This window comes from Dromiciops gliroides, chromosome 6 (genome assembly GCF_019393635.1).
Source record: "Dromiciops gliroides isolate mDroGli1 chromosome 6, mDroGli1.pri, whole genome shotgun sequence".
Classification (NCBI taxonomy): domain Eukaryota; kingdom Metazoa; phylum Chordata; class Mammalia; order Microbiotheria; family Microbiotheriidae; genus Dromiciops; species Dromiciops gliroides.
The window spans coordinates 125,506,163-125,650,341 of NC_057866.1; the positions used below are offsets into that span (position 1 = coordinate 125,506,163).

At 40.3% G+C, this 144,179-nt stretch overlaps 1 protein-coding gene across 2 annotated transcripts; it reads left to right on the forward strand.

Annotated features, from left to right (window-relative positions):
* Positions 1 to 8,009: 8,009 nt before the first annotated feature.
* KIT (KIT proto-oncogene, receptor tyrosine kinase) lies at positions 8,010 to 105,547 on the forward strand. 2 transcript variants are annotated; one of them, XM_043972751.1, is made up of 21 exons: positions 8,010 to 8,196; positions 50,971 to 51,246; positions 54,720 to 55,001; positions 57,574 to 57,710; positions 61,456 to 61,618; positions 67,030 to 67,219; positions 68,772 to 68,887; positions 82,371 to 82,485; positions 84,320 to 84,513; positions 88,809 to 88,915; positions 89,024 to 89,150; positions 89,786 to 89,890; positions 89,973 to 90,083; positions 91,105 to 91,255; positions 93,293 to 93,381; positions 94,291 to 94,418; positions 96,127 to 96,249; positions 100,060 to 100,171; positions 100,273 to 100,372; positions 101,059 to 101,164; positions 102,313 to 105,547. In XM_043972751.1, the coding sequence occupies exons 1-21, from the start codon at positions 8,133 to 8,135 to the stop codon at positions 102,436 to 102,438; spliced, it is 2,922 nt and encodes a 973-aa protein (XP_043828686.1). In that variant the 5' UTR covers positions 8,010 to 8,132; the 3' UTR covers positions 102,439 to 105,547. The 2 variants fall into 2 exon arrangements, with proteins under 2 accessions (XP_043828686.1, XP_043828687.1); XM_043972752.1 differs by having other exon boundaries at positions 84,320 to 84,501.
* The last annotated feature ends 38,632 nt before the right edge of the window (positions 105,548 to 144,179 follow it).

A 144,179-nucleotide genomic window follows, 5' to 3' on the forward strand; every position in this document is an offset into this window, starting at 1 on the left:
TTGTTGTTATTTTGTGTGGGTCTCTCCCTTCCCCCCTTCTAAATTAGGTTTCTTGTGTATTTTTTAAAAATTGTATTTTTCATATTTGTATGACAAGTCAATAGTCAATATTTATTAAGCACCTACTATGTGCCAGTCACTGTGCTAAGTGCTAAGGATGCAAAAAGAGACAAAAGACGGTCCCTGCCTTCTAGGAGCTCACCATCTAATGAGGAGTGTAGTGAAGTGGTGAATACTTGGCTAATCTCAAGGTCAGTGAAGTCTGGCTTCGAGGCCTTCCTCTGACATATAAAGTCTGTGTGACTCTGGTCAAGTCACTTAACCAACCAAGGTGCCAGGCAGTTCTCTGGGATGACAGATTGCAGAGAAGTCACTAGCCTTCATTGGTAGAGGAAGTTCCTACGGAAAAACACCAATCCTTTCCTTCCCTTTCCCTAAACCCCCTTGTACTATATTCCCAAGGCTCAGCATAGCACCCTTTAAGGGTCTCTCATTTGGTCTCTGTGGGAGATGCCTCCTCTGAAGCCGACTGCAGCTTTTCCCTCTCTGATTTAGAGGATGATCTTCCAGATTGCTATGGTGAAAAAAAAGCCATTACCCTGAAGCCAAGTTGGTACTGGGCCACTCTCAAAACTTAGCTTGGTTGTTCCTCAGAGGCTAGCTAGGCAGCCCTTCACCAGGCCCACCCATGAAGCCTTCCCAGCTTGGCAGAGGGACCTGTCAGGAGCCTGTGCTCCCTTGATAGAACATTCGAGAAGCTGCCGGGTTCACCTGGGCAGGGTGAAGGATTTCAGGGGAGGGCAGGCCCTTAATTTGTGTTTGTTGAATTGAATTGAATTTCTGAAAACTGCAGGGCACTGGAGACAAGAACAGTCTTGTAAAAAGTGTTCCTGTTCACTTGGGGTCAGTCTGTTTGGGGACAAAATAGTTCTGCTTTGGAGGGCCACCATCAAACAGAACGGACTTGTCCCTTCCACCCTCCTCACCACTTAAACTGGGCTTTAAATACTGCATTGAGTCATTTACCTTTGGGCCTCCCTCTCCTGGCTCCCGTCTGTCTAGAGAAGTCGCCTGTTGGCTCCTGGGCAGTGAGGATGAGACTGGGAATCGGTCTTGGTTTTTGTGTTAACAACCAATGTTATCTTAATCTGCGGGAATAGCCTGACTCTTCCTTGTCTGTTGTCCTATATTATTCTGGTACAAGTGAGCATAGCTAGCATTTATACAGTGCTTGACATCTATTATCTCCTTTGATATTATCCCCATTATACAGACCAGGAAACAGAGAACCAGAGAAATTGTGGCTTGCCCAGGATCACACAGCTAGTAAATATCTGAGTTCAGATTTGAACCCAGGTCTTCCCAGATAGGAGTCTAAGGCTCTCTCTGCTGTGTTGAACTGGAAGTTACCTTGCTTCAGAGTGCTGACTTCTTAGCTGTGGCCACAGGGTACCTGTACAGGCAGTGGTAGCCAGGTTTGCATGGAATTCTAGGCAAGGAAGCAGCAGAGTTGCTCTGTGAGTCTTCTATGTGTTTGAGGGAATCTGGGTCATGGAGGATATATGGGAGGCAGTTTTCGTGTTTCTGTGTCCTGTAAACAGGAGATGCTTATAAAAAATGGCAAAATGACAAGTGTAAGTTAAGCAGTTCCTGTATCTTCACTTCTAGCTCACACTCCCTGCCATCTCCCTCCCCCTCTCCCCCTCCTCCCCTTCTCCCTCCCCCCAACCCTTTTTCCTGTTCTCCTTCATGTTTTATCTTCTCCTGTTATCATCTCCTTGAGAACAGGGAATGTCTCTCCCCCCCCTTATTTTATATCAACAGAGCTTGGCACATGGTAAGCACTTAATAAATCTTCTAATTGTCTCTCTATATGAAGGGATGGTTTTAGGTCATCCATTGCTTGGTCACCAGTGAAGTGGTGCTAATGATTTTTTATCTATTGATCTTTTGCTAAACCATCAACTCTGGGCCACTGCTGCTGGGAATAAGCATTTCTGCAGTGTTTTATATATACATATGCACATATATAATATATACATTAACATGCAGTTTAATGATTATATACAATAATATATACATTATTTCATTTGATCCTACATGCAACCTTGTGAGGTGAATTCTATGGGTATCATCTATCTCCTTTTACATATAAGGAAGATGAGATTCAGAGAGATGAAGTAAATTGCCTCTGCTCTCATAGAGTTAAGTTTTGGGGGTTAGATGTTAACTCAAATCTCTCCTGTTTCCAAGTACAATGGCTCTCTCTGCTATCCCCAACTTCCTCTAGGCTGGGAGTGTTCTTCAGCTCTGAGAAACTTCACATGAAAATCACAGTTCACATTTAGAGTCATTGTAGCCACGTCCCTATGTCTTTCTTCTTAGCCTAGTGAGAATCACCCAGAAGGCACACAACTGGAAAAACCTCCCTCATTAGAGAGTAAACTTCCTTGTTTTGTTTTGTTTTGCTGGGCAATGAGGGTTAAATGACTTGCCCAGGGTCACACAGCTAGTAAGTGTCAAGGGTTTGACCTCAGGTCTCCTGAATCCAGGGCCAGTGCTTTATCCACTATACTGCCTAGCTGCCATCCTTGAGAGTAAACTTCTTGAGGATGGAGATTGTCTTTTGCCTCTTTTTGTAGCACCAGCACCTAACACAGTTCCTGGTACATAGTAGGTGCTTAATAAATGTTTATTGATCAATTGATTGAACTCATTGAGAGTGGGGTTTATTTGCATCTACATTTACATCCTTCAATGCCTCCCACCTACTAGGCATTTAAATAAATGCTTTTTGATGGATTGATATAGGGAAAATTGAAGAAGGGATCGTTCTACTTCTTTGCTCAACTGCGGAGAAGACGTCAGCAGCTCCCATTGCTACTTTTGTAGCCTCAAGCTGTATGTGAGACTGAGCTCCTCTTTCTGTACTAGAGGGCTTTGATGTTTTTCCTATTAGCTTTTTTTTTTTTTTTTTTGAAGCAGAGGCATTTATGATATTGTAGGAACAGTAGCTGTGAAACATTTCCTCATATACCTGGAGTATACTCTCCCACAAATACACATCACATCTGTGGGAAGAGAGGCCATACATAGAAATTACATAGAAAAGCATGCTGAGAAGAGTTCGCTAGTAGGCAGCCACATGTATAGAGTTTGCTGGAAGAGACACACACGCGACCCATGTAGTTCATGCCCATAGGCACTGCAGGGCCCACATGTTCTTTTTTTTTTTGGTGGCATCCTCGTGATCCTCTCTCTGGGTGTAGCATTTTTGCTGGTGCCCTAAAGTTTCATAGTGTGATGTTTAAAATCTAAATTGTGTGGTTGCCTTAAATTAGAAGCTTTAGCACCAGTCTTTGGGCATTAAGCATTTATTAAAACATACCAGGTATTCATGTAGAGTTCAGAAAGTTAAGAAAAGGCCTATCTAGCCTAGAGTTCCAGCCTGGTCTGGTTCTTCCTCAAGTCCTCTGTCGTGAGCCTGCTTCAATTATGACCTCCCCCAAACTGAGTGTGGAAGCTTTTTTATAGGTCCAGAGCATAGGTGGTCCTTACACACTGCTTCAAGCTGATTGGTTAACATCATCCAAATCCACTGGTTCACTGGACTTGAAGGTGGTCTCAAGTTAAGTTCAAAGTTTTTAGCTTCTAAGAACAATACCTTTGTAAGGGCTAGCCAGATGTGCTTACAATCTAGTTAACTCGAAGTAGGCTAATCAGCAGTCAGTCACTCTCACTTAATTCAATAAGTTTAGATTAATCTACAGATGGGCCTTTGAGTATCTGCTAAATCCCATTATTTTATCACATTCCCCTCTTTGTTTCCTCAAGAAACACGGGGTGTTTCCTTGAGGAAACAATAGGTATATAGGAACTGCATGGAAACACATGCTTTTCCCTTTATAAACTCTACCACTCCCCCTGAAGCTCCCTACACATCCACCCACCCATACATACATACATACATACACACACACACACACACACACACACACACAAACATACACACAGAGGTTAAGAACCCCTGGTCTAAAGATCTTGGATTAAAGCCTTATTCTAAATCCTCATTGAGGCTCAGAGGTTACCCTGGATTCTTGAAGGCTATTCCAGTAGACAACAAACTCAGGCAGGTCTGGTCAGCTGGACTGGGTTTAGGTCTGGGCCTAGTCATGGCCAGCCCTCCAAGACCTAGCCTATAAGCTTAACCTAGAGCTGAGAGGCATGTTACCAGGAGTTTGGCTACTAGGGGAGGGTTTTCTTTGACCTCAGAAATCCATGAAAATAACTCACTACTGAGGCACTGGAGGGGTTGTAGTCTGTGTCAATGGAAGGCAAGAATGTTGTGTTGGGAGTCAACTAGGATTCTGATCCTTGCTTTGCCATTTGGTTACCTGTGGGACTTGGCAAAACCTCTCTGTGCTTTGCTTTCCTTATCTGTTAAATGAGGGGGTTGGAATGGGGAACCACTAAGGTTTCTTTCAACTTTGTATCTATCATCTTGTGATCATGGCTCCTTGAAGTCATGGAATTATTCTTTATAATAAATTATTCTTTATTATTGTTCCTTGTATCAGGCAAATAGTATCTAATATAATATCTTGCCCATAGTAGGTGAAAGTCACCTCCCTCAGTAAATTGAACGGGTTGTACTGGATGGCCTCTGAAGTCCCATTTAGTTTTTTATGATCCTATAATCTATGAATATATACATATACACATAAATATATACATATACATACACACACACACACATATATTTGTTGTGGACCCTGAGGACCTGAGTTCAAAATCAGCCTCAGACACTTACTAGCTGTATGACCCTGAGCAAGTCACTTAATCCTGTTTGTCTAACTTTCCTTATCTATACAATGAGCTGGAGAAGGAAATGACAAATCACTCCAGTATCTTTGCCAAGAAAACCCCAAATAGGATCACAGAGAGTTGGATACAACTAAATGACAACTCCCCCCAAAACCCTAAGTTGACTTCATCAGATATGAGTTATATAATGCAAAGAACACCTCCATTCGTTTTAGCCTCGGGATGCAAATATACTGAAATATGATTTATAAAAGTGACCATATCTACCACTAAGTAAGGCACAGGACTGAACGGTTATTTAAAGTTTCTTCCAGATGTAAATCTATGACCCTATAATCTGTGACAGGAATGACTCAGGCTGTGAATAATATATACGTATGACTTTATAGTAGAGAGACCCGTGACAGATCACACCCAACCATAAATTTCATTACTTAATAATCTGTATATGCCTTTCACCTTGGATTATCCAGATTATCTATTTTGGGTCATTAAGTCTTATATTTAATCTGAATTCATTTGTAATAGATTATTTATGATACCTCAGGAGATCATGGGAAAATCATTTCTATGAGCCTTAGTTTTCTTTGTCCCAATAACAATAATGATACCTGTACACCTTACCTCACAGGGTTGTTGTGAGGTTCAAATGAGAAAATGGATACAAAATGTTATGATTGTTTTTTTTTCTTCAAATTTTAAGATGCCATGTAAATGTCAGTTTAATTCTTTTATTACTTCTGTGTGTTCAGGAGTGGGTAGATATAAAAGTTTGGATTATAAAATTATTCAAACCATGCTTATGATCATCTATAAACAAATATCTCCATGTTTCTAATTTTTCTGTAATTTGCTCATAAATTTCTATTTTACAAGTTTTATGCGTATGTATTCTTCAAGGCATTTGCATATCCCAGCAAATTTCTTGGTGCAGGGGTACAGAAGCGGCTATAATCTGTTGTGATCATGCCTCAGAAATCCTCATCCAGCTAAGCAGATAAAAAGGACAAATTAAAAGTGAGTCAGATAGGCAGCAGTTTAGCCTTGCATAATGCCCACGTTCAGGATTTTTTTGCTGGAAGGGTCCTGCCAGGAACTGGATTGCAATGTCTTTCCTCCTTACTCACTCTCCCTCCAGCATCAGCTGATGGAGAAAGAAAATTGCAACTTATTTCTTCTATCTCAGGCATAATATTGATATTTTAATTTGTATCTCTCTCTCCTCTCCTGCTCCACCCCACACCTAAGCTGGAAGGATTTTTGAAAAAATAAATCAAGATCCCAGAAACTCATTATTGCTTTGAGACTTTCTGTCATCTTAAGAAAAATAATGTACAAAACAGAAAAACCTTCTTGTTTCATTTTTGCTGCTTCTTCAAATTTGGATCCTAGGTCCATCTATAGGAGTTGATCCTAGGACCTGGCTTAAAACGCTAGTTCTTCTACTTTACTGCCTGGCACATAGTAAGATCTTAATCCATGTTATTGACTTGACTGTCTTTATAACCTTACCCTTTCTGGGCAGCAGTTTCTTCATCTAAATGAAGGGGGTGGGGGGCAGACTATATGACTTTTGTGGTCCCTTCCATCTCTAATCCTGTGATCCTCTAGGAAAAAGAAGTTGTGGTTTTTAAAAATTGATTAACATAATAATGATCATCAGCTCCAAAGGTGCGTTATTTTGGAATCTGGGTAATTACAGTTGGGACAACCCTAGATAGTCATATATTATATACATGGGTTTTCTTTTCTTTCTGTTCTTGCTGAACTACCAGATTTATGTGTGCATATATTATAAAACTAACCCTAAACCTTAACCCAACCATAACCCCAACCCCCCGCATGTTGGGTGGACCTTTATAGCAAATTTATGGGAAGACAAGAGTTGAGCTGGGTGGGCAGGCAAGCGTGAGCTGAGATTTGCATCTCACTAGAGGGAGATCACGGACCCTTTTGAGTATCTGGGCATTATAATACCTTTCTCTGATGTTCAATCACACTCACTGGCTATGCCCTGAGATTGTGGACGTCCGACGAGGGGGCAATTTGTGCCTGAATTTGCCTGAATTACCATGGATTGGTAGGGGCTGGAAGCCCTTAGGTTGCTGTGGGGGTCACTAGCCCCCTCTGCATTCTTACTGTACTGTTCTAACTGTTCTGTTCTTTCGAGCCTAAATGAAGGCGGGAGAAAACGCTGAAAAGACAGCAGAAATGGGCACGGTCCTCTTTGTCAATTAATATGGCACAGTGATCATTGTTAAGAGGTTAAGAAACAAAACAAAACTAAAAAACCCAGAGAAATACGAGGTTCAGCCTAGCTTAGAGGAGACAGTTAAATTATCCTCTCCAAACCACACTTTGAGAAAATCCCTTCTTCTCCTCCCGTCTCACGAAACGTCGTTTTTCGTAGAGAGCTTGGGTTTCCTGGGCTGTAGAGTTAATCCCACGAGTTTAGAAGCAAACATTTTCCCTCCAACAATGCAGTTGGAGAAAATTAACATCAGGGTGTTTTTTTGTTTGTTTGTTTTTAATTTTAAACCGAGCGCCTTGCACTCTAAACCATTGTGCTTGGCACTGAAAGTGTAGATAAGGTTTGGCTTCTAGACTCGTTTTTTCCCTCCTCCCTGTGACTGAACTGCCTTCGAGCTGCAGTGGTCAGCTTCGGATTCTGGTTAGGGGCTGAGCCCAGAACAGGTCCCTAACCACATCTCCCTGGACCGCTTGCCCCTAGCCGGGTAGGCTAGCAGCCTTTATTGTCTGAGGGAGCACCTGCCAGGTGGAGGCACCCGCCCCACAAAAGCGGCCGCACGGATTGCTAATTAGCAGGTGGTGCCGGGCAGGGCGAGTGGCTTCACAAAGCACTCGGGCAACGCAGTCCTAGCCCAGTAAACACCTCCGGCGTCCAGACCTCATCCCAGAGGAGGAAAGGTGAAGTCTGCCCAACGGCCAGAGGGGCAGGGAGACCGGGAGGTGTCTACTTGTGACTCCTCCAGGATCGGAAGTGCGCACGTCCCGAGAGAGAGACCCGAGTGGGGGGCTTGCAGGGGTTAGAATAGGAGGGAGCCGGAGGAAGAGAGGGAGACAGGGAGAGGGAGAGGGAAAGAGAGGAGAGGGAGCGGGAGGGGAGCCGAGGAGGGGCGTGGCCGGCGCGGCAGGGGGAGGGCGCTGGGAGGAGGGGCAGCTCTTCTTTGCTATCCTCTCCTCTCCCGGCTCCCAGCTCTGGGGGCTTCGCCTTATTTGCCGCGCTGGTTGCATTTCGACTAGAGGAAGGACACGGAGCTGAGCTCCGACCCCGGAGCAGCTCCAGGATGACCGGGGCTCGTGGCGCCTGGCATCTTCTCTGTCTTCTGATCTCGCTAAGCTTCCAGACAGGTGGGTTAACTGCTCCCTACACACCTTCTTGCCCACTCTTATTTTTCCTGGGAATGTTAGCAACCTTGCAAAGCCTTTGCTCCGGGGGAGGCATTTGAAGGTCCTTCCAGTTCTCTTGCGCCCCTCGTCCGGAGGGCTTCGGAGGGGGTAGGCACACACGAGACTTCCCTTTGAGCTTCCCTAGCCTTTCACTTGCGCTTAAGAGTGTGTACCTGCTCCCTTGTGCAGAAACAAAGCGTTTTGGCCGGGTGGAGCTGAGAGAGAGCAACTGTGAATGAGCGGAAAAGAGGGGGCTTTGGGGATGGGCTGGAGGGTATGGATGCGGGTATGCTTTTGGATTTCTTTTGTGTTGAGCTCGTGGGTGCGGAGGGCCTGGGGATGGGTCGTGAAGCTGGAGCTCTCCACGTTGGAAGGCGTTCGGCCGCAGCTTCCTTTTGTTGAAAGTTGTATGCGGCTGGCGCGCCCGCGGACAAGCAGGTTCTGGGCTCCGAGGAGAGGGAAAGTTTGCCATCCTGGCTCTTTTCTCGTCTCCAGTCGCCTCTGGCTGCAGTGCAAAGCCTGGGGCACCCCTTGTGCTCGGGGGAACGCGGGTGTGGAGAGATAGGGGACAGAGCCAGACCCTCTTTGGTCCCTGCAGTTACCCTTCGAGGTGACCAGCGTGCAGCCGGACTGTCCCTCTCTTCTGGCCTTTGGAAATGTACTGCACGTTCATTTTGTGTTTTACATTGGGAACCCGCAGCGTGCTGGTCTAGGGTTAAACATCCTGCAACTAGAGGTGTCCATAAGGACAGCCCTAGTCCTGCTGCTCTCTTCCAGAGGTTGCAGACTTAAAAAAAAAAATAATTCCGACTGACCTCTTGCTCCTTGCTGGGGTGCCTGCGAGACTCATTCATCCCGCCCGCCTTTCCTCGCTTACAGGCGCGGTGGGAGGGGGCGACTGGGTCTTGCTCTTTGCCTCCCGCGCTGGAGGAGAAAGGGGCTGCGCGATTTAACCGGTGCGCTCCCTAACTTAAAGCGGCGCGCGCTCCCAGTGGAAGAAGGAGGGACCGGCACTGGACTTCGGTGAGGACCTGCAGCCTTTGCCTCCTCTGCCCTATGAATAATACTTCGGGTATTTAGGGATTCCCTAAAAGAGCACGTTAGGGGAAACGGCGCGCCGCTTCTAGGGCTAATGGAATTGTACGAGTTGGGGCAAAAAGTAAATCTGTATTTAGTACTAAGGCAGGTTCTGTGAAAGTTTTAAGTCTCCCCACGCACAGACGGGCAGCTATTTGGAAGTTGGAGAGATCATTGGTTCATTGATGCTGCAAATGTTTATGGAGCGCCTGCTATTCTTAACTACCCTCTCCCTGCTCCCCCATTTGGTGGCCGTTTGGTGTTAAATCGTCTCTGTCACTCCAGTCCTTAAGAATGTCTTTTTTTAAGTCAATGCTTTTTTTTTTTTTAAATATCGCTGTGACTTCCCTCTCCTATTCTCGAATCTTACCTTGTAACAAAGGTAACAGTTAAGTAACATGTATTGACCATTCCTGACCGCGATAAACGAGCCGTTCCTCACCTATATTCCACCACCTCTATGGAGAAGCGGGAGTTTTGCTTCCTTTCCCTTTCTACAACCCTGAAAGTTGGGGGGGGGGCGGGGAAAGGGCCAAGCGTGTGCTTTAATGTGTGTGGGTGAATAGACTGCTTTGCTGCCCCCTCGGAGCCGATTGAGGTCAGGAAAGGGAATTTAGCAATTCACTATTGTGGGAATGAATGAAAACACGAGAGGCACTGGTCGGAGTTTCCCCTCTAACGTGTAAAAGCTAAAGCATGCCTGCTCAGATGTTTGTTTTTCGGCATTGTAAATCTTTTCCTGTGGGGGAGGAGAGGCCCTGCTCCGGACCCTTGTCCTCAGTTGGACTCGGATGGAAACACTGAATGCCATTCCCTGACTCCTTCAGAGCGTCTAGCATTAAGAGTTCAGTTGTCTGTGGCCCTTCGAGAGGACAGCTAGATTTGAGTACATTTTTACTGACAGCCAGCCAGAACAGTGTCTATTTTGGGTCCTCTGTTAAGTCAATTTCCCTTCCTGGTTAATACTCTGCCTCTTTCAATAGATTTTTTTTTTTTTTGCATAGCGGATTTTTTTTTTTCAGTCTCTCTTCTTCACTTGGGCTCAGTACTAATGCATGTCCTCCGATACACCTGATGCCTCCTAATTTTTTACCTGGTGTCTTAAACGTCCACCTTGGCTTCTCCAGCCCCTCTGCCTTAAGGGGCGAGTCGGCCAGCAATCTTTCGCTTAGGTTTTCTTGCCTCTCCCCCGGCTTTGTCACTTTGTAAGAATTGGGATGTGTGTGTGTGTGTGTGTGTGTGTGTGTGTGTGTGTGTGTGTGTGTTGATGCTGCTTTCTCCCCGAATTAATGTCAGAAGCAGGATGAACCTGCCAGGAACAGTGAGTGAATCATAGGTCCTTCTTCTTCCTGCCGATGGTGTGGTGTTGGGCAAGAACCATCCAGAGCCGGAGGACAGAAGATATTCTGGGACTGCTGAATACAGAAAAGGGAGACAGTTTACCTAACCCCATTCTGAAACTCAACCCCCTCGCCATTTTCCTTAGATTCTCATGCATTCCAATTAGAATGTAAGCTGCTTGAGGTCAGAGGCTTTTTGTCTTTTACGCCCTGCTCATTTCCAAATATTTATTGGATCAGATTTGGATATGGTGTTTTGGATATTACGTTTAAGGGAAAGTCTACCTTTGTCTTAAAATTTCATTTTGCCCAGTTTTATATTTTGCCTAACACAATTCCCACCTGACTCCAGGAGACAAAACACAAAATGTGAGGTTACATTTCTTAGAAATTTAAGCCAAACAAACGATTTCTTAAGTAAGTCTTGGGGTTTACCCACTTTGAAGACAAAACAGATAATTTACATTCCAAAAAGAGCCTGTTTCTGAAAAGGATCCCCTGAAGGGAGTCTCTTAAATTGCATTTCCCCCCAGTGCACTTAAGTAATTTATAAAAGGTGGGTGGGTAGGAAGAGGCTTTGGGTTCAATTGTTGTTGTTTCGTCTGGCCATGTCATATAACTTGTACTGAATTGGATTTAAGTGAGGAGGGCTGTGCAGAGTCCTCCACAGCAGCCATCTGGGTCAAGTGGCAAGATTTTATATATGCATACATACATACATACATACATACATATGTGTATGTATATATAGATGTAAACACACACACACACACACACACACACACACACACACACATATATATATATATATATATATGGAGGACTAGAGATGGCCCCAGATGTTTTAAGGCAATTGGGGTTGAGTGACTTGCCCCGGGTCACAAGATAAGTGTCTGAGGTGAGATTTGAACTCTGGTCCACCTAACTTCAGGGCAGGTGCTTGATGACTGTGCCACCTAGCTGCCCTGGTTCAACTGTAGCCTAAATACAGATGAAGAGCTCAGAAATGATAATGAAAGCCTCAGAAGTAATGATTGCTATTTTGCACTAGTATTTTTTGAAATTTTAGTTTAGATGTGCAACCAGGAAGTTCTGGGTCCAAGTCATGTCTCTGACACTAGGCATTGTTACTATCTCATTTCTCTTGTAGCTCCCAAAGCTACAGAAAAGTTGGCTGACCTGCCTCTGGAGAGCTTCTCAGCCAGAAGCTCCGTATACCACTGAGAAATCACAGGTCCGGTTTGAGGCAGCAAAATGGCAAAGTGGATAAAATGTTGAACTTGGGGTCCAAAAGACCTGAGTTCAAATCCTTCCTTACTATCTGTGAGATTATGATGCAGTTTCTCAGCCTCAGTTTCCCCATCTCTAAAGTGGGGGTTGTGAAGATAACATGTAAAGTGCTTTAGATACAAATGCTAACTATTGAGATTAGCTACTCCCTTCCTCTCACTTAAAAAAAATGATTGTGATATTGAGAGTCTGGGCTATTTCTTGTAATGCTTATAAAGGTATTTTCCTAGAGCTTTTTAAAAAGTAAAAGAAAAAATCAAAGTACTACTAATATTTGATATCATATAACAGGGGACCTTGTTACTGGCTTGATGAAGTTTATAAGATATGATGGATAGGAAAGGGTTAATGGGGGGGTGGTTTATCAGTTTTACCCTTCCTTCCCTGAAAGCTAATTCTCATGAGACCTGCTATCATGTATTCTGTGCTTCCCGTCTAAACACCCATATACTTACAGATGTTGTTGTGAGGGATTTATTTTTTGTTCATTGCAGTTAGAAATTTCTTTCAGGATTTTGACTCATTTCCTCAAGTCTCTTCCAGCTGATTAAAGGACACAAGGAAATGAGCTCTGATATCCTGAAAAGAATTCTCACCACCAGCTTATAGAACTGCAGTTGTAAAAAAAAAAAATGCTACAAGGAGAATGGACGAGACATTGGCTTCTTTGCTTTTCTTAATCCTTCCTAGAGGAGTTAAAAGCTCATCAGCAGTTTCCAAAATAATTTCAGTTCAACTTTTAGGATCTATTGATTAAAAATTGGCGACTGATTTATTGTATTCATAGAATAACATTTATATAGCCAGAAGGGTCCTCAAAGACTATTCAGTCCCAACACCCCCGCTTTATAGATTGGGAAACTGAGGCAGAGAAGTATTTGTACCTTACCCACAAGGTCATCCACGCACTCAGTGGCAGAGCCAGGATTTTTCTAGGTCCTTCTAATTCTAATTTTAGCATTCTTTTCACTGTTCCAAGTTTCTTAACTCCTAAAAAAAGAGATTTAAAGGAAGAAGAGCTATTTTATAATGCAGATCCATTTCAAATATGTTCTTAGATGTTTTAAAAATATAACTGGTTTAAATGGTTTTAATGGCTAACACCAGAAATCTTGGCAGAGGAATGGGAGTAAAGACTGGAGAGGAGTCTTGAAAGGTGAAACCATCTTGAAGTAGTCGAGCTGGCAAGTGGATGATTGTCTTCAAACTTTTTCCTAAGCAATATGGCATATATTTAAAAAGCACTTCGATTTAGAGCTGGCACCAGACAGTAGAATTAATTCAGTGCAGTCTTTTCATTTTGTAGGTAAGCTAATGCCCAAGGATCACCCAGGGAAGATAGCAGAGTTTCTGACTGAGATTCACTGAGCTCTCCTTCCACTGCAGGATACTATTGCTAGCTTGTGCAGAAAAAGGAGAGCATCTGAAGTTCAAGGTTCTGGGGTTCAAATTCCAGCTCTGTTGTGCTACCTCTGCTCTTGGGCAAGTCACTTAATCCCTTAAAGACTCCATTTTCATATTTGTAAACCGAGGGAACTGGAACAAAAGATTCAAGGTGCCTTCTAGAAGGCTAATTCTATGGTCCCAGCTAGGTGCCTTTGGCCAAATCGCTTAATCTTTCTGGGGCTCAGTTTCCTTAATGTAAAAGTTTGAGCTAGTTGATCTCTAAGGGCCCTTCCAACTCTAAATCTATGATAATGATGAGATTTCTTCTTCTTTCATATATAATAGGCACTCTAAGGTGGTTCAGTGGAAAGGGCACCGGGCCTGGAGTCAGGAAGATCTGAATTTAAATCTGGCCTCAAACACTTACTAGCTGTATGACCTTGGTCAAGTCACTCAACCCTTATTTACCTCATTTGCTCATCTATATAAGGAGGAGACTGGAGGAGGAAATATGAAATCACTGTAATATCTTTGCCCCCCCAAAAAAAACCCAACAAAAAACCATGGATAAGCCTATGCGGTCATAAAGAGTTGGATACCACTGAACAACAAGACACTTAAATACTTATGGGTTTTATAGCTTCAATTTGTCAAAAAACTTTTTTTGGGAAAGCTGACACTTGGAAATCTTTGGCTTAAGAGTCAAAAAATGTAGAACACAGAGGTGCCATGACCAGATTTTGTTGAATGGAGTGAAGTTGTGTCTTCTATATCTTTGTATCTACCATACTATTTTGCATATAGTAGGCAGTCAATACTTGTTGATTGAGGTATACCTTTCCACTGGGCTTCTGTGGGGGAAAGATAGAGTGAGGTGATTTATGCCTTAGGTTTGTGGCATGCCTGATATATTTCCAAGCCTTTTGCTACTGTCATGTCTCCTAATCATTCCAGGTTTCACAGGTTGGGAATTAACGGACAGTAACTGGTATCAGTAACTGCCCTGCCCTGCCAACCCTCTAGGGTGTTGAGAATTGGAGAGTAAAATGATAGAATTTTAGAGTGGGAAGGAGACCCAGAGACCATCTTGTCTTAACTCCATTAGTGAAATGATTTGCCCAAATACAGTTTGTTAGTGATGGAGCTGGGATGAGAAACCAAACCACTTGACTTCTAATCTAGAAAGGGATGGATATCTGAGATAATGAGACAGTCTAATTGAGGCGATGGTGTAGTGACTAAGTAGATACCTGGGCACGAGAGATGGTCTCCAAGATCCCTTCCATTTCTGTTGTTCAATTTCGGACATCCAAAGGCAGGCTGGACATGAGTCCCCTCCCTACCCTTTCCAGTCCCACACTGCCATTAACTCGTGTTCAGGCTCACTTCACCTGGTACCTGAACCTCCTAATTGGGCTTCCTGACTCATTGCTTCCTATTGAAATCCATCCACCATATAGCCACCGAAGTGATACTCCTCAAGCATAGGTCCGCTTATGTTACTCCCCTACTAAATAAACTCCCCAGTGGCTCACTCTCACCACCAGCATCCAATACAAGCTCCTCTCTCTTTAGCATTTAGAGCCTGTTAGAACCTGGCTCCACTCATCCCCATCTCTGGACTTAATATACATTGCTCCCCTTCCCTCACAGAGTGGTAGAGGTATGGTAGCTTTCTTGCTTCTCCTTACACAGAACTTTCCATTTTCGTGTCTTTGCTCAGTCCCTGTATCTGGAACATATTTTAGAATCCTTAAGTTTTCTTAAAAGCTCTGCCTCCCAGACAACCCTCTCTTCTTCCCGTGAGCTCTTTATTCCCCTAAGCTCCGAGGGCCTCCCTAACAAAATTACTTTGTACTTAATTTGTTTCCATTTTGTCTCGGGTTAGATGTACATGTCATCTCCCCCAAGTGGAATGAAAGGTTCTTGAGGGCAGGGAATCTTCATTTCGTTTTTGCTTCTCTAGGACCCAGCACAGTGCGTGGGAAGAAGATCAATGCTTAACAAAGGCTTTATTGATCCATCGAAGTCAGTGAAGTTTTTATTTGGGGGCATTGCTGTACCATATAAATAACATTAAATACATTTAACAGGATCTGTCTTTATAGGAGTACATTGGTAAAAGATCCAGGAAACATGATTGGCCACATGCCAAAGACAGGTCGGTGTGATTAAAAGACTCCAGAACTGGAAATCACCTTAGAAATCAGATTCCTCATTTTATAAGATGAACAGGCTGGGCCAGATAACAAAGCATCTAATCTGGGCTAGGCACAGTGCTAGGGATAACAGATAGTTGGGCAAGGGCAACAGGGAGCAGCTGAAAGTTTTGGAAAAGCAGAAGAGAGATGTTCATACTTAACTGCATTTATATTTTTTCCTGGAAAACGTGTGAAGAATGGGGGGCAGCTGGGTGTTGCAGTGGATAGAACACTGGCCCTGGATTCAGGAGGACCTGAGTTCAAATCCAGTCTCAGATACTTGACACTTACTAGCTGTGTGACCCTGGGCAAGTCACTTAACCCTCATTTCCCCACAAAAACAAAACAACGGTGTGAAGAATTGGGGCTGAAGAGGCAGATAGCAGGATTGGAAAGACCTGCTGGGGGCAGGTAGGTGGTACAGTGGATAGAACACTGGCCCTGGTTTCAGGAGGACCTGAGTTCAAATCCAGACACTTGACACTTAACTAGCTGTGTGAACCTGGGCAAGTCACTTAACCCTCATTTCCCCCCCCCCCCAAAGATCTGCTAACAGGACCTGATTGCAAGGGTCTAAAAAGGACAGTCCATAGTAGCTGAGAGAGGGAAGAATGTATTCTGGAATCCACAGGACTTGGGAACTGTCAGCATAAGCATCAAGAAATACTTGGGCTAGGGGCAGCTAGATGGCGCAGTGGATAGAGCACCAGCCCTGGAGTCAAGAGTACCTGAGTTCAAGACCGGCCTCAAACACTTAATACTTAACTAGCTGTATGACCCTGGGCAAGTCGCTTGACCCCAATTGCCTCACTAAAAAAAAAAAAAAAGAAATACTGGGCTAGCACAGAGGGAAATGGGGCTGCCAGAATGAGGCTACCGAGCTCAGTCTGGGACCTGTTGAGTTTGTGGTGTGGTAGGACTATCCAGAGGGAAATGATGCCCTGTAGTTGGGTCGGCATGATTTTCAGAAGAAAGGATCCAGGATGAGAGATTCAGACTCGACAGTCATTTGCATAGATGCTTGAAGCTGTGGCACTAAACGAGGAAATGGCCAAGGGAGCAGGACGGAGAGGGAGAAGGCAAGAGATAGCCTTGTAGGTACCTTTAGGGGTCAGGAAGAAGGCAAAGAGGCTTAAATGCCAGGAGAGAACATAAAAAGCCTACCGGGCAATCCATCCCCCCTCTGTTCTTTGCATTGTTCAGCCCCCTCCCCTTTTTTGTGGGACCTTCTTTTCAAGGCATCCCACACTATTTGGGTTCTAAGTGAACAGTGAAATCGACATCTTGGGAAGGCTGCAGAGGAGGGCAACAAAGCTGATAAAAGATTTTGAAAGGAGAATGTTGAGGCGGCACTGTGGTCTAGAGGCTGAGGTATAAACTCAGGCTTTGCCACAACCTACTTTTGTGACCTTGGATTTTTCAGTCCTCCCTCCCCCCACTAAAATCAGAGTATAGTACTAGATCGGGGGTCTTTAACTAGAGGTCCTTGGGTAGATTTCAAGAGGAAAAAATGGGAGTGTAGGGGAAAATCTCATTTTAATTTTCACTAACTTTTTTTTTGTTTGTTTTGCGGGGCAATGAGGGTTAAGTGACTTGTCCAAGGTCACACAGCTAGAAAGTGTCAAGTGTCTGAGGCTGGATTTGAACTCATGTCCTCCTGAATTCAGCGCTGGTGCTCTATCCACTGCGCCACCTAGCTGTTCCTATTAATGCATTTTCAATTGCTGGTATGCAGGGAATAACAAGGAGAGACAACTTAATGCCATGCTAATAGGTAGGAAGGCTTCTGATCTTCAAGGTAGAAGGACATAGGTTTGGGAGCCCGCACAAAACTCTCAGAACCTCAGTTTTCTTAACTGTAAAATACGGATAATAATTCTTGTACTACCTACTTTTAAGGGTTGTTGTGAGGAAAGCGCTTTAGTCTTAAGGGACTATATAAATGTGAATTGCTATTGTTCTGGAAAAGATTTTAGGCATGTGTGTGTCATCAAGACTGTGGTAATTCTCCCTCCCTTACCTCCTCCTTCCCACACCCATGAGGGTTTTAGAGTTAGTTCTACCTCACCAATTCACCAATCATTTATTGAGTAATTCTCACGTGTCAGGAACTCCTGTGAGACAAACACAAAACCAAAGCATTTCTTGTCTTTAAGGTGTTTCTGTTCTGCTGGGGGGAACTTGAAGTATTCAGATAAAAAATATGCATCTACATCTCCCATGTGCCAGGAATTCTGGAGATATATAGACAAAAGTGTAATAGTCTTAGTACTCAAGGAACTTTTGTGGGGAGGGGAAGAGGGAATGTGTGGCAGGAGTGTTGGAGAAACAGCATGTATACCAAAAACTGTAAACAAAATATAAACAGAGGAATTACAAGATTTTTTTTTGGTGGGGCAATGAGGATTAAGTGACTTGTCCAGGGTCACACAGCTAGTCCTCCTGAATCCACGGCTGGTGCTTTATCCACTGTACCACCTAGCTGCCCCAGGACCATCACTTTTGCAACTGTGTGGGATGGATTGGAGTGAGAAGATAGGTGGCAAGCAGTGACTTTTAGTGATGTTGGTGGTGGCAACAGTGGCAGTGGCACAAGAAGGAATAGTCAGGATTGGAAAAGTCTGGGGAAGCCAAATGTCCTTGATGACAAAGACATAGGAGAGTGAGAGGAAGGGGCCTAATGTAAAAGGTATTTTCTTTTCTTTTTCTTTTTTTTTTTTTTTGATGGGGATATTTTCTTGTCACTTGAAAGGTGGGTCCAAAGGACACCATGGGATGGGAGAGCAGAGGTCCACAGAGTATAGTGGTTAAGGACTTGGAGTGAGGGTGGGAAAACAGGATTGGTGAGTTGGAAAAGAGGAGCAGGGAATGGTGCCACTGAAAGGGAGTTTTCTACCCTTCCTTTGATTCTAGATTTGCTAGTCATAGGTAGAGTCTTTTTTCTTTTTCTCTCTTTCTTTTTTTTTTTTTTGTGGGGCAATGAGGGTTAAGTGACTTGCCCAGAGTCACACAGCTAGAAAGTGTCAAGTGTCTGAGGCCAAACTTGAACTCAGGTTCTCCTGAATCCAGGGCTGGTGCTTTATCCACTAGCTGCCCCCCGCCCCATAGGTAGATTCTTTTTTTTTTTTTGCAGGGCAATGGGGTTTAAGTGACTTGTCCAGGGTCACACAGCTAGTAAGTGTCTGAGGCTGGGTTTGAACTCAGGTCCTCCTGAATCCAAGGCTAGTGCCTTATCCATTGCGCCACCTAGCTGCCCCCCCCATAGGTAGATTCTTAACCTTAACTTAGTACAATGGTCAGCCCCAGGCCCTTGTCAGCAGTTATCCCCAGGATACTCAGTACTTTCTTTCCTTAATTCAGCATTTATTAAGCATTTACTGTATGCTCCACATGCTTCTGATCCAAAAATAAAGTGAAACAGTTCCTGCCCTCAAAACGCTTGCATTCTAGTGGGAGTGGGAGTGGTAGACAATATTTATACCATATACAGAAACACAAAATCTACACAAAGTGAACTCAAAGTAATTGCGGTGAGGGAGGTGAGAGGTAGATGAAGATTGCACTAACTGGAGTGAAATCGGTTAGGGATTCTAAGAGGCCGAAGGAATAAACACCTTGGCTATACAAAAAATGGCCAAAAGGGAAATCAATACCCGAGGGCTACAGATGAGTTTCTAATCTAGTATAAGGCCAACTTCAAAATAGACAGAACTGACCGAGAGGCCGAGGGTCAGACCACACTATATCTGGGCAGAAAGGGGTGAGTGAGAGAATGCCGTCCAAATGCCTTTAATTGGATGAGTCGGGGATGAGTTTCTCTGTTTGTGAATCTTACAGGACCCTTGATTCTTTTCAAGTCTTCTTTTACATGTCTTGGCTCTTCTGTGTTCGCTGAGCTCAGCATCAGTGGCACTAACCCAAGAGTTCACAGAAAAGGAACTCACTTCTAAGGTCAGGTTCATTCTTGGGTCTCTCCCGGCTTATTTGCACATGATGAACTCTTTGGATACTTTCTCCCAGAACCGACTTCAGCAGTTCTCTGACCTGCCGCTGGGGTTATTCCTTTCCCTCCCACAGACCTGACCTCCTCAATCCTACTCCAAAGCCTCTCCCTGACATAGGCATGACCTTGGCCCCTGGAGGCTAGGGCCACTGTTGGATAAGCTTTGCTTCCACAGTTCTGGAGAGACTTCCCGGACAGGCAGCCTGGAGGGGAGCTGGATAGGGTAAGTCCTGCCTAGCCTTGTGACCCTGGCACATCATTTAACCCTTCTTAGCCTCAGGTGCCTTGTCTGTAAAAATGCCGAGGATAGTAGCCCTCAAGGTTATCTTGAGGATTAAATGAGATAATATGTGTAAAGTACTTTGCAAAACTTACAGCTTTATACAAATGTTAACTGTTGCTACCGCTTCCATCTGCTCAGCTCATGCGATGGGGCTGCTCACCCAGAGGTCGGCCACTAGTCAGCCACTTAATAAACATTTATTAAGAGCCTACAGTGGGCCAACTACTGTGCCAAGAGCTGAGATTATTGGTTATCCTTCATTCTTGAAGAAGAGAACCCTGATATCGAGAGAGGCGATACCATGCCTTTGCACTGAATTGGATTTAAGTGAGGGAGGGCTGTGCCTCACTCTCTCCTCCGGAGCCATCTGGGTCCAGTGGCAAGATATAGATCAGGGAGACTGGAGATGGAAGTGGGAGACCTTGGCCTTTTTATGCTAAGGTCTTTCCCAGATCTCAGTTTGCTTGAGACAATGCTTTTTCAGTGATTAAGGCTAGGTAAGAAATGAGGCAAAGACTGGCCTCTTTTACCTAGTCATGAATGAAGAATGAAGGAATGAATGAATTTGGGAGGGGAAGATCCTCAGGGTTTCTGGCCAAAACAATTGTTATTTACGCTCACTCTGAGTCATTTAAGAGTCCAAACAATGGCCAGATGAGGCTGGGGCTAGCACCTATTGTTGGCCAGTCTATGAGAGCCAGAGTGATTTGGGTTTAAGGCCAAGGGAAAATTGGTCTAGGTAAAAGACACCCTCCCTTTTGGCTGTATCCTGCAGTTGGAGCATCCTTATCTGTAAGCTACTTTTTAAAATTTTAAATTCTGATTTAAATACAGTGATAACTGTTGCAGAAGAGATGTCACAAGGTGGTGCATTTATTACTTCAACAGCCAAGTGATTTGTGGATTCATAGAGAGTGTTGAACTTGGAATTCATGTAAGACTTTTGTTCTGAGTTCAGGCTCCACTGCTTACTAGCTGTGTGACCTTGGGTAAATACCGTATCCTCTCTGAGCTTCTGTTTCCTCTTTTACAATGTTAAGGGTCTACTACCCCCCTGCCTATCTTAGAGGTTTTTATGTGAGGGAAGCACATTGTGACGGAGCTTATGATGTAGGAGGGGAAGAGATGTTAACACAAAAGAGCTATAACACAAGTTAGAATCATTGAGAAGGAAAGATTAAACAAAGTAGCACCAGAGAGGATGCAATGACTGAGCTGTGGGGACTAGGGAGGACCTCATGGAAGCAAAGGAAAGGATTTCAGTTCATTAGTGGCAGATCTTTAGAAAGGCTCTCCATGGGGCAGCTAGGTGGCACAGTGGATAGAGCACTGGCCCTGGAGTCAGGAGGACCTGAGTTCAAATGTGGCATCGGACACTTAACACTTACTAGCTGTGTGACCCTGGGCAAATCACTTACCCTAACTGCCTCACCAAAGGAAAAAAAAGGCTCTCCATACAGAATAACTTGGACTGGTTAGCATCATCCCATAGTGGAACAGCCTGCTTGGCGAAGTTGTTGGCTCTCCTTGCCCAATGGACATTGTCAAGCAGATGCTGGCTAGGTGGTGCCCAGGTCTGCATGTTATAGAAATAACTCTTCTTCTGTGGAGGGTTGGATTTAGATAAGAGATTCTTACCCTAGGATCCACGGACCCCAAGGTGGGGGGTGTGGTGAGATTTCTGGAGGTCTGTGAATTTGGATGGGAAATAAATTACATCTTTTTTTTTTTTTCAAACTAATTGGTTTCCTATGTAATCTTAAGTAGCTTCTGCATATAAAAAACATTATTTTGAGAAGAGGTTTTTAGGCTTCACCTAACTGTCAAAGGGGATCCATGATGCAAATAAGCTTAAGAACCCCTGGGCTAGATTGTCCCTGAGAGCGCTTGTGAGCACTGAGATGCTTCCATTGGGTGGGATTAAGGAAGAAGACTTCATGGGGGCTTAGAGGAGGGTGGTATAATATGAGAGCTAGGCCTTGAAAAGTAGTATGTCAGTAGGTCATGATGGAGAGCATGGCTCAGTGATGAGGAAGGGACTGTGTTCTCAAAGTAGGGGGACAGTATGAGCTAAGGGCTAGAAGTAGCAAAATGGGGGTGATATTGTTTAGGAGATGGCAACTGGTTACTATTGGAGAATCAGAAGAGGGAGAGGCTGGGGTGATGATTAAATAAAGTTTAATGGAAGAGGTGTAACTGGAGCTTAAGCCTGAAGAATTCAGGAGAGAGAAGTGTGTGTGGGAGGAGAGGCGTATAATAGGGAACAACATGAATCTTTTCTTGGAGCTAGTTGGACAATAATGACTGGGATCCAGCAATCGTATTGGAGACTAGTGGGGAATCAGGTTTTGGTATTAAATATCATTCATTTCCAAATATATTCTTTCTTGTCCACTCTGCAAGCTATTCCTTATGACAAAGACTTTAAAAATGGATAAAAAAGTCAGTTCAGCAAAATAAACATTCAGGTATCTGATAGTATATCTAATGTCATATACCCATAGTCCACCACCTCCGGAACTCTTTTACAGGTTTCAAGCTTGCATAATTAAACAGTGCTTTCTTGAATCATAAAGTTCTTTCCATTTGTACTGTTGTCCTCTTGAATGATTTCTTGTTTTTCTGATTTCTGTTTGATTCAGTATCAGTTTATCTAGGAAAGGCTTTCCATGCTTCTCTGAGTTTTTAATATTTGCTGTTTGTTATATTTTATATTTATTTACAATATATATTACATTAATGTATTTTAATTATTTATTATGTTCAATAATTCCTCTAAATTCATGTACCACAATTTGTTTAGCCATCCTGCAGTTGATAGGTGCCTACCAATCCAATTCTTTATTGCCATAAAGATGTTACCATGAATACATTTTTGTACATATGGGATTTATTTCTATACGTAACTGTGGGGTTCTATGCCTAGGAGTAGGACCTCCGGGTCAAAATACGTGGACATTTTAGACACTTTGAACTCAGGTTCTCCTGAATCCAGGGCCAGTACTTTATTCGCATTTTTTTTTAATATTTGTTCCCGTACCTTGGCCCCTTGAATATTTGTGTTAATTCTATATATATTTCAGATATTGAGTCCTTATTAGATGTATTATACAAATAATTTTCCCCAGTCAGCAGTTCCCTTTGCTATGCTGGATGCGTTGACTTTGTGCCAAAGCTTTTCAGTTTCATGAAATTAAAATGACCTTTTGTATTTGTGATCTCCTCTCACCCTTGTTTTTTTGGTTTTTTTTTTTAGGTCTCCCTCTGGTTATGGAAAGTAACCAGCTGATCTTGGATCTTTTCTAATTTTTTCTTTTTTATAATGTGATCTTTTATATTCAGGCCATTTATCTGTTTTGAACTTAGTGTGGAATATGGTGTAAGATGCTGGTTTAAATTTATTCCTAGCCAAATTGCTTTCCAGATTTCTCAGCAGATCTTGTCAAGAAGAAAGTTATACCCCAAATAGTTTACATGTTTGTTCTTGGGCTTATGAGACACTGGATTATTGAGAGAACCTTTATTCTGGTCCCAAAGTAACTGTAGTTAAAAACAACAAACTGTTCATTGTGTTTTCTGAGACTTTTGGAAGTGCGTTTGAGTCACATAACTGATCAAACCAATGCGACATGAACACCTTAGCTTTGTGTGTATGTGTGTGTGTGTGTGTGTATAGCTAGCTAGCTAGCTAGCTAGCTGAGTGCATTAAGTCCCTTAAAAGAATCTGTGGTTTAACATTTACTCAGCCCTCAGTGTTTTCTGTATTATCTATGGATGTACTTAATGAATGGTCTGTCCTTGAATGAATGAATGAATGAATGATGTTTATTCACTCTGAATTATTTATGATACTTGAAAAAATTGTTTAAATATCTTTATGATAAACAGTGTAAACATTATAGGTATTGGCTGCAACTTAGAAATATATAACATAAAACTTCTTTATGACCATATGATTTTGTCTTTTTATGCTGTTATAGCAGTTTTATGTATAAATAAAGAAGTACACATTATATATAGTATTATAGTAGCTATTTTAAGAATATAGTACTTATGCTTCTTTTTTAAAATTTAATTTAATTTTTAAAATTTTTGTTTTGTTTTTAATGGGGTAATGAGGGTTAAGTGACTTGCCCAGGGTCACATAGCTAGTGTCAAGTGTCTGAGGCCAGATTTGAACTCAGGTTCTCCTGAATCCAGGGCTGGTACTTTATCCACTGCGCCACCTAGCTGCCCCCACTTACGCTTCTTTTTAACTTTGCCTCATCATATTTTGGCCTGTTCTTCATATTTGTCATTCTCTCTGCCAGTTGAATTAACACATTATTTTGATCTTAGCCTAGCTTCTCACCAGCCACCAGTCTTCTCCTCTGGGTACATCAGCTGACATGGCTCAGGAAGCTTGCAAACTCATTTTAATACCATTCTGGATAGAGTATAATTAAGAAGGAAGGGAAATTGGGCTTTGAAGTACATGAATTTTTTCCCTACAGAACAGCTAATAACTTTAAAAAATTCTCTTTTGGATCATTCATGTTACTACTGAGTGGTTCACTAGCATTGATAGTTGGCAATGTCTTTAGTACCTTGAATGAGTGTTTCATTCATATACTCACTGGTGATTTGGATCTGCTGCTAGAGAGCTGTGCTGACCTTGATTCTTCTCTCAAAGGATAGGTTTTTAGTCTTAAGCAAAATGATAACCCAGTTAACGTGTTCCATCATGAAAAGAGATTTTTATTTTTTAATTTAATTTTTTTCAATGAATAAAAATCACATTCTCCTTCTTCCCCCCCAAAAGAGAAAAAAAAGAAAACTTTCGCAACAAATTTTTTTTGTGTTTGTTTTGTGGAGCAACAAGGGTTAAGTGACTTGCTCAGGGTCACATAGCTAGTAAGTGTCAAATGTCTGAGGCCAGATTTGAACTCAGGTCCTCCTGAATCCAGGGCAGTGCTTTATCCACTGAGCCACCTAGCTGTGCCCAACAGATTTTCATTATCAAGCAAAACCAATGACCATCTTGGTCAGAATATGTCTCCTTTTGCACCTGAAATCTATAACCTCTCTTCTCAGGAGGTAAGCATAGCACGTTTTGTCTTGAGTCAGACTATCTTTGCATTAATCAGAGTTCTTAGGCCTCTTAAAATGGTTTGGAAAAGGAATTTCTGAAGGAGTTTAACTTTAAATTGTTTAAGAGCCTTGATCAATGTTCCAAGTAGCTGGATTGGGGCTCTTGACACACAATGTCCTCTTGATTTCGTTGCCGGGATGCCTTTCTCTTTCTGAAAAGCCAGAATTCGATTTAATTCGGCAAACATTTATTAAGTGCCTACTATGTGCCACGGCCTCTGCTTAGTGTTGAGGATACAAATAAGAAAATGGCCATCCTTGCTCTCAAGGAGCTTATAATCTAGTGGAAGAAGACAGCACACAAAAGGAAGATAGAAAGTTAGGGGTTGGGGTTGGGGGGGTTGAATACTATGGGTATCCAGAAGGGAAGCATCTTTTTCCTTTTTTTTTTTTTTTTAGTGAGGCAACTGGGGTTTAGTGACTTGCCCAGGGTCACACAGCTAGTAAGTGTTAAGTGTCTGAGGCCGGATTTGAACTCAAGTACTCCTGAATCCAGGGCCGGTGCTCTATCCACTGTGCCACCTAGCTGCCCCGGGAAGCATCTTTTTCCTTGGAATTGAGACCAAGCAGAGCTGCAGATACAAAGTGGAGTGAGCTGTGAAGAATCAGTCCCAAGGTCCATCTCAAGGGGGTTGAGAATGAGATTGGATGACTTTTCCCACAAAGAATCTTGGGCAGTGAAATTCTGGTGATAACCAGACAAATAGGTGGCTGCCCAGGACATGGCAGACCTTCAAAGAATGGGGAGGAGAGAATGAAAAAGGATACTTCTCTTTAAACCACTGAGCACCTGCCCTTCTGGGGATGACTCAAGGGGCAAGACTGACCCAGAAGAGGAAGAAGACAATGGCATATGAGGGCAAATGAAAATGTCATAGGGCAAAATGAAACTGTAGCCGTGCTGGAGTGATACCCAAATCAAGTTTGTCAGATACAAGTGCATACAGCAATCAGGGTGTGGCAACCTTTTCAAGGTCAAAGTAAGATCCATTTACTTTGCTTTATAAAAGACCTTGAGGGGTGGAGTAGTGGGGGTGAAACAATTCAGGAGAAGAATCCTGCTTTGGCAAAGCCTGATAAGTTGTCTTAGGTGAAAGGCATTCTGTCCTCTGGAGAACCTCATTAATGGGGGAGACAACATGCAAAACTATGTACCACGAGCTATTAACAAGAGAAATTGGAAATAATTGGCTGAGGAAAGATACCTGAATTAAGAGGGATTAGCAAAGGTTTTCCTTAGAAGGTATTAGGAGGGGGCAGCTAGGTGGCACAGTGGATAGAGCACTGGCTCTGGATTCAGGAGGACCTGAGTTCAAATCCGGCCTCAGACACTTGACACTAGCTGTGTGACCCTGGGCAAGTCACTTGACCCCAATTGCCTCACCAAAAAAGAAAGAAAGAAAGGAAGGAAGGAAGGAAGGAAGGAAGGAAGGAAGGAAGGAAGGAAGGAAGGAAGGAAGGAAGGAAGAACAAAGGTATTAGGAAAGGCTTCCTCTGGAAAGTGGGAATTTCTCAGGGACTTGAAAGAAGCCAGGAAGAAGAAATGAGGAGGGACGGGCAAGTCAGTGAAAATGCCCGGGAACTGGAGATGGAATATCTTGTTTGAAGAACAGCAAGGAAGCTGGGGTCACCTATATGGAGGAGTTGGGCGGGGGGAGAGGTGTAAGATGTGAGAAGACTGGAAACCTGGTAAATGGGGACAGATGATGAAGAGCTTTGAATACCACACAGAGGATTTTATAATTGATCCTGGAGGTGATAGGGAGCCATTGGATTTGATTAAAATAGAGGCTAGGGGAGCCACTGGACTTTATTGAGTAGTGGTATGACATGGTCAGTGCTGAATGGAGGTCTTATCCACTGCCTTGGGTCCTAATTATCCCATGGCTGATGATTCCCATGAATGTTATCTATTACAGATATCAAAGCCAGGGCTCTCTGTTGAATACCAGCCTGTTTGTCAGCTTCCTGTTGGCTAGTTCCTTCCAGATGATCCACTGGCTTCTCAAATTCAACATTCCTTCAAATAGAACTGATTATTTCCATCTTTCAACTTGCTTCTTCTCACTTTTCATTGAGGATAACCCTAGCCTCCCAGTCACTTAGGTTCACTTTTTCATCCTTGAGGATTCTCCTCTGTGTCCCATCAGTTATCAAATGCTATTGATTCTGCCCCGGTAAGATCCCTTGTCTGGGATTCTTACCCATACGGCTACCACCACAGTTCAAGCTGTCATTACCACTCTCATCTGGGCTATTATCAATGCCTCTTAATTGCTTTTCTTGACTCAGGTGAGGCTCTTATACCTCTTATAACTATATAACATATATCTCTTAAGGTATATACCTCATATACCTTAGCAGGCTCTTACCCTGGACTGTTTTAATAATAGCCTCCCAACTGGTCTCCCTGTCCCCAGGATTTCCCTTGACCAGAGCATCCTCCACAAGTTTCCAAAACAGCCAGCCTAAAGCACAGATCAAATAACAGACTTTCTTTGTGGACTTAAGGAAAAACTTTCTGATTGCTCCTTGGATAAAATGCAAACTCTTTGGTCTGTCATTTAGTACCTTCAAAATCAGATTCCGACCTGTCTTTCCAGTCTTCCTTACTCCCCCTTACTCTCTCTTCACTCTGTATTCCAGCTACCTGAACTTTTAACTGTTGCAAGGATTAGAGATTGGGTCTCTTTTCCATGCCTGGAGTTTACTCCCTTCTCATCTTTGCCTCTCAGAATTCCAGCCTTCCTTCAAGGCTTCAGGTGCTACTTTGGACAGGAAGTCTTCCCTAATTCCCCCAAGATGTTGTTGGCCCTCTTTTCTTAATAGCAGTTCTTTTTTTTTCTTTTCTTTTTTTGTGAGGCAATTGGGGTTAAGTAACTTGCCCAGGATCACACAGCTAGCAAGTGTTAAGTGTCTGAGGTGAGATTTGAACTCAGGTCCTCCTGAATCCAGGGCCAGTGCTCTATTCACTGCGCCACCTAGCTGCCCCTGCCCTCTTTTCTTCCTCAAGCTACATGGTGTTATATTTATTTGTGGACTTCTCCTCAGTTCTCTCCCCTCCCGCAAAGACAAGCTCTCTGAGGGTAGGAGCTTTGGTTTTTCCTAATATTCCCAACATGTAAGAAGCCCTTAATGAATGTTTTGCTTTGGACAGGAAAGGATTTTTTTTTTTTGGTGAGGCAATTGGGGTTAAGTGACTTGCCCAGGGTCATACAGCTAGTAAGTGTCAATTGTCTGAGGTCGGATTTGAACTCAGGTCCTCCTGAATCCAGGGCCAGTGCTTTATCCACTGCGCCATCTAGCTGCCCCCAGGAAAGGATTTTAACAGGCAGATTTGGAGGTTAATGCATGGAAGTGAGAGTTCAGAAGGAGATCTGTAAGTCATTTTAGTATAGCTAGTAGTAGATTAGCAGCTAATGTTGGCTTTAGTGTGGAGAATTTGAAGGTTTTGAGCAGTGTAGTAACGTGGCCAGATGTATGTATTAGGAAGGTTAGTGTGACAGTTGTATGTATGAAGGATAAAATGGAGAAACTGGATGGAGACAGGTGGACCAATTGGAAGAGTAGTCCAGGTGTGAGGCATGGGGAGAGTCTGAACTCTAGGATGCTGATAGAATGACAGGATAATAGAACTTAGCAGCTAAGGAGCCTGTGAGCTGATGGATGGGGGAGGGAAGGGGGAGAAGGAAGAGTACAGTGATATGCTTTTAAAAATCTGAATAATTTTCATCAATTTCTCTCTGCTTCAGTTTGTTTGAAATATTAAATAACACTACTTTATTAGAAAAAAGGGGCAGCTAGGTGGTGCAGTGGATAGAGCACCGGCCCTGGATTCAGGAGGTCCTGAGTTCAAATCTGACCTCAGACACTTGACACTTACTAGCTGTGTGACCCTGGGCAAGTCACTTAACCCCAATTGCCTCACCAAAAGAAAAAAAAATCTGAATGACTAGGAAGATGGTACTACCAGTGCCATCAGCAGAGGGAAGATGGGTAGAACAGTGTGTTTGAGGGAGAAGGGTATGATTTTCTGTTTTGAACATGTTGAGTTAGAACTACCACTGGGGGATGATGTCCAGGTGGAGGGCTGTCTAGCAGGCAGTTGGAATTGTAGGACTTTAGAGGAGAGATGGATTAAGAGATTGAGATTTTGGAATCATTCTTGGTCCTGCCCATTTCACTCTGCATCCATTCATACAAGTGTTCTCAGGTTTCTCTGAAACCATTTCCTTCTTCATTTCTTACAACACAATAATATTCCCTTACACTGATACTCTATATTTTATTTAGCCATTCTCTAAATGAAAAGCATCCCAACAACCATACACCTTTAATAACTGATCTTTGTGCAGTTTATCACTCAGGGTTTTTGTTTGTTTTGTTTTGTTTTGTTTTGCCTCAACACCTCCATGCTAAAGTTGAAGCTGAGTTGTATACACTGAATGCTGGTACAAATACTAAATCTCAAGGATTCTGGGCAAACTGTTGGTTATCTGATTGTTGTGTTTTCCTTCCCTGGCCCTGGGAGGCAAATATATTTTACAGGAGGTGAGATAACCTTGTTTTAGCAATACCCCTCTCCCCTCCCTCCCCAGAACCCTTTCTGGATTAGAGAATCATTGCTTGTTGTCAACTTGTCTCTCCTCCCAGGACACTCCCACCCCTTGCAAATCCAACCGATCTTAGTTTTGTTGTTAGAAAAGAGGACTTGGGATCAGAAAATGTTTTTTCTCTGACTTCTGCTCTAAGTAGGACTCAGTTTTAATAAGATGGAAATAACTATATAATCATCCCCCTTCTTTGCTGAAGCAGATGGAGTAGGTCTTGAAACTAAACTAGAACCATAGGATTTTGAATTTTAAAAAACCAAACAAACCCAAGAGATCAATCTGCCCATTTTGTCAGTACATAACCTGAGGTTGAGGGTGGTGAAGGTCCTTAATTAAGTGGCAAAGCCAGTATTTTGGCTCCAGATCTTCTGGTCCAGTGATCTTTCCAATACACCATTCCCCATACCTCCACCCCCATTTGTCTATACTATCTTTTTAATACAGAGGATCTTGACATGTTTTTGTGTCTTGGACCCCTTTGGCAGTCTGTTGAAGCCTATGGACCCCTTCTCAGAATAGTGGGTTGTTTTTGTTGTTTTTGTTTTTTGTTTTTGCGGGGCAATGAGGGTTAAGTGACTTGCCCAGGGTCACATAGCTAGTAAGTGTCAAGTGTCTGAGGTCGGATTTGAACTCAGGACCTCCTGAAATCCAGGGCTGGTGCTTTATCTACTGCATCACCCAGAATAGTGTTTTTAACTGCATAAACCAAAATTGATGAAGATTACAAAGGAAAACAATTATATTGAAAAGCAATTATCCATCCATCCATCCATCCATCCATTCATCCACCCACTTATATTTAAAACACATGCCAGGTTTAAAACTCCTTTTCTAACCCACATCTTTGTATCTTCCAGTAACATCTCTGAGCTAATATGAGACAGGTTAACACCAAGGAGGACCAAGCTGTTTTAGTTTACTCAGTGTATATGTGTGTTGGTATAGGTGTGTATATATACACATGTTTATATATATACATATATGTGTGTATATATGTACCATATGCATGCACACAAACATATACGCATATATACAAAGCAAAGAAAAAAGTAGGATGACATTTTTTATTTAAAAGTATAATTTTTTTGTTAAATTCATCATTTCATAAAGTTTTAGGGTTATAGATCTCAGAGGAAGGCAGGATCATCTGAAAATAAGGGCACATAGAATTGAGAGCTGGAAGGAGTTACCCTTCAGGACCAATTTATAGATAAGGAAACTTAAGGCCTAAACAGGTGAAACATGTTCATCTAGCTTGCAGAAGAGCTGAGATCTGGCCCCAGGTCCCCTGACTTCAGATGTCTGATTTCCAGATAGCAGATAGTCATAGATTGAATTGAAGGTGTGGGTGTGGCCTGACAACCTTTACTCTGCCAAATATAGTTACAAGCCAGCAGCTCTTCTGGAACTGAATGAAGTTTCTGTAATGAAGGGGCCTTAGAGATCCTTTAGTTTGATCAATTGATCTCTTCTTTTCCTCCCTCAGGTAGGCAGGTCTAAGGGCCTTCCTCAAGGTCACAGTACTGAGCTCTCTGGGTTGAGCCCAGACTCAGCTTTCTGCACCATCTTGAAAACTTGATCAATGACAGCCGTCTTTATGCTAAGGAAGCTATTAAAGAAGAAATGATAGATGAGAATTTGAAAATGATAAAATGTTAAACAGTGAAGAAAGGAAAACGACCAACCCCCCTCACACACAGCACTTCAGACTGCCTGGCATTGACTTTCTAAGCTTGTTGCTCCCTGTGATAATCATCTGTCACCTTGTCTACAGGCCCCGGTTGGCTCTGGGATAAGAAATGCATATTCTCTTTTGGCATTTAAAGGCCTTCACAGTCTTGCACCAGCCTGTCTTTTCCAGGATGGTTGTGTATTACTCCCTCAAATAGGGTCGCTTCCTTACCTGGAACGCCCTCTTGTGTCCTCTCCATTTTTTGGAACCCTCACCCCTCCCTTCAAGGCTATATTGCTGAAGAGACTTTTCTGGATTCCCCCAATTAGTTGTTGCCCTTTCTATGTAATTTGTGTATTCCCTGTGTTTACTTATCTGTGAATATGTCAGACATGTGTAGCAAAATATAAGCCTTTTGAGGGCAGGGATATTTGTCTTTTGTATTTGTAGCCACAGTGTCTAGTTCATGGTGAAGTATCAGGAAGTCCTGAGTTTCAATTCTGCCCCCAGATACTTACCATCTGTATGACCTCAGCCCCTGTTTTCTTATTTTAGAATGAGGGCAAATAGGGGGCAGCTAGGTAGTGTAGTAGATAAAGCACTGGCCCTGGATTCAGGAGGACCTGAGTTCAAATCAGACCTCAGACACTTGACACTTACTAGCTGTGTGATCCTGGGAAAGTCACTTAACCCTCATTACCCTACCAAAAAAAAAATAGAATGAGGATAATAATGGTGCCTATTTCTCAGGGTTACGGTAAGGAATGAATGCTTTTTGCAAGTCTCAGAGTTATTATTGTTGTTATCATTATTATTGAAAAGTTGTTACTGACTGATTGAGCTAGACATCATAAAGGCTGTTTGGAACCAGTTGCTTCTAACGGATTTGTGAATGATTGTGCTGCTGGGGGATTGGTTTAGAGTAATGCTCTTTGAGTTCTGTTAAAGACAAGGATATTTCCCAGATTTAAAAGTACTGAGCCCACATGTATGTTTTTAATATTGCCTAACAAGGATAACATCATTACTCAATTAGGTGCTTTTTTTCCCTCCCTTGGCTTTTGTCAGGGAGAAAAAATTTGCATATCTCTAATTATAGTCATTTGATAAAAATACTGCCAGGGCTTGACATAATATTAATTCAGATTTCCAAAAATACTAAATTTCCTTCCTCAATTGAGTCTCCTCCAACTGGTCATTGATTTAAATTATATAGTAAAAGGCTACAATTTTGGAATGGGCCTTTTCCCCCCTCTTAGGAATGTCCATTATTCTAAAGCCATAGAATGAAAAAAAAGCAAAGCTTTCTTGAGGAATAGATTGGAAACATTTTCTTATCTGTGAAAATAGAGGATGATAATAGAGTTCTTACAGAAATGATTTATTTTTGTTTTCTACAAAGAGATTGAGAGGAAGCAATTTCAAACCTGTGCTGATCATTAATGATTTTTTTTTTGAAAATGGAAGCAGGTTTAATGTGTTTGTTTTTGTTTGTTTTTGTTTTATTTTTTTTTGAGTGATTGTAACCAAAGAAAAATTTAAGAGAAAAGTGAAAACCTATTAAGCAAATTGACCAGCAAGGGTTCTGATAAATGCAGAAACAAATTTGAATAAGCTAATTTTGTCCATTAGTGTGGGCTTTTAAAACAATTTAATTGTTTTGATCCAATTATTTTCTACTCTGTTTATTCAAATGGAGAATGGCTACAAAATGAAGTTATGGGGGCGGTTATTTTCTGACTAGCAGTTTAGAAATCTGGTTAAAAAAAATAAAACATAAGACTAGTTTCTTAACTAATGAAAGGGCTGATATTTTAGTAAGTGTTTTAAGACGCTTGTCCATGCAGCTGATTTAGTGCTTTAGATCAACGCACAGAGGTGTGTTTCCTGAGCGCGACTTCTAAGAAGCCTTGATTGAATTTTAGGACATGGGATATATCTAACCAGATTTAGTTCAGATGTGCATGAGAAGTTTCATTTGTGATCTAGTGTCACTGCTTGAAGCACGGTAGCTATGGCTGGTGAACGCTGCAAAATTTTACACTTTTGAAAGCTTGGGGAATTGAGAAATCTGTGCCCGTGTGTGGAGTTGCCAGGGTTTGTCAGGGAGACCCAGTGTTAGGCCAAATTCTAGGTGTAAAAGCCAGGCAGATTTGCTCACTAAAGAAAATCTGTTTTTGCAGGTTTGCATTAACTTCCAAGATACAGAACCCTGGCAAAGTTTGAACCACATTCTTGAAATTTTTCTTGTTACAGTTCCTTTCGGTAGATGCCTGATTCTTATAGGCAAGGGGCATTGGTCAGCAGGAAGGCCAGAACATTAGGCTTATTAGACTATATAGATAGAGAGGCGAAATGGATCTTAGAGAGGTCATGGAGTCCATTTTACAAAGGACATTAGGAAATTTGATTTGATTTGATTTAATTTTTTTGTGGGGCAATGAGGGTTAAGTGACTTGCCCAGGGTCACACAGCTAGTAAGTGTCAAGTGTCTGAGGCCAGATTTGAACTCAGGTCCTCCTGAATCCAGGGCCGGTGCTCTATCCACTGCACCACCTAGCTGCCCCTACATTAGGAGATTTTAAGTGAATTACCCAAGGTCACACAGGAAGTGAGTGGTGCAGTCAGGTTTGGAACTCAGGCCCTCTTGACTCCAGATCCAGTGTTCTTTTTACCCTGTTAGGTAGTCTGCTTGTTGTGTACTAGGGTTTTAATTTTTTTAAAAGCCTGCCTTGCCAAGTCCCTGAGTAAGATGCCTAATACCCTTGAGGTCAGACTGCGTACAATGTGTAATAATTCTGTAATGCACTTACCTCTCTCCTGTGTCCATCTGAGTGACAAAGCTTTGAGACCATAAGGCTTTTTTGAGAGTTTGCTTATCTGAATTTTACTTCCTTTGACTATTAAAGGGTATGTGGTAATTTTGAAAATTCCAAAAATGTGGTCTCCTTCCCTGTAGAGTAAGAGGATGGTTTCAGGTATCAAGTGGGAAGAGAGTATCTTGAGTATGATGTTTGCATTCATAGAATCACAAGGCTGTTTTCCTTGAGTTATTCATTCTTTTTTTTTTTTTTGCAGGGCAATGAGGGTTAAGTGGCTTGCCCAGGGTCACACAGCTAGTAAGTGTCAAGTGTCTGAGGCTGGCTTTGAACTTGGGTCCTCCCGAATCCAGGGCTGGTACTCTATCCACTGCGCCACCTAGCTGCCCCTGAGTTATTCATTCTTGTCCTACTCCCAGATTATTGCTTCATATTTGGAAAAAAATGAAAAAAGCCAACAACCCTTTCCCCTAAAACGTTTGGATAGGTATAATTTAATTGCCTAATGTCTGTTGAACAGATTGCTGATGAACTAAAAAAACTCTGCCTAGGTTAATTTAAGACTAGCTATCCAGCTGCTGGTCCCTAAGTCTCTCTCTCTGCCATGGCCAGTTTTTTTTTTTTTTGTTGCTCGATTCTAGCATCCACTTCCTCTTTCTTTTGATCTTCTTGCTGTGGTTTCAATGTCTTTAGATTTCACTTCTGGGTTTTCTTTGACAAAGGGAAGATATGATATAGAATTATTGAGAATAGGGCTGCTTATATTTGGAAGTGCATCTAACAAGATTTTATCTAGTATAGAATGGGTAGGGTAGGTTAGGATAGAATAGAACTTACCAGTTTGATTCCATAAACATTTCTTTTTTATTTTAAAAATCTATCATAACTTGTTTAATCATTCCCCAGTTGATGGAAACTCAGTTTTAAATTTTTTGCCTTCACAAAAAAGCAGCTTATAATTATTTACAGATGGACCTTTTCCTTTGATTTTTTTGGGGGGTATAGATCTAGTAGCAATATTGCTGGGTCAAAAAGCATGCCCATTTATTAGTTTTTTGGTATAAGTTGCTTTCAAGAATGGACATGCCAGTTCACAGCTACACCAACGGTACATTAATGCACCTGTTTTTCCACAGCCATTTCAGCATGTTATTTTCCTTTTTTTTCAACTTTGCTGGTCTAATGTGTGTGAGGTGGTTTCCCAGCTGTTTTAATCTGCATTTCTCTAATTATTAGGGACATAGAACATCTTTTCAGATTGCTATAGAAAATTTGAATTTGTTCCTCTGAAAAAATGTCTGTTTGTATCCTTTGACCATTTATCAACTGGGGAATAGCTGTCATTTGTACAAATTTGAATCAGATCCCTGTATATTTGAAAAATGAGGCCTTCATCAGAGAAACTTGTGGCAAAGGACCCCCCCGCCCCCCCATATCACCTAACTATCTAATTTTAGCTACATTGGTTTTGTTAGTGCAAAACCTTTTAAATTTCATATAACCAGCATTTTCCATTTTACCTTCTGTGAACCTCTATCTGTGCCACTTAGTCGCCCTTCCCAGCGTTAGCTTGGCTCATGCCATGGTATACTGGAAAAAGGCATCAGTGTATACTTAGAATCCTCAACTTATTTAAGATCAAGGTCATTTAGCCTCCAAATCATAAAGACTCTTTGTTTCTGGATGGCTTTTTGTGTCTTACCCATATGGCTTCTTTTCAGGGCATGTCTAACTAGATATCTTCTGTTCCTTCTGCCAAAAATGGGGATGGAAGGGAGAGGTAGGTGTTCCCTTTTAATTGGAGTGTTGAGGAGACTTTGTAATGTTTGTTGTTTTTTTGTAGTGTAATAGGGATAATAATAATAATAATAATAATAATAATACCAATAGCCTAGGGGTATTTGGAGTGTTCAAGGAGGATTAGCCCCTCTGGTATGAGGGTTTACTGATCCCTTTTCAGAACTGCTTATCCACCTTTGGTGTCCCCCTGTCACCCAACTCTCACCGGTGGCTCCAAGAAGCTGTAGCATGCTCAACACCTCCTCTCCCCTCCCCTTCCCCCCAAAATGGTCTTGGGCTAAACCAGGTTGAGGGTAACTGACAGACCTCAAACCTGTCAATCAATCAGGGGGCGTTTACCCCAAGCATGTGAAGACTTCCCCTGGCAGAATGGGTGGACAAGAGCAATCTGTCTCAATGGCAGCTGAAGCAAGCATTATAAAGCGTGTAGCATTTAGTCAGCTGTCAAAGATGCCACCAAAGGTCATCTACTGGATTCTGGGCCAAATCTGCCAGTGGTGTTGACTTTTTTCTCGTCACTGGACTTTGATGACTTTGGAAGGGAGAATGAGGCACATGACTTTGGACAGCCCTGCCTCGGCTAAGTCCAATTCACCAAGTCAAGACACCACCCTGTGATGTCATTGGTCTTCTTTGAAAAGGAAGGACAAACAACAACCAATAGTTCGAATTTATGACTCCTTAGAGTTGGTGAAGCACTTTATACACGATAATTCATTTGGTCCCAGGGCCTGGAACCAGTTGTGATATAGGGTGTGAGAGTCAGAGTGCTTCCTCTAACCATTAGCTATTCTTCCAGCCAGTTGGCAGCTGATGTCACGCTTGCTTCAAGTTGGCACATGGCTCGATTTTCAGCGGCATGTTGGCTAGTTATCACCAATATACCCTTTCCATGTTCTTGTGACAGTTGCTGTCTAGTGCCATCTGAGACTATGCCATCTGAGGATGTATGGAAGGGATTGGAGATGTTTAGCCAGAAGAAGCTAAGACTTGGCGGGGGGGGGGGGGGGGGGGGGGGATGGGGGGGGGAGACGTAATAGTGTTTTCAAGTACTTGAAACTCTATCATGTGGAGGAGGGATTCAATTTGTTTAGTTCAATTAACATGGGCAAAGAAAACTAGGCACAATGGGGGGAAATTGCAAAGGAGCAGACTTAAATTTGATTCAAGGAAAAATTTCCCAATGATTAGAGCTACCCCAAAATGGAAGGAGCTGCCTGGGGACAGGTGTGGTGAGTTTTCCCTCATTGAAGGCTTTTCAAGCAAAGGTTAGCTGATGACTTGTCGGTTACATTGTGTTGGAGATTATTTGGGGGGTATTTTTTGGATTAGGTGGTCCCCTCCAAACCTGAAATTCTGTTACTGTTGAAAGATGTCCTTTGGCCACCTTGCCCAGGACCTTCCTCCCCCTGCTCCCAGAGCTCATAGAAATTTTCGTTCTTACCACCACCATTTTGGGGCCCATGAACTTGGAAAGGAAGCAAAGGTTAGACAGGAAGTTTTGAACTGAATGAGAGCAAAAGGAACCACAGACTGGTTGAACTCTAGGGAAGCCTAAAACAGAGAGGGGGGCACCCAAAGGCTATGTAAAGAATCAGCCTTTCAGTCATAGATAGCAATATGGACTTCTTCCCCATCATTCTGCCTCCCACAAGGAGGGGGGCTGGGACCACCCTGGTCGCCTCTTCTCACCAGAACATGAATCAGTAATTTGGTATGTAAGGATGGCACACATGAAAGGAAATTTCTTGGTTTGGATATCACAGGGGCATAAACCAAGAGCTAGAAGAGACCTTTGAGCTTTCGACAGCAGACTTCCTCATTGTATGGATGAGGGAATAGGCACAGAAAGGTGAAATGACCTTGGTCAGGGTCATGCAGGTAAGTGTGACACAGCCCACTTAAAATCTAGTTTGCTTTCCACTGCCACCAGGCCTCTCTGTGGTCCAGGCAGTCGTCCATCTCTCCTTGTGAAGCAGAGACCAAGTTTGGATTCTCAGATCAGGATTGTTGACCAAATTATGATGAATTTTGCATGGTGTTAGTAAAGTTGCTAATAGTTGGCCATGCCTATGTTGACCCTGAATGTTTACCAACAGTGTATTTGGAGGAGGAATGTTCTTTGGAACAAAACTAATCATGACCATAGTTTATGTCTCTCTCTTTCTCTCTCTCTCTCTCTCTCTCTCTCTCTCTCTCTCTCTCTCTTTGTCAAAGTAAATTTCTTTTGTAGTGCTAATGACCTCTAAAGAATATAGCAGCTAGGAATTAAATAAAAAGAATTATTATATTTAAAACTGTCAATGGAAGAACTATCTTCCAATATTGTTCAAGAGTATATACACGGGGGCAGCTAGGTGGCGCAGTGGATGAAGCACCGGCCCTGGATTCAGGAGTTCCTGAGTTCAAATCCAGCCTCAGACACTTAACACTTACTAGCTGTGTGACCCTGGGCAAGTCACTTAACCCCAATTGCCTCACTAAAAAAAAAAAAAAGAGTATATACACAAGGCAGTTTTTACTAGCATCCCTAGAGTTAAGCTACTTACTGATGTTTGTACCTTTCCCCTGAGACTAAAATTTTACTTTTGGAATTAGGTTTACATATAATCAATCTCTCCATGAAAATCTGCTCTATAACATGCATCAAACATACACTGCCTTCTGGGCACTTGTCTCAAACTTGAAATTTTTGAGGCGCTGGAGAGAATGCCACTGAATTTGGCATCAGAAGACTTCAAGTGGAATTCAGCCTCTAGCCAGAGACTTTGGTCAAGTCACTGGACCTCTCCTGGCCTCAGTTTGCTCCTGTCAAATGAGGCATTTGGAATGGATGACCTGGAAGGGACTTCTCCAGCTCTAAACTTATCTGTACATGCCAGAACTTGAACTTGAGTAAGGCCTTTTAACACTAAGAATCCCTTTGTTCCTTATTTGATTGGTTCGACAATCTGGAGAACTAGGCAGGAGCAGCAGATAAACAGCAGCCCCTTAACACTGGCAACGGACCTGATCCAGTCTTTCCACTAGGCTGGTCTCGCTAGGGGCATTGGGCGTTGTCCAGAGGCAAAAAAGCTGCGGAGGGCAAAAACAGCTGCTTACAACTTAGAAAATACCTGCCCTCCCCAGCCTCCCCAATGAAACAGGCCCCTCTGCCTTTGTTTTTATTTTCCTCGTGGACAGCTGCATTATTGCTGTGAAAATGGTGTCATTTGGAAAATGACATAGAATGGAAAAAATGTACTGTCTAACCAAAAAATAGGAGATAGGGAAAAGAACCATTTTCCTAATCTGTCAGACCTATTTAAGGCCTGGATTTTAAGGGTTTTCACCATTGCAATGGACTGGCTTAACCATTAAGGTGGAAGATAACATAGATAAGTACCTAAGCTAAATATAAACTCTAGCAGTTATTTTGCAGGGAAGTCAGAGAGTCTTTATTTATTCTGGTGAAGGCTGGGAGCCACAGAGGGGTTTTTGGTCAGTTCAAAAATGCAGGTCATCATAGGTCCTGAAATAAAAGTTTGCCTTAAGAATTGCTAGTTGGTTTTTGTTGTTGTTTTTAAAGGTTCTTGGTCTGTAAGAAATTTTTAGCCCTTTAAACCAAAGGTGTCAAACCTGGGGCCCAAACCAGATTAAAATGTAATTGGGAAGTATTTAACAAAATTACAGTAAAACATAGATAAATGTTAATTTGTAGTTTTCTAAGTCAATATGCAACTTGCAGGCATTTTTTAATCATAAAAGTATTTTATTATGTTCCTGTTACATGTAAAGATAGTTTTCAACATTTGTTTGTATAAGATTTTGAGTTCCAAATTTTTCTCCCTCCTTCTCTTCCCTCCCCCCTCCCCAAAACAGAAAGCAATCTGATATAGGTTGTATATGTACAATCACATTAAACATATTTCTGCATTAGTCATCTTGTGAAAGAAGAATCAGATCAAAAGGGAAAAACATCAAAAAAGAAAAAAAAAAGTAGAAACAACATGGTTCACTCTGCATCCAGATTCCACAGTTCTTTTTTCTGTATGTGGAGAGAATTTTCCATCATGAGTCCTTTGGAATTGTCTTGGATCATTTTACTGCTGAGAAGAGCTAAGTCTATCACAGTTGATCATCACACAATCTTGCTGTTAATGTGTACAAGTTATCCTGGTTCTGCTCACTTCACTCAGCATCAGTCCACTTAAATCTTTCCAGGTTTTTCTGAAATCTGCCTGCTTATCATTTCTTATAGCACAATAGTATTCCATTACATTCATATACTACAACTTGTTCAGGCATTCCCCAATTGATGGGCATTTCCTTGATTTCCAGTTCTTTGCCACCACAAAGAGAACTGCTATGAATATTTTTGTACACGTGGGTCCTTTTCTCTTTTTTATGATCTCTTTGGGATAGAGACCTAGTACTACTGGGTCAAAGGGTATGCACAGCCTCATAGCCCTTTGGGCATAGTTCCAAATTGCTCTCCAGAATGGTTGGATCAGTCTTGCAGGCTTTTTAATGTCAGCTTTAGCAGCCCTATTTCTATTTGATTTTGACACCATTGGTGTAAGATGAACCTGAATACTTTGATGTCCCTTCTGATGCTGTTGAGTAAACAAGAATCAATTTATTGAGTATGTTTTGGGGATGTGGGGAGAGTGATTAAGTTTAGCAAAGTTCCATTGTCTTAATCAAAGTGATTTCAGGCCCCTGAGTCTGTGGAGAATCCACATTTCACTTTTGCTTAAGGCTCTCTATTTTCTTTTGAGAGAAAACAAGCCTGGTGGTCGGTTAATTTACAAATGCTCTCCTCCTCCCATCATTTGCTTCCCAATGAGTGCCACATGTGCTCTGGAAAATGCCAGCAAGAAAGCAGTTTATGTTCACCGGGTCCGTTTACAGGATCTTGCTGAAATCCATCTGTTCCTGGAAGGAAGCAGCCAAAGACACACTTCATGAGACACACAGGCTGTGGGGACCTATTGAGAACAGGCACATAAATTAATGGGCCTCTTATTTGTGTTTCTGGGTCCAGACACCCCTTTTGCATTAGGAGGTATCCTCAAAGCCATCCCCACTGCTGTTCTTTAGAAGCCTTCAATGTGTTTTTAACTTCACTTGGAAAGACCAGGGGCATTGACATTTAGAGAGAAGTCAGTAACTTGTTGTCCCATCAGCTTCCTAGGTGGCAAGGGTGGGGGGGGGAACCTCCTTGTTCAGAAGGCCTCCAAAGCCATAGTCATCCTTTCTTATCATCCAGTTTTGATTTCAATAAGGGCTTCCCAGAAATTAAAAAAAATAACCCTACAGGAATATAAATATCTACAGTTGTAGCTCCAGGGGACCATTTGGAGGAAAGACATAGAAAGGAGAAAATTTAGGCTTCCAATTCTAGGGATGGATCCATGTTGCCACATTGAGAGTCGGCTGTGGTCTTCAGGTGAATTTTATGTTGTGTGATTACAAGCATACCTTTTCTGAAACCTGAAAGACTTGTTTCATAATGTCAGTATTCAGTTTCCTCACCATATCTTCCTTTGAGATCAGAACATTGAAAGGGGAAGTGCTACTTCCTTTAAACACCGGCTTCTTCTTCTTTTTCTCCCTCCTTTTTGCTCCCTTCTCCTCTTAAGTAGGCTCTTTGCTAGATAGGAGCCTCAGTTACCTATGAAGTGCATGCTACAAGTGATGCATATGCAGCTAGGTGATGACAGAGCCCCGCCCCCCCCCAAAAGAAGCAGTAAAATGTTTCATCTTTCAACTTGCAGACTGAGCTGTATATTTCCATGTAGCCGACTTTATAGAATATAAGAAGCTGATTTTTCAATCTTGCCAGATGCTCCGTTAAAGAAGTCAGTCCTGAATGGCTAGGGATTCTTCCAGGTCTTTGGGACCCAGGCTCCCCCTTTCCCATTGTGAGTGTTCGTGGCCAAAAGCAAATCTACCTTGTTGGTAGTTTGCCATCCAAAAAGCTAGTTCAGAGGATGGCTTCCCAAATCTGTAAGTTATCCTTTAGAAACCAAGATGTTTCTACTTCTCAAAGCAAATCAAAGGTTTTCTTTTAAAGTTGAGGCTCTGTCTCCTTCCCGCCCCCCATATTTGATGAACTTTTTGCCTGAGCTATGAAACATCAGCCCTCAAAGCAGTTCCTAGTCTTAAGTTTTTTTGTATCCATCCACTGTGGCGAATGTAACCTGAGAAGATGTAAAAACAATTACAGCAATCAATGTCTACCCACAAGCATTTATTAAGTGCTGACTGCATGCTGGCATTTTGCTATGTGCTGGAGATAGAAAGGCAAAAGTTAGTAGTCAGTACTTTCCCTGGAGAAGCTTAGTTTTTATTGGGGGAATACAATATGCACATATGTAAGTTCTTTCAAAATAAAAGCAAGGTAGTTTATGGAATAAGGAAATAGGAAGGGGTAGAGGATCAATCATATCAGGAAATAAGAGGCAGCTAGAGTCAGGAACACCTGAGTTTAAATTCAGCCTCAGACACTTAGGGGCTGTGTGACCCTGGGCAAACCACTTAACCTCAGTTTCCTCACTTGTAAAATGGGAATAATCATAGCACCTACCTTGCAGGGGTGTTGTGAAGATAAAATGAATGATACTTATTTCCAAATGTGTTCAGCACAAAGCCTAGTTCTTGGTAGGTGCTATATAAATGCTTATTCTTTCCTCCTCCTTTTCTCAAGTGGCACTTGAGGTGAGCTTTGAAGGAGACTAGGGGATTCTGGGAAGTAGAGATAGGAATACCTTCCAGATGTGGCATATGACTCATGCAGTGGTACTGACTGAGATGAAAGATGACCTGTTCTCTGTGGCCAGGGCAGAGAGGTGGTGCAGTGGATAGAGCACCGGGCCTGGACTTAGGAAGATTTGTCTCCCTGAGTTCAAATCCAGCCTCAGACACTTACTATCTGTGTGACCTTGGGCAAGGCACTTCACCCTGTTTGCCTCAGTTTCCTTATCTGTAAAATAAGCTGGAGAAGGAAATAGCAAACCACTCCAGTATCCTTGCCAAGAAGACTCCAAATGGGGCCATGACGAGTCGGAATCGACTGAAAAATGACAAAAATGTGCCAGGCACTGTGCTAGGTGTTGTCCGTACAAAGATGTAAATTAAACAGCCTTACCTGGTATGTCTGTCTGGTACAGGAGCGTTTAACTTCCCATACATGGGTCCCCGAGGTTGGGGGGGGGTTCTGTTGATAGATTTCAGGAGGTCTGTGAACTTGCATGGGAAAAAAATAGACCTTCATTTTTCACTAACCTCTAAAATTTTAGCATTTTCCTTCAATTATTTAAAAACATTATTTTGAAGGCTCCATAGCCTTCACTCAATTGTCCAAAGGGTCCATGACACAGAGAAGCCTTTGAGAACTTCTGTCTTAACAATGTTTGTATTTATATGCCTAGTACCTAGCTCAGTGCCTGGAATGTAGTAGGTGCTGAATAAATGCTTCTTGGTAATATTTGTAAATGAGCTTACCGATCCCTGGCAGAGAGTAGGCCCTATATAAATGCTTGGTCCCATTCTCCACCCCAGCCCCAAATAAATAAAGTCAAATAAGGAAAACAAATAAATGCTTCTTGGATTGCATTGGATCTTTCCTTTAAATTTGTGTTTACCAAGGAATGTGTGGTGGCTGGTCTGTCTTCTCCTCCCTCCCCCCTTGGAGTCTCTCTTTCATGATCATGTAGATGCTCATTGTTTTGTAGTAAGAGGACCTTCATCAAGCTATGAAAAGCCAGGGTGTACAATTCCATAAAATTTAGAAGGCCGTGATGGGACTTCAGCATGAACAGCATGCTAACGATGGACACGGGTGGGCTTTGAGATCAGAGCACCAGATAGTCTTTCTTGGCTGGGAAATTGATGCAAACACTCTTGCCATGATTCTGTTTGGATAACCTCAGTTCTCTGATTTGTGTTTGCTTTGGGATGCATGGGAAACAGTATTGAATAAGGAAGATTTTTTTTCTTATATAAAAAAATGAATGGCCCCATAAACAAGATTAAGAAGAAGATGAGATAGCATCAGTCTGACAGACTTGCATTTATTACAGGTCTCATCGCATGGGCTTATGTGTGTTTTAATGACGTTGTGTTTGAACCAGATAAGGACCTTAATCTGTCTAATGAAGGTTCTGTCATACGCTATTTTGCCCAGAAATTCCTATTTGCAGCAGCACAGAGTTCAGAACTGCTTAGGCATAGCAGAACTATCAAATTATCGCCTCTGGATTATAGGAATAATAAACAGTTCAGGTATATACTTTATAGTTTGCTAAACAGTTTCCTTACAATGCTCCTGAGTTGGGTAGTGAAAGTATTATTGAGAGCCTACTAAGTGCTATGCATTATTAGGCAATGGGGATGCAGCCACACAAATGAGATAAATCATTGTCTTCTGGTTGTTTCCATTCTATAATCGAGTACCTACTCTTGGTAGAGAGCTCGGGCCCAGGTGCTGGGTTGCACACACAAGACAAAATGGAAAACCATTTCTTTCTGGAAGGACCTTTAAATCTACAAAGTGGGGAAACTTGTAATGTATAAGTCAATGAAAAATACATATGAAGTTAATATAAAATGATTTACAGGATGTGTTAGGGAGGGGGAATCAGGAAGGGCCTTGTGAAGGACTTCGAATTTGAGGTCAGCCTTAAAGAGAACTAGAGATTTCAAGAGGATGAGATTTGGAGGGGGATCATTCCAGGCTTGGAGTAGGGGAGGGGGTGTGGTTTTACTGGGACACAAAAGCACAGGAGAGAGAATTCTAAGTTCTAGGAACAGCAAATAGGATCATAGGATCTTAAACCTAGAGCAGGAAAAGAGACTTCAGCTGTCATCTAATATGTCCTTTTATAAAAAAGGAAACTGAAGCTTTGACAGGTTAAGTATATATTTTTGGTATATATATATTTTTTTTTTTTTTTAGTGAGGCAATTGGGGTTAAGTGACTTGCCCAGAGTCACACAGCTAGTAAGTGTTAAGTGTCTGAGGCCGGATTTGAACTCAGGTACTCCTGACTCCAGGGCCGGTGCTTTATCCACTGCACCACCTAGCCGCCCCAGCTTTGACAGGTTAAGAAAGTGACTTGCCCAAGGTCACACAAGTCATGTCAGAGATAGGATTTGAATCCATGTCCTCTTGACTCCTAAAGGCAATGCTCTTCCTGTTATTCCATGTTTTGTCTGGGAGGGAGTCCAGAAATGTGAAATAGACTTAGAAAATGAGATTGAAACCAGAATATTAAGGGCTTTAAATGTCAAACAATTTCAATATAGATTCCCTCCTCCTTCTACATTGGACCTCATATTTTGAGTCAGGGGCCTCTAGAAGATAACACATTCATGGCACCCAGGGCTTCAGTCCTGGGGTGGTACCCTAGGGACTTGGGCTCTTCCATGTAGTAAGCTAAGCTAGGTTGGATTTGCTCTCCTGGTAGTGGGGGAGGGCAAAGTTCTTCTCTTTTTGTCCTCCATAGAGTAGCTTGGAGTACTGGGGTCTTCTTCTCAAGGGAGTGTTTAGGACTTTGCCCTTTCTCTCTAGAAGGCTGGTTCCCAAACTCTCCCAGAACTTGACATCATCCCTCCCCTATTCAGGATGCTGTTGTTCAAGAACTTGGGACACTTCTTGAGAATGGCGAGTTGGGATATCATGTCAGGCTCATAGCACAGTGTGAACAAAAACCCGGAGGGAGGAAACCGCAAAGTGTTTGAAGGACAGAGTAGTCCAATCTGTCTGGTGTAAAATGGTGGGAGGAGGGTGATGGAATGAAGTTGAGGTAGCAAAGAGGTGCCAGAGATTTAAATGCTAGGCAAAGGAGTTCGAATTAGATTTAGGATCAAGGGATCATCGATTTAGAGCTGGAAGGTACCTACAAGGCAAGGAAATCAATCCCCCACCCATTTTACAAATGGAAACAGGCTCTAAGAAGTTCAGTGACTTGAGGTTAAGTGATTCAGACTCTCTCATCTAGTGAGTGTCTGGGGCAGAATTTGCCCAATGTGCCACAATCCATTGTGCCATCTAGGTGTTGAGTCCTTGAAAAATGTAATTTGACCAAAGAATTGACCGGAAATTCTTTTGGATCCAAAGTCCAGTAGTAAGATTTGGATCCAAAATCCAGTAGTTTTCCTAGTACCTTTTTTTTTTTTTTTTTTTTTTTTTGGTGAGGCAATTGGGGTTAAGTGACTTGCCCAGGGTCACACAGCTAGTAAGTGTTAAGTGTCTGAGGCCGGATTTGAACTCAGGTCCTCCTGAATCCAGAGCCGGTGCTCTATCCACTGCGCCACCTAGCTGCCCCTCCTATCTTTTAAAAATGTTTGCAGTTCTTTTAAATTTACTTCAAATTTAATTTAACAATAATTAACAAACATCAACATTTCAATATATAGAGAACAAGAAAGGTATGTATATGAACATAAAATTATATGCAACTGTTTAAGAATTTAAGGTTTTCATATCCAAAATCTCTTAAGAACATGAGCCATTATCTTTCCCAGTGGTATGGTTTGTTTTTTACTCTAGAAATATAATTGAACTAGTTTGTATAATTAGGAAGTTGTATCTATTGCTAAAAATGTATTTCAAAGTAGAACCTGAACTAAATTTGGCTCATTTGTGCCATTTTTTTTTTTTGGTTGTGTGACTTTTGTGGGCCCTTTTACTGATAGATAGGCTTTTAAAGATGGTGGACAAGTGACTTGAACTGAACTGGGGTTCATAAACTTCTATTTGGTTCTATTTTCAAGACCATCCTTTGGTTTTCAGAAACTCATGTGAGTTGTCACTTATCAGTGAGAAATTTTCCAACTTCATGTTTGTTTGGTTCATCCCTCTGGGGATATGAAAGTATACCAAAAACCTCATGCAGTACAAATCACCAACTTTTTATTTCGTCTTGTGGTTTAAGGGCGATTCCACCTCTAAATCTATGAACAATATGGGAACTGAAGGGTAGGTGAACTAGAGACCTTAACACCCTTAGTTATTATACTAACACATCTAATCAGTTCTTCCTTCTTCACTTCCCCAAATTAGACTCGTTGTCTCATTGTAGGTCTTTTCCTCATTGTTGTGCATTGTTCCTTCTCCACATAAACTGCTTCTCCATTTAACTTAAATGTTTGTAGGATACTTGATTTTATTTGAATAAAAATAATTTTAATTGCAAAGAAAGTTGGAATCAAGAGATACTATGAAAAAAGCCCAAATACTGTGTATTTCAGCAAAATTGAACCCACTCCACATCAACCTAGTCTGGTTCCCACATGTCAGTTAATCAGTGATGGCATGTTTCCAAAGAGGTGACTTCAGCTGTATGTTTAAGCTGGGGAAAGCCAAATAATGTCTTACATACACACTCCTACCCTTTTTCCATTAAACCAAAGTTGACTGGGTACCTTCTATGAGCCCCAGCACCTTGCTAGACACTGCAAAGGAACCCAAAGAAATACTAAAATCTGTGTCTTCAAAGGGACATCACTTATGACAGATCAGTCAATCATCAGGCTTTGCATTTGAAAAATACAAGATCCAGCCTCTGAAGAACTGAATGTAGAGATCACAGACAGTATTTAGTGATACCAAAGTTTAAAAAGATTATTTATAACTTCTATTCAAATTCCTAATTTAGGCTGACTTTCCTGTACCTATAAAGTATAATTTGCAAAAAGAGTTAAGCAAAACAGGACAACTGAGAAGAAAAGAAAACTAAAGAAACAAAAAAAGAGGGGTTGTAACTGACGGCTTAGGCAGTAACACTTGAATAGTTTGCTAACAGGAAGGAAAAGTTTACTCTGACTAATAAACTGGCACCAATGTATTTGACCCTGGTCCTGTTGCTCTTTAAAGGGGTCTTCATCTATATAGTTATTGTTAGCAGGGTTCTTGTGGTTCTGCTTTTTTCACTGTTAATAGGAAACAAACAAAAATGCAAAGTTGAAGACCAGAGGGTGGCTAAGGAGAGTTCCCCTAGCTCTGTGAGGTCCTTCTCTCCCTCTCATCTGCAGGCCACTTCTTCATGAAATCATATTTGCTGGGCCTGAGTTCATAGAGTTCATGGACATATTTTTCATTAATTCAGAGCTCTGAAAGGCACCTTAGAACTAAGGTATGACAAAGGACATGTAGGATGGATACGTGAGATGGAAGAACTGCTCTCCACCCTAAAGGCATCCCTCACTCGAACAAACATCAGACTCTGTTACAAAGTGGGATATGAATGAGCATCTCGTTGGTTAGCACAGATAATTGAGAATTGATTAGAGATGATTTATTTTCTCAAACAAAAGGGGTCGTTTTTAATTGCCAGTGTAGGAACGGAGACTTGCTGCTACAAAGACTGTCTTTTAATTTTGCAGTGGGCTCTAAAAAGGTCTCATCATGTAGTCACTCTTTATTTTCATTTTCTTTCTAGCCTGGCAGTTCCTATGATTATTCATGGAATATTCATATTATTCTGGTGATAGGTCACCAATAATAAGAAGAGCAGCTAGCATTTAGAGGCCCTTCTTTCCTGCCCTTTTTCATTATTTATTCATTAAACAAGGAATTCTCAAGCACCTGCTATTTGGGATGGATCGCTGTCCACACACTGGGGTCTGCAGAGTAGTGTGACCCCTGGTTTTTGCCTTTGGGTATTTGGCAGTCGATAAGATGAGGCCCAGGTGCAGCAGTCAAGCAGCAAAGATTAGTCGGGGGAGAGCGTTGATTAAAGTGCTAAATGAATCCTGTGGATAGTGAGTGTTGAAGAGTCTGCTGGCCTGAAGTGATGGAGGAAACCATGATCTGAACTTTGGAGATAGGATTGGTATAGCTGAAGGGCGTTGCTGGTTGGGGAAATAAAGGCATGGAGGTGTAGGCTTGATTTGGGGATGGTGAATGGCCCACTTTGTCAAGAACTAAGGGTGCCTGTGGAAGTACTGTGAGATTATACCGTGGCGCCGTGTTATAGAATAGCATGTTTGGAGTTGGAAAGGCCTTTGGAAATCATCTAGACCAGCTCATTTGTTTTATAGCTAGGGAAACTGAGGCCCAGGTAGAGGAAGCCGAGCTGGGGTTGAAGGCCAGGCCCTCTCACACCAAATTCTTCCTTTGTAGATTCTTCTCTCTCTGATCAATTTGGAAAAAAAATTAATTGTCACCAGATGACTGAGGCCCTTCAATGTTAGGCCAGGCCGGTAGGAATTTTATCTTGTAATGGATGGGACCAAAGAAAATTTTTCATCACAGAACTGACATCATGAAACAGGAAGATTAATTTTTGTGGCAATATTTAGGAAGGATTTTTGGGGGTGGGGTGAAGAATTTCGTAGAGAATGGACAACAGTCCGAAAGTAGCCTAGGCATGAGGTGGACTCTGGATTTGGGTAGTAGTCATAGCCTTGGAAAGGAAGAAGATATAGTAATAGCCTTTTAGGATTTGGGGGAGAGAGGTGACTGGAAAATAATTGATGGCAGCTCCCCTGTTAATGAAGGAACGATGCTGAGTTTTCCATCAGACGTGTTGACTTTTTGATTTGGAGCTCCTCAGCAACAGACACATTTACCTGACTGATTCTTAATGCATTTATGTACTTTTAAGTGTCTCTCAGCAAAGAGGTAATTGGATTACCTGGAATATACACCAGCTCCAGCTATTTAGAAGAGTCCCTGTATTGAATTTAGCCCTGTCCATATCAATGACCATGTTCCCTTACAGAAGGGACTGATATATTTTTTTCTAACAGGGGAAGAATAAATTGAATTATTGTTATTTATTTACTATGTCTGCCTTTATTTTCCTCAATGCCATATGATCTTCTAAATATAATCCCAACATCTCTGTTTAGGTATTTTGACTATCAAATTTAGATGGGGTCTAATGGACATCAGTGTTTTATTTAACCACGCGGCGTGCAACAGCGTTTCTGAGTGACTTTTTTTTTTCCTTCTTAAAGTTTTTTTGTTGATTCTTTTTTCTTATTATATTTCCCCCAGGAGAACTCTTTTCCTTTATAACAAGTAGTCAGGCAAAACTAATCAGCACACTTACTGACCCACCTCTTCAAAAATTTATGCTCTGGGCCTTATGCCTTTCAGCCTCCCCTTTCCCCCAAACACACACACACACACACACACACACACACACACACACACACACACACACACACAGAGATTTGCTGATGTACCATTAACCACACCCAACCCTGACATTTATCCTGCTTCTGCCAGACCTTTCCATCCACCCTGTAGGTGAACTTTCTTTGTCGTCTTCCCCAAGTAAGCTCCTTGAAGGCAAGGACTATGCCACATTATCCCTTTGTTTCCCTAGCTCTTAGCATAGTGTTTGGAAAATGTTGCTGCTGATTCTTGGCACATATTAACGTGTAATAAATATTTTTTAAAATTCGTTTGTAATTTGCTTCATGGATACACAATGCTCTATCTATCTATCTATCTATCTATCTATCTATCTATCTATCTATCTATCTATCTATCTATCTATCTATCTTTATAAGTTCATTGATCTTCACCAGAACCTTATATTATGAACATTTTGCAGTTGAGGAAAAAAAATTCTAAGTAACTTCTCCAAGACTGAAAGAATACTAATGAGTGGGGTGAGGATTCAAACCTGGATCTTTTGAAATTTCTCCATTTAAATTAGATGTATAGGATACTTGCTTTTATTTGGATAAAACAATTTTTTTAGTGGAAAGTTTGAATGAAGAGGTACTATGAAAAAAACCCAAAATATTGAGTATTTTGGCAAAATACCACCCACCACCCACCACCCACCACCGAGTCTAGTCTCCATGTGTTAGTTACTCAGTGATGGCAGGTATCCAAAGAGTCAACTTCAGCTGTATGCTTAACCTGAAGAAAGTCACAGAGCTCAGCAAGCCCAGGCCTGTGTATCATCTGACCCTCATCATCCCATTATTTTTGCAGAAGAAAATACTTTTTTGGGATGTATTTTATTAGCAACTTTAGACAAAGCTATCTGTTCAGTGATAAATCAAAAGGGTAGTGTTCCTCTTTGTATTCTGAGGATACACCTAAGATAGGAATCATGAGTGTGAACAAAATCCCTATTTGATTATGATTTTTTTCTCCCCTCTCTTTGCAGGTTATCTTCAACCTACTAGCAGTCCAGCTAATTATTCTCTACCATCAATCCTTCCAGCTGTATCACAGTTAACAGTGAATTCTGGAAGTGAGATTAAGTTGTCCTGTATTGATGATCTTCATCCAGTCAAGTGGACTTTTGAGAATCCCCTCCATTTTGAATCCAGCAAAACTACAAAAACATGGCTTACGAGCAGTGCCAAGGCTCACGATACAGGCAGATATACGTGTACCAATGAAGAAGGCTTGAGCAGTTCCATTTATGTATTCGTGAAAGGTAAATGCGTTGGCTTTCCGTGTTCTAGATCTGTGGTCTCAGTTTTAGAGGAAGTACAGAACTCTTGAGCTCTGGAGGAAATGGTCCCTGGCTTTGAGAAGGCGCCTGGCACACAACTCTCACTTAATTGGGTTGCATTCTTCCCCCCTTTTCTGCTCTGTCATAGTTTAGAAGGATAATGAAGTATTACCTCCTTTCTTAATGTATAGAAAGTGTTTTACAGCCCTTAAAATGGCACACCAATGCCCACTGTTATTATTAATGAGGACGAGGATGTTCTTGTATGTCTGATCAAATTTTCCTATCATCCGAACACGTTTCTTGGAGTATAAATTTGACTCCTTTGGGAGTCTTATTTACCCTTTAAATAGTCTTTATTCTTCCACTTAGAAAATCACTACTTTTTTTTGAGCATTCCATAGTTCCCTAAAGACCTAAAAAATGCACCTTTCAGAGACTGACTGGAGATCACTCTTCTGAGAAGCAGCAGTTTTCACATACTCAGATAACATCATTGAGTTTTTTCATTTTCTGATCAAGGTAAAAATCCCACCATGATGGTGTTCTAGACTCTAAACCTTACACTTGGAAAGATTTCAGTCCTAGATAGAAAACTATCTGAATGTTGACCACAAATCTAATGACTTACCATGTACTCATACATATTATGTCTGTGTTTGGGAAGGGAGATGCTTACTGGTCAGTAGAGTAGGCAGGGGAATATTGTGGCTTGTAGTAAAATTAAACACATGTCCCTTGCACGGTCTAAGTGCTTAATAAATATTTGATTTGTTAAGGAATCCTGGCGCACTGAAAATAAATCATATAATTAGCATTCATGTACCTCACATTTCATGAAGTGCTGTTTTATGAGTTGTCCCAGAATCTGTACACTAGTGAGTGGTAACTGCACAGAGGAACTTTGTAAAGGTTGAAAGGCAAATTAGAAGTGGGTCTATATACCCTAAGTTCCTTGGGATGTGACATTGACAAGAGGACCTTGCTCCTTATTTGGAGGGATGGAGCCCACCTGTGTTACCAGGGAGTAATCTGTGCCTGTGTTCCTAAGCTTACCTGTTGCCACTCAGGAAATTAAATGGTGCTACCTAATGTGATTCTTTCTCAGTGTTTTCCCCAGTCTCATCTGCCTTTCACATTCCCTGGACCCACCAGGCTAGCAGACATTTATTTCTATACCTGACATTTGGAATAATTGTTTTTTAAGCTCGTCACTATAGTAAGACAGTGCTCTCTTCCAAAACATAATTAAAATCTGATATGAGAGGGTGGTTGCATATAAACAGTATGTAACTAGAAAGGGGAAGAATAGTGTTACACAAGTAGCTTCTTTCCCAAAGTTTTCAGTGGGACTCTCTCCCCTTCTGAAGCTTTTTTACATTTGCAAAGTTTGGCAAATCAGAAAATTTAAGTATTTGAGTGGGAGACAGGAGCACTAAAACATGCTTTCAGATCTAGCCAAGGGTGCTAATGTGAACAAACAAACCTATTTACTAAGAAATCTTTGGAGCTAACTTCCTGAAAGGTTTTCCTATGCCAATCTAGACAATTTCAAAGTTGGAAACAATTCCATTAAAATACCACCATTTGGAATAATTTCAATATTCTATGACATTTAGCCCTTCTTTCAGAAATGTTTTTCATAGATTTGTCATATGACAGGATGTAGGACGTAGAGGGAATTGGGGGCAGTCTGTGTCCTTGAGGATCTTACAGTCTAGAAGCATCTCATTTGATGAGACTTCTTTTAAGTGTTCTCCATCAGATAAGCTTCTTTCTTAATTTGTGCTATGGCTTTTATCAGGGAAATATAGAAATTACTGTATTTGGGTTTGAGTGATTTAATCTCTTTCTGGTATTATCAGACTTTTAAAAGACTGAAGAATCCTAGAATTCTGCATAAATGTTTTAATAAAGGACATTTTGATGAAAAACAAAGGGCTTCTCGCTCTTTGGGAACTATTTGTTGGCTTGTTTCAGATTTGTTATTTTTATCTCTTTCATCTATCCATCCATGGATAATTTTATGTGCAACTTAGCTTCATGTAAAACAGATGTAAAGCCATACCAGATTAGCTGATATTTAAATATTTAATTAATAGATTCAGTCTTATAGTTGGGTATTAAGATGTGTCTTGATATATAAAAGATACCTGTTTCATATACATAGGTGACATATGTAAGATTTATTTTTTTAAGGGTCAGATATTGGGGGGAAGATTATGGAGTGGTTGGGTGGTAGAGTGGATAGTGCACTGGGCTTAGAGTCAGCTGTGTGACCCTGGGCAAGTCATTTAACCCTGTTTGTCATAGTTCCTCATTTGTAAAATGAGCTGGAGAAGGAAATAGCAAACCACTCCAGTGTTGCTGCCAAGAAAACCCCAAATTGGGTCATAAAGAGTCAGACACGACTAAAAACAATTCAACAACAATTGGGGAAAGATTAATGCTTTGCTTTGTTTTTTTTTTTTTAAATGAATGATATGGGGCACCTAGGTGGTGCAGTGGATAGAGCACCAGCCCTGGATTCAGGAGGACCTGAGTTCAAATCCAGCCTCAGACACTTAACACTTACTAGCTGTGTGACCCTGGGCAAGTCACTTAACCCCAATTGCCTCACCAAAAAAAAGAAAGAAAGAGTAAAACGAATGATACTCTTGGCCAGTTCTTTTGGACAAAGAAATTGTGGCTTAGGGCCCATGTGCAGTATTTGCTCTGAACTGTACTAACATTAGAGATAGGCTAAAACTCTGGACTTAGCTTCATCCTGGCTGTATCCTTAACCAGGAAGCTCTGGGAGATTGAGAAGCTGGTCAGGGAAGGAGGAGATGGTTCTGTAGAAACTCTCCCTTTCTCATGAGACTAGAACTCTTCCTCACCCCTTCTTTCATGCAAGTATGAGAGAGATCCATTTTCTTTTTCTTTTTTTGTGGGACAATGAGGTTTAAGTGACTTGCCCAGGGTCACACAGCTAGTAAGTGTCAAGTGTCTGAGGTCAGATTTGAACTCAGGTCCTCCTGAATCCAGGGCCGGTGCTTTATCCACTGCACCACCTAGAGATCCATTTTCAAGAAAATCAGAAAAAGAAGTTGTCAACATATGCCCTATAGGGGTATAGGATAGAGAGAAATAGAAAATGGTGGGAAATCTCACATACTAACACCCTGGTTTTGGGAAGAGGGTAGAATGGAAACTGAATAAATCAGTACATTTTCTACTGCCTGAAAAGCAAGACTCAGGATGTATGACTAATAGGACTTGGAGACACCAAGCCTTGTGTTCAAATCCTATCTCCGACGCTTATTACCTGTGTGATCCTGGGCAAGTCACGAAACCCCAGTTTGTTCATCTGTAAAACAAGAGGTTTGGACTCAATGGCTCTTATACGAGGAACCCTAAAATCCATCCTCATAAGCCTTCTGGGTTCTTTTCTTGCCTCTCTTTTGATATTACAGATCCAAAAACTCTCTTCCTTTTGGACCCACTTCTCTATGGGAAAGAAGGCAGTGATGCTTTAGTCAACTGTGCCGTTACAGACCCAGAGGTATCCAATTTTACCTTGAAATTATGTGACAGAAAGCCACTCCCCAAGGACCTGGTGCTTGTTCCCGACGTCCAGAAAGGCATCACCATCAAAAATGTGAAGAGAAGTCACAACAAGGTTTGTTTCCAGTGCTCTGCCTACCAAGATGGAAGACTGAAGCTCTCCGACAGGGTGACCCTAAAAGTGAGGCCAGGTAAATGAACCCCTCTTTAATTGTGGAGCTAGAGAATGGGCCACCTTACTAGAAATGGCCACCAGCCAAGGAGTCCACTAACTGATCACCCCATCCTCATCCCAGCTTCTTCCTAGTTGGTTTCTTCATGTTTTCGATAGATGGACTTGACTGTGGGTTATAGGGATATCTTTTATGCACCAGAGCTTCATTTTATTTCCACTGTTTGAAAAGGGGGAAAAAGGTTAACACCAAAATTTTAGTTATGATCCATTTGATTAAGGAGGTGGTAGGGTGAAATGTTTTATCAGCATTCAGTACTGTCTAGAGTCTTTTAGCCTTATATAGCATCCCATGTTATAAAAGTGGTCCTAGTCTGAGGGGAAGTTCAATTGAGTATGGATGCAGGTAGGAATAGAGTCATAGGATGAGGCATGTTTTTGAGCTGTAAGAAAGTTTGCAAGAGTTTACTCAACTCCAAGGTTCCCCTAAATATTTAATATTTGACTAGCGAAAGTTCAGAAATTGTGATGTATTCAGTAGACAGTTTGGAGTTTGGATTTATTTTGCCTTTACTTGGGGATGTCATCACTTCAGTGCTTTTAAAGGGTTAATGGGTGATACTGGTGGGGACAGTGGAGGACCTGGAATCAGAGGTCTTAAGTTTGAGTCCCAGTTCTGACATTAACTTTGTATGGTACCATTAGATATCAATTATTTTTCAAGCCCTTCATATTACTGATGAAGAAACTGTGACCCAAGGAGTTTAAGGGATTTGTCTGAGGTTGCATAGATATTGTGAGGGGTAGAACTTTGGGCAGGTCATTAACCTTTTCATGGTTCTGTTTTCTTTTTCTTTTCTTTTTTTTTTTTTTTTTGTAAAATGAGTATAATTTGACTACCTACCATGTATTGCTGTGAAGTTGTTTTTTATAAGCCTTAAAAGTGCTGAACAAATATGTGAGCTATTCCTTATGATTTAGTTCATGTGAGTACTTCCTTCACTGTGGTAACAGCATTGATTTTGGAACCCAAAGATCTGGGTTCAAATTCTGTCTCTTATTCTTACTACCTATGTAATCTCGAGTAAGTCACTTAATCATTTTGTTTCCTCATCTGTAAAATCCTTAATCCTCACTTTTCTTATTTTATATCTGTAAAATGAAAGGGTTTGACTAGATGACCCCGAGATCTTTTTCATCTTTCTACATTTAAAATCTGATGTTCTCCTTAGCACCCTAACCCCCCTCCCCCAAAACAAAACAAAACAACGTTTGTTTGTTTTTTTAGTGAGACAATTGGGGTTGTGACTTGCCCAGGGTCACACAGCTAGTAAGTGTTAAGTGTCTGAGGCCAGATTTGAACTCAGGTACTCCTGACTCTAGGGCCAGTGCTCTAGCCACTGTACCACCTAGCTGCCCCAACAACAAGTTTTTTAAAAGCTACAACTTACTTTGTGGTAAACCCTTTGAATGAAGACCTTTTCTTAATTCAGCTAGGCTGCTCCCCAGACAGCAAAATATAGACTATTCAGCCTGACCCAAGACCTGTCAGGCCCAATGCCCACCCTGGCAAAGAGCCTTTGAAAACCCAAGTCCATTTCCATCCCATGATGAGACATCACATGAACACTTTAGCAGAGATTTAGGTTTATCATTACACTATTCAAGTCTGTTTAATCAGCAATAGGGGAGTAATTTATAGTTTAATGGAGTAAATGGGCCAGGATTTATTTTTACATTTTATTTATTGGAGCAATTAGTCTAGTGTTTGAACATGTTCAAGCCTAGAAAGATTTTTTAGAATTTGGTTGTATTTGATTCATTGGGTGAAATCAGGGCTTAGAAAGCAGGATGACTTGAGGATGCAGACCCCTTCTGTGGCATCCATCCAGATGTCCTGGGCTAGGGGTGGGGTGATAAATGAAGGAATCATGTTTTTTCCAAAAAACAAACAAAACCCAACAACCTCTAGAGATGCCTTATAGCAGCACCCCTGAAATCCAGGATATACCACCTGAAGAGGACTTCTTTTTAGGATAAAAAGTTTAAAGCAAGAGGCAAAAATGACAGTCCTACTTGGAGGTAATGGATCATGCGGCAAGGACCCTCTCAGTTACAATCAGAAATGGACAAAGCATTGTTCTTAGAAGGCATGTGGGGAAAAAGGGGATGTCTTTTGTTTGATTAAAAGAGCTTAATCATGCCTGTCCATGGACTTAGAGTACCATAACAGTTATCTGGGGCTAAAGATTAGGTCTTTCCCAAACTTGAGTTGGCTCCTAACCAGGCTTTTAAAGAGTATTTCCAGATATATTCCTAAACTTCTTTTATTTTAAAATAAATATTAATGAAAATCATTTGACATCATATTTTTGTTGTTGAAATCTTAAGGAATGACTTGATGAGCATGTGATAAAGCTCTAACCTGATTTAGCTTGTGTTTTACTATGTGGTGGTTAAAAATTAAAGTGGATATGTGTTGTCCCACAGTTTAGTAAATGAATGTAGGATATTAAAATGGTGGAATTTTGTCAGAAGGGTAAGCCCTTTCCCTGAGATTGCTGATTGAAACATGTACCCTTTTCTTACAGCCCCACAGAGTGTGCCAGAAGTCAGCTTGCTCAAAACGAACTACCTTCTCAGGGAGGGGGAGACGTTTGAGGTCATATGCACGATTAAAGATGTGGCAAGCTCAGTGGTGTCCATGTGGATAACAGACAATGATAGGGTACGTTCATGGTTGTATTCATCTTCTGCACTCTCTTGGTTTCTTTTGAGGGAGAATATATTTTAACATCGAGATTTTTACCCTAGATGTGGATTTCTTCCTGTTTTTTCTTTTGCTTCTAAAAGAAACCCTAAAGATGAGATATTCTAGGGATGTCACAACTGCTCTGTCTGTGTACAAGTTTTCAGCTGATTAGGCAAAATAAATGGAAGAGAACTATGAGGTTCTTTTGTTAAGTTGAGCATCCCCCCCTTCTCTTCCAAAGAAGAGAAATTTATGAGTTTATAAAGCTGTAAGCCTGGCATCTTCCAGAATGGTGGTTTTTAAAGCAACTTTGGGAGTGAAAACTGAATGTCAAGGGTATCATGACTTCTTTTTGAATGAACTTGATGTGAGATTTATGGGGAAAATGCTTAAAGTACAAATGACTCATTATTTTGACATGATGGGCAATATGAAGATTTGCTATTCATCCCATTTGTATTTTTATTATTAAAGTGATAGGAAAAGATATACGAAATTTACTCTTCCATAGTTAAACAATCGTCCTGCAGTTCCCCTGTGTAAGCAATGGCCTATCCATTAAGAACCAGTTGCCAAAAAAAGAAAAAGGAAAAAAAAACAGTTGCCAAATATTCCTTACAATTTTGCTTGAGGTTTTCCTGCTGTTTTAACTGGGTACTTAGTACTGAAACACTATTAACTAACCTTTTAGTTCACTTAATCCCTGGTAATAAAATGGTTGGTTACCTCTTTAGGAATCTTTTCCTATACTTTGGGTACCTAGGTCTCTTTAGAGGAGATACATTAACACCAACTCATTGTATCTGCACAAAGTTCCTTCTTTAAAATCTTCTTTGTCTTTAATAAACACTTTCTTGAAACTCTCTCTATAAAAATCTTTTTAGTAATTTTGAGGATAATGTCATGGCCACAATTTTTAAACTGTTAAAAATAATTCTGTTCATGGCCCAAATAAACATTCTAAGAAATTAAAGAAGGGCAGTGGATATTGGGTGGGTGGGAGGGTGGTTGGAGGAGAGAGAGAGAGAGAACTCCCTATCTCCCCTCCCCCTCCGCATGCCCTATATGCCATAGGGTGTTTCATGCTTGTTTTAAGAACTCTTTACCAGACAGGTAACCATGGTGATTAACACAATACAAAGTCATTATAATGGTATTCATGTAGACTTGTAATGATACCTTGCTAAATGAAGCCTGCTATTGACTAAGATGATGGTGTGAACCGTGGCCTATGGCATTGGTTTGAATTAGCAGAGGAAGCAAGTTTAGTTCCCATATCATTTAATTTAATAAGGCAAAAGCATATATATGGATTGTCTACTATTCTTACAGAATACAATCCCATATTAATTGGCTTTCCATAATCCCTTGCTTCAGCTGGGAAAAATTGAAATTATATGTGTATTTTAGCCTTTGTGTATAGAGAAAATTAGCCATTTTGAGATGTTCAAATCAAATTGCCTTGGGCAAATTTGTTCTGAATGCTGTTTCCCCAGAGCCCTGCATGCCATTCTCAATTAATCCACTGGTGCTGGTTGATAAGCACTTAGTAGTGGAAGCTCTTTGGGGAAATCCCAATCCAAAGCAGCAAGGGTTAAGAAAAAACTGAATCATATGCACACAGTATGTGACTTGCAGATGGGGCTTCTGGCTTTGTGCCAAGGTCATCTATAAATCATTTATTGGCTTCATTTTCTTAATTGTGGCTCCTTAATTGAGAATGACCACATTTAGGAATAATTTTTGCACTCTTTTATTTTTATATTTTTCTCTATAGGAAAGACTTTTTGTTGACTTTGCAGGTGTTTTTTTTAATATAAAATATACTTTATAAACTTCATAAACAATTTGGAATCATTGGTGTGAATGGATTTAAAGTTGAATATTCTTTTTCAACCAGAGAAGTCTTCGGCATTATTTACAACTCATTAAATCCTGATGAGTTTTAACCCTGGAAAACCACATTGTTTATTTTCATTTGTCCTTAAAATTACTTTTGACGGGTCCCTTAACAGTGGTGTTTGGGTGTCTGGTAGTAATTTTTACATCATCTGTGGAGAGGAATTATTTATTTCTAGCAGTGACTTCTTGAATATCCCTGAATGACTTAAATTCCCTATCATGTTGGAGGAAATAGAAAGCTAGCTATCAGAAGGCAGCTTTAGAGTTGAGTCTGTTCTCTGCTCAGTGACATTAACTCAGCCACAGGAAATGTCTGTCAAACACTGAACTGGATAAAGGCTAATGTGAAAATGTCACTTGCCCTTACTATCTCTGCTTGCAAACCTTGTTTTGAAGGCCCCAATTCTCAGTAGTCGATTACTGCTAGCGATTTAAACGATAGCTCTTGCTATGGCAAAGGCTGATTTCACAGAATCATGGAGCTGGAAGGATCCCTTGGAGGTCATCTCACCCAACCTGCTCATTTTACAGATAAGAAAAGTGAGGCCCGCACAGGGAAAGTGACTTATCTGTGGTCAAGTGGTAGTTAGTGGCAGGGCAAGTGTCTCTTGATTTGGATTAAAAACTATATAAACCATTCTTAGCTCCTCTATTTGTAGCTGCACTGATTCTTGACACAACTCATAAATTAAATTTTGAGTGCTCTTCAAGTAGTTTAATTTCTTCTGCTGGAAAAAGGATTATAGTTAGCATCAACTTTTTAAAAATGAAGAATCCTTCCAATGCCTGCCCATCGGGCAAAGACAAAAGACCAGAAGATAGTGTCACCACTGCAGTAATTTCACTGCTAACCTTCCTTAGCCAACTTTGAGATAATTTGGGATATTGCCTCACCAGCTCTGGTTGGTGTATCTCAGAATAATAATTTTTTTACAAGCCACATTTCTGTAGTGCTTCAGAGATTGCAGAGTATTTTTCCCCAACAGCCCCAAATAAACAACAATATATTAGAAAATATTGCTACCATTTTATTGAGGCTCAGAGAGAGAAGTTAAGCTATGGCTGGCCAGCTAGTAAGTGTCTGAGGTCTCCTGACTCCCAAGTCCAGCCCTCTTTCATTTGCATGGTATGAGTCTTCTTTAACTTTGGGTAGCGTTGTGCTAAAGAAGACCTAGAGTTATTAGTTATTCCAGAGCAGATGCAGACATCACTTAATGCAGAGGTGTTGAAAACCTAGCAGAATGCCTTTATAATAACATTCTTTTGCTTTCATTTGGATATGCCATTCACCTTGTCATCCCATATAATTTAGAGGCTCTACCAGTGTTAACCTGTCAATCACACAATCAACAAGCATTTGTTAAGATATGCATCAGGCACTGTGCTACATACACCAGATGCTTTAGAATACAAAGATAATTTACCCTCAAGGAGCCTACAATCTATTGGAGAAGATGGATATACATCTATTTTATATTAGAGGGAATATTGGCTCATTGTCAGAAAGACTATACATTTGATCTTTGTGGTATTTTGAGTTTTGGATTGCATATTTACTTGTAAGAAATGTATTCATATGCATTTTCTTTTCTCTTCTCTATAATGACATACTTTCAATATGGTATTGTAATATGAAGAGAGGTTCCGGTGACAGATTTGTCATGATGCTTTATTATTCCTTCTTAAGCAATGTAGGACATGAATATTAATACGATGAAGTTAATTGCTGCTATTTTTAATTTATCTAAGAAAGATTTTTGCATCTCTTTTAGATGTTAATCTCTGATTTTTTTTCTTTCCCCTCTCCTATAACCCACAGATTAACATACATACTCAAAGCTGGCATTCTGGTGATTATGCCTATGAACGTCAACATGAATTGAAAATCAGTTCAGTGAGAGTTAATGATTCTGGAGTCTTCATGTGTTTTGCCAATAATACTTTTGGACCGGCAAATGTCACAGTCACCTTAAAAGTAGTAGGTAAGTATCTCATGTAGGAACATATAAATCATTGTCTATGGTTGGAGATGAAATTTTGGGGTTGGTACTTTTTTTTCCTCTTTCCCTCACTAAAATGGAATGTTGAGCTTTTTCTTCAAAACAGACCATTGCGGGCACACCATATATTTTTGTAACCTCTTTATGCTGGAACATATAGGCCAGACTATACCAATTAAAATTTTCTAAAAGGGTGTGTGAAGACATAAATAAGGTTGTTTCAGTTGAGACCTGTGGGTTGTGTGGGAGTGGTTTTTTTTTTTTCCTCATACAAGTCTCGACCAAGTTTGCCAACGTAAACTGATGCTTCTAATTTAGAAAAATCTTGGGCTTCTTTTGTGATTCTACTTTAGAAAAATGGAGAGGATTTCTCCACTGCAAAACCTAATGCTAACTAATGTCTTGGGACAGTCATTGACCTTTTCTGTTCTCCTACCCTCATTATAGTCAACAAGTCTATATTAAGTGCATTTCCTGTTTAACATGAAGCTTGTAGCTGTAGCTTGCCTTCTGAACCCCCAGGAAGACTTTGAGACTTTGAAAACCAGAATTGGTTGGGAAAATGTAATTGGAATATATTTAACAAAATAAATAAAAATACAGTTGAACATAAATAATGTTAAAATGTGTTTTTCTACATTGATCTGTGGCTCACAGGGATGCTTAAGTACAGTCAAAGGTTTTTGACACAACTGTGGTAGAAGGACGTCTACTGAGTTTATAGGGTGTTTACGGGGAATAATTGAAACTAAGGATCCCAAACTGGAATATGATAGTCTTGTGGGAAGTATGAAGGTGAAGGGCTGTGGTCAGGGGAAATCAGGACCTTCAGTTTCATCAGTGTGGAGTGAAGAAAGGATGAATGCAGATGGACAGCACTTTTCTAACTTGCATTTAAGTGTTTTCCCCAGGACACTGAGAGGTTAAGTGATTTAATCATAGGCATGCTGCTAGTATATTTCAGAGGAAGGACTTCCTGACAGATACCTAACCCTCCATCCTCTAAACCACACTGCTTTTCATGGTATTGTCTATACGGCATCTTTATATTTTTCTCTCTGACCTTTTAATATCTGTCCCTAGGACAGGGACCGGCTTGACATTGTCATTTGCTACCATACGGAATTTAAGCTGTAACTGATACTTTAATTAAACATATTTAATTTGGGAAAATCCCTTGATTTCCTAAACTTGAGAGTACATATATAGATGTGAGTAGTTAACACTTTTGTCAGTGCACTGGGATATCTCTCATCTTCAGGTCAGCTGTGCAGTCTACCCTAGGCAGTTGTAGCATATACAATGCATTTGTTCATTCGTTTTAGTTGTGTCTGACTTTTTACGACTCCATTTTGGAGTTTTCTTGCTGGAGATACCATAATGGTTTGCCATTTCCTTCTCCAGCTCATTTTACAGATGAGGAAACCTGAGGCAAAGAGGGTTAAGCGACTTGTCCAAGGTCACACAACTAGTAAGCTTCTGAGGCCAGATTTGAACTTAGGTTTTCCTGACTCCAGGCCCTGCACTCTATCTGCTGAGCCATCAAGTTGTCCAGGATGAATTTAGAGACTTAAACAGATAAATTTAAAGACTTCTTAGCCTTTCAGCAAATAAGTTAGGTGGTGAGATTGGCTTCCTATCTTGCTTCATTGTGAACTCATTCAGCTCCCATTTACTCTGTGCCCTGTAGAAGAAAGAGAATTGGCTTGGGGAGTCAGGAAATTTAGTTCTCATTCCACCTCTTCCACTAACTAGCTATGTGAACTTGGTAATTAATCTCTGGAACAGTTTCCTCTTTCATGAAACAAGTTGATTGGATTCTCTGTAAGATTCCCTTCTACCTAACTTGAGATCTCCTTTTAACTGGGATACTCAGGTCCTTTGCTCAACAGCCTTCTCAACTCCCTGATCCTTCAAGCTAGATGTATTATTCGATCCTGTACTTTACGCTTATCTCCTTTGATAGGAAGACCATTGTAAAACCAGTCACTGCTCTTGAGAGGGTAGAGAAAGCAAAAAGCAAAAACCAGTTTAAACGGGGCAGCTAGGTGGCGCAGTGGATAGAGCACTGGCCCTGGAGTCAGGAGTACCTGAGTTCAAATCCAGCCTCAGATACTTAACACTTATTAGCTGTGTGACCCTGGGCAAGTCGCTTAACCCCAATTGCCTCACTAAAAAACAAAACAAAACAAAACAAAAACAAAACAGTTTAAAATGGGCAGGACCAGCTATTCCTTCTCTCCTCTGTCTTCTCAAATAGCTTTAGCCACAACCAAATAACTTTATGATTTTTTTGTGTGTGTATCTGTGAGGTGTTAGTCAACCCCCACCATATGAATATTTGTAAGTTATAGACATTCTGGTACCAGGTGAAAATCTGCTTGGATGAAGTGGTTTTACATAGTTTGACTCAATGAGAAAGGTTCAAAAGTTTAAAATAACAATAACTCCTTCTCTCCCCCGTCTCTCTCCAAAAAGCCCAAACTTTGCTGTTATATCTAATATCAGAGACAACAAGGAATAGTAGAAAGGGAACTTTCCTTCCGGCCAAGAAGACCCATCTTCAAACTCCACCATTGAAAAAAGTCTATGAGACCTTGGGCTTAATTAGTCCCTCAGGGTTCTAGGTAATTCTTTAAGACTATAAGTTGCAGAGAAAGTAACAATGAAAGTCTACAGAGGGAATTTCCTCTTCTGTGACATTCTGTAGAGCAATGAAATTGCAGGTCCAGACCCCATTTCTATGTAGTATCAAACTTGTTTCGGAATTCCTCCCAGAATCTCAGTGTGTGTCCTCCATCAATACTGATAGCACAGCTGAAACCCTTTGTGGAGAACGGTAGTAACCCAATGGATGTGGTGTTGGGTTTCATTCTGTTTTCACTTTTAAGTTTGTTCAATAAATGTTTTATATGGTAGTGTTAGAGGTTTGTGGCACACTGTAGTTCAATTGCTGTTTTATAATTTGGCATCTCTTCCCATGTCATAATGGAAAATACTTCATCAGATTGAACATGGAAGAGATACTTTGCTAACAATTATGGTGCCAGGATACAGAGACAGGAGACTATTTTGGCCCCAAACGTGATTGCAAGCCCTTTTATTAATTTGAATAGAAGGCCATGCTTTTTAAATATTAAACTCCATAAGTGCTAATTAGCTAAGTTGATTAGGGAGCATGTTGGTATGATATCAGCCTCAGAAAGCAATTAGTAAAACTGTTATAAGCACATCTTGGTATGTAATCGGATTTTTTCCCCCTAATCCATTCATCTGTTTCCAAGAATACAATGGTGTATAACTGGAAGAGCATACAGCTTTGAAACCTGACCCTGGTTTTGTATGTTTTGTGGGTGGTTTTTGGTGGGGCGTGGTTGGGTGAAGGGAGGTCTGCTTTGGAAAAGACGGAGGAAAGGCATTGATCATTTCATTAGTGTGGGTATGAAAATGATATCAAACAATTCCTAGTACAGAGATCCCAGGGTATGTCTCTTTATAACAGCAACCCATAAGGAATCATGTAATTCTGTTAATATTTTCATTTCCTGGGTAAGAAATGTGATGCAGCTACTGGACAAAAGCATTACACTGAGCATGTGAAAGAAGATAGCAGGGGGAAAAACCACAGGGGATTTAAGATAAGGCTGTTACATAGAAAACCTAAGAGAAATCTTTTAAATGCAAATATTGTTGGCAAACATTTCTAGACATTTTGCCAAATAGCACTTTGAGTTATGAGCTTGAGAACTTGTGGAAGTATCCATTTTCAAGAGTATTGTGACTTTAGAAATTAACCTAAATTAATTTAGGAAGTCATTGTCCAATAGTTGACGAGAATGTTTTCAACTACTTTGTAGCTTCCACAATGGTTTATGATGGAAATTGGGAAGTAAAGAGAAGCATTTAGGTGATTTATTAGGAGTTGATCCTTCCTAAGTCAATTCATATTCTTCTTAAAAGGATTGAATAGATACCGTTTTTTTGGGTGTTTTAAAAAATTTTTAATCTCTATGAAATTGATATGGGTGAGAGAATTGGCTATATTAAGAAAGAGGCTAATTTCCTATGGAACTTTGCTCTTTATTTTTAAAATGTTTATTTATAATATTTGCTCTTATGTCACCTTCATTTCTCAATATATAAAAGAGCTATCCTATGGTATAAAGAATTTTTAAAGGGGGGGGAGGGGAGAGGAAAGCAGTTCAGCAAAACTAACCAATATACCCACCAAAAACTTAATTTCTTTAATGGGATGAAGCCAAAACTAACAAAAAAAGTTTAAATAAATAAATTTTAAGACCAACTCAGAGAAGTACATATTTTGAGCTTCATATCACAGAGAACTGACCATCTCTAGGTAAAGAAGACTGATTGAGGAGTGGGAAGTAGAGATTTAAGGTTCTCTGGAGTCCATTTCTAAACTGATTTTCTTTTTTGGTATATTAACATAGAATGTTGTACATATTAGCAAATTTAAAATACAGTAATATATTTTTCATCTATTTTTGCTTCATACTTGACAACTCTACATAGAAAAAATATTTGGAAATTTTAAAGATGCTTGAATGTGGAACTATAAGCCTAGTCATTTATAGTTCAATTTTCAAAATATGTACATTATCTTTATTAATTAATTAATTTCTTTATTTATTTTTGCGGGGCGATTGGGGTTAAGTGACTTGCCCAGGGTCACATAGCTAGTAAGTATTAAGTGTCTGAGGCCGGTCTTGAACTCAGGTCCTCCTGAATCCAGGGCCGGTGCTCTATCCACTGCACCACCTCGCTGCCCCATGTACATTATCTTTAACAGGATAGTTCAACTGTTTCCATGTCCCCTTCTAAATCCTTTCCCCTTTTTCTGTATATTCCTCCAGACTTTGGTGGTGTCTTTACTTACTTACATAGTCATAATTGGTGTTCTCTATTGTCTTTTTGGTTCTTTTCACAATAAATCTCATGTAACTCATCTAACTATTTATCTTGGCAGCCCAGAGGTAATGTGGTTTTCTTGGTCATATGGCTTTAAGAAAGCTCCTTTGTGAAATATGTACCCAAATAAAATTTTGTATTTGTAGTTACAGGTTTGTGTCTTCTCTCTTTCCTGGATTGTAAACTCCATGAGTTCAGGAATTGTGGCCTAATGAAACTTAGTCTATCACACTGTTTACCAAGCATTTCATACAGTGTCTTGTCCAAAATAGACTTTTAATAGTTGCTTGAATCAATGAATCAACGAAGTGGTACAGGACTTAATTTCCCTATTGAAAATGAATTTTTTGCTGGGGGGATTGAATTAATCTATATGGAGTGAGAATTCTGTCTGATGAATGAAGGATTTGGGAAATGTCATTGTTAATTTTTCCCCCTTGATTCTTTTTTTCTGTTATCATTAGAAAAAGGATTCATTAACATTTTTCCCATGATGAATACCACAATATTCATAAATGATGGAGAAAACATAGACTTAGTGGTTGAATATGAAGCATTTCCCAAACCCAAACAGCTTCAGTGGATATATACGGATGAAACACTAACTGACAAATGGGATGATTATGCCAAGCCAGGAAACCAGAGCACTATCAGGTAAAGGAAAGAAGGCAGACTGGATACTTGGGATTATGCAGAGATTTATAAGCAAGGCACGGTGGTTTTCTTCTAAGAGGTTACCATCTAGTTGGGGATGTGGATGGAGTAGGGGGAGCTAAGAGGTACATAGGTATTTTATTCTGCTTTGACTATCGTTAAGTGTCCTCAGAGAAGTCGAGAATTCTTGAGGGAATGGTGCCTTCAAAGCAGAAGACCCTTTTTGTTAAACTCTGTTGAAATTTATTTCCAGAAAAGGCTAATATATTTTTCTTTTTTTGTACGTATTTTTTCATGAATAATGCTTCAAATTTTGACATCTATGGCGATAGATCAGACCTCAAAGACCTTAGGGTTCGATTATGAATTTTGAAAGTAGAAGACATTGGGTTGAATGTTGACTGACTTCAAAGTAAAGTCTGGAAGCTGTGTGTACATATGTGTGCTTTTAAAAACACACAACTTGGGGGCAGCTAGATGGCGCAGGGGATAGAACACCGACCCTGGAGTCAGGAGTACCTGAGTTCAGGTCCAGCCTCAGACAGTTAACACTTACTGGCTGTGTGACCCTGGGCGGGTCACTTAACCCCAATTGCCTCCCAAAAAACCCCAAAAAACAAAAAATAAAAACACACAACTCTAATACCTACTTTATTATTTTTCTTCTTCCTCCTGAGAGAGGGGCATAAGAAAAAAAAATTAGTTGAAGGCAACAGAAGTCTGAGTAAATGACTCATGTTATCAAATGTTTATAAGCATAATTGTAGAGAAAAGAATTTTTATAAATCAGTTTTTTTCCATTGCCCTTACATTATCATCTTGGGCTTTATTTTCATTCTGCTTGATCAAAATTCAGTGGATAGTAGTTTGTAGTATTTTAATTAAATTCTCTATAAGTGGACATGTTAGGGTAGCAAGAAAACTTTATTTTAGATGAAAACCTTTTTTGTTGTTGTTGTTTTTGGTTTTTTTCTTTTGCAGGGCAATGAGGGTTAAGTGACTTGCCCAGGGTCACACAGCTAGTAAGTGTCAAGTCTCTGAGGCTGGATTTGAACTTAGGTCCTCGTGAATCCAGGGCTGGTGCTTTTATCCATTGTGCCACCTAGCTGCCCCCCAAAACCTTTTATTTTAGATAACAAATCAATCGCCTACTTTTTAGTTGAATTATGTTTCTATATACACATAAATAAAATACATATATCACCTATAATTTAGGAAATCAGTTGTTACTATATTTTTTGTGCCTTGTTTCACCTACATTTATGCCTTTAGAAATTCATTCCATTCATGCCTACAAAAATTTGATTTACTTATGATATACAAAATTGACTTCTCCAAGAATTTGTTTGGTTTCAAGATCAGAAGTGTAAAATCCTAAATGAGGCTGGAATTTTTGGATCTAAGTCCTGGACTGATGGAATTTCCTAATGAGAAGTCTCTCTAAAAATTTTGAGTATTTTTCAAGTGATTAAAATGTCATATTTCCAATTGGAGATGTTAAAAATGCATGATTCCACAGGTCTGTGATCATTTATTTTTATTTTCTTTGTAGGTATATAAGTGTACTTCACCTTAACAGATTAAAGGGAACTGAAGGAGGACCTTATATCTTTTCAGTGTCTAATTCGGATGTCAGTGCCTCTGTAACATTTAATGTTTATGTAAAGAGTAAGTAAAATTCAATGATTCTTTGTAATTTTTTTTCTAAGTGACTCATGTTTGTAACAGCTGCAGAATAGAATATGTGCTCTTGTAAATATGTTGAATGGTAATTGCGACCTTAAGAAAAATAGCATGGACAAGTGGCGAGAACACAGCACCTGGGAGTTCATTTCTTGGCACTGCTACTTATTACTGTTTGACCTTGGAGGTGTTCCTCCAAGTTGGTTTGCTTTTTTTCTCTTTTCTTAAGATAACCTTAGGTGTGGTAGAAATGAAAAAACAAAAGAAACTTCATATAGTTGTATTTGTTATTTAAAATGGAAATTTAGAGGCTGAGAAAGAAGTAGTCATATAAGTTTTTTGTCCTTTAAGTAGTATGTATTTCAGTGTGAACAGTTTGATGTGCATCATACCCTTCAGTGTGGTAAATGAGATAGTGGAAAGAGGGCTCTCTTTGGAGTTGGTTTGTCAGGACTTGGTTCAAATTCTGTCTCTGATGCATAACTGACAGTGTGACTCTGGGCAAATCATTTAACTCACCACTCTGAGGGACAGTAAGTTACTCAGGGATGGAGGGGGTTTCTGTGGTTGGAATTCTCTCCATGATTAGTACACAGAGTGCTAATATAAACACACACACACAAATTTAGTTAAGAAATCGAAAAGCTTTATTATTATTTATTACTTATTTAGGCTTTATTCATGAAAGCCTAAATGTATGTGTGTGAAAGCTTTGATTTTTGGCTGCAAAATCTTTGTCTGTTTGGGCTTTCATAACCTTACTTAAGGAGATTGGCATTAGTATGGGTACTTCTACCAATGCAGACTTCAGCTTCTTCACACCTTCTGAGGCGATTTTCAAAACCATTCATGCCCACGAAAAAGTAAGTGAAATACCGCTGATATTCAATAGCCCTCCCTCAGCATAAACATCAGAGTGAGGCATAAAATAAGGAGCTGATCACCAAAGGTGTTGGCCGCTGTGATGGAAGAGATCCAGCACAAGAGTCCAAGATGAAGAGGGAATCCTGGTCTACCTAGTAAAGTCATCCAAGCATTTCCTTGTTTTAATGACATTGTTCTAGTTGAATCGGTAAAACAGAAGAAATTGGTAACCAGTGAAAAAAGTTTGGCCTACCCATCTTCACTGGAAAGATGGAAAATATCTATAGCCCTGATTATTACATATATTTGGATGGACAACTCAATGTTTATTCATCAACCCGCCTTCCTAGGACAGACAATACAAGAAATAAACAGGAATAGGAGAATAGATTAAATTGCCTTTAGGAAACTGCAAAGTTCCCATAATGATCCCTGTACTTTTCCAAGAAACAAAGGCCTATCTCTTTTCCACCAAAACTCTTTTGATGTTGCTATAGACATGTAAGATGGGGAACTTGACAAGTGTCTAAGAATTGAAAATGGATGTTACAGAGTGGGAAACGACAAGGCGTAGAGTGGATGGCCTATAGTAGACTATGGCCTATAACCAGTGAGGAACTTAGAAGAGCAAGAGTAAAAGTTGTTTTCAGAGGAAGTAGAGGTTGGCCACATAGTAAGGCCAAGGGATGGTGGGATGTCCAAGCACTCTGCAGGTGCTGTGGCAACATTAGGAGAAAATAAAGGCCTTTGGTACATTGGATCACTCCCTATGGGGAAATAATGGGAGGATGTGGTCACCATTCAGTCTGCATTGTTATAAGGAACATCCAAATTGTAGACATCGGAGATCCTCACTTTTTGCAATTCACTTTTCTCATAACAACCCTGTGAGGTAGGTTCAAGTATTGTCCAAATTTTGCAGAAGAAGAAAGAGGCTTGTATAGGTTAAAAGTTGTTGCTAGCCTGTCTTAGCTGAGAATTGAGAAGTTTGTGGTTTAGAGAACAGGAAATCCTTAGGAGAGACTTAGGGAAGGGGGTGGGAGGTAGTCTTAGGTGCAGTGGTGGGGAGGCAAAGGGGAGAGGGCCTGTGGCCCTGGGGGTGTGAGCTGGTTCTGGTGACTCCTTCAAAGGGATTGTATAAAGTTGGTGACTGTCTATAGATGTAATATCTATAATCCCGTTACCTCAAAAATTACATGCTCTCATAAACCTAAAGCAAATCTTTTGTAGTTGGCTGACATGGATGTTGAAGTTTGCATGCTTTCTGAACCAATGAAAATTGCTTTCTCCTTTGTGTCTTTTTGTGTCAATTTCTCTTCTATCTATAACTTGGAGACAGATTTCCTTTTAAAGTGGCAGCCCCTTAGTTGACTCTCTACATCATTGCCCCCACCGCCCCCCTACCTTAATTTTTTTTTGGATCCCAGCCCATTAACCTTCTGATTCAGATTTGAGAACAGCCAAAATGACTTCAGGCATTGTCCAGAACTATAGTATTCAAAAGCGTGAGTTTTGTTCTTAGAGGTAGCATTATTGTAGGAAATGGAGAACTTTCTCCATACTGGAATGCTTCCCAGTTCTTTACAAAGTGTGTAAAGTGTTTTGGTTTTTAATTGGAAAGATATTTTTACTTGAGTTAAGGATATTACATTAAGGACAAGGCTTTTTTTAAAGCTTCGAACAGTTTTGTCCATTCTCTCATGTTTTTTTCATCTATGAACTTATTAATCAAAAGGAATAATTTTCATTCCATTGTGTGGTCTGAGCACACGTAAGCTCAGTTAAGAATCATATCACTTTAGAGGGCTGGAAACATATAATCATTTAAGCTTGACATCTCATTTTATTCATGAGGAAACCAATTCCTAGAGAGGGCAAGTCACTTGCCTAGGATCCTAGGGGATGTGTTGACATTTTAAAAAATGTTGTAAGTACCTAAATTTTAAAAAAAATTATTCATATCTTGGTCTTTTTTTTAAAAAAACATCATTTTAATTTCCAGATAGCTCCCTTCCCCTTTTTCCCCTTCTCCAGAGAGCCATCACCTTGTAAGATAAAAATAAAATACCAGAAAAAGCAGTTGAGCAAAACTAGTCAATATATCAACTGACTGTGATGGTATATGCCATATTCCACACCTAGAGTTCTCCAGCTCTGTAAAGAAGGCTATTCTAATGAGACAGTATTACTAGTTTCAGGCTTTCTTTCGTCAGGGGTGTTCATTCTATTTGTGTCGGTATTGATATTGTATGTATCATTTTTGTTCTGCTTGCTTCACTTTGCAGTGTTTTCATTTAGGACTTCCTTTTCTCCTCTTTAATACACTCCATTTACCCATTCCCCAATTGACTGGCATCTCCTTGCTTTCCATTTCTTCTTCTTTTTTTTTTTTTTTTTTTTTTGCGGGGCAATGGGGGTTAAGTGACTTGCCCAGGGTCACACAGCCAGTAAGTGTCAAGTGTCTGAGGCCGGATTTGAACTCAGGAACTCCTGAATCCAGGGCCGGTGCTTTATCCACTGCGCCACCTAGCCGCCCCCCCCATTTCTTCTTTAAAACAAAAGAAACCCTGAAACTGGTAAAATCGTCATTATTAATACCTAAGGTTGGCCATGATGAATTTCCCTTCCTTTTTTGCTACTCTAAAAAGAAAAGCTAACTTTTAAAATGACAGGGATTAAGTGGCAACATTTGCATTGAACTCCAAACTCCTAATGTTTGGTATTCAGTGTATATTCATTTGGATAGCTTTACCTTTAAGAAATCCAGTGGAAGTATAATTTGGACTCGCTAATATTTGGATTCTAGGAAATCCAATTTATGCCTGGGAAGCCATCTGTAAGTCTGGCTACTGATCATTGAATAAGTTTTTTTAAATCCCTTATTAACTTTAAATGGAATCCCTTTTCTTCTTTGGACGTTGTTTTCCTCATGTCTAGAGTGAGCCAGTTTTACTAGATGGATCCTGTTGCCCCTTCATGCTCAAATTTAGGCTCTAGACTCTGAATTTGCTTAATTGTCATTAGCATACTTTGTAAGCCCTCCAACCAAGGCTTGATTTGTCAGTCTTTAAGTAATTGACAGGGATTCAGACCCATCCCACCCTTGACTCAAAGATCTAGCACATTGTGAACAATAATATTACCTTTCAAAATAGCTGATACAGAGCACTTGAAGTGCATATTTTCATTTGTTCCTTAAATTTGTTCCCAGTTGCTGAGGGAAATGGGCTTCACACTTGTAAAATGGCATACTCAGTGTTGCATAGTCTAATAATGCTCTGAGGTCTCAGGTCTTTTTCTCGACTCTTAAGTTCAGTGGCTATTTTGACTATACTGTGCTACCTCAGTTAGTCAATAATATCTCGGAACTGCTGTGACATGAAAAAAAAATCATCATCTTTTAGACTTGGTTAATGAGCCAGATTGTTCTAGGCTGATCCTCAGAAGCTGTCTATGAGCTGAAGCCTTTCTAATTTGGTAGATCCTGTCAAGGACTTGTGTCCCACTGGCTTAGCCTTCGATCACCCACAGTTGCCTGTAGTTTTGTGATAAGGGCCAATAAACTTATAAAAAATGGTCTCTAAAGTAAGTGCTTTCTTCCCAGGTATTATTCTTGAATAATATCTCCTTTTACAGGCAGAGGACAAATGCCTTCTCTGAGATTCTCAGGGTAGCTTGTGGCTACTCAGAGGAAAGACTTTGTTCCCTGATTTGCCTCTATAGAAAAGCAAATTCTCCTTCTTTATCCATAGAACATTTACAGCATCATTTTGATCCAATGCTGAGAACAGAAGAAAAAGCTCCTCTCTGCCATTTCCTAAACTTGATCACTTACAGTGCTTTAATGCCACCTCCATAAACAAAACCATTTTAGAGTTTATCTTTGTTCATTGGGAACCATTTATATTCTGAATCACATATACTTTGGCCTTCTGGAAAACTAAATTATGATTAAATGTTTTAAATTCAGTGGCTGTCCCCTCCAGAATGTGAGACCTCTTTTATGTAAGGGCTCTCACCAATTATTTATCTCTATTGGCTGTCAGGGTGAACAGCCTGTGGAATCCTCAAAATAACGTTTGCCAATGATTGTAGGAAATGCTAAATTTCAATGAGAGGTTAGTGAAAATAAAGCTATGATATTTTTTTCCATCCAAATTCATGGGCCCCTTTATACAGGGACCCCAGGGTAAGAACCCCTGCTTTAGAAGAACACATACTAAGTTCCAGTGAAAAAACCCCTTGGACCCAGAAGTCTAAGTAAGGTTCTTGTCCGTCTTCTGGCACTTAGCAGTTCTTTGACTTTACCATACCACCGGGGTAATAACACTTACAATATCTACTTCACAAGGTCACAGTGAAGTGTTTCATAACTTTTAAAGCCTATATAAAGGTGAACTCCTACTATTAAAGAAAGAGGACTTTTGAAATGGTACTTTTAGTCATGGCCTGATGCCATTTTGAAGTTACAGTTCAACTCAGGTTTAAAAGCCTTAATTAAATTAGATGGGGTAAATTAATAGCTTAAATTATTTAGAAGTCATAGATGAATTTCTTTTAATTTTTGGAGTACACCTCTTTCTCATACTTAACTCTTTAACAATGGAAGTAGGGCAAGATGATGAAGAGACTGAGAACTGATGAACCTGACACTCATCCGTGGAGTCACCTAAGACATCATAAATGTTGAGTTAGATTGGATTCCAGAATGGTACTAAATTCACTCTTCCCAAAGCCACCGATTTCATTCCGTTTATGGCTAGCTGTTATAGAGGCTTTCGAAACAATTTGAGGAAATGCTTAAATAATGTATTATTTCTGAATCACTACACCATATAATTAACATCCTGTCTGGTGTTAGTGATTATTTATAGATCATAAAGTATACTGAAGCAGCCAAAGCGATAAATTGCCCAGAAAGAGGCCATTTAATGAGAAAATTTCCTGTGCCCCTCAAGCCCCTCACAAAAACCTGGTCTGCTTTTACTTTTCTTTGCCAAAGGTAAATCGAGGTAAACGCTGGTTTTAAGGAGAAAGCACTCAAGGGAGAAAGTTCTTCTCTTTTTCTAGTGAATTACTACCCCAAGAATGGACCCCTTCAGCAGTCTGGTGAAGCCTATGAATCCCATCTCAGAATGATATTTTTTAAATGCACAAAAAATACATAGGATTATAAAGGAAACCAATTTTGTTGAAATACAGTTATTAAACTTTTTTTTTTAAATCCAAGTTTATGGACTACTATCCCCCAAGCCCTAGGTTAAGAAGCCTGATAGAGTTGTCCATTTACATATTGGCCATAGGCTTCTATAGACCCACAAGTGAAATATGCCTGTGATTTTTGTATTCTTTTTTTTTTTTTTGGCGGGGCAGTGAGAGTTAAGTGACTTCCCCAGGGTCTCACACAGCTAGTAAGTATCAAGTGTCTGAGGCTGGATTTGAACTTGGGTCCTTCTGAATCCAGGGCTGGTGCTTTATCCACTGCCCCACTTATGATTTTTTTTAAAGCCTAGTCAGTGCCCTTTACATTTCATTAGAAACGTCTTGAAATTCCCTCCCTCCTTCCCTTCCCTCCAAATAGCAATGGCACTACCACACTCCACCCCTGTTCCATAAAAGGAAAAATTTCAGCCTGACAATCTATATAATCTGTCTTATTTCTCTGTTGAGAGAAGGGATTGTGATTCATTAATCTGTTCTCAGATTCTCTTATTAGTTTTTAATTTGCTTAAGAATTTGCCTTCCTTCTAGTAATCTTGTGATTGACACCCTTGTAGTAATGGTGTGTAACTTTCTTTAGTTTCTGCTTATTTCATCCTCCATCAGTTCATACCGGTCTTCTCAAGTTCCTCTTCATTCCTCATTCAAAATTTACTTCATAATAGCATCCTGCTTCTTTGTCTACCAGACTTTATTCAGCTTTCCCCTCAATTGATTGTCACCACTCTATTTCCATCCAGTTCTTTGCTACTGTAAAAAGTCATGCATAAGATTTCAATCTGTCCACCAGCCATGCCTGCCATCCCTTTGGCAAAGATCCTGAGATTCTGATGCGGGTCTGAGAATGTTTGGATAACTGACTATTGAGACTCTGAAGTAGGAAGCAGCTCTTGTAATTACTGTGATACCATAGGAGTGACAAGAAAATAAAGGAGCATTTAGAGGTGGTTAGCCGTGACAAGTTTTAGTGCCAGCAGAGACGGTAGGGACAATCTCTTCAAATCTCCCTTCCCCCTTATTTTTATGGATGAGGAAACTGAGGCCTGCTGTTTAGATCCACCAGTACTCTTTCTACTATGTAACACAATCCTGGAGAATGGACTATAAAGTCGGGCCTTTTCTTCCTTTAATAATATTAGTTTATCTCATAGAGCTTTAAGGTTTGCAGAGAGCTTTGCCTGAAAATCTCATTGGATCCTTGTAACAGCTTTGTGAAGTGATGATGAATCTCAGAGCTGAGAGTGATAAATCTATATAGAGTAAATACAAATAAATGTGTAGTTAATGAGGGAGGATATTAGTAGGGGGGGTAGGAAAGGCATTGTGTAGGTCGCTGCTGAGGCTTTTTCTGGAGGGAAGTTAAGGGTTCCATGGGGCAAATATGAAGAAAGGAATACATGCCAAGCTTGGGGGGACAGCCTGTGAAAAAGGCATGGAATTGGAGTTGTGGGTGAGGAATAGAGAAAAGTCTGACCAAATCCTAGGGATTATCTAGTCCAGCCTCTTCGTTTTACAGATAAGAAAGCTGAGGCCCAGAGAAAGTTGGCATTTTATCCCAAAACAAATCGAGTAGTCACTCAATCATCTTGTAGTCATTCAAAGTCTTGGGCTGTCTCTATCTGGGTTGCAAGGGAGTTGTGGGTGGTATTGGTGGTCTGACCTGACTAACCCACCCTGGCTCCTGTCTCTCCCTTCCTGAAGACTTGGAAAAGAAAGTTCTTGACACCAAAATCCTGGACTGTTAGCTCATCATCAGAAATAGATGTTTTCAGCAGAGGGAAATAACATTAAAGATAATGCATTACCTCCACATTGCCTCTGGCTTCTAAAGAATATGGGGTCTCGGGGCAGCTAGGTGGCGCAGTGGATAGAGCACCGGCCCTGGAGTCAGGAGGACCTGAGTTCAAATCCGGCCTCAGACACTTGACACTCACTAGTTGTGTGACCCTGGGTAAGTCACTTAACCCCAATTGCCTCACCAAAAAAAAAAAAAAAAAGAATACTGGGTCTTTTTTTTTTCTTTCAGGGCAATGGGGGTTAAGTGACTTGCCCAGGGTCACACAGCTAGTGCGTGTCAAGTGTCTGAGGTCGGATTTGAATTCAGGTCCTCCTGAATCCAGGGCCAATGCTTTATCCACTGCGCCACCTAGCTGCCCCCAAGAAAGAGGCTATATGTGTAGTTGTGTGCTCAGGATAGTTCTAATGGTAGTGGCTTAAATAAAGGTCTTCCAGATCCTCCAGGGATCAACCAATCTCCCTTCCCCCTTATTTTTACGGATGAGGAAACTGAGGCCTGCCTGTTTAGATCCACCAGTACTCTTTCTACTATGTAACACAATCCTGGAGAATGGACTATAAAGTCAATGTTGATTAGCTCCAACTTAATATTTTTTACATGACTGTCACTTCTAAATGTGTCCCTCCTCTTCTACCTCACCACTCAACTACTATCCAGCCATTCTTTGTAACAAAGAATAAGAAAGACTGAGGAAATGTTGGTTTGGTAAAAAAAAAAAAAAAACAATCAAAATGTCAGCTAGACCCGATGGTGAATATAGTATTTCCACACTCATAGTCTTCCATCTCTGCACAAAAAAGGAAAGAGATGCGTTTTCTCATCTCTTCTCCCACACCAAGCTTGTTTAGTGTAATTACACTGTTGGGTTTTTTTTTTTTGGGGGGGGAGTTGTGTGTGTTTTTCTATTGAATGTTGTAGTCGGTGTGTATATTATATTATTGGTTCTGTTTATAAATCATCAGTTGATAGAAGTCTTCCTATGCTTCTCTGAATTCATCATATTAATTGTTCCTTCTAGCTGAGTGATTTTTGTCATCTCAATCAGTCATCTTTGACAAAAGGTAGCAATGAAATCAGAGACAGAAATAATGACCCCATCTACACCAAAAAAGTCATGACAACCTTTTGTAGTAGGAAAGAATTGGAAACAAAATAGATGCCCTCAAAGTCTCTTTGATTTGTATTTATCTTGTGTTAATAGTGAATTGCAGGTACCTTTCAGCTTTGATAAAAATTTTTTTTTAAGAATTGTTTGTTCATATTCTTTGACCTCTTAGCGATTAGGGCTTGTATCTGATCTTAAATGTTTTCTCTGATGTTAGTTTCTGTGAACATTTATCAGAATCTTCTCTTAGTCAGTAGGCATGTTTGTAGCATCACCTGTATATGGTAAGTGGACAGTTTTCTGTTTTAAGGAAGGATTTATTAACAGAAAGAATATTGAAAACTGCCCGCAAGAGTTGATCAGCTTTGTTGGTGGTGGTAGGGTGACTTAGTCGCCCTCCGGTGCTGAAGAGGGCAATATACCCCGATTTTCCAAAGTGCCATTTTTATCTCTATAGGAAATATATCAATCCACAGGTATTTGTGAAATGCCTCTTTTATGTCAGGAACTGTGCTAGGTGCTGGGAAAGAAACAAAGGCAAAAACTCAAATAGTCTCTGCTTTTTTAGGGAAGCTACTTATGCATCTTGTGCATCTCCAAGTTCTTCTTCTCCTTGTTAGAGTCAAAGTACCTCTGTGATACCCCTGCACATCATAGAATAGCTGGGAAATCCTATCTCAGATTTGTTCTCAGCAGTCTTTCAAGTGATCTTTAAAAAAGAAATGCAGAGGGCAGCTAGGTGGTGCAGTGGATAAAGCACTGGCCCTGGATTCAGGAGGACCTAAGTTCAAATACAGCCTCAGACACTTGATACTTACTAGCTGTGTGACCCTGGGTAAGTCACTTAACCCTCCCTGATCCACCAAAAAGATAAAGAAAAAAAAACATGTAACTTGTGAATAAACTGAAAATAAAATTTATTTAAAAAAAAAGAAATGCATATTTAATGCTTATAGCACATTGAGAGATTTATAGTCTGCAGAGAAACTGAGCTCTTCATTTTTTAAGACTTTATACTTAGCTCATTCTGATTATGTGAGACATTTTCATACAGTAATTTCTACCCAAAACTCAACCCCATCCTACAACACTTGTACATATACTCGAGGGCCACCATTATGGCAGCCTTTCTTTGGGGACTTGAGTGAGTGATTGTTACTCTGGATGAGGCTTAAGATAGAGCAGCCACATACCAAACCACCTACGGGGAATAGTGTTCTCACCAGGTTCCAGTGTGTTAGCACCATGCCCTACTTTCATCCCAATTACATTGTTGGCTGTGATAATTAAATGAAACTTGCCAGATGGATGCATGCATGGGATGCCGCTTTGTCTTCTTGCTCTATTTGTGAAACCTGGCATAGGCTTCCAATACTTGAGTGTGCCTACCTTCTGATTGCTTGAGAATACAAGTGTGTGTGTTTGTATATGTGTGTGTGTGTGTGTGTGTGTGTGTGTGTGTGTGACTTCATGGGCTGCCCACCAGCAGCATCAGGCTTAAAATGATAGGGTGGTATGCTAAGCCATGTGCCAAGACATATTGCCTTGGGGGAGGCGTGTTGCTCGAGTCGTCCTACAAAGAAATTGTCATTTTCTTAGTGTGTCCGCCCTTTCAGGAAATAAACTTCCAAAGATTAAAATCTCAATCTTTTTTCCTCTCATCACACATTTTCTATCAGTTGCTAGCGACATTGTAATATTGCAAATCCAGGATATGCTGTTTGTTTAAATAATATTGCAATGGCCATCTACAATGTGTGGAACTAAAATGACAACGCCTGCCCTCTTTTAAAATAATAGCTTTCAGGTGTTGAAAAATACTATTTCAGGCCCCATAAGAAATGGCCAGCTTAGTAGACATAGGAGTGTTCTGTTGAACAGGGAGCTTCCATTTATCATCATCATTAATGCTAGTGCACATATAAATATTGTTTCAAGCTCTACAAAGTGCTTGTAATAGTCTTGCAAGTTAAATTTTTCTGTTATTGTTGATTTTGTGATTTTTTTTTGCTGGTGGGGAAAACTTACAGACCAACAGCTCATCTAAAACATAATAATTCTAGGGACAGGCAACAAGACAAGAGGATAAAAGAGCAAGCCTTGTATTCAGGAAGACCTAGGTTCAATTTCTGCTTTGACCAAATGCTAGTTGTGTGATGGAGGTCAAGTCACTGACTTATGCCCTCAGGCATTCTGTGAAACAGAATTACAGCTCATCAGAATTTTTTTGAGATCTGGAAGGTACCTAAGGGGTCATCTAGCCTTTGCTTGAAAACCATCATGGAGAGGTAGCCCACCACTTATTAAAAAAGACTATTCCATTCCTGCAGAACTGAATTGTTAGGAGATTGGTTTTGGTTTTGCTTTTTCCCCTGATATTAAACCTAAATGTACGGTTATGTAACCTCTCCTCATTGCTCTAGAATTGCTGTTCAGGGCTAAATAGAACCAAGTCTAATCTATCTTCCACAAGACAACCAAACACAGCTATTGCGCCCTCCTTAAGGAAAATAGCTTTTCTGCAGAGGGGAAAGGACTTTCCATATCACAAGTTCCCTACTCTGATTAAATGACAGGCACAGGCAAAAACCTCATCTCCCCAAACCAATCAACAAACGAAACACAGACCAACAATTACCTAGTTCATTGGATTGTTCTCAGAAAAGATCTATATTTGAATCATTAAAGAAGAATTTTAGAATTTTTCCAGGCTTCATTGTCATTGTTAAAACGTGCCATTTCAAGGTATTCCTTTGGGTAGAACAAATCAGCTTTTTCACTTGAACCATTGACCTACTCATCTCTTGGTTAAGAGTCTGTCTATATTTGGAATAAAGTATGAAGTGGGAAATTCCCCCTCTACCTTACCTTCTTCTCCATTACACTAATTTAAATATTTTTATATTAAAGATAGTAGGCCCTAGGAAAGGGACCTTAGAGACCATCTTATGTTTGTAGAGGAAAATGTCCCAAGGAACAGAAGGCTCTTCTCACCTGTCCCTCTTCTTCAGCCTTTTTAATTCCTGTGAAAATTTAGGAATCCTGCCCTGAAATGTACATCTTTTTTTTATACTAGTATTTTTTAAAATTAATAAAGTATTTTATGTTTTCCCATTACATATAAAGATAGTTCTCAGCTTTTGTTTATACAAGCTTTACAATTTTAGATTTTTCTCCCTCCCCCCTCCCCTAGACAGCAGGTAATCTGATATAGGTTATATATAATATATATATGTATATGTATATATATATATATACATAATAACATTAATCCTATTTCTGCATTAGTCATGTTATAAGATAAAAAAATCAGAGCAATGATGAAAAACCTCAAAATAGAAAAAAACAACAGCACCAAAAACAAAAGAAATAGTATGGTTCATTCAGCATCTATACTCCACAGTTCTTTTTTTTCTTGGATTTGGAGATCCTCTTCTATCATGAGTTCCCTGGAACTCTTCTGTACCATTGCATTGGTGAGAAGAATAAAGTCCATCACAGGAGATCAACACTCAATGTTGATGATACTGTGTACAATGTTCTTCTGGTTCTGCTCATCTCACTCATCATCAGCCCATGTAAGACCCTCCAGGTTTCTCTGAACTCCTCCTGCTCATTGTTTCTTACAGCACAATAGAATTCCATTGTATTCATATACCACAACTTGTCCAGCCATTCCCCAATTGATGGGCACCCCCTCAATTTCTAATTCCTTGCCACCACATAAAGAGCAGCTATAAATATTTTTGAAATGTACATCTTTTTATCCACAAAAAGATTTGGAAGGGAATTAGGCAGGTCCCTTAACTTCCTTGGGTCTTGGTTTGCTCATCTGGAAAATGCAGGGCTCAAGGAGATAGCCTCTGAGAGGTCCCTGCTCATTCTGGATCTGTGATTTGAGGGGTCTTCAGTTTTTTATCTAGTTTGTGAACCAAAGTAGGAATTCTACAGCATTTGCGCCAGATGTCCAGCCAGCCTCTACTTGAACATGTCCAGTAATGTCCTCACTACTTCATTGGGCAGTTTGTTCAGCTGTTGGATAGCTCCAACCTTTTAGAATATCCTACCTTTTATTGAGTTACAATATGCTTACCTGTAAGTTCCACCCATTGGTTCTACTTTTGTACTTTGGAACAATAATGCCTAATAATAACAATCAGAGTTAATGTTTGTTGGCACTGTTTGCTTAGAAGTGTTTTCCTTGCAGTAAATAACTCTGCTTAGTCATGTAATTATTTGCCCCATTTTATCGGTGAAGCAATTTTAGACTCAGAGAGGTGCGTGTAGTGTTTTCCCCACAGTCACATAGCTAGTCTATACCCTAGCTCAGTTCTTCTGACCCTGTTCTATTGTCTACCCGAGTTGCCTCTCTTGCCAAGATCCTTTCTAGCTTTGAGAACCTGTGACAAAGAAGGAAGGAGACCTTGAGCAAGTGAGTATTGGAAGCTGCCTGAATGCTGACTGTTTTTCTTCTCTTGTAGCAAAGCCCGAGATTCTTACATCTGACAGACTCATGAATGGTCTGCTCCAATGTGTGGCAGCAGGGTTTCCTGAACCTACAATAGATTGGTATTTTTGTCCAGGAACTGAGCAGAGGTGAGATGATTTATTTCTGGCACTACTTTAAATTCAAGAGGAATTGCTTCTGTTCAGTTGAATTCTGAGTCCATTTACACACATGCACACACAAAATCTTTGATTTTTCTTTTTATTGGCAGAGCTTTTTGATTGGAGTGGAAGGGGTGGATAATTGCTGTGTTTTCCTTGGTAGATACTAATTTTGCAATTTTGTTTCCAGAAAAATGATTACTGAATGACTTCTCTATTTTGGTGGTTATCTTTTTGGATTTATCATGCAATTTCTAGCCTGCAGGTAGATAAAGCAATTTTTCCAGGACACAGTAATTAGATTTCCATTTTATACACAGGGGGTAATGTGTGTGGGAAATGTGGCTGGAGTGATCATGAAAAAATTACCTCAGAAGTTAATTACCAAGTTGCCAAAAAGTAATGATCATGCAATTACAAGCATACATACAGTATTTTTAAGCTGGGTATGAAAAAGGCTCTCCTCTCCTTGATTGGCTGCATAGAGAGAGCATTAACAAAGCACGTATAGTAATTTTATTGTTTTTATTATTTGGGGGGATTCCTATTTGCCTCATTCCACACTTACCCCATAGGTGGTATAGTGGATAGGACACTGGGCTGGAAAACAGGAATACCCATCTTCTGAGTTCAAATCCTTCCTTGGATACTTACTAGCTGTGTGACCCTGGGCAAGTCACTTCACCCTGTTTGCTTTAGTTCCTCATCAGTAAAATGTGCTGGAGAAGGAAATGGCAAACTATTCCAGTATCTTTGCCAAGAAAACCCTAAATGGGGTCATGGAGAGTCAGACTTGAGTAAAAATGACCAAACAACAATAAAAATACTTGTACCTTAAATTGACTTTTCATTTTATCTGAAGGATAATAAATGAATTGGTGCTGCCTCATCCAACAAATACTCTTTTACAGTTAGGTTCAAAGCACAGTTGGACAGGATTAGAATTGTGATTTTGTGATTCAAGAATCAAAATGTCCAAGTTAGAAGTGGGTGGGGGAGGGGGAGCATCATATTTGCGAGTCTTATTGTCATATTTACTCAGAAAGGTAAAGTTCTGGAGATTTAGTGTAGCAGATATGAGACTTTTTTTTTTTTGGTGAGGCAATTGGGGTTAAGTGACTTGCCCAGGGTCACACAGCCAGTGTCAAATGTCTGGGGTTGGATTTGAACTCAGGTCCTTCTGAATCCAGGGCCGGTGCTCTATCCACTGCGCCACCTAGCTGCCTCTGAGATATCTTTTAATCTAGTTACTGAAAGAGCTTTTATGGTTCCAGACTACATTTGGTAAACTGGCTCTTCTTCCTCTCTCCTTCACTCACCTTGGGCACTAGTGGATGGTTTGGCAGTTTTACGACCCTCAGAGTGTACCTTGCTCGAGTAACTACTGGTTATCTATCCCAGCATTGTTGTACTAAGGAAACCCTATGATGACCCTTAATTGGTCATCATTACGAAGGGAGGGAGGTGTTCTCTTCCGTGATTCCCTTCTGAGGCATTGTTGGACTGTAAACCAGACCACAAAATGGCTAAGCACTGGAAAGGGAGGCATCCTCCAGCCTTGAGTATTAAATACTTAATTAAGAGTACTCCTAGTAGATGCCCTGTTAACAGATATTCATAATTATGTAATATCCTTTGTGGAACAAATGCTCATTTCAGAATTAGTTGCTTTTGGGGGAGGAGTAGGGAAGAAAGCTTGTGTTAAAATATTAAATCTTCTAATGTAGATTAGAAACATTCTTTAAGGAGGGATGTATGCCAGATTTGTGTGTGTGTGTGTGTGTGTGTGTGTGCAGTAAGAATCATTGTTAATTGCTTCTAGGTGTTCAACATCTGTTCTGCCAATGGATGTGAAGATAAATTCATCCATGCTGCCACCCTTTGGAAAAATAGTGGTTGAAAGCACCATTGATTCCAGTGCATTTAAAAACAATGGCACTGTTGAGTGTAAGGCTTCCAATGATGTTGGCAAGAGTTCAGCCTTTTTTAACTTTGCTATTAAAGGTAACATTAAAGGTATATTTCTTTTTAATGCAATTTAAGGGGATATTTGGTCTCTTCCACCATGTCCATCATGATTTAAGCACATTCCATCATTTGTTATTTTTGACCACATCACCATACTGTATGATATGAACAATATTCGAACTCATTTGATAATAGTTTGGTTCATTTTCTGTTATTTCATGAAATGTTATATCATACCATTGGGAATTTGAAAATTAGTGTTGACTTTGTCCATTTTCACTCCTGCACATTGAGCAAAATTGTATTTTGTTCTCTTGCCTAGCCAGAGTTGTGGGGGGTTTTTTTTTGTTTGTTTTTTCTTTTTTTTTTTTAGTGGAGGGAGGAAAGTATAGAGAAACATAAGTGGGCACCAAATCATTGGATATCCCATATAAGAATGGTTACGAAAACACAAATTGTTCCTTATTACTGGTCTGTTGTTTTTCAATTACAACAAACATTTATTGAGCACCTACTGTGTGCAAAGCTTCCCAGGTGCTGGGAGAGATACAAAGATTAAAAAAGACAAGGCCCTTGCCTTCACGAGACTCACAGTTTAGTAGGAACATATATGATGTAACAAATATGTGTAATAAAATCATACATGATGAGTAGCATGTCAGAAGTGCAAATCAAGTGCCATGTTATGCACCAAGAGAAAGGTAGGAGAAAGGATCATTCCTGACCTGGGCCGGGAGGTGATTGTGAAGGATTATAGGGGCAGGTGGTATTTTAGCACAAGACCTTGAAGGAGGAGCAAACTTTCAACAAAATTGAGTTAGTTGAAGGATGGGTAATGCTCCAAGCACAGGAGAATGAGACTAGGTAATAGTTCTGTTCATTTTAAGCATTAGATTGTGTCAAAACTTCCAGTTTTGAAGATATTGTCATGTTAACCACTTTTTAAAAATATAAAATGTGGTTCATGCAGTGTCTCTTTCTGTATCTGAAATGGGAAAGCATCTCGGGAATTACTTAGAAAAATTTATTACTTAGAAAGGAGACCTGAAAATATTTTCCATCCCAGTTCCTTGTTTCCTAAGTTGGTAAAGACTAGTGTGCAATTGCCTCCCTCCCCCCCTCCCCGAAAAATGTTCTCAGCCTTTGAGTAATGAGGGGAAAGATTCTTACATTGTTTTGCATCGCTGATTCTTGACCAAGACCTTGAAAAACTGGAAAAGGATTTAAGAAAGGAAACTCTGAAATATGAATTTCTCGATGAAATCTTAGCACCCAAACTTCATGCAAGTGGAAAGAACTCTTAAAGAAATAACAGAAAAAGTAAATCCTCCTCATGCAGAGTATTAGAACTCAACAACACAGCGGTCTTGTTTAAGGGACTTTTTGAAGTCTAGAAAGGGAACTTTGAGTAAACACCAACAATAATAAGATGATTGGCACACTGTTGCTGGAGGAGCTCATGAAACCATATTGAGTTGATCCACCACAAATGTATGCTAATTTAATGGCCCCTCCCCATTGCCTTGATGTCTTTTTATTCATCTCTTATGGACCATTCCATTTCCAGCACTGTCTGCTCTGAAGCTTTTCTTTCTCTGCAAGTCTCTAAATCTCCAGTCTTTGCCTCACACTTACCTCCTGTATGACTTTGTCTCCTGGGATATGTGGTGTTTTGTAACACACTTTCTTCTTGAACGGGGACTGGATGGAGGCAAGCCCCTCGGTGCCATGATTTAGATAATTTCTGCTAGACAGACTCTGAGTTCAGGGTTTGGTTCTCTTCATTGCTTCCCCTGCACCTGTGTATGCTTTGTGAAGGGCATTAGCAGTCAAATTAATCAACTGAGAAAGATGTTCATTAACTGGGATGATTCTCTGGGGCAGAGATTCTTAACCTGGGGTCCATGAATGAAAAATGTTTTTTGAGAGCCATATTTTAACATAATAGATTTCCTTTGTAATCCTATGCATTTCGTTTTCTGCATTTAAAACTATTATTCTTAGGGACCCCCAAAAGGTTAAGAACCCCTACCCTATACCTCCTAGCCTTTGCATTTCCTCTCTGTTCTCATGCTGAAATGCATAGTTTAACCCCAACCATTCCCCTATCCTGTTCTAGTTCATTATCCCAAGTCCTTTTGGTCCCATGCCCATCCTTGGCTCCTCCCCCTCCCCAACCTTGTCCCCCACTCTGGATTGCCATCAATTGTTCATTTCCACCAGGGCCTTCACATTGGGAAGAATTATTTGTGCAGGGAAACCTTGCCTTGGTCTGCCTCTGTCACAGTCTCCTGATGGCTTCTTGTTTGGGAGGATTGGAGGTCATCTGTCATGAATCTCCCTCAACTCATCTCACCAACTCTCCATACTTTTGCCCATCTAATGCTTTCTTCTAGTCCAACAGCCAAGGCTGACTCCTCTACCCATCCTCCTTGATTTTATTCACTTCTATGCCCACTTCTAGTCTTTACCTCTTACACTACCTTCTATTACCACTGCAGACACATCTCTTTCTCTGTCTCTCTGTCTGTCTTTCTCTGTGTGTGTGTGTGTATGTATATAAAATGTACCATATATATCTTGTACCTTTTTTATATGTTGCCTCTCTCAACTTGAGGGAAGAGATCATGTTTTTGGCTTTGAATAGTGCTGGTATCTAGTAAGTGCTTGTTGACTGACCTTGTTCAATCAGTTATCCCTTTTTCCTGTGCTGTGTCTTTACTAGCTCAGTCTTAGCAATAATGCTGGGGGAAAAATTAAAAACTCACCAAAAAAAAACCAACCAAAGTTTTCCCCTTAGCCCCCCTATCCTTGCCTTCTGTATCTCTTTACTGCCAACATAGAGGGGAGTAGACAACATTTTTTACCTCCCTGTCACCATTCACAGCTCAGCTCCCACCCCACCTGACAAGTTTCCCCAAAGGCCATTCATATCTTCTTTAGTATGAAAGCCAATGACCTTTTTTCTGTCCAGATCCATCCTGTCCTTTCTGTAGCATTTGCTTCACCTGCTGTCTTTTGATACAGCGTCATTTCCCTTGACTTCTGTATCTATAATACTGCATTCATGGTTTCCCTCCTTCTCCAGCTGTTCTTTCTCCCTACTGGTTGCTCATTGTCTTTTCAGTCCTTAAACATGGTCATTGAGGAATCATCTTCTCTACTTCATGTACATTCTGGGGAGCTCATCTCCATATCTCTAGCTCCATCCCCAACCTTAGCCCTGAACTTGAGTTCTTTATCTCCAGCGGCTTCTTCTTCCTCTCTACCTGGATGCCATGCCAGCGAGGGGCCCACATATCCAACAACAAACTCATCTTCCCTCCAGAACCTGCCCTTCCTCTTCCCTTCTCTCTCTAGACTCCTATTCCTTCCAGTTACCCAAGTCTCTTACCTCCTATGTTGTCTTCTCCCTTTCTTATGCAAGTGAGTTACCAAGTTGTTTCATTTTGCCTTTGAAATGACATTGATTACTTATTCATTACATTGAACTCTTCTGGTCTATACTTAAAGCTATCCTAGGTGTCACAAGCTTTGCTTTTCTTGCCTAAACTCTTGTAGTAGCCTCCTAACTGGTCTTCCTGCTTCTAATCTATTCATATTCCAATATGTCTTTTATAAGATTGTGTTCCTAATTTTGAGCTCTGATTGCTCCTCTCTCTACTTAGAAAGTTTTAGTGGCTCCCCACTGTTTATTGGATAAAGCATTCCCCCCCACACCAAACTGTGGCACCGAAGACCCTTGATGTCTGACTCCAATATACTTTTCCAAGCTTACCTCATATTACCCCCTCCATATATTCTAGGTTGTTTCCATATTGGAATACTCTCTGACTGCCATCCTTGTCCTGCCCTTTGTCTTCTCAACCTTTACTTGAGCTGTCTCTCATACCTGGAGTTGATGGATTCATCTCCTCTCCTCTGTCTCCTATCTTGTTAAAAGGCCTAACTCCAATGCCATTCCCTTCTCCCTGATACCTCCTCTGCAACCAACATGCCCCATCTGAAAGAGCTGTGTTTCTGATAACACTTTGGTTATACCTTCCCTCTGCAGTCAGCCGTCATCCCTGATGAGCTGCCATGTTTTTTAGCTCCTAGTGATTGCCTTCTCTGGTCAGATAGCGAGCTCCTCGAGAGGAGATTCTGTGTTCCGTCTGTCTTTGTCTCCCCACACCTAGCTAAGTGCCTTGCTCACAGTAATAAATGTTTGTTGAATTGATTGAAGCAGGGCCTGCCAGACTGAGCTTTAGACCCTCTTGTCACTTGCAGTAATCCATGGGGGAAGAAGAGATTTGATTATTGTTTCTGGGCTACAATTCCACTGTGCTCTTTCTCCCTTTTAGAACAAATCACCTCGCACACACTGTTCACACCTTTACTGATTGGCTTTGTGGTAGCAGCGATACTGATGTGCTTCATCGTAGTATTTCTAGCCTACAAGTATTTCCAGGTAACCTTCAGCTCTTTCTCATTTAGAGGATAATGCCTGAAATCATATCATCATAGGGTGATGTTTCGCTCTTTGGGTAATGCTTTCCTCCTCTTTCTTCCCCAACAGAAACCCATGTACGAAGTTCAGTGGAAAGTCGTGGAAGAGATAAATGGAAACAACTATGTTTACATAGACCCAACACAACTTCCTTATGATCATAAATGGGAGTTTCCCAGAAACAGGCTGAGTTTTGGTCAGTGAGAAATGGGGGCTTTCCATGTAACCTTTCTATGGACTCTTAAAAGTGAATTTGGGGAAATCAGTCTAACAACTTCCTTTGTTTTATTCTACCTGAAATCATGACTCTGTTTTCTCAATTAGAATTTTAAGACCATGAGAGGAGTCTGATTTGAGATGGATGTTCAAGAGGGTGGGATTGTAATCAAAGTTTTCTCTTCTCTTCTCTTCTCTTCTCTTCTCTTCTCTTCTCTTCTCTTCTCTTCTCTTCTCTTCTCTTCTCTTCTCTTCTCTTCTCTTCTCTCCTCTCTGCCTTCCTTCCTTCCTTTCTTCTTTCCTTCCTTCCTTCCTTCCTTCCTTCCTTCCTTCCTTCCTTCCTTCCTTCCTTCCTTCCTTCCTTCCTTCCTTTCTTTCATCTCTTTCTCTTTCTTTCTTTCTTTCTTTCTTTCTTTCTTTCTTTCTTTCTTTCTTTCTTTCTTTCTTTCTTTCTTTCTTTCTTTCTTTCTTTCTTTCTTCCTTCCTTCCTTCCTTCCTTCCTTCCTTCCTTCCTTCCTTCCTTCCTTCCTTCCTTCCTTCCTTCGCCTTAATCATTTTAAAGACACACATATCATGCATCTTAGAGTAAGAGCACCTCTGTTGGGTTTGTTACAGGGAAAACACTTGGTGCAGGAGCTTTTGGGAAAGTGGTTGAGGCTACTGCCTATGGCTTGTTTAAATCGGACGCTGCAATGACTGTTGCTGTGAAGATGCTGAAACGTAAGTGTCCTGGGGACTGGATGAATCGGAGCATCATCCCACTATACACATAACTTGCTAAATGAGATGTTTCTAATTCCAGCAAGTGCCCATTTAACTGAACGGGAAGCTCTAATGTCTGAACTGAAGGTCCTGAGTTACCTCGGTAACCACATGAATATAGTGAATCTTCTTGGAGCATGCACTATTGGAGGTAACCGTTAGAAACCCTTTACTCGATGCCTAATTAGCAAAGGGAGGGGAACTTTGTGACCAGAGCATTTGATGAAAGTTCCTTGTGAGACATTAAACTATTCTTTTTATGTTGTTAGAGTTTTACTACAAAAATAATCAATTTTTTAAAATGAATCTTAGCCTGATGGGTTCGGAGGTAGCTTTGGTATGGTCTACTTATTCTGACAGACCCACTGAGTTCCAGAGTTGGAAAAGGCTTAGGCACCAACAGTTCAGCCACGTGTTTTAGAAAATATATGCCTAGATGGTAAGAAAAAAAGCATGTTTAAGGTGAATGAAGTCTGGACAAGATTCATAGAGAAGTGATTTTTTTAACAGTTGTGAATTGGTGATAAGTAGTTACTGAGTAAATTTTAATTGTTGCTTGTTGATTTAGAGCTGAAGCAACACATTCACACAATTGAATTATCTTTATTAGCTAGGAATACTCATTGCCCAGGTAACAATGGTTCATCCCCACTCCCCCATTTTCAGATTTCCATTCAGTTTCCTAAAATTCCATCATAGCAGGCTGATCCACGTGAGTGGCTTTTGTTATTACACCACAGAGGATGTGCCCTTCATCTTTTCCATCACATTACAGAGAGAGTGTCACACTGTGGTAAACAGAAGTGAATCAAAGGGATTAATGTTGGAATCTTGATAATACTATAACATTTGAAAGAAATAACTTCCGTCAGGATGTGAGCAAAACCAGCCAGATGCGTTGGGCCCCAGACACGAACTTAGTCATTAAAAAAGATGAGGAAAAAAAAAAGACCCACTTGTTTCATTCTTTACCTTGTGTAATGATGCTGTTCATTATGAACTGCTAATGGATGTTATCTTGTTTGGATGACAGGCAGTGAAAATCAGATTTTTTGGTATCAGAAGGCTTGAGCCCTCTGCAGCCATATCTGACTTAGTTGGGTATTTGACCTTAAGGATACTTACTCTACAAACTTAGCCTTTGGCTTCTAACTCTTTCTCTCTGCCTATAGGACCCACATTGGTCATTACAGAATATTGTTGCTATGGCGATCTTTTGAATTTTTTGAGAAGAAAACGTGATTCCTTTATTTGCTCAAAGCATGAAGATCATGCAGAAACAGCGCTTTATAAGAACCTTCTTCAGTCAAAGGAGCCTTCGTGGTAAGGCTGATTTACATAAATGGTACATAGGAGACATATGGGATTATGGGGTTTGGCAATCAAAGCTGTTTTTTTTTTAATGAGCTGAAGTAGACTTACAGTGCAGAACTCAAACTAATAAATCATTTAAATGATTCAGAATCATAATCCAAAGCACTTGATGCCTAGATAAAATATATATATATATATATATATATATATATATATATACGTATACCTATTTAAGATTAGCGTTTTCTTCCCCTGCATTCTCAGTTTTCCTAAGCTTTAGACTGTTTGAATGAATTTTATATCTCTTTCTTCTTCTACTAGTCCCTTTCCATAATTTTGTCTCTGCTACCATGAGTTTCTTTCTCACTAATTTGGTACAGGCAAAGGCTTACTGCCATCCTGAGACTTGTCACTTGTTAGAATAAATTCCTTAAGATCTTATGTCAGAAAAGCAAAAAGCTTTGGTTTCAGTCCTGAAAGACCCTCTGTTTGACTTTTTTCCCCCTACAAGCCTGAAATTGGATTTTTTTCTGTATTTTGCCTTTCTTAGATACCATATGAACACACCTGTTTTTCTTCCATACCCAGCCTACCTTGAGAATTACTATCCTACTTCCATGATACCTAGACCATTAAATGAGACAGCCTTAAAGTCCTATGAATGTCAGTATTATCATTAATGCCATGTAGTACCAAGTAATTTTTGTCCTATTGATTCCGTCATACATTTATAGTATTTATAGCTTCCATTCCTCCTGACCAAAGTCCATGTGCCCTTACTGCCCTAATCAACTTCCTTCTTGCCATGCTGTATCTTTTTTTCTCTTCATGATTACCACTTAGCACACACATGAAGCTTTCCCTGACTTCATCAGCCTGGTTTCAGTCATTCCAGTAATTCTAGTTGTAAATCAGTAGGAGTTCTAATTTGTGTCATCTCTCATAGTGTGCATGACATATTTGGGCATATGTTCCATGAAGAAAGCCCATCCTTTTAATTCTTATGTAACTTCTTCATCTAGTTCATCTAGTTCAGTCCAACAAGCATTTACCGCAACTACTATTTTCCAGGTACTCTGTTGGGTTCTGGTGATAAAGACACAGAAATGAAAAAGTTCCTGCCCCCTAATGCACTTACATTTGCTGGTACTCACATGCCTAAAGTATCCACCCTTGGTGTGTTGCTACTGAATCGGGCAGACAGTGAACACTCTTTTACACTGTCTATTGACATTTTATTTGGTTTTAAGGCTTTTAAGAAATATAAACCCCCGTGAAACTGCCTCCTACTAAAGTTTTTGACATCCAGTATTTCATTCCAAGTGAAATCTTTAACAAAATACAAAAAGGCAACCTCGAGATGCAATAAAGGTAGAGTATAAATACCCTCTGACCCTGTTTCCAGAGTATATGTTATTTGTGTGAAAGGGTGAACATTTGCTAATTTCTGAAACACTGGCATTTATTTTTTCATTGGGGGACAAGGAGAGGAAATCTAATATGTTAGACTAAATTCTTTTGCTCCTTTCTAATGTACTTTGTGCTTTGGGATCCCATATGGGACTAGAAGTGCCAGAATACCGTCCAGAAGACTGTTGTCATGGTGTTTCCATGCAAATCAGAAGCAGGAAGTACTAGAAATCTTGAAGAGTCTCCAGCCAAATGTTGCAGATTCAAGAGGTCCAGATGGTTCAGAAAATCATCCAAATTATTGGTGTTTATCTAAACCAAACTCAATTTTTAGGCTCTTCCATCAATATCTGTATGTTAACAATCTCTATATTTCCTTATGTCACAGTTCATAAGTTTATTTCTTTTTTTCTTCCTTGGTAGTAGTTTTATGTAGAGTTTATCGTTTTTCTAATTAGTTCTTTTCAATACATACAGTCTAGAAAAGAAATGCTTCTAAGTTTAGCTCTGTATTGTTGAACACAAACACTGAAACCACCTTCTAACTGGAAAGGGAACCTGTCACGTACTCTGAACCACATGTCTGTTGAAAGGTGTTCACTCAAGAGATGTTAACTCCTGCTTTTCTGCACACAGTGATGGTGCTAATGAATACATGGACATGAAACCAGGCGTTTCTTACGTCGTCCCAACGAAAGCTGACAAAAGGAGATCCGCAAGAATAGGTGAGTAAATAGCCAGTGGCAGCAATTTCTTAGTAATGAGAGCAGGAAAGAGTCTTTGGAGAGAATCTATCCTCAATACCCTCATTTTATAGGTGAGGAAGCTTGAGGTTTAAATAGGCTAAGTCCCCGGCCCAAGGCAGAACAGGCCCTCTGACCGCAATTCAGAACCTTCTCTACCCCGACATGCCATGTCTTTGATTGGTGAATCAAAGCAAGTTGTTGGCAAGGAAGATTTTAATATCATTTGGTTGGTGAACTTTCTCGCTGGCAGTGGGAATGGGCTAGAGGGGAGGTCACAGTTAGATTAAAGCATCCATGCCTGTCTCTATGAATGATTATATTTCCATGGATTTGGGGGTTATGCAATCTGTGTTCCCCTTTGCTAGCCCAGGATATTGAAAGTGAACTCGCTTCCTCCTTAGAGATTATAGACAAGGCACTGGATTTTTCTGTCATTAAAATGATTTTCCTTGCTTAAAAATAATATTTAAAAGTGTATTTCGGGGCAGTTAGGTGGCGCCCTGGATTCAGGAGTACCTGAGTTCAAATCCGGCCTCAGACACTTGACACTTACTAGCTGTGTGACCCTGGGCAAGTCACTTAACCCCCATTGCCTGCAAAAAAAAAAAGTGTATTTCATTGGATCTTCCCACCCATTCTCCCTCACTCTTGTTGGGCCCTTAGCCCCTAGGCAACTACTGACTTTTTTGACCCTTAGTTTTGTCTCCTCTTCCTTCTAGCATTCAACATTTCAGTATTGAGATCTTAGGAAGACTGAATAAATCACAAGGTCTCATTCAAAGACACATGAAGAGGCCAAAAGGTCCCCCTTTGCTGTCCTTATCTTGAGTTTCAGCTATTTAACTTTTTGAGGTGATCTTGAAAATTCTCCCACTTCTAATTGAATAGGTTCATACATAGAGAGAGATGTGACAACCGCCATCATGGAAGATGATGAACTGGCTTTGGACATTGAAGATCTATTGAGCTTTTCTTACCAGGTTGCAAAGGGCATGAGTTTCCTAGCTTCTAAGAACGTAAGTAGAAGTCAGCTTCAGAAAAGTTGAAATCTTTTTTGCTACAGATTTCTTTATGCACCCTTTTGAGAGTGTGGTCAAGCCTGTGACCCTTTCTCAAAATAGTGCTTTTAAATGCATAAAATAAAATACATAGGTTTGCAAAAGACACCAATTATACTGAAATACTGTTATCAAAAAAAATTTTTTTAAAGGTCATGGGCCCCAGGTTAAGAAGCCCTGATCTTGAGTTACAATGTAGTGGGAGTGTCCCTTTGAAAGGGTAGGAACCAAGAGCAGTCAAGAATTTGTTGTATTGTCATGTCTTAGCTGCTCTCTTTTTGTAATTGCCTTTTCTGGTTTATACAGCCCTGTCCAGGTTACTTTTCCATGAGTCTTCACAGGAGATGAACTGCTTAAATTTCTCCCTTAGTTTTTAGAATAGAGAATCTCTTCATGAAAGACATTAAAATATTATTTGTCAAGGTACAAGGCTTGGGCTGAACCTCTTCGCCCACACTGCATGAAAGTCACCCTAGATTACATGTATTGCTGAGGAGGGGTGATGTTTCCTAAGTTTAATTTCCAATGTCTGGTGAAAGTGAAGCCAAATAAAAAATTTAAGTCAAAAGAGCCTAAGAAGTTCCACCCATTTTACAGATGAAGAAACTGCGGCCCAGAGAGATGAACTAACTTTCTCGAAGTCACACAGACAATAAGTAGCAAAGGCAGACTTTAAACTTATTCTAAATCAGACATCTTTTCCCCCCTGTACCATGCTGTTTCTGGAGGGTGAGTGTAGTGCTGGGATATGGGCCACTGTGTGGCCACTCATACACTAATAGGAATTTTAAGTGGGCTGGAGACTTCTTGGTGATTGGCATTTTTAGAGGTTTGCCTAGTCATGTCTTGAACTTGAAGGAGGCTTTTTCCTCAATTCCTCATGGGATTGAATTTTCACATGTGTCCATTGAATTGTTGAGCTTGTCAAAACCAGGTACCTGCCCTGAATTGGTATGCCGGACTGATATTATCTGGAGATGGCAAAGTTACTTTGGAGGTCTAATGGTTAATGGGAAGGTTTAGCATTGAAAGTGTCTATAAGTCCATGTCTCTTGGACACCTAATTCACATTTCATTGTGAAAACAGTGATGTCTAACATATTTTAAGATTGCACTAATTTATAGTTGAGTATGTTTGAAAATTCTGTCCTGAATTGTCATCTGTGACATCTGCAAACAATAGGCTAAAATGAAGACTTAGGGTAGCTCAAAGAAAGGAACATCTTTCTTAGAGCCTCAGATTCATCAGGTTTTTAAAAAATAACATCACTGGCTAAGCTCTTCCTTTAGGAATTTGTAACAAGCATTTGAGGAGCTATATACACAATTAATTTTCAGATTTGATTTTTATTAAACTTTTGAAAAAGTAATTGGCATCATATCCTTTTTCTTTGATAGGATTGAATGAGAGAAGTCCTGGGGAAAAAATAGGCGTTTATTTTGAGAAAAAAATGATTTCTAGTAATTAGGGAACTTAATGCAATGTGAATATCACATCACTTAAGGCATTATTTTCAGTGCAATGGAAGAAAAATATTAATGCTTGACTTTTGTGTGATAGAGCTCTTTCAGGATATGAACAGAAAAAAACCTCTTATGTGTTTTGTTATTAAAGATACAGGAACTAAAGTTATTTTTTTTCTCTCTTCCTCTCTTGACCTAATAGTGTATTCATCGAGATTTGGCAGCCAGAAACATTTTACTTACCCATGGTCGAATAACAAAAATCTGTGATTTTGGCCTGGCCAGAGACATCAAGAATGATTCTAATTATGTGGTCAAAGGAAATGTAAGTGTATGACCTCTCTCTGAGAGCCAATTGAAAAACTTAAGATTCTCAGGTAGAAATGAAAAGTTTGGGGGGTGGGGGTGGGATGAATCCATCTGTGGTCTGTCATGCTGTTTAGTAGTCAAAATAAGTATGTCCTAAACGGAGCATACATGGTGTGGTGAGCATTACTACGACTAACATTCCGATTATAGAATTCCTCATGCTAATTGTGTAATTATGGGGCTCATGAAGAAAACAGAAATAGGCTTAATTTTCATTGTAGACTGAGAATAGCAAAGAATTTGATTTTGCCAGAGTGTAACAAATGTAGACCTGAAGGTCACAGTGGGAGAGATATTTTTTTCTCTGAGTTGAAAATGCTCATTATGTGAAAGATAATCCCCAAATCTAGAAGATGATAAATCCAGGATTTTCGAGCTCCCATTTTAATCAATAAAGAAATGGTGATTAGTGTTGATCATTTGTAGGTAACCTTTTTCAAAGTACTTTCAAACCCCTGAGGTTCAGATGAGGTGAGGGACTTCCCCAGGATTATTCTGTCAGTTGAAGCACCTGGTACTCCTTGATGACCAATGTAAATCAGTTTCTCTGCACCCTTCAAGAACTGAATTCCTCCTCCATGCTGGCCTACGTTGAGGTGTGGAGGTGACCCTTCGTCCTTAGTTGGAGTTTCCTAGGAGAGGCAGTAGACTTCAGTTCCATCAGCTTCATCTGTCCTTTCCCAGCCGTGTCACCTTGTGGTCTAAGGCATTTGTCAGAGGACTCTGTTAGCACCTTCCCTGTACCTGGAATCTGGAATGCATTTTCTCCTCCTCTTCACCTCTCGGAATTCTTTAAAAGCTCAGCTGAAGCATGTTCTTCTGCATCAGGAGGTTCTTAACCTAGAGTCTGTGAAGTTATTTTCTTTTTAAGTCACTCAATATAATTGGTTTCCTTTGCAATCCTACACATTTTGTTTTATGCATCTGAAAACAGGAGAAAGGGGACCATGGTTTTCCCTAGACTGACAAAGAATCACAATAATAGCTAACGTTTCTATAGCACTTACTATGTGGTAGGCATTGTGCTAAATGCTTTTCAATTATCTCATTTGCTTCTCACAACAATCCTGGGAAATAGGTGCTATTACCCTCATTCTTACAGATGAGGAAACTAAGGCAAGTGACAGTTTCACACAAGGTCACAGAGCTAGAAAGTGTCTGGGTCTGAATTTGAACTCGGGTTTTTCAAATTCAAGACTTTATCTTGTCCTTTCCATTGTGCCACCTTGCTACCCTTTGAAAAGTTAGTAATCCCTCTTGTACCTGAAGCCTTTCCTTCCACCACCAGCTGCTAATGCTCTCTCCCTTATTTATTTATAACTAACTTATTAATTTTGTGCATATGTATGTTTTTTCTCTCAATCGAATGTAAACTCCACAAAGGCAGAGATGGTTTAATTTTGATCTTTTTTTCCCCTTAGTGCACACAGTACCTGGTATAAAATAGGCAATCAAATGCTTATTGGCAAAGTGGTAGTGCCTTATCAATGGTGTGCTGGTAAACATTTAACTATCAGCTCTCTGGGGGGGAAAAAAAGCACATGATATATTTTAAAGTTAAATCTGCCTTATTAACATTTTCCCTATCACTTTCTTAAATGTAGAGCCCACCACCAATCAATGCTTGATTTGTAGTATTGCTGATTGCTGGACATGTTTAATTGGTTCCAACCCTCTCCTCCCCCCACCCTTTACTCATTTGGGAATTGGCATGCCCCCATTTCAGCTTTAGCCTCTTTGGCACATTATGGAATTGGCAGCCCCCTCCTATTTTATAATAAAATTATAAATTTAGAGCCAGAAGGTACCTTGGTAGTTTTCTTATCCAACCCTTTCATTTTGCAGATGAGAAGAAGCTGTGAGAAGTGAAATGTCCCAAAGCTAGTAAATAACAAAGATAGCATTTGAAATCAGTTCCCCTGAGTCCCAATCCAGCATTCTTTGCTCCATATCCTACCCTTTTACCTCAGATGCTAGTTAAGACTTTGGAATGTACTCTGAATGAAAGAGGGAATTGTACCTGGCAGGGCCTGGCCCCTTCCAAACACCCAGCTCTCAGCCTTAGGTGGAAAGGGGAACAAACTATGGGCCTGACTCTTACTATTCTTTGAACCCTCCACTGAAATGCAAATACCCCAGGGATGGCTAGAGGCTCAAAACCTTGATCAGATCCCTGTCTTAGAGGTCAGTTAACCCCCTCAGCTAAGATTAGCAAAAAGAGAATGCTAGGATGGAAGTTGCCTTGAGGTGAGAAGGTGCCAAACACATTTGACCCTCTATTTCTTCTGCCCCACAGATGAGGCCTTTCTCCATAGCCATTACCCTGACTTTAGGACTAAAATAATTTTATGTCTCTGCCCTCATTTGTAGAACCTATTTATATAACCCAACAATCAGTAATTATTAAGCTTCTACTTGTGCAGACACTAAGGGATAAGTTAGGGGCATTTGGTGGTGTTAGGGGGAAATATGAGTGATATTTCAAGGAATTCACAGACTAGTAAAGTGGTGATACCCAAATCAGTAGCTGTAATGTACAACATCATCAATTTGAGAGTTATGAAGCAATATATTAATGTCAGGTCTAGTGGGAGAGGGGGGCAGAGTTGCAGCCAAGGGGATCAAGGAAGTTTTCCTTCTTGTAGACACTGGCATTTGAGAAGAACTTTAAAGGCAAGAATGGGGGTGGGGAAGGCTTTTCCAGAATAGGAATCAGCCTGGGCAAAAAAACAAAAAACAAAAAACAAAACCCACCAAGAGGCAGGAGAGCTCTGGGTGTTTGGGAGAGGTAGGTAGGAATGGCCAAGACTTCTCTAGTTTGACTGGGCCATTGAATGCTGAAAGGAGAATGATTTGGGAGAAAAGGAAGAGGCAGATGGGTACCATTGTTGTCTTTTGTCATAAGGCTGCTCTTTCTAGCATTGTGGGTTATTTCTTTTCTTTTTTTCCCCCAGTTACATGTAAAAACAGATTTTGCATTCGTTTTTTAGAATTTTGAGCTCCTGAATTCTCCTCTCCTCCTTGAAAAGGCGAGCAATTTGATAGAGATTATACATGTGCAGTCATGCAAAATATTTTCACATTGGCCGTGTGGCATCTTTCTAGATTTGGAGTAGTATATGGCCTTACATGCATGTTGTGGTCATTTTGGGGTCCCCTGGTGTCTTTTGCAGGGGCTCTGCTGAGCTTAGATCTTGGGGGATCTTTTAGGAACTCTGCTTCAGACCTTCTGAGGGGCTGTCAGATTAAATATTTATTTCCTCTGATTACCAGACAGAAAAAAAAGTAGTTATTACTTATTATAGCATGCTCGAGTTTGCAAAGGGTTTAGTCTTACCTGTTTAATCCTCACAACAATCCTGTTGAGGTCATTGCTGTTATTAACATTACGATTTTACGGATGAGGAGCTGAATCTAAAAGAAGTTAAGTGACTTGCCCAGGGTCACACAGCCAGGGAGGATTTGAACTCAGATCTATCTGATTCCAAGTTCAGCTCTTTCTCTATTACAGTACTCTGCCTCAAAAGAAATGAAAGAAGGAAGGTTGAAGAATTTCTCTTTGTCAAAAGTAGTTAAGTAGGTCAGCATGACAGCTGTCAGAGCAAAAAGGAAAGATTCTTTGAAGCCATTCTGAGAGGAGGAGTCTGGGGGAACTCAGGACTGGGCCTGTCTCCCTCCTCCCCATCTCCTACCACATACAGCTGTAACAGTAATTTTTTGTCAGTCTTGTGAGTTTCTTATTGTCTCTGTTCTTCTTCCCTCATAGGCCCGACTACCTGTGAAATGGATGGCACCTGAAAGTATTTTCAACTGCGTTTACACCTTTGAAAGTGATGTCTGGTCCTATGGAATATTTCTTTGGGAGCTGTTCTCTCTAGGTAAAATGACCCTCACAACAAATCACCTCCTGAAGCCTCCTTGAGGCTTTCTTCTGCTTTACCAGTGATTAATTCTGACGTGGGCCGTGTTTGCTCTTTAGGAAGTAGTCCGTACCCTGGAATGCCTGTCGATTCCAAGTTCTACAAGATGATTAAGGAAGGTTTCCGAATGCTCAGTCCCGAATGTTCACCTCCTGAAATGTGAGGCCCAAGACCATGCCCTTCTTCTTTAACAAAGGAAAATGTGTGTGTGTGTGTGGGGGAATTTTGGCTAGCACATGCCTTACAAATACCTCCTAGTTTCATGTTGTTGTTGTTGTTGTTGTTGAGTCTTTAAGTCATGTCTGAGCCTTCTTGACCCCATGGACCATATCACGTCAATATAGTCCATGGGGTTTCCTTGGCAAAAGATACTGAAGTGATTTGCTATTTCCTCTTCCAATTGATTTAGGCAGAGGTTAAGTGACTTGCCCACAGTCATACAACTAGTAAGCATCTGAGGCTGGATTTGAACTCAGGTCTTTGTGACTCCAGGCCTGGTGCTACACAAACCATCTAATTACCCCCATTCTGTTTTATTACAGGTGGGCAAATGTCATTTTTGTGGCACATATTTTCACAGCAATAGGTCATCTACAGATGAGACAAGTTTCCCAGGCATTCTAAATGTACAGTCTGTCTGACTTTGGAAAGACATGGTCCAATTTCCTTGATTTCCTGTTCTGGAAAATACTTTTTAATTTAGTGCATCAATTAGACCATCAATAATCATTGAAGCCACTGTCACATGCTATGCATTTGTGATGAGCTCAGGGAGGGGTGTTGTCACACACATCTAAAGACAAGGCGCGGGAAAAAGTCCAGCGGGGTTGGTCGTGTGTCCGCAGGTACGACATCATGAAGAGCTGCTGGAATTCGGATCCTGTGCAGAGACCCACCTTCAAGCAGATTGTGCAACTCATTGAGCAGCAGCTCTTGGACAGTACTAACCATGTGAGTATGTTCTGACCCATTGTAGACGGCTTTTTTCTTCTCTTTGGTCCAAGGCATTCCCCATTCAGACATTAGGAGCTGGGGCCAGGGCTATAACTTGTTCCTCCTTCTCTACCCCCGCCAGGGGGTCTTCTCATCTTGGTGGCTTATATCATAGAATGTCAGCACTGAAAGGGACCTTGGAAATCCAACTGCTTTGGAACAGAACAGGAGAAATGAAGCCCAGAGCAGTGAGTGATTTGTCTTGCATCAATGGGAGATAGATTCATGAGTCCTGGGCTTGCCAAGTCTCAGCTCAAGTGCCTTTTAATTTTTTTGAGTGATGAGATCATCCAAGCCAACATAAAATGCACAAAGCCCATATGCAAAACTCAGCCTTGAGACTGCAAGTTCCAAAGCAGGTACTTGGCCTTCATTGATAGTAGGAGCTTCCTCATCTGAAATTCCATGTACCAGTGAAATCTTGGTGTGGTCTTCCCTTCTTCTCCTTGCCCCTTCAACCCACCAAGCCAGGTTTTTGCATCCAGCCTACTCTTAGAGAGGTTAATTTGTTGATGGTAAGGTTTGCAGACTTTTCCCCTGAAGTCATAAATTGTTCTCCCCCTTCCCCCCCCCAGTTAATCCTATCAGAAGACTTTGACTTGGCTGTTTTTCTGCCCAGGGGTTCCTAATAACTTAAGAAACATAAGGTAACTTTTGAGGATTGGCCCCAAGTGTTCAATAAGTTTTCTTGAATAAATTATTATGTTTTGATAACCCTCAAAATACAGTCACCTAGTGGAAGTGATAAGAAGTTTCTGGGCTTGAAGTCTGGAAGCCCTGGGTCCAAATGCCATTTCTGGCACTTACCAAGTGACACTTGGGGAAATCACTTAACTTCTTTGAGCTTCAGTGACCACTCTAGAATTTATCTATTAAGTCATAGGCAGATTGTAATCTACATTGGTGAGGGAGAGGGTGCCCACATCAGGAGTCCCCCACACTGATGGAATCAGCATCCTTAGAAACTTGTGGCCTAGTTGTATTTTGTGAGATGCTGAGATAGCCCGATTAGGTATATGTATGCTCCTAATGAGCAGCTGAGATAGCTCAGTTAGCTGTATCCATGTTCCTGATGAGTCTGCTTACATTGGCTTTGCTCTCCCCAGGTTTACTCCAACATTACAACCAGCAGCCCCAACCAGGAGAGTCCGGTTGACCACTCTGTGAGAATTAATTCCGTAGGTAGCAGCACTTCATCCACTCAGCCCCTGCTTGTCCATGAAGATGCCTGAAGTAGGACGTGTTGGGCCCAAAGGAGAATGGGCCGGTTCTTTTGGTTTCCATGACTTTTCTTTTGTTCATCTACTTGCTGGCCACTCTAGCACAATGGGAGCGTTGCTGTAATTCTGTCCTTTGTGAATACACTGTCATAGCCTGAATGAACTCACCACAGATGCAGCCATCATCACAATGTAAGGGCAGAAGTTGTACATATTCTCAGTAGGGAGCTAGCTTGGGAAAACCCATGTAGGGCCTGATTTAAAGGAGAGGGGGATTGAAGGCAATCCCCTTTTAGGTCTGACTTGTGAAGAGAGGTTGCTATTTCATTATTTTTTCCTTTGTCAGATAATAAATAGAAGTAGTCAATCACTTTTGGCCTTTTTTAGTCACACTTGCAGGTGGGGTACAAGAGCAGAGGCCCTGGTTGGGAGCACCCTTTTTTTTCTGCCCCATGAGACATCATAGCCAAGCATTTCTGTGTAAAATGTCAGGTTATAAGAAAAGGAGTCAGGGAAGGAGGGAAGGCATACTATGCTAAAGTAATTCTCCAAAACACCCACTTGCTTACATGAAAACCAGATTTTTCATGTTGAGGAGGTTCATGAGCCCTGGGAAAAAGCATCATGTTTCCCATGTGGAATGTGAAGGAAGGCATTCCAACCACTGCATAAGGTTTCCCTCCTGTATTCGGGGCCTGTTTTAATAGTGGCAGCTTAGCCAAGGGGATAGACAAGATGGATCAGCAGTGTGCTAGCACTTATAGGGGACCCTAAAGAAATTGCTCATGTATATTAGGGGAAGAACTTCACACGTTTCCTTCATGCACAACCCTGGAGCCTCCCCAGGGAATGGGGCTCTCTGTTAGGAGTAGAAGCCACCCAAGAAGTTAGTTGTCATCTTTTTTTGTCTTTTATAAAGAAAGAAAGCACAGTCCTAGGCGTCTCTTTTTAAACCTGTTGACTTGCTGTACAGATTTCCCATAAAGAGCCTGCGAATCCTAGAACAGCTTTGTAGCTGATGCTTTGGATGCCATTTGCAATATCTCCCTACCTATCTATTGCATGATGTCTGCAGGCATGAGAAAGCGAGCTATTTCATAAAGATCCTTAATATAGCAGGAAAACAAATTTAGATTCAGCCTCATTTATAGGCATGCCCTGGACCTCAGGCCAGTATATATTATATATAAAGATGTATGTATGTGCGTGTATGTATGTATAGATAATCTATTTTGAGGATACCCTAGCCCTGAGTCCAAGAGCGTACTCAGGTGCCCACAAAGCAGCCTTTGCTTCCCTCCAAAGTACTGCCTTTGCTTCTCTTGCTTCATCCGTTCACAATAGATTCCCCAAAGCACGGAGAGAAGAGAATCTATAACATACCTATTTACAACCAACTTGCACTTGAGGCACTGTTATTTATCTACTCAACACACTATATCAGTGTCTGAGGCCCCTTTTCTGCTCTGGGTCCCCCAGAACTGGTAAAGAATGGTATTTAAATTTTACTTTTTGGTCTCTAGCACAGGTAATGAATGGATTTTGCTATAGTACCCATTTCTATAAATGCCACAGATACCCAGATTGAATAACCATTAAATGAGTACGTGACAGGTTTTAAGCAAGAATGCCCGTTTGTCCTCCATCATATTCCCTCTTCCCTTCCCAGCTCATCATTCCTTTGACCATTCTTCCTGGCAGATCTCTGGCCACTGAAAGGAAGATAACCATTTGCACTGGACTTGTCTATGCTGTTTCTAAAAGTTGGCGAGTTCTTTGAGGGTAATTGTTATGCAGACAGATAGTTATCCTGGAGTTTTATTTTCATCAGCAGAACCTTCCTTCCCTTGGCATCGGCTTTTATTATATTAGTTATGGTAGGAAAAAAAGCAGTTGCTAATTGTACATATCTAGGTACTTCAGGGGCACTTCACTGAAAGTTTTGTCTCAGATATCCTTGAAAGGTTATATTTTTATAATTTTTTTTAATTTTTAAATCAAAAGTTACTTTGCAGTGGCTGGATGTTTAAAATTGTTTTGTGGTGTTTTATGTAAATATGGAGATGTAGCAATAATGTCTTTTGGATATTCCCAAATCCTTAAGTCCTTGAAAATATTTTTATATATATATAAATAAATACAATATGTATAAATATGTAAGTGGTGCAAGTTTAAAGGATATTGTTCCGTGTTTTGTTTCTGTTTTTTGTTCTTTTGTTTTGGTTATGTTGCCCATCTGTTGACAGTTTTGAAGAATTCTAATAAAAATATGTAAATATAGAAAGCAGTAAACTGTGCTTTTTTGTTGTTGTTGTTGTTACCTGTGTATATTCAACACAATCAAAGAATTAGGAGGCCAAAAAAGGGTTAGAAAATTTGCTGTTGCCTACACACACTACAATTATGTCATTGAAAAGCATAAAATCTCAGAGTTGGCAGGAACTTCGGAGGTCATCTTGTCTGAACTAGACTATAACATGAACTCCCTTTATATTATACCCAAGAAAATGATCAGCCAGAATTGCTAGAAGAATTATAGTGAGGTGGGAAACTACTGCCACTTTACTGTGTAACCTGTTCCGTTTTGGGACAATGAAGAAGTTTCCCTCACATTTAGCTAAAGTCTGTCACTCTGCCAGTTTTACCCATTGTCCCTGCTCCTACCTCATGGGGCTAAGCAGAATCCTCTACCTGGAAACCTTTCAAATAATGGAAGGCAAATGATCCATTCCCTTCTAAATGTGTTCCAGGCTAGGCATCCATCCCCTTTTCCTTCAAGTGATTCTCTCTTGGAATGATGGAAGCAACATTTCTCAAAGTGTAGTAGTCTTTGGGACCTTGGGTGGGAAAGGTATCGAAACTCTTTTCCTAATAATACTAAGGTGTCGTGTCTATCTCTCTTTTCTAAGTATCTATATCTGTGGGGACAGGTTTTCTTCAAATATCTCAACCAAAACAATAGATCACAACAGATTGAATGCAGAGAGCAGAATCCAGCTGTCTTTTATTAAGCTAGATGTTAGAAAGTTTTCCAAAAATACCTCAAACAGTGCCACTTGTCTCACTGTTTTTGCTTTGTTAATAAAACATGGTTATTCATAAAACTATATTGTTAACATGTAATGGGATTATTTTAATGAATAAATACATATTTTAAAATTCTATGAGTTTTATTTCTGACATGGAAAATAAACACAAAAACTCTTTGGGTTTCTCAGTTATTAAGAGTTGTAAAGGGGTCCTATGACAGAATTTTGAAAAGGATGTTCATCATCAAAATCACTGAGTAGGGGCAGCTAGGTGGCACAGTGGATAGAGCACCGGCCCTGGAGTCAGGAGGACCTGAGTTCATATCCGGCCTCAGACACTTAACACTTACTAGCTGTGTGACCCTGGACAAGTCACTTAACCCCAATTGCCTCACTAAAACCAAACAAACAAAAAATCACTGGGTAATCTCTAATTGACCAACGTCCCATCCTTCCTAAACAAGGACACTGAGGTGATATTACCTTATACCAATCTCCTCACCAGGAAGGACCTATTGGGGGACAATGAGGAGGGGAATTTCCTGTGAAGGTACAGCCAACAAATTGAAATGAAGGTTTCCTACAATGAGCTCAGAGAGTACAGAAACCTCCCCTGGAGTAGCAGGGCTAAAGCTGCCTTGCTCTTGAGTATAAATTCAGTATGAATGGAGATGATGAGGGCTGGGTTTCTAGGAGGAGTCAAAGAATGCTAATGACATCAGTGCAGGGATGGATAATGGTTTGTGGCTAAAACAAGTCTTTGTAAAGATACCTTATATACCTTATGCTTCCTTCCTATTCTTTCTAGGATTCACCAAGCACTGAATAGGGAACAATGATCTGGGTTTAGACTTTGGTTTTTCTTATACTGATTGGGGTGGATGGTAGCCTAGGAAGCATGGCAAAGCGGCTGTTGTCCTGGCAGCCAGCCAGCTTGAGGATGGTGTGTCCTGCGGATTTGAAGCAAATAGATAAAAAACATTTCACCTGGTCCAACCTCTTCATCTTTCAGAGGAGGGCACAGGCTCACACAGGTGAAGTGCTGAGGATTAGAGGCCAGGCCTAGGCATTTTATGATGGTTTGCTATGAGAAAATGATTCCAAAAACTAGACACTAGGAGCATAGTGAAGTAAGTTTCTACTACCTGGTCTTTGGTGACTTGAAAAATACTCTTTCTGGGGGGCAGCTAAGTGGTGCAGTGGATAAAGCACCAGCCCTGCATTCAGGAGGACCTGAGTTCAAATTCAGCCTCAGACACTTGACACTTACTAGTTGTGTGACCCTGGGTAAGTCACTTAACCCTCAATGCCCTGCAAAAAGAAAAAAAAAGAAAATAAATAAAAAAGAAAAATACTCTTTCTTTCTTTTTACATTAACATCTTCATTCCCTCCCTCTTGATTCATCTTACCTTAATTATGCCCTGAGTGTAGTTAAGTCTCCCAATTAACCTAGAGTTTTAGGCTGTTGGGACTGTTATTTCCTCACTTTTTTGTGGCTATGACATCCTGTGACCTGGCGTTACTGTCCAAAAACTGGAGCTAATGCAGTGGAAATGTTTTGCCGAACTCAAACTACAAGCCCTCCCTAACCTTCAACCTGTTAAGAATCTGTTGAGGGGGCAGCTGGGTAGCACGGTGGATAAAGCACCAGCCATGGATTCAGGATGAACCTGAGTTCAAATCTGACCTCAGACACTTGACACTTAATAGCTGTGTGATCCTGGGCAAGTCACTTGACCCTCATTGCCCTGCCCCCCCCCCCAAGGAATCTGTTGAGCACATAAAACAACATTCGTTATGAACTTATTTTTATTGGTCCAACATCTGCAATGGTGTTTTCCAGAAGAAATAGAAAGGGTGAGTGCTAATGCTGATATAGGGTTCCCAAACATCCCACATCCCCAAAGGAAAAAAAATCCAATCAGTTGCAAAGTCTTGTGGCTTCTATCTCCATGATGCTGCTGTTATAAAATCATCTCTTTACTTACACAGCTACCACCCTACTTCAAGATCTCATCACTTCTCATCTAAACCATTGCAATAAGTTATACTAATTGGCCTTCTTGATTTGAGTCTGTCTCTTCTCCAATATATCCTCCACACAGTTGCCAAATCATATTCCTAAACCCAAGTCTCACTGTATCACTCTCCTCAATACACTGCAATAGCTTCATATATCTCCCAGGATCAAATACAAGAACTTGTTAAGCATTTAATCTCCTCTACAATCTGGATCCAATAAGCTTTCAAGGCTTATTGGCTCTTACTTTCCTTAATGAATTCTAAGGTTCAGCCAAAGTGGCCACGCTGACCTTTGCAAAACATCACATCTCCTGTTTCCATCTCTGCACTGGCCTCCCCATCTCCCTCCTCTCGAATCTCTAGCATCCTAAGAAGGTCGGCTTGAGTGCTACATCTTACATGAGGCATTTGCTGATCCCCTAGTTGCCAATGCCTCCTCTCGAAAATATCTTGTGTTTACTTTGTGTAGACATATATACATATATTTGTGGACATGTATATTCATAGAATATTAAGGTTTTTTGAGAGCAGTATCCCTAGTGTCTAGCATAGTGCCTGGCACATAGTAGGTGTTTAATGTTTATTCATGTTGATTGAAGTCCATGAAAGCCCAAAGGAACTATCTACCTAGAAAAAGGCTATATCATCATGGACTGATAAAGTACATGCAGTATGAACCTTCCCTTAGTCTTAGATTGTGATTTAAGGACAGAAACTAGCACAAAATCGTGAGAAAAGTTCCCTGATACTTGAGCCAAATAAAACCTTGACTATAAGGGGTCAACACAGGTTTTGGTCATTCTATATTGGCAGCACTTTTCCTAGTTAGAGCCAGCTTAATTAGCAAGCAGTTGCTTACTTAATGTGATTTGAGTGTTTTATACCCATCCCTTAGGCCCCAAATCCCTTTCATCCAGGTGCCACAGTGCTTGAAATCCCACTGCTTAATGACGAATTCTAGAGCCACAGACTTTTAGACATCTAATCTGTGCTCATTTTATTTCATATGTTTACATTACAGAAATCTCTCTAAAGAGGTTTGAAATATGTGACTAAGACTCATGTAACACTAAACTAACAAACAACACCATTTCTATGAATGTGGACTATCTTGTTCCTCACATTTCTGATCTTAATGCCTTAACCGAAGCTGTTCCCTAAACCTGAAATCTTTCCTCCCCCCCACTGCTAACACATGCACCCTGTAATCATCTCCACAAGTTGAATCCTTTACCATACTGTTTAGAGTACTTTAAGGTTTACATTACACTTTCATTCAACAATCCTGTGACAGGTAAATAGTGCAAATATAATCCTCATTTTCCAATTTAGGAAGTAGATTCTGAAAGTTAAATAGTTTGCCTATGGTAACACAGTTAATAAGTGTTTGAGATAGGAGCCAAACAGCTCTTTTAATACAGTAAGTACCAACCCACACTAGTTTTCATTCCCCCAACTAATACTTGCACTCACATTTTGGGATCCCTCATAGGGTTCATTTGATATACATTCACTCAGAATTCCAGTGGTCAATTCTAGGACCTTGAAGCCCTGGTTTTCTAGAAGTGTAATTCAGAGCCCCCATCAATATAGGCTTTCCATTAATAATCAGATGGTCCCAATTAAATTTTAACAAAGGTATATGCTAAGATACAATAAAAATAAGTGTTACAAAATATTTTCTCCCTTCCCCAAAAGGTCTAAAGCACATTTAAGTACAAGCGGATAGACGGAAAGAATGAGCTCAAATTTAGAGTACAATGATAGGAAGGCATAAGTATAAGATACATGTGGCAAAGAAGTAACAATATTTTCTGCTGCTTATGTCCTGAAGTTCTCTCTTGAGTCTCGGGTAGCATTCTTGGGTTTGACAAGAGTCATGCTTCAGAAATTGTGCTTTCTGTTCGTCTGACTGACTGTCTTTCTTAATTAATTTTGTCCTCAGTGTTCATTCTGTTTCAGTCTAAACTACTAGTCCAGACTCTCTCATCCCAGTGGATGCACTATCTATTTACTGATCTAGTCTCTCTGAGATCAGTTGGGGAGGAGGAAAAACAGAAAAATCTTTTTTCTCCAAAACTGATTCATTTTGTGGGGACTTAGGTCCAACTCCGGAACTGAAATTCCTAGGTAATAACTTGTTTTTCTGAAACTGGTCCAGTTTTTTTTGACTGGTTCACCATTGGATTTGATTGATATTTTCATATTTAGGTCCAAAGGTATGATCTTTCAGGTAATCATAAGATATTTTCCTATCTAGTATCATCTACCTTTCATCCAATGGTCAAAGTACATAATCCTCTCAAATTAATTAAAACCTATTCATATTGTGATGAGGTTTTTAAGAAAATTTCTTCATTCTCAGTTTATTCTGTATGATTGATTCAATTGAAATGCCCTAGTCTTCTTCAATTGCATTGATTGAGGTGGCATTAAAACTGCCAACCCCTTAAATTTAGATTTGTAATCATTTCCCAGCTGATGGCAAACCCATTGTCTCCCCTACTTTTCTTTTTGCTACCACAAAAAGTTGTGCAATAAATTATATAAAGAATACTATCAGCCTTTTTTTTTTAATTAAAAAAAGGTTTGTTGATTACGTGGACAAACCTCTAGTTCTCTGGAAAATTAAAGTGTCCAGAATGATTTATTTCCTCAGAGTTCCAGATAGTCCAAGTTTTACTGTATGTTGAACCCCACAAAATTCCCCCCTAATCCAATACCAACTCTATGTAATCCAATTCTCAAGTTTAGCATTCAAGTCATATTACAGTATGGTTCTCTAAATGGATTCTAATTGCTTCTGTAATAAACAAATTAACTGAGGTTTAAGTGTTAGCACTAAAGATTGAATCCTATCTGAGGAAGATGAATTTAGCAAAGTTCAATGATGAATCACTAATGATGTGAGAGATTTAGAACTAGGCATACCTTAGAGAGGCATTTGATGCCCTGCTAACAGAATTGCAGTACCATTATTTGTTTTTTTTGGGTTTGTTTTTGTGAGGCAATTGGGGTTAAGTGACTGCCTAGGGTCACACAGCTAGTAACTGTTAAAGCGTCTGAGGCTGCATCTGAACTCAGGTCCTCTGAATCCAGGGCCAGTGCTCTATCCACTGCACCACCTAGCTGCCTCTGCCAGTACCACTATTCTGTAAAGTTGGGAGAGAGACCTACACTTGATGTCTACCTGTCTGGTTATTTCTTCCACTCATTTCTCAACAATGTCATAGCAAACCCCCACAACATTCTAGGCAGGACTTGATGTTGTAAAGGAGATGTCTGAGCAACAGCTTCCTTTGACTCATCTACGTGAACCTCATGTAGTCTTTTGGATGAGGTGCCCCCATGCTAACAATCAATGTCAGCTGAGATGCCAAGGCAAACAACCTCTGTGAAAGAGGCCAAATATGAATAAGCCAAAGAAATACTTCAAGAGTTAATAGGAATAGAACTTCAAAAAGCATATATGACAATGAGAATCCTTCATAAAAGTCTCTAGTCTGGTGCCTTGGTATGGTGTGGAAACTGTCATGAGTTTGCCAAAGACTATTCCATGGAGCACATGCTGGCTAAGTCCCATCAACTAGAAAGACTTTGAATACAGGTCTGACACTACATGCCTTGTTTAGGTTTCATGTTCCATTTTTTTAAAAACCTTTATTTTTGGTCAGCTAGGTGGTAAAGTGGATAAAGAACCAGCGCTAGAGTCAGGAGGACTCTTGTGTTCAAATCCAGTCTCAGATACTTACTAACTGTGTGACCCTGGGCAAGTAAGTCACTTAACTCTGATTGGCTCCCCCCACCCCCCAAACAAAATAAAAACCATTTATTTCTAATCAATCCTACTATGCTCTTCCATTTTTTTAGGTGAATTCAAACCATTATGGATATTAATTTATACATCTTCTATCCTATTTTCTATACTTTTGGACAGCTTTTTGCCTGTTTTACAAAGAAGTAGTGAGAGATCAGTTTACACAGCACTGGAAATATCTGCTTGATATAATCTATTTATGAACATGCCCCTATTTTCTTTCCCTCACTCTGACACCAACACTAGTTCCTATCTTCTTTCTTTTCTTTTATAACTCCTCCATGATCTACTCTCCAAAGCTAGCTTGTTTTGTCTTATAATGAATTCCATCTAAGGTTTCTCTTTCCCCACCTCCTCTCTTGTTTGCCTGTTGATCTGAATATATTTCTACGTCCCCAACTAAATGGAATTATATCCCCCTTTGAACCAGTTCAAAAGAGGTTCAAGTGATTCTGCTCCTCCTACCACTCCTCCTTGTTTGTTTAATCTCTATTTGTACACCTAGAATGTGTATATGACTCATTCTCATGCCTCTTCCTTGGTCTTTTGCCTTAATATAGCACAGGTAATAGTGAGCAGGGAGCAGTGAGAGAGGCAAGAGTTAAGCCCAGGTTTTCTGACTCCAGAAAAAAGTTCTTTTGCCTTACTGTACATACTAACTTTCTTCTTCGTTTTTTTTTTTTTTTACAAGGATTATCATCAGTGGTAGAATGACACAATAATAAACCTCAGATCGGGGCAGCTGGGTGATGCAGTGGATAGAGTGACCGGGCCCTGGAGTCAGGGAGTACCTGAGGTTCAAATCCAGCCTCAGACAACTTAACACTTACTAGGCTAATGTGACTCTGGGCATGTCACTTAACCCCAATTGCCTCACTAAAAAACAAAAACAAACAAACAAAAAAACCCTCCAGTATCACCCTCAGGATCAAATAAAACCCTTTGTAACCTAGCCCCTCTTCTACCTTTTCCAGTCTTCTAACACCTTATTTCCTTGCCACATTGGATCTTTTTTTTTTTTTTTTGCGTGAGGCAATTGGAGTTAAGGGACTTGCCCAGGGTCACACAGTAGTAAGTTAAGTGTCTGAGGCCCCCTGGATTTGAACTCAGGTTCCTCCTGAATCCAGGGCCGGTGCTCTATCCACTGTGCCACCTAGCTGGCCTACCACATACTCTTTAATCCAAGGACACTGACCTCCTGACTATTCCATGAACAAGACACCCCACCCAAAATGCCTGAGGCATTTTCTCTGACATCTCCCCTAGCCTAGAATTCTCTCTCTTCAATTTTACCTCCTGACTTCCCTGACTTTCTTTAAGCTGCAACTAAAATCACATGTTCTACAAGAAGCCTTTCCCATCCTCTCCTAATTCTAGTGCCTTCTTTCTCTTAATTTTTTTTCTATTTATCCTGTATATAGCTTGTTTGTACATAATTGTTTGCTTGTTGTCTCTTCTGTAATATTGTAAGCTTCTTGAGGGTAGTGACTGTCTTTTGCTTTTTTTTTTTTTTTTTTGGTATCCCCAGTGCTTATTACATACAGTGTGCCTAGCACACAGTAGGTGCTTAATAAATGCTGATTGGTCGATTACTACAGAGAAGGGTGTTTTTTTTTCTCAAATTTGATTTCATTGTCTTCCTCCAATTTGTGATGGCCCAGTTCATTTTCCAGAGTAAAGCACCTATTGACTGTAATGATTGGAATGACGCCACCTACTGGAGACTTGCTGTGGGAAAGCTCCGCCATGAGGAAAATGCCTCAGAAGGCAAGGCCATGTGGCTTTTCCTTGGCATCAGGAAGTGACGTTTGCTCATGGGTGCTGTCTATCAAGGCTACCAGCCAATCAACTTGAGGAGCCTCCTATTTTCTGGGAGGAGACAGGAAGGAGGAAAGAGAGCCTGCGCGGAGAGCTCTCGCTCTCTTTTGGGTTCCTGACTTGATGGTGGGGGTGGCGGCAGAGGACTTCACAGGAAATTTGAGGAAAGATAGGAATGCCAGGCTATGGAATTCTGTTCTCAATCTTTTTCTTTCTATTTTTCAATAAACCCTTAAAAACCTAAACTCGTTTTATCAGTGATTTTAGTCAGTTTCCCCCAAAACTGGGGGAACAGATTAGAATCCACATTTAGAATCTTAAATTACACAGTTATATACATACATACATACACTGCTGTACTAACTCAATGGACCATCTAACAATGTGTTGTAATCTGACCAATATACACTTTTTTAATCCACTTTCCTTTTCAAATGTGGATGGTAGAAAGAGAGCCAGTACTGGCTCCCCTATTCATTAGTCATATGACCCACTTAGGCAGGTCACTTACCTCTTGGCCTCAATTTGTTCATCCGTAAAATGAGGGTTAACTTGCACTACCTATCTTACAGGGTTGTTGTAAAATATGTTTAGTAAACCTTAAAGTACTACAGAAATGGAAGCTAGTACTATGGTTACTTGAGGAGGAGGTTTTTTGTGAGGTCCAGATAACAAAGTGGCCCTAAGTAAATTCATGATGGGTGGGGAAAAAAACCCACACACAAAAAGAGAGGGGGACTACAGGAAAGGAGTGATGCTTGGGCAATTCTAAGTGGGGACTCAAAGCAATTAGTGTAATGAAATCTACAAGCAGGAACGTTTGGAGAACATGCCCCTATTTAGAGAGAAATGAGTTGAAGACACCTAGGGCCCTGATGTTTTTGGGTAAGGAAGTTCTAGCTACAAGTAGTAAGGAGATTAGTGGTGGTTGTGAAGGGAAGATATGGGAAATGTCCCAAGGGAGTTGTAGCATAGGCTCCTCCTCATTGCTGACTTCATGGAGTAGGGAAATATGGAGTTACCCAAATCAGAAATTTCATAGTCATTCTTTGTCTCCTCCACTCCACTTCTCATCACTCAACATTTCAAAAGTTCCCTACCCAAGTAAGTGATATTATAATAACATCAGCCGTACATTATGAGTTAACCACAGAGCAAAGTCACAAAAACTTAAAATGCATTCATTTGGCTTATTGTCCATTTATAACATTCCTAAGGAACCAACTGCCTTTCCTATCATTGTTTCATCTTACATTGTTGGGTTTTCATAGAACTAGTTAAGAATATTAGGTGGGGGGGGGCAGCTAGGTGGTGCAGTGGATAAAGCACCAGCCCTGGATTCAGGAGGACCTGAGTTCAAATCCAGCCTCAGACACTTGACACTTACTAGCTGTGTAACCCTGGGGAAGTCACTTAACTCTCATTGCCCCAAACAAAACAAAACAAAACAAAACAAAACAACAACAACAACAACAAAAAGAATATTAGGTGGGATATGTCTGTAATGGTAGTTTTTTTTCACTTCTTGGGACAGTTTAAATAACTGCATTTTATTCAGATTTTCAGTTGCTTACCTTAGCAAAACATAGGGTTAAATACTGGGAGACAAAGGAAGACAAAAATATGGTTCCCACACTCAAAGAGCTCACATTATTTATTTATTAATTTATTAAAAAAATTTTTTAGTGAGGCAATTGGGGTTAAGTGACTTGCCCAGGGTCACACAGCTAGTAAGTGTTAAGTGTCTGAGGTCGGATTTGAACTCAGGTCCTCCTGAATCCAGGACCAATGCTCTATCCACTGCACCACCAAGCTGCCACCACCATTAGTTCTTTTTTTCGCCATTAGTTCTTTTTGTTTTTGTTTTTGTTTTTTTTTGTTTTTTTTTTTTAGTGAGGCAATTGGGGTTAAGTGACTTGCCCAGGGTCACACAGCTAGTAAGTGTGTGTTAAGTGTCTGAGGCTGGATTTGAACTCAGGTCCTCCTGACTCCAGGGCCGGTGCTCTATCCACTGCGCCACCTAGCTGCCCCATCGCCATTAGTTCTTAAACAAGAAACATTTACTTAATAAGGCAAAAGTCAATGATAATAATAATATCATAGTTTCTCAATATGAAGTGAGGGCAGATATAATCAGAGCATTTTCATTAACTCTCATTTCTAATTTAGTTACTAAATATAGTTTAATTTGCTTTCTTTTTTGCTCCCTTGATAATTGACAAGCAAATCCTCTGGCTGAGAATGATAATATCTATTATCGACTAAACAAGAACAAAAAAGGCACAGAGACTGAAAGAGGTTTAGTATTTTGCCCAGCTTCATACAGCTAGTAAATGTCTGAGGAAGGATTTGAACTTAGGTCTTGCTGACTCTAAGTCCAATTCTCCATCCACTACACAACCTAAATAAGTATTTAATAAATGCTTCTTGATCGATTGACCCAATGGATTGTTAGTAACCCTCTGAAAAATTATTCAGAGTATCTCATAATCAGAGAGGTACATATTAAAATAACTCCAACACATGACCTTATACATAAATATATAAATAAACAAAAAAAATTAAAGGAAAAAAATGTTGGCAGTACTGTGGGGGAAAGAAGCATTTCCCACATTACTAGTGAAATTGTAAATTGAAGTGAAAGGGAAAAAGACTTCTTGGTGAGATCTACTTCTTACTAGTCTTTGGGTTACTTGGATAGTTTATTTCTTCTACCTATTATAGCTCTCAATCCCATCCTGTTCTGTTCCTCATGGAGAAAGCTCTATTGATTATTCCTTATCTTTCATTTTTAATCTCTTCTTATCTAACTGATACTTTCTTTCCTCCTGTCTTCTGCTTTAGGTCTGTCTCATCCTTTAAAGGGACTTATTTAAACATATTGTTCAATCATTTCAGTCATGTCTGACTCGTCATGACCTCATTTGGGGTTCTCTTTGCAAAGATTTTGGAGTGGTTTGCCATTTCCTTCTCCAGCTCATTTTACAGATGAGGAGACTGAGGCAAACAAGGTTAAACAGGGCCACACAGCTAAGTGTCTGAGGCTGGATTTGAATTAAGGTCTTCCTGACTCTATCCATTGTGCCAGATAGCTGCCCTATTTAACCTTACCATCCCCTCAAATTATCATTCCATATCTCTTCTCCCTTTTAATGCCAAACTAGTCTGCTATATCAGATGCCTCTTTTTTCTTACTACCCTTTTTCTCACTTTTCATCCTTAGGGTCTGATTTCTCTACTAGGATTGACCTCCTTAATTTTGCCTTAGGTATCTTGACTGAATGACCATTTCTGAATTGTTCCCGACCTCTCTGCTTTGACTATTCCTTCCTCCTTCTCCTGTATGTCCTTTCCTTCTTTGTCTTCTATAACACTGCTCTCTCCTAGTTCTCCTTGTACCTCTGAATCATGCCTTTGAAGTCTCATTGCTGTATCAACATCCATTTCCCCATCCCTTAAGTATCAGTGTTGTCCAAAGCTCAGTCCTGGTCTCTCCCTTTTCTCATCTCTTTGCATACTCTCCTTTGGTGATCTTATCTGTTCCCATGAATGCCATTATTTTTTGCCAATAATGTGTCTAATTCTAATTTCTCTCCTCATCTTCAATCCCACACTCCCAACAGCTTGCTTCGACATCTCCATTGGATTGTCTAGCTTGCACTGAAATTCCACCTGCCCAAAATGGAACTCATCTTTTTCCCTTCTATGCCAACTACTGTTTAATATTTCTCTATTCTTGTTGAGGATATCACCATGTTCCTGGTTTCATAACCTTGAAGTTATCCTTGACACTTTCCTCTGCCAATCCCATCTCTAATCCTCCACCAACTTCTGCCAGTTCTACCTGCCCAGCAGTCTTTGGATCTATCATCTTCTGCCTATTTGAAAAGCTGTTAACCTACTGGTTCAGGCCCTCTAATCCACTTGGTGTGACTATAACTTACTGATTGGTTTCTCTACCTTCACTGTTTCTTTTTTCAAATCCATTCTCCAAAATTCCAAAGAAAGCCAGCTTCAGGACTTCCAGGGCAGAGCCAAGATGGCGGAGGAAAGGCAGTGAGCTCTCGGACTCATGACACAATCACTCCAAAAAACATTGAAATAATGCCATAGGACAATGCCTGGAGCAGCAAAACCCACAGAAGAATTGCTTAAATCATCTTCTAACCAAAAATGTCTTGGAAGGTTGGAAGGAGGGAGCTGATGGGCTGAGACAGGAGTGGAGCCCAACCCCACAGTCACTCTGACACAGATCCAGTCCCAGGAAGGCCTCACCAGAGAAGGAGACCCTCAGAGTCCCTGAATCAAATCCATTCTCCACAAAATTGACATAATAACTTCCCTAAGGCTCACATCTGACTCTGGCTCAGAATTCTTCAATACTTCCGCATTTTCTATAGCAGTAAACTTTTGTTGTTGTTGTTGTAATACCCACTTGTACTCTTAAAAATTATTGAGGACTCCAAAGTGAACTTGTGATTTTGTTATAGGCAGTTCTGGATAAGGAACTTCCTTTACCAATGCAGAAAGGTAATGTCTCTGAAACTAGTCTTTCCCATCCCTCTACAGAATAGAGATTTCTACAGGGCAGAGATTTTCACTGTCATCTCTATGGCCTCAGAATTTAGCACAATTATTTATTCGATGTAGGCACACTTTAATGTAGTACTTTTTGTGTTTATATGTTAATTTTACTTTCATAAGAATTAGATAGAAACATTTCATATCCATTCAATCTATGCTCCAAAGAGGAAAAGGACCCATTTGTATAAAAATAATTATCAATGTAATTATCAATGGAACAAAGACTAGAACCCAGGTCACTTTGAGCCCTCTCAAAGGACATTTCACACATAGAGAGATCAGAGAATCATAGATTTAGAGAAGGAAGGGACCCCAAAGGATACTCAGTCAAACTCCCTTGTTCTCCAGAAGTGAAATCTCAGTCATAGAGCGGGTAAATGATTTGCCCAGGCTCACACAGGTAATAAACATATGAGGTAAGATTTGAAACCAGGATTTCCTGATTCCAGATCTAATGCCATATTATATAATTTCCAGCTTAATGATCAAGAGAGTTAATGAATGAATAAGAGGGGTTTTTATGTTCACACCATTTCACTCATTTTTTAAAAACAAGATCCATTTTTCTGGATACTGTATCTCTTCATGCCTCACTAGCCATGACCATTTTTCAGGAACTATTGAGCTGAAAAATCAGCACATTGCAGCTCCTTTATGTATTTTCCCATTTTTAATGATCTATAACAAATATCTCATAGTTAGAAGGAGCCTTGAAGACCAGCTAAGCCAACCCCTTCATTTGACAGGTGAGGCAAATGAAACTCAGGTAAGTTAAGTGACTTTCCCAAGGTCACATGGGTGTGGCATGTTAGCAGAATTAACCAATGTTCAAACCTGGTCGACTGACCCTAAATCCAGGGTCCTTTCCTCCGACAGCTTATTGCCCTCTCCCAAAGAAACCTATACAAGTTTAAGTAACGGTTTAAAACAAATATTGATTGCTCAATAGATTGTTCATAATTGCACACTGCACATTTGGTAAAGAGGCCTTTGTGGGCCTTTTGAAACATGTTTCATTGGGCAAATGGATAATTAGGGTCTTTTATCTAAATATACTATAACCACTCTTTGGGAGCTATTAAAGATTGCTGTAGTTATCTCAGTCTCATCTATTCCCTTTGATGTGTCTTGGCACTCAGAAAGGCTAGGAAAGAGAAAAGAGGTTCAACCAGTTATTTCCTGGGTAAATGGGGCGGGAGGATGAGTTTCAGAGTCAAGGTAGGACCCTTGAAAGAGCAATATCTTCCTGAGAGTGAGTGGCAGGAGTGGGGTTTGACTCTTGGCTGTGTTGCCTCCCATCAGCTGCACACTCCGAATGCCTTTTGAAAACCCTAGTGCACAGTGCAGTAACATCATTTTCTAAATAAATTGCCATTGAGCTCACAGTGGGAACAGACCACCAACCTGGGCAATATCTGCTTCAGCACATTTTTCTTTGGGCAAGGCACACAGTTTTCCATATTTTAGTTCCAAGAATCTGTTTCCAGGTTGAGTCCAAGTACAGGCGGGGTACTTTTTTCTTTTCTTTTCTTTTTTTTTTTTTTTTGGCTCTCATGTCCAGAAGAGTTTGTAAAGAAGTGAGAAGGTGAACTTGGCTTTTCTCTGAGAGATGCTGATGCTGCTAGGCAAACTCATCAGAGAGGGGAGGGTCCCTTTCCAGACTGCAATGCCTCTGGCATGAGCTGAGCATACCTGCATGCCTTGGGGATTTGTAGAGCACTCACTTGCTTGGTGTTAACTACTCTTGATTTTCCCCAGCATTTCAAGCTTTAAGTCCCAGCTGGGTACCCCAAACAGTTTTGCTCTGTGGCATACTGGCAATGGAAGTTTCCCAACATACTCAAACTACCACAGTGCGGTAAACCAAAGGCTAGAGAGGTTAGTCAACTTGTAAAACCACGGGCTCTCAAATCCTCAGTATTAGCAATAACTGACCTTTATAGAGATGCAGTAAAAGCAACTGGATCTGTGATTTAACTGGTATGAAGAGTTCCCAGATGAGGAAACTTCCTCCATCAATACAGGTCAGCACCTTCTCTGAAATTCTAGTCTTAGGAAGTTGCTTGAGCACTGAGAGGTTAAGTGACTTGCTTAGTGTAACTCAGCCTATATGTATCAGAGGTGGAAACTGAACCTAGGTCTTCCCAGTTCCCAATCCATACTATTGCTCAAGTGATATTTCTATAGCACTTTAAAGTTTTTTAAAAAATTTTGATTGAATTTTTATTTTTTTAATAATTGAAAATTCACCTTCTCTTCTTCCCCTCTACCTCTCCAACCTGATTGAGAATGAAAGAAAAAAAAAAAGCAAACAAACTCTGTTGCAAGTGTGTATAGTAAAGCAAAACAAATTTCCCCATTGGTTATATCTCCAAAATATGTCTCAGTCTGCATTCTGAGTCTAACACCTTTCTACCAGGGGGTGGGTAGCATGTTTCAACATTGCCTTGATCAGAATTCTAAAGTCTTTCAAAGTTGTTTATCTTTACAAAATGTTATTATTATACAAACTGTTCCACTGGTCCCACTCACTTTATTCTGTATCAGTTCAGACAAGTGTTTCCAGGTTTCTCAGAAACCATACCATTGTTTCTTATAGCACATTCTATCACATTCATATACTATAACTAATATTCCCCCTTTGGTAGTCACCCCTTCAATGTTCAATTTTTGATCTTACAAAAAGATCTTATTTGAGTATTTTTTTTTGATGAGGCAATGGGGGTTAAGTGACTTGCCCAGGGTCACACAGCTAATAAGTGTTAAGTGTCTGAGGCCGCATTTGAATTCAGGTCCTCCTGAATCCAGGGCAGGTGCAATATCCACTACGCCACTTAGCTGCCCCTTATTTGAGTATTTTATACAAATTGGTACTTTTCCTCTTTGATCTCATTGGAATACAGCTCTAATGTTGGTATCACTGGATTGAAGGGTATTATGAATAGTTTAATAATTTGGGGGTATATAGTTCCAAATTGCTTTCCAGAATGACTGGACCATTCACATTTCTACCAACAGTATATTATAAACATGCTTATTTTGGGGCAGCTAGGTGGTGCAGTAGATAGAGCACCAGCCCTGGAGTCAGGAGTACCTGAGTTCAAATCCGGCCTCAGACACTTAATACTTACTAGCTGTGTGACCCTGGGCAAGTCACTTAACCCCAATTGCCTCACAAAAAAAAATGCTTATTTTTCCACAGCCCCCCAGCTTTTTGAGGACACTTTGCCAATCAGATAGGTATGATATAGAACCTTAGCATTGTTTCAATTAGCATTTTTAATAATTAGTGACTTAGATAATTTTTATGGTTATTGATAGCTTGTATTTTTCCCCAGAAATGTTCTGTTCATATTCTTTGACCATTTAGCAATTGAAGAATAGTTGTTATTCTTATAAATTTAAATCTGTTCTCTATATATCTTAGAAATGCAACTTTTTAAAGTCTTGTTTTTGGAGGCAATTGGGGTTAAGTGACTTGTCCAGGGTCACATAGCTAGTAAGTGTTAAGTGTCTGAGGCCGGATTTGAACTCAGGTCCTCCTGACTCCAGGGTTGGTGCTCTATCCACTGCACCACCTAGGTGCCCCAGAAATGCAACTTTTATCAGAAAAACTTGTAAGAAATCCCCCCCCCATTTACCTGATTCTTTTCTAATTTTGGCTGCATTGGCTTTGATTTTGCAGAAACTTTTAAATTTTACATAATCAAAATGGTCCATTTTGCTTCCTTTGATCTTCCCTAACTCTTGTTTGGTCATTTATCTCTTCCTCTAGCCATAGATCTGAGGTAATTTTTTCCTTGCTCCTGTAATTTGTTTATGATGTCACTCTGTATGTCTAAATCATGTGTCCATTTGAAATTATTTTGACATATGAGGTGTATGCTTGTATGTGATGTTGGTTTATATTTAGCATCTCAGAGTTCATAAAGCAGGACCCCCTTACATTTATACTGTCTCATTTAATCTTCACAACGGTGTTGTGAGGTAGGTTCAATAGGTATAATCACCTTTTGCAGTGAAGAAGCTGAGTGTCAGAGATTAAATGACTTGTTCATTATCACATAGCTAAGAAGTATCAGTGGTTGAATTTGAATCCAGGTCTTTCTTCCTCTAAGTCCAATAATTTACCCACTATTCCACATTGTCTCAGTGCTAGAGAGAAGACACTTTTGAGAAGAATCCAGTTAGTCTCAAGACCAGCCAATCAGTGAGAAGTAGGAAATTTAAAGAAAATTGCTAATGGAGGCTTTTAAAATGCTTTTTGCAGTGTAGCTATGAAGCAGTTTTCTAGATGCACTTCACTTCTTACTACTGTTAGTAATAAGGTGGCTTAAAAAAAAAGCCCAACATCAAACCAACATGTTGATGCTAATGAGAAGAGTTTGCTCTCTGGAGCCCCTGGGATATATTAGAAACAAGTCTTTCTTTCAGACATTTGCAGAGCCGCTACTAACAGGAAGGCCAGGCTCCCATACATATGACAGTCATGTGGCCCATTGCCCTATGGCTTTTTGCACTTTAAAAATAGTCCAACGACCTAAGCTTTCTTTCTTCACATTTTTTTCCGTTTATAAAACATGGGCTGATAACTTTTTTCCTTTTTCTTCTTTTTTTTCCAGAGCACTTCTGTGCTTTGGGGAAAGAGAAGGTTAGGGAAAGAGGAGTAAAGGCCAGGCAAAGAGCCAACAAAATGAACTAAGCCTACAACAGTAATAAAAAAATGCAAACTATGTAAAGCTTACACATGCTCTCCGGGGAATGAGCTGGCCCCTCAGCTTTCTGCTGAGTCGCAGACTTTCTGGCCAAAATATCCAAGCAAAATCAATCTCTCTCTCTCTCTCTCTCTCTCTCTCTCTCTCTCTCTCTCTCTCTCTCTCCTCTCTCTCTCTCTCTCTCTCTCTCTCCTCCTCTCCAGTTGCTCCTTCCTTACCTCTTTTCCTCCTTCCCTCGCTATATCTTTCCCTCCCTCTCTTCCTCTTTCTCTCTCTCCTCCATCCCTCCCTCCCCACCTCTTCCCTTCCCTTTCCCTCCTTGCCCCTCTCTTTGTCTCCTCAACAATTCTTTAATTATTTAAAGATAGTTTAGTATCACTTCTCTATCCCCAAAATCTAGCCTTAATTATAGTCCATAGGTTATCAATGGGGTTTCAATTAAAGGAGTTCCCAGGACATTGCCGCATGTTTATCTCTATCTCTTGGATATATTTCTTAACCTTTCATGACATGTGTCATGGTGCAAGCTTGTGTTCCAGTATTCTATTTCTAATTGGGAATGTCTGTAATTATTTAACAATTATGCTTCTCAGTAAATCAATGCATTCTTCAGAGTTCATCATTCCATCAATTGGGACAAAACTTTCAGGCCCAGTGGAAAAAAATTTTAATGCCCTAATGTTATAGGCTCACCTGAATTTCTTCTAAACAAGAGTTTTAGTAGAGTCTTGAATGTAAATATTAATTTCATCAGTAAAAATTACTTTTTCCCAATCTCCACACTCTAGTCTTTCCATTGTCTTGCCCATAATAAGCAATTTTCTACATAGCAACAGTTAAAAGCTGTTCTCATTGTTCTTCCCACTTCAAGAAGTCTATGCTATACCATAGAGCAGTCAATGAGCTTTTCAGTTGCCAGATTCTTCTGAAAGTCTTTGTTTTCTGAGGATTAATTAGGCTTCTATGACAACTATTTGTCAGTTCTTGGTGCTATTTTTCATTTTCAAACTTGCTTTCTTTTTTGAGATGGATCTTGTTTTATTGTAGGTTTGAATCATGTTTGAAATGCTTGACTTCCTCATTCCAACAACTACTACAATATCTCTAACAGTGGTTGAAGTGTGCTTTTCAGGGGCTCCAGCTTTTGCACATTTCCTTGGAATAATATCTGTTCTTAAAAACACTACAAAGGAGAGCAGTGGAAATATGTGTACAGCATGAAATTTACTTAATTGTCAGAGAATTAACTAGAGGTAAGGTTATCAGCTCAATCTAGTTTCATCTGCTCAAGGTCAGGGGTTCTGAGTCAGTCTGGTCTTAATGGAATTATATAATATAGTCACTATTGTCACAGAATGAAACCATAACAAAATTATTTATTTTCCAAAATAATTCACATGACACTATGTATTTTTCTAAAAATGGATGAAATATTGTACATATAGTTAGGACATTACAACAGAGAGGATTCGGGAAGATATGGATTTAAATCCTGCCTCAGATACTTACTAACTACTGTGTGACCCTGAGCAAGTCAATTAAATCTCACAGTCTCAGATATTGTTGTTGTTGAATCATTTTTCAGTTGTGTCCAACTCTTTGTGATCCCATTTAGGGTTTCCTTGTCAAAGATACTGGAGTGGTTTGTTTATTTCCTTCTCCAGATCATTTTACAGATGAGGAAACTGAGGCAAACAAGGTTAAGTTATTTGCCCAGGGTCACACAGCTAGTAAATGTCTGAGGCTAGATTTGAACTCAAGTGTTCCTGACTCTAGGCCTGGTGCTCTTTCTACTGTGCCCCCTAAGTGCCCCTGCATCATTCAGCTGTATAATGATGGGGTTAGACTTGACTTCCAAGGTCTCATCCAGCTCTATGATTTCTTCCCAAGGCTTGACCCATGATTATCTTTCTCCTTTTTTGGGGTGGGGTGGGGTGGGGCAATGAGGGTTAAGTGACTTGCCCAGGGTCACACAGCTAGTGTCAAGTGTCTGAGGCTGGATTTGAACTCAGGTCCTCGTGAATCCAGGGCTGGTGCTCTATCTACTGAACCACCTGGCTGCCCCCTGACCCATGATTATCAATGGCTTTTTTGGGCTATGGTTATTCTTAGTGCTTCATTTTTAAATGCTTAATGTAGCCTTGCAAATACATTCTAAAAAATCAACCAGCTTAACCAATTTTTTACCACCCTGTCTTTCCTTTAACAAGAGCTATAGAATGTAAAATTAATGAAGAATAATAGCGATCATTTAGATAGCACTTTGGGGTTTGCAAAACACTTTACAAATATTATCTCATTTGATCCTCAAACAACCCTGTTGAGGAAACTGAGGGAAAAGAAGGTTAAGAGACTTGCTCAGAGTTATTCAGCTAGGAAGCATCTGAGGCTGGATTTGAACTCTGGTCTTCCTGACTCCAAGCCCAACACTCTATCTACTGTGCCACCTAGTGGCCAGAAACTAATCTGTCTACTCCTTTTCTGACATAATTAATGGATCACCATAGGTAATATTTCCATGTGTAGGCTATCTTCATATGTTAGATGGAGATAGTATTTGGACTATCTACTTAACTGGAATTGCAATCAGGAGGCAAAGATTTCCAGAGTATGTAGAGGGGAGTAAATTGAAGGACAGCTGTATAGAGAGGTAACTGAGGGGTGAGGTATGCCAGGGCTATCCTTGGAGATATTTCTGAAATGCCATTTTCTAGCATCACATCCTATGATGGATGCTTTCAGGTTCCAGAAATTACAGAAGACAGGAACTTGAGAGATTGACTCCACGGGGAAGATGGCCCTTTCTTAGTCCTCATCCTTCTTCAGGTCCCTGTAGTATTTGATGTTGCTGACTCTCCTCTCCTCTTTGGGGTGCCCTCTGCTCCTTGGATTTTCATTCACCTCTCTTTGTTTTCCTCCTACCTGTTTGACTGGTCCCCAGTCTCCTTTGCTGGATCATTCTCCCAAATCTCAACCTCTAATTATAGAGGGTCACAGAACACTCTGTATTGGGCTCTTTTCTTCCCTCTCTGCACTCAGTCTCTAGGTAATCTTATCAGCTCCCTTGGATTCAACTATCATCTCTAGGCAGATAACTCCCATGAAACCAGCTATTAGTTTTATTGATTAATTCTATAGTTTTCTTACTTTCAATTTTATTAATCTCTCCTTTTTAGTATTTAATTGGGGATTAAAATTTGTTCTTTTTCTAGCTTTTTTAGTTGTGTATGCAACTACTCTTTCTCTATTTTATTCATGTAAGCATTTAGAGACATAAGATTTCCCCTAAGAACTGCTTTGGCTGCATCCCATGGGTTTTGGTATGTTGTATCATTATTGTCATTCTCTTGGATGAAGTTATTGATTGTTTCTTTGATTTGTTGTTTGACCCACTTATTCTTTAGCATGAGATTATTAAGTTTCCAATTAATTTTCAGTCTATCTTTCCATGGCTCTTTATTACATGTAATTTTTATTGCATCATGATCTGAGAAGGATGCATTTCTATTTCTGTCTTTCTACATTTTATTCTGTCTTTCTACATTCTATTTCTGTCTTTCTACATTTGACTGTGAGGTTTTTGTGTCCTAATACATGGTTAGTTTTTGAGTATGTGCCATGAACTGCTGAGAAAAATGTATATTCCTTTCTATCTCCATTCAATTTTCTCCATATGTATATCATATCTAACTTTTCTAAAATTCTATTCACCTCTTTAACTTCTCTCTTATCTATCTATCTATCTATTTTTGGCAGGGCAATGAGGGTTAAATGACTTGCCCAAGGTCACACAGCTAATAGGTGTCAAATGTCTGAGGCCAGATTTGAACTCAGGTCCTCCCAAATCCAGGGTCAGTGTTTTATTCATACTACCACCCAGATGCCCCTCTCTTATTTATTTTGTGGTTAGATTTATCTAGTTCTGAGAGGGGAAGGTTCTGATCACCCACTAAGTATAGTTTTGCTGTATATTTCCTCTTATAACACATTTAACTTCTAAGAATTTGGATGCTATACCTCTTGGTGCATATATGTTTAGTATTGATATTATTTCATTATTTATGGTACCTTTTAGCAAGACTTTCCTTCCTTATCTCTTGTAATTAGATCCATTTTTGCTTTTGCTTTGTCTGAGATAAGGATTGCTATCCCCCATTTCAGCAGAAGCATTATATATTCTGCTCCAGCCTTTTACTTTTACTCTGTGTATACCTCTCTGCTTCAAATGTGTTTCTTGTAAACACCATATTGTAGGATTCTGATTTTAATCCACTCTGTTATTCACTTCTGTTTTATGGGAGAATTCATCTCATTTACATTTACAGTTATGATTACTGTCTATTTTCCTCCATCCTATTTTCCCCCTTTGTACTTTTTTTTCTTCTTTCACCCTATTCCTCCTCACCAGTGTTTGGTTCTGACCCTTGCTTCCCCCCAATATACCCTTCCTTTTATCAGTCCCTTTCCCTTTCTTTCCCCTTTCCTCCCCTGCTTCTGCCCCTTTTTCTGTCAGTACCACCATTTCCCCTTACCCTTTTACTTCCCTCTTTAAACCAAATCTGATGAGATTAAGGTTGAAACAATGCTCACCCCTCCCTTCTTTTCCTCTATTGTAATAGATTTTTGTGCCTCTTCATATGATCTATTTAACTCCATTCCACCTCCCCTTTCCTCTCCTCCACTTTATTCTCCTTTTATTTATGCCCCTTAAGTTTCTTTATATTAGCATATCAAAGTCTATTTAGTAATCATACACTAATAGAGATACAAATCTCAAGAGTTAAAAGTATTATCTTCCCTCAAAGGAATGTAAACAGTTTAACCTTATTGAATAACTTTTTTCCTCCTGTTTCCTTTTTTATATTTCTCTTGAGTCTTGTATTTGAAGATAAAATTTTCTGTTCAGTTCTGGTCTTTTCTTTAGGAAACCTTGGAAGTCCCCTATTTCATTGAATGTCCATCTTTTCCCCTGAAAGAGAATACACAGTTTTGCTGGGTAGTTGATTCTTGGTTGTAATCCAGGCTCCTTTGTCTTCCAGAATATCATATTCCAAGCCTTTCAATCCTTTAATGTTGAAGCTGCCAGGTCCTATGCAATCCTTACTGTGGCTCCATGATATTTAAATTGTCTCTTTCTGGCTGCTTGAAGTATTTTCTCCTTCACCTGATAATTTTGGAATTTGGATACAATATTTCTTGGACTTTTCCTTTTGCGGTTTATTTTAGGAGGTGATTGGTGGATTCTTTCAATGACTATTTTATCCTCTGATTCTACAACATCAGGGAAGTTCTCCTTGATAATTTCCTGGAATATGGTGTCTAGACTCTTTTTCTGATCATGGTTTTCAGGTAGTCCAATAATTCCCAAATTGTCTCTCCTGGTTCTATTTTTGAGGTCAGTTGTCTTTTTTGATGAGGTATTTCACATTTTCTTCTATTTTTTCATTCTTTTGATTTTGTTTGACTGATTCCTGGTGTCTCATAGAGTCATTAGCTTCCATCTGCCCAATTTGAATTTATTTTATTTTTTAAATTAATAAAGTATTTTATTTTTTTCCATTACATGTAAAGATAGTTCTCAACTTTTGTTTATACAAGCTTAACAATTTCAGATTTTTCTCCCTCCCTCCCCTCCTTCTCCCCTCCCCTAGACAGCAGGTAATCCGATATAGGTTTTATATATACACATAATAACATTAAACATATTTCTGCATTAGTCATGTTATAGAGAAAAAAATCAGAGCAATGATGAAAAACCTCAAAATAGAAAAAAACAACAGCATCAAAACCAAAAGAAATAGTATGGTTCATTCAGCATCTATACTCCGCAGTTCTTTTTTTTTTTTTTCTTGGATTTGGAGATCCTCTTCCATCACAAGTTCCCTGGAACTCTTCTGTGCCATTGCATTGGTGAGAAGAATATAGTCCATCACAGTAGATCAAGACTCAATGTTGATACTGTGTACAATGTTCTTCTGGTTCTGCTCATCTCACTCATCATCAGCTCACGCAAGACCCTCCGGGTTTCTCTGAACTCCTCCTGCTCATCATTTCTTACAGCACAATAGTATTCCATTGTATTCATATGCCACAACTTGTCCAGCCATTCCGCAATTGATGGGCACCCCCTCAACTTCCAATTCCTTGCCACCACGTAAAGAGCAGCTATAAATATTTTTGTACATGTGGGTCCCTTTCCCCTTTCCATGATTTCTTTGGGAAAAAGACCCAAAAGTGGTATTGCTGGGTCAAAGGGTATGCACAGCTTTATCGCCCTTTGGGCATAATTCCACCAATTTGAATTTTAAAGGCATTATTTTCTTCAGTAAACTTTTGTACCTCCTTTTCCATTTGACCAATTGTTTTCCCCATTTAGCCCACTGCATTTTTTAAGGAATTGTTTTCTTCAGTCAATTTTTCTGCTTCTTTTTCCAAGCTGTTGATTCTTTTTTCATAATATTCTTGTGTAACTTTCATTTCTCTTCCAATTTTTTCTTCTACCTCTTTCGTTTGATTTTTAAAATCCCTTTTGAGCTCTTCCAAGAAGGCTTTTTGGTCTTGAGACCAATTCATCTTCCACTTTGAGGCTTCACATGTAGGTATTTTGAGGGTATCGTCCTCATCTTAATTTGTGTTTTGGTCTTTCCTATTGACGCAGAAGCACTCAATGGTAAGGGCCCTTTTCTGTTTCTTATTCATATTGTGGCTTAGATTTTTTTTTACCTTTGAAGTTGAGGTCTGCTCCTGGGGCACAGGGGCCACTGTTGCCAACTTCTTGTGCTGGGGGATAGGGGCTGGGTCACTGGCTTTCTGCTCTGAGGCCTCTGTGGCTTGTGGATTCCTCAGAGCCCTAGACCTGCTCTATGCACTGGGATGGCTTGGCCAAGGTGCATCCGTCTTGTGAGTAGTTCTCTAGCTGGCAGTTTGCCCTCTCAGCCAGTGCTGGTGGGTCTCACAACTGGCCTGCTGATCCAGGACAAAGGGGCCTCTGTTGCTGTGCTGTGGCCAAGAGCCTCCTGCTGACTTGCCCAGAACCCCTCCATGCTGCTCTGTGCTGAGCTGTACTTTACTCCCCTTTTGCCCAAGTGAGACCAACTTTTCCTCAAGTCTTCTAAATTATCTCAAGTTGGAAGATTGTATCTCTGTCTTTTTGTAGGTTCTGTCACTTCAAAATCTATTCAGAGGCTTGATTTACTGTTATTTTTGAGGGAAACTCAGGAGAGCTCAGACAACTTCCTGGCTTATCTCTGCCATCTTGGCTCCTCCTCCAATAGTATACTTTTCAAAAGAAAAAGAAAAAACCTGATAACTCCTAAATGTCTAAATCTAGACCTTGTGTCTCTCCTGAGCTACAGCCTTGCATCAACAACTGCTTCCTAGACATTTTGAATTGGACATCCCATAGGAATCTTAAACTCATTGAAAATAGAACTCATCTCACCTCACTCCCCAAGCACAACACAACAAAACAAAACAAACCCTCTTCTCTTTCCAACTTGCCTCTTTGTATTGAGGGCACTCCATATTTCCAGATACTCAGGTTTGTAATGTCTATCCATCCTAAATTCTCCCTCTCTCTTACTTTCCCACAACCAATTATCCAGTCTTGTCTATTCTACCTCATGACATCTCATATCTGTACCCATCTCTTCACTTATATAGCCACCACCCTAATTCAGGTTCTCATTGCTTCTTACCTTGGCTATTGTCATAGCCTCCTAACTGATCTCTGTGCCTCCAGTCTCTCCCTTCACCAAAGTATCTTCCAAAAAACTGCCAGACAGATATTTCTAAGGTGCAGGTGACCATGTTTCTCCCCTACTCAAGGAGATTCATTGGTTTCCTCTTGCCCCTAGGATGTAATACAAATTCTCTAAGGTCCTTTATAATCTGGCTCCAGTCTACTTTTCCAGAATGATTCCACATTACTTTCCTTTCAAGCGTTCTGTGTTCCAAGTGGCTCCTTAAACATGGTATTCCATAGACTGGTCTCTCTGGCCTTTGCATGGGCTGTCCCTATGTCTGGAATGCACTCCCTCCTCAACCCTCATTCTTAGGATCCCTTGCTCCCTTGAAGGCTTGGCTCAAGTGCCACCTTATACAAGATGCCTTTCCCTATTCCCTCATCCCCCATGGTGCTCTCCACTTCTCCTCTGAAAGGATTTAGCATCTATTTTGCTTATTAATTAAGCAGTCGCAAGTATGCATGTTGTGATGTAAGCTCTTGTAGGGTAGGGCTTATTTTGGTTTTTGGATTTGTATACCCAGTGACCAGTACAATCTTTGGAAGATAATCAATACTTTGCGTATTGAATAAATCCCAGAGGCAGATCTGAGATGAATCCAGCAGAACATCTCCACATCATTATTGAAATTGGCCACTTGTCCGGGAATTTATTCTAGGAGCTAGTCATTTTTCCCATGATCAACTAGAGAAGTATAAGAGATTATATCCACTTATGAATGGGGAAAGGGGATTTTATTTTTTATTTTATTTTATTTTATTTTTTGCAGGGCAATGAGGATTATGTGACTTTCCCAGGGTCACACAGCTAGTAAGTATCAAGTGTCTGAGGCGGATTTGAACTCAGGTCCTTCTGAATCCAGGGCCGGTGCTTTATCCACTGAGCCACCTAGCTGCCCCTGAAAAGGAGATTTTAGAATTATATCTTACCGGCACAGCTAGGTGGCACAGTGGATAGAGCACCGGCCCTGGATTCAGGAGGACCTGAGTTCAAATCCGGCCTCAGACACTTGATACTTACTAGCTGTGTGACCCTGGGCAAGTCACTTAACCCCAATTGCCCCGCCAAAAAAAAAAAAAAGAAGAAGAAGTATATCTTACCTAGGTGTTTTTCTGTGTGAGTTACTGTGCTATTCTGTCTTAATGAAATACTTTACTATTTTATTTGTGGATCTTGAATGGTCCATGAGTTGGACTGTTGCACTGGTGTTGTACTGATAGGGGCTTCAGCCAAGTTCACACAAGTGATCATGAAAAAACATCTCACACTGAAACTTGGAATTAGCTAGGGCTTTTAGAGCAAAAGTATGGCAGGCATACTTTCCTGTTATGAGACGTAATATGTCTGGTCATTGAATGCTCTTTAAAAAAATTCTTTCAGATTTTTGAATGAAATACACCATTCAAGTGCTAAGTATTACTTTTCAAAGATGAAGTTTTATCCAGTAAAGCTAGCTTTTCCCTAATGGCTCCAGACTGTCTCTTGAGTAAGTCTGCTTTATTACCAAAGTGTACAATTTGGGGTATTGAAAAGGAAGTAATGTAATTACAGATTCTGCTTAAAGAGCCCAACATTAATTGAATTTCTGAATGTTATTTGAACTACTGAGAGAGACAAATTCCCATCTAGCTCTAAAACACACTCCCTTCTAGCCCAATGTAGAATTTTGAGGTTTACAAGTCTCTTGATATTCTCCTGATGGCTTTAGGTATGCCTGTACTAAAGCATTAGCCTGCTCGGTGCTGGAGTACGCCTTGAATCACAAATGCAGGGCTGTCCTTTATCTCTTTCCAGTTCTGCTGTAAGACTCTTTTTCATGCTTGTGGACACAAAATCAAATATCTGCCTCCTTAGAAAGCTGCTCAGAGGGCCAGTGGATGGTGGAGAAATTTTTGCAAATATCCCAGGAAGGGAATGTGCTTTTTTGGATGGAGGGCTTGGTCTGCAGGGAAAAATAGAACCAACCACACTCTTGGAGCTGGAAGGAAGATCAGAGGACATTGGGTCCAAGCTGCACCGGAACAAGAATTCCCTTCGTAATATGCACCCCTCTTAACCCTCAGATGAGTGATAGCCTTTGCTTGAAGATTTGTGGTAAAGAGGAACTCTCTCCCTACTGACGCCGTCCATTTCACTTTGGGACAGCTGTCATTCTTAGGACATTTTTCTCTCTGTGGAATCAAAAATCTGCCTTTCTGTAACTCCCACCCCTTTGTTGCTAGTTCTGTCCTTTTGGGGCCAAGAGGAACAAGCCAGATGAACTGACATTACAGTTCTTCAAATACTTGAAAAAAACTAGCACCTCTGCCCATCCCCCATATCGGAGTCCTATACTCTCTGCCTTATAATCTTTTTCCCTCTTTTTTATAAATGTCCCCCAATTCCCTCAAATAGTTGTTGTAGAGCATGAATGCAAGGCCCTCCCACTCTGGTGGCCTTCCTCTGGATACTCCCCAGCTCATCAGTATGCTCCATATAATTCTCAGTTGAACACAATGCTACAGGTGAGACTGACCAGGGCAAAGCCCAGCGGTGCTGTCACCTTCCCCAGAATTTCAATTCAACTTGTCAAACATTAAAATAAGTGCCTACTATGTGCAATGGGGAAGCTAGGTGACTCAGTGCACAGTGTGATGGGCCTGGACTCAGGAAGATGAGTTCAAATCTCGCCTCGGATACTGTACTAGCTGTGTGACCCTGGGCAAGTCACTTAACTCTGCCTCAGTTTCCAAATCTGTAAAATGAGCCAGAGAAGAAAAGGTAAAACCACTCCAGTATCTCTGCCAAGAAAATCCCAAATGGGGGTCCACAAAAGTGTCTGATAAAACAACTGAGCAACAGCACTACACAAGTCACTGGAGTAGGTATGAGAGGGACCAATGTAAAAACTAACAGCTCCTCTCCCCAAGGAGTTTACATTCTATAAAGGAGAGGGGCTGGGATACAACATGGAAACAGGTAAGTATACAAAGACTTTATACAAAATAATGAGTGAGGCAGAGCCCTAACAACTAGGAAAGGACAGTGGTGTGTGTGTGTGTGTGTGAAGGATTCTAAAAGGAAGAGGTGAGAAGGGAGGTCATTCTAGGCCTGGAACACACTCTACACATTTGGGTAGGAGAAGGAATTATACAAGGAACAACCAGACTACTTGGGAGGAATTTAGAGGGCACCAATGAGAGTAATGGAGGATGAAAGATAACCTGGAGCTAGATTGCGGAGGGATAGAGGAGTCTATGATTTATCCCAGAGGCAGCACATGGGACAACTCAGTTGGTTTCTCTGGGCCTCAGTTTCTTCAGTTGAATAATGTGGTTATTGAACTGGGTGTATCCTCTTCAGCAGGAGTGTGACACATTTAGACCGGAGCATTAGGAATAGCAGTTTAGGAGCTGTGTGAAGGATGGCACTGGAGAAAAGAGAGATTTGCAGCTCCGTGCTCAGCTAAGCCTTTGGAGTATGAAAAATTATAAAGGATAACAAATTTTCTAGAAGATTCTCGGCTCAGGAGATGGCTGAGTACACAGATCCACATAGAGGAAAACTGTGATTTAAGAGTCAGAAGACTTAGGCTCAAACCTCAGCACTAATAAATGTGACCTGAGTGACTTTGAGAATGTCATTTTATCCTCTCAGGGTCTCAGTTTCTTCATCTGCAAAATGAGGGAGTCAGACTAGATGATAACTAAAGTTCGTTCCAGTTTTGATGTTCTGTGACCAGTGGTTTTGCTCCATTTACCCTCCATAGTACCCCAGCCTTAGCACAATGTGCACCAAGACCAGATCAATGAGGTAATTTACATCATTTTGCAATACCTTTAAGCATTATATAAATATAAAATATTATGACTTCACAGCTCTTGTTAAACAGAAGTTTTTTACTTGCCCACAGTTTTTCATTTTTTTCATCTACTTTTTCCCTATCACCTCTAATCTTTTCTTAGTTCTTAGCTGAACACTGGACTCTTCACTCTAAACTCACTAAGAAAGTAATGCAAATAGTGCAAATGGTCTAAGCCAATTCAAGAACTCATGATGGAAAATGTTCACCAACATCCAGAAAAACGAACTGTGGGTTCTGAATGCAGATTTAACCATACAGTTCCTACTTTTTGGTTGTCGTTTTTTTCTTCTTTTCTGAGGTTTTTCCTTGTGTTTTTAATTCTTCTTTCACAACACGACTAATGCAGAAATAGGGTTTTTAATGTGATTGTACATATATAACCTATATCAATTGCTTTCTGTCTGGGGAGGGGGGGGAGAGAAGGGAGGGAGAAAAATTTGGGAACTCAAAGTTTTATAGAAACAAGTGTTAAATACTATCTTTATGTAACTGGAAAGTAATAAATACTTTTATGATAAAAAAGAAGTGATGCTAATGATACATAGTAAACAATCCTTTTTCCTAGAAACTTCTGCACTGGAACCTTGAAATTCATGAAGAAAAGTATACTAGTGCTGTTTCGAGCTGTTACTAAGGCAGGCACCTGGACATCTTGTATAGAAGCTGATATTTTGGGGGGGTACTTCTTCCCTGATACTGTTTAAAGACTGCTGTCCCCTTATTGATTGGCTCCTGCCCAATCTGTCTCTTCCAGGGGGTGGAATGTCTGGAAGGGTTGGGAGAAGTGGGGGCTACAGGGGTAGGGGGGTACATGAGAGTGAAGGGATCAACCACTCCCTCTCCCACTCCTTCTGCCCAAAGGGAATTGAAAGGAAAGTAGAGGTGAGAGGGTGCCTCCTCTTCATTGGATTTGAACCAGACACCAGCATTTGTAGTTAGGACTCTGACTACTGAAAATTGAACCTTGTTTTGGTTGTATCCTGTTCCCCATAAACACAGGAAGCCAAAGGAACTGAGTTGGGACCAGGCCAATTTTTTCAAAGGAGCTCGCTGCTTCTGGGAGCAGAGCAGAGTTATGATTCCAATCAGGTATCAAAATGTTCTTATGCTTTTGATCTCCTTCCACCTACCTGCCTGACTGCTTCCAGTTATTTTCCATGGGCTCCACGGGATTCAGTAATGGGGCATTTCTGATTAGATTTAGTACTACAGTTCTAACTCTCTAGGCTTCTTAAAGGAAAACAAGCAATCTTGGAGCACTAGAGTTGGCCAAAAGGACTCTTAACATTTCAAGATTTCTCTTCAAGCAGGTAGATACATGTCATTCCTTCGAGCTGAGCCTGGAATGGTTCTGCCACACCTGACTGTGTGAAAACCTTCCTTGCTGCTACATGTAGCTCAGCTGTGTTGATGAGGTAGATGCTATAATCCCTCACTGAAGAGGAGAGAGAGAGAGAAATTGGCTGTCCACTCAAAGGTGTACTGCCTTTCCCTCAAGGGAGATCCTAAATCTCCAAGGATATGGGTCATCATCTTCCTGGCATTGTTTTCAATGACTTTAACAGTTTACAAGTGGGTTCCTTTCTTTGATTTAAAGTCTGGAAAAATATTTTTTCCCAACAATCATTCCATCATTCTATGCGGGACTTCTATACTCAGACTGGGAGTCGAAACGAGACCTGTTTTCTCTAGTATTGACTCTGCCCATTATAGTGGCGTGACCTTGGGTAAGTCAACCTCACTTCCAAGTCTCAGTTTCATCTTTTAAGTGGGATGATAATATTTGCAGTACCTTGCTTTACAGGGGGGCTTTGAGGGAAGTGCCTTGTATACTTTAAAATTCTGTAAAATATTTGCATCTCATCTCATTGGTTGGGGATTCACAGAGACAACCTTTTGGGGGAATTATCACAGAATGACCCTTCCCTTGGTAGATGATTCTGTTCTCAACAAACATGGATTTTTATTTTCCATTTACACGTAAGGGGAAGTTTTCAACATTTTTTTTCATAAGATTTAGAGTTCCAAATTTTTCTCCCCTCCCTCCCTCCCTTTCCTCCCCCCTCACAAGATTGCAATCAGGTTATATATGTACAATCCACAAGTGTTCTTTTTATCAGTTCTTTCTATAGGGGTGAATAGTTAAGCTCTCATTAGTTCCTTGGATTGTCTTGGATCATTGTAAGGCTGAGAGTAGTTAAGTCATTCACAATTACTCATTGAACAATACTGCTATCACTACACACAATGTCCTCTCAGCTCTGCTCACTTCACTATACATCCATGTTCCTTAGTCTTTCAAGGTCTTTTGGGGATCATCCTGTTTGTCATTTCCTGTAGCACAAGTCCATTCCACTACAATCATATAACACAGCTTTTTCCATCATTCCTCAATAGATGGATATTCCCTTGATTCTCAATTCTTAGCCTCCACCAAGAGTTGCTATAAATATTTTTTGTACAATTTTCCCCCCTTTTCTCTTTTTCATGATTACTATTGGTTAACTGTTTCCCTTTCATCCTATTCCCCTTCCCCATGATATTTATTCTATTATCCATCTTCTTTCATCCCATCACTCTTCAAAAGGGATTTGCTTCTGTCTGTCCCCTCCCCCACTCTGCCCTTCCTTCTTTTGGCCCCTCTCTCTTTATCCCTTTCCCCATCTATTTTCCTGAAGGGTTATAGAGATTACTCCACCCAATTGAGTGTGTACATTATTCCCTCCTTGAGCCAATTCTAATGAGATTAGGTCTTTGAGCCAAGTTTTGATGAGTGTTAGGCTCATTACACTGCCCAGATTAAATAGATTACTCCATCCAGTTGGGTGTATCTGTTAGTCCCTCCTTGAGGCAGCTCTGATGAGTTTAAGATCTTTGAACCTTTTCTGATGAGTGTAAAATTCATTTACTGCCCTGCTCCTCTCCCATCTCTTCCCCCACTCCGTAAGCCTTTTCCTGTTACTTTCATATAGGATTTTGCTTCTGCCCTTCCCCCTCCCCCAGTGAATTCCCTTCACTCCTCAATTTAACCCTAAAGATGTTATCATCTAACTAAGTGACACAGTGGACAAATCATCGCCCCTGGACCCAGGGGATCCCCAGCCCAAAACCTGGCCTCAGACACAGACAGTCGCTCACTGTACGACCCTAGGTATGTCCCCCAGCTTCATTTTTTTTTATGGTTCTCTAGGGTCTTGTATTTGAAAGTCAAATTTGCCATTCAGTTCAGGTCTTTTCATCACAAATATCTGAAAGTCTTCTTTTTCATTAAAGTCCCATTTTTTCCGCTGAAAGATAATGCTGAGTTTTGCTGGGTAGGTGATTCTTGGTTGTAATCCCATTTCCTTTGCCCTTTGGAATACCATATTCTATGCCCTCCGGTCCTTTAATGTAGAAGCTGCTAGATCTTGTGCTATCTTGACTGGGGCTCCACAATACTTGAATTCTTTCTTTTTGGCAGCTTGCAATATTTTCTCCTTGACCTGAGAGCTCTGGAATTTGGCTATAATATTCCTAGGAGTTTTCCTTTGGGGATCTCTTTCTGGAGGTGATTGGTGGATTCTTTTGATTTCTATTTAGCTTCTTCTTCTAGAATTTCAGGGCAATTTTCCCCTGAGAATATCTTGGAAGATGGTGTCTAAGCTCTTTCCTTGATCATGGTTTTCAGGTAGACCAATAATTTTCAAATGATTTCTTCTGGACCTATTTTCCAGGTCAGCAGTTTTTCCCAGAAGATATTTCACATTGCCCTCTATTTTTTTATTCATTTGGATTTGCTTTATTGTGTCTTGGTTTCTCATAAAGTCACTGGCTTCCATTTGTTCAATCCTAACTCTTAGGCAATTATTTTCATCAGAGAGCTTTTGTACCTCCTTTTCCATTTGACTTTTCAAGCTGTTGACTTTTTTTCTCATGTCTTTCCTGCATCACCCTCATTTCTCTTTCCATTTTTTTCTCTACCTCTCTAACTTTATCTTCAAAGTCCTTTTTGAGCACCTCTATGGCCTGAGACCAATTCGAACTTTTCTTGGAAGCTTTAGATACAGGGGCCCTGCTGTTGACATCTTCCTCTGAGGGTGTCCCTTGGTCTTCCTTGTTACTGAAGAAACTTTCTATGGTCCTCACCTTTCTCAGTTGGCTCATCTTGCCTTTCTTTTACTAGACTTTTAGCTCCTTAAAGTGGGGCACTGTTTCCAGGCTGCAGTATCCCAAGCTTAAAAGGTCCCAGGTGGTATGATTTAAGGAGAATCAGTTTCTTCCTTCACCTGGCCTGTTTCCTGGTCCTAGATGACCCCAGACCAACTTGCTAATCAACCAGCTTTGTATGCTGTGGTTGTCAGCTCTGATAAGCCTATGCCCCTCCCCCACCTGGGCCACTGCTACTCAAGCCTACCTCCTGGTTCTCAGCAGGGGTGTAAAATCCAAGTTCTGCCTTAGCACCAGCATAGACCCCTGTAGACTCCCCCTGCCCAGGGCTCAGCCCTCTCACCAGACTGAGAGCTTATTTCCAGAAGACACTGGTGCTTCAGCTGATTCAGAGGCTCTGGGGGTCTCCTTCTCTGGTGAGGACTTCCTGAGACTGGATCTGTGTCAGGGTGACTGTGGGGTTGGGCCCAACTTCTGTATCAGCACAGCAGCACCCTCCTTCTGACCTTCCAAGGGGTTCTTGGTTAGAAGATGATTTCAGCACATTCTTCTGTGAGTTTTGCTGCTCTGGGCATTTTCCTATGGCCTTATTTGGATGTTTTTTGGAGCAATCATGTCATGAGTTCGGGAGCTCACTGCCTTTCCTCAGTCATCTTGGCTCCGCCCTGATGATTCTGTTCTATATTTGTATTTTTCTAATCACAAATGTTAGTGACAGAAAAGGCCATTCTTAAATTCACTGGTGAGAAAAGGCGATTTGAGAGATAGATCATCAAAGAGTGCCCTGGGGAGTGAGTGGAGCTGGATACATCTGACCTTGATCTTTTATTAGCTTAGACCTATGTGACCTATTTATTACTCATTGCAACTCTGCTAATGAACTGAGAACCAGAGGCATACTTCACACCAGAAATGGGAAACTTAGAAGGGGGAGTCTGAAGGGAAGCATGGACTTTTAAAAACAGGAGGCTAAAGAATTACTGTCCTAAGTTAGAGGTCCTACTTTTCATTCACACAGGTGCCCATTCCTTCCATAGAAGAAATTGATTAGGGGCAGTGAGGTGGCACAGTGGATAAAGCACCGGCCCTGGGTTCTGAGGACCTGAGTTCAAATCCAGCCTCAGAGACTTGACACTTACTAGCTGTGTGACCCTGGGCAAATCACTTAACCTCATTGCGCTGCAAAAGAAAAAAAAAAAAAAAGAAAGAGAAAGAAAGAAAGAAAGAAAGAAAAGAGAAGAGAAGAAATTGTTTCACTTATAGGTTATCAGGAGATTTAATCCAAGGATTAATTCAAGACCACCACTTCTGCTTCCTCAATTCTTTAAATTCCATTAAATCTTGAGCTCCTTAGCACCTTTTCATCTTCTGAAGGTTTCTATTTGTACTTTATTTTACCATGTTAAAGCAATCTATTAAAAATAATATGTATACATGAATTTTATTTCATTACTTAGTTTTTTTTTGTTATAATGGTAATTATTTGCCTTTTTTGTCCTCTGCTCTTTATATTGTATGCAAATTGAATAATCTTCCCCCTGTTTTTTGTAGAAATAACTCACTTGCTTCTTTTTGTTGTATGTTTGTATTTTTCCACTGGCGATTAGGTTCCTGAACTGCAAGATATTATTTATTTTGGGTTGCTCTGAATTCTCCTTTGCTTTTTTGGAAACTGCTGTTCCATTCTTTCCCTGCAATTTTTCATGAATGTGGAATAATCCCACATTATTCCAAATTGCCTTTCCTCTGTATTTGAAGGTCTTTCTCCCTTTCTATTTGAAAATTTTGTTGTTAATTATTGGAAATTGTTCAATTTAGCCCCTATCATGCCATAGAATTTGAAGTGTGAATTTTTTTTTCTGTCAGCAGTCTATAGTGTTGGTGTTTTTCAATCAAAACTTTGTTGTCTGTATTCAGAAGATCTGGACAATTTTCTTTCATTATTTCCTGTAATATGTTATGTATGTTATTTCCCCACCTTGTCTTCTGGGAGACTTTCTTTCTCAATGTCTGCACATTCTGTCTTGAAGGTCTGTCATTTGGTTTATAAGAATTCTTGTGGGTTCTTTTAGCATTGTTTGCCTTTGCTTGTCTTTCTTCCAAATCTTCTTCTTTCAGTGTTTTTGTCTTCCAAATATGTCATTCTCTAACTTCTTACAATTTTATTGGAAGATTTTTCATCATTCATGTGCTTTTTTCACTGTTTGTTTATTTAAATAGTGCAATGAGAACTCTGATTTCTGGCATATTTTTTTTTTCTTTAAGAGTTTTATATCTCTTTTTGAACAACTCCACAGTTAATTGTTGTCCCAAGTTCCCTGGGGAGTGAATAGAATTCTTTCTTTCATTGGGTAATATTGGTTCATTTCCTTCATATTTATTCAAAGTGGTTTCTTTTTTTGAGGTTTTGATAGATAAGAACTATAAAGTTGGGAAAGACCTTAAAAACCATCTAGTCCAACTCTATTATTTTATAGATGAGCAAAGAGAGGAACAGAGAAGCAAGAAGTGACCTGCTCAAGGGCACATTTAGGCAGGATTTAAACCCAATTATCTCATTCCAAACTCACCCTGCCATGCTGCTTCCTAATTTCCCGAAGTCACAGCACATGGGCAAACCATCTACTCAGCCTACTGATGATCTGCCTGGGAAGGTATATGCCAGTTCTCTAGACTGGACATTGCAAGTTGAAGCCACAGTCCTTGATTTTTGACATACACAACAACCTTCTCTGTCTCTCCTGTCTCTGTCTCTCCTGTCTCTATCTCTCTGTCTCTATCTCTCTGTCTCTATCTCTCTGTCTATCTCTCTCTGTCTATCTCTCTCTGTCTGTCTCTCTCTGTCTCTGTCTCTCTATCTCTCTGTCTCTATCTCTCTGTCTCTAAAGGGGTGGGGGAGAAGAGAGATAACGGAGGATGAGCAGTGAGACAGAAGGAAAGAATACTGAGAAAAGTTTTGCAATTCAACATTATCTTGAGAGGATACCACCCCTCAAGAGACTCCAAGCATGTTTAGCTCTTTTTCTCTCTTATACTTTTTTTTTCCTGTTTGAATCCCTCACTCCAATCTTCTACCTGCCTCCAAGCTATCTGTCTATCCAGATACTTTACAGATGTTTCAAAAGTCTTAGTGCAGTTTTGAACTCTAATTGCACTAAGACTTTGGAACACGCTATATTCATTAAAGTAAAATTTAATTTGTTAAAGGAAATGAATGCAAAATAAGGAATATGCAATAGTGATACCTGTGTCACAGGGAAAACATCATGAGATTTGGAGTCACAAAACCCAATTAAGTGGCTCTTGTCACTTACCCCACGACCTAGGTACTTTGACCTTGGGACCTTGCTTTTGGGTTTTCAGATTTCTCATTTATAAATAGCATTGTTAACACTTGTATTGCCTACTTCAAAGGATTGTCATGAGGATTAAATGAGATAATACATATAATTTATTAACATTTTTGAAGGGCTTTTTTGTTTTTAAAGTCCATAGCACATTATTAAGTGCTTTGTCATTGAAATGTGAAACAAATTTTAAATAATAAGTAAAGCTGTTTTTGTAGATGTTTGAATCCAGTCCCCCCTCCCCCCAACTTTACTTAGCCTAATTTCAGGATGGCCCAGACGATGTTAGGTAAGTTTGGGAAGGGCCTTGTAGGAAATGTTATTTGGGGGTTACACTCTGAGATTTGATTTACTGTCTGAAGTGATGAAAAAGGTGGTTCGGAAACACAAGCAAGCCAGGCATTCGCAGATGCCCCCACAGTCACGGACAGGCGTGATGAGCTCAGCACTTTGAAATGGATAGTGATCCCGGTAGTTGTCAGGATGAATTGGCTACCATCTATCTGTTAAATAAATACATATTGTGAATTAATTATTTCACAGCTAGAACAAAAGTTGCACTATTGGCAAGTCAAAAGCAGGCCAGAGCCAAACTCTTGACGATCTCAGTTAGTTCCCATGATGTGATCTGACCCGAACTGGGCTCTGGAAGACTTGCCTTGAGCCCTCAAGGGGGTCTTATCCTTGTTTTATTAGGGTTGGGCCATAACTGGACTGCAGGACAAATATCCACAAGCAAAGAAGTCAATCCACAACTGTATTCAGAAGCATCCACAGCGTTGGAATTTCATTTCAATTCCAATGGCTTCTTTCTCTTCCTTCCTGCCTCATCCCCATTGCTCTCCGACTCTGTGTGTCTGCAGCTTCGAGAATCATCCACTTGGGCAAGCCAGGCATCAACAGACATTAAAAGCAGAGAATGGGGAGGCAAATTCTCAGCTTTATCTCCCAGCCACAGCAGAGTTCAAAGTTGATAGGATTTAGGGCTTTGGAAGGGGGCCTTTAACATCTAGTCCAAATTCTTCCTTTTACAGATGAAGAAATAGAGGCCCAGAGGGGTTCGGTGATTTGCCCAAGTCACACAGAAAATAAGTAGATCGGTCAAGATTCAAACCAAGTCCTCAGACTTCCAAATTCAGTGCTTGCCCCACTAAAGATGTTGGAAAGTCTCCTCCCTTTGACCCAAATTTGCCTCTCTCTGCCTCTTATTACCAGTTGTGGCCACCACAAAAATCACTCTTTGGGCCTCAGTTTCCCTATCTGTAAATGAAGGTGAGGGTTGGACTCAATGACTTCAAGTCATTTCAGCTCTAAGGCCTATGATTCTTTTAACTCAGATTCTACAATCAGATTTCAGGCTTGCTGGAAGGAAGCATCCTTCGTTTTTATTCATTTCCATGGAATTTTGAGCTCAGCGAAGCTGGTTCTAGTTTCTCTCTCAGCAAAGGCTTCTGTCTCGGTTCCTTAAGGGCCAGGTCAATGTCCTTCGTTTTTGTTCAGTTGTGTCTGACTCTTCATGGCCCCACTTGGGGTTTTCTTGGCAAAGACACTGGAATGTTTTAACATTTCCTTCTCTTACTCATTTTACAAATGAGGGAACTGAGGCACTTGCTTGGGGTCACACAGCTAATGTCTAAGGTCAGATTTGAACTCGGGTCTTCTTGACTCCAAGTCCAGCGCTCTATCTACTATGCCACCTGGCTGCTCAGGTCTATGTCCTAAACTCCAGGTTTTTCTTAAGGCCTGACAGGTGACTTGCACGTAAATCCTTGCAGCAATTGGAACAGCTATAATTAAGCACAAATAATCCTGGGTTTAGAGTCTATAGGGCCTGGGTTTGAGTCCGGGCTCTCACATTTACAAGAATGTTTTCCCCTGGGCAAGCCACGTGACTATATTTCCTCATTTCTAAAAGGGGGATGGGCAGCTAAGTGGCACAGTGGATAGAGCGCTAGGCTGGAGTCAGAAGAGCTGAGTTCAAATCTAGCTTCAGACACTTACAAACCCTGGGCAATCACTTAATCCCATTTGCCTCCTTTTCTCATCTATGAAATGAGCTGGAGGAGGAAATGGCCAAACCACTCCAGTATCCTTGCCAAGAAAACCCCAAATGGGGTCACAAAGAGTCAGGCATGACAGATCAGCAACAAAATGGGGCTAAATTAATATGTGAACTTTTTCTTGTTCCCTGCACGCAATACTCCATCTCTCATTTCCTATCTCCATTACCTTTGTGCTTGCTATTCCCCATGCCTGAAATGCTCTATTTCTTCCTCGCTCTCCCACTTCTTTACTTCCCTGCCTTCTTTTTTTTTTGGGGGGTGGGGGGCAATGAGGGTTAAGTGACTTGCCCAGGGTCACACAGCTAGTTAAGTGTCAAGTGTCTGAGGCCAGATTTGAACTCAAGTCCTCCTGAATACAGGGCCAGTGCTTTATCCACTGTGCCACCTAGCTGCCCCCACTGACTTCTTTCAAGACCCAATTCAAGTTGTCTTGCAGGAAGTCGTTCCCATATTCTGCCCAGCCCCTTCCCCAGGAGCCTGTCTTCTGAGATTGCCTTCCATCTATCTGTATATATCTTATTTGTCTTTATGTATTTATTTGTTGTCTCCCTATTTAAACATGAGCTCCTTGTAGGCAAGCATTGCTTTCTCCCTTCTTTCTACCCCTAGCGCTGAGCACAGT

What these genes read in the sequence shown, in the direction of transcription:
- KIT (XM_043972751.1), top strand. Translation starts at nt 8,133, where the DNA reads ATGACCGGGGCTCGTGGCGCCTGGCATCTTCTCTGTCTTCTGATCTCG. An exon ending in CAGTCAAAGGAGCCTTCGTG is followed by an intron (nt 91,256 to 93,292) that starts GTAAGGCTGATT and finishes TTCTGCACACAG; the next exon opens with TGATGGTGCTAATGAATACA. An exon ending in AAGGAGATCCGCAAGAATAG is followed by an intron (nt 93,382 to 94,290) that starts GTGAGTAAATAG and finishes CTAATTGAATAG; the next exon opens with GTTCATACATAGAGAGAGAT.